We start from the raw sequence: 144,179 nt of genomic DNA on the forward strand, positions 1-144,179 counted from the left end.
GAGGAGGAACAGTCCTGTAGTTTGAGCAATACCCTGGGTTTCCAAGACAATCATTAGCTTTCCAAGCTGATCTTATGATCTTGGGTGCCTGGGACTGTCAGATGTATTTACTGCTGTTACTACATGATAAGGAAGTTTCTGAATGATAATTCAAAGATAATCTTTTAAGATTTGGAGCAACATCATTATGCACACTTTTATGTAACTTAACTACAAGTTTTAACTATTTCTATCTCTATCTTGCAGTTTCCCCCAAGAGGACTTTAAAAAAAAGAAACACATAAATCTCATAGAGATTCATAAACTGTACCTCAGCTTTGGTTGACTGAAAATAGATCTAATCCAATTGCCTGCCAACCTTCACTGGAGTAATAATGCTGAACAAATAACCCCACAGGCAGGATCACACTGCTTTTCCTGCCAATCTCTGTTTTAACTTAATAATTTCTTAATGCCATAAGTGATGTCAGAGAGACTCAGGAAAATATGTTGCCAAGAGCCATGAGTGGAAGAGGAATGGTCTGAACTTTTAGCACTAGTTTATATGTACCTGCAAATATTAGGTGCAAAGCATATCCTGATACCTGTGAGGAGATTTAAGAAGATTCCCATTTCTCTACCCTAGGCAATTAATAGGCAAGACAGGCAGGAAGACAGACAAAGCCCAATTTATATCTATATTTTAACACATTTTTAATTCCATCTCAATATTAAGCCTCTAGTCCTTGAATTCTTTCTGTAGGATAGCCTTACCATCTGCGCTAGCAATACTTTCCATCTTCATTTAATCAGCATATTGACCTAAGAAGTTAAGAGTGTGTAAACACAATACTCTAGGTGTGGCCTTGTCAGGGCAGAGTAGAGAGGGGGAAGAACTTCCCTCAACCTGCTAGCCACACTCTTCTTAATGTGCCCCAGAATACCACTGGCCTTCCTGGCCACAAAGGCACACTGCTGGCTTGTGGTGAACTACTTCATAGAGCTGCTTTCCAGCAGGTCAAGTCCTATCCTGTACTGATGCATAGGGTTATTCCTCACCATGAGTAGGGCTCTACACCTGCCCTGGTGGAACTTCAGTAGGTTCATGATATGCACTATTTGTTCTTCACCAATTTTACCCCACCACCTCCTAACAAATCAGATTACTAACAGATTAAGATCCCTTGGAAGAAATAGCCTCATCCATGTCCACTTCAATATGAAGTGATACAGAATCACAGAAACACAAAAACACTCAGGTTGGAAAAGACCCTCAGGAACACCAAGCCCAATTAAAAACCCTTCTCTACAAGGTTCACCCTAAACCACATACCCAAGCACTGCATTCAAACGACTTTTGAACACATCCAGGGTTGGTGACTCAACCACCTATCTGGGCAGCCCATTCCAATGCCTGACCACTCTTGCTGGGGAAAAAAAAAAATCCTGATACCTAGTCTAAACCTACCCAGTTGCAGTTTGAACAGCAGTTTCCCAATTTCAAACCCAATCAAATGGGACTTATTTTGAGAAAGAATGATCAAATTTATCAATACAAGAAACTTTGCATCGAAATTGCTGGATTCTCATATCTTGTTTTTTAACTGAAGAATTAGGCAGTTGAAATGAATATCCTTTAAAGCAGTGGAGAGCTTGAGGATTTATTAGATTAATCTGAGGAGAAGAATGAGTATGATGTGCACTATGCAATGTCTTTCAACCTCATTGCCTGCCTATTACGCTGCAAGAAAAGAATATTTAAGTGTCTGTTTATTAACTGATTGTCAAAGAGGCTTGATTATTTCAAGGAGATAGCTTTGCACAAGAAACAGTAAGATGAACTGAAGAGTAACAAAATGATTGATTCATTTCCTCTGGGGGAGGGAATAAAATAAAATAATGAAACATAAATGTGTCAGATTCATTTATACAGGATTGATCTTTAATGTAGCTCCTTTTGAAGCTGAAATTAAATTTTCTTAAGAGGTATTATTAAAAGGGAGCTGGGATGTAACCTTCCATCAAGAAACCATTATTTTAATATGTCTTAAAAAAATTAACTTTCTTTCCTGAAGTGTGCTGGTAAATTGATTTATGTAGATCTAAGCAGTAATTATGAAATGTGCTTATCTAGACACCTTCTGTTTCTATTGATCCTACATGTTATTCTGATGAAAAGCTCATAATTCATAGCATTCTTGATATTTAGTGGAATTATTTATAACTTCCAGTACAGGGGTGCTACCTGCTAATAAAATGGAATTTAAAGTTGATTTGCAATGCACCAAATTCTCTGTTTTCAGGCTCTGAGTTCAGATAGCTACAGCACTCTGCTTTGCAACTCACAAACAGAGAATGCAGTACCACTGTGGAAAATACCAGACCAATGGGAAAGAAAGGTGCCAGTTTTTCCAGGGGCTTCAGTCCAAGAAAATGGATGAAGTCAGGAGATTTAGAAACTTCTAGAACTGTTGTAATAGACAAAACAAGTGTTTTGACAGATGCTAGGAAAAGAAATGTGATTAAGTCTGTCCTAATGCTCATCTGCTAGTGATAGTTATCTCTTTCAATAACCTGCAATATTTTAATTTCTTTAGAGATTTTCTATGATCCAAACCATCTGCTGAAGTTGTAACTGCTACTACAATTAGTAATTGCTGGGGGGGAGAGGAAAAAAAAAGCATTCCTTTTCTGAGCAGCAAGGACTGAACTGAATGCTTTGGGTCCTTATATCAATTCTTGCTCAAAAAATACCTTCTAATGGAATCATTGAGGGGGAAGATGCCATGTGTCAGTCCTGAGAGCCCTCTCCTACTGCTTTGACATGATCTGAAACCCACACAGGAGGCTGTGCAGAAGCAGCTTCCCCTAGGTAGGTTTGCCAGGAGGGAGGACTGTGGGGACAAAGTAAAGAAAATAGATAAAAACTGAGAGGGTAAGTGAACAGATGATATCCTTCTGACCAAAGCCTGATGCGGGGGTAAGTGAAGTTAAGGGTGAAACATCTTATCATTTGGCTGTTCCTTGTGGTGCTGCTGTTCCCACACATGCTTTTCAAGGGGTTAAACGCATATTTGTTGCCCTTCTCTCCCAGTGTTGACTTCAGGAACTGATTGGCATTTCTTTATCCTTTCACAGCTCTGGGGACAAATCCTGTTATCGATTCTTTGGGCACTTTTTACATCTGGAGGAGGTTCACGTGCCATGAAAATTTAGAGACTGGCATTTTGGCTAAACTCCTTGCTCCCTTACCAGGTAGCAGTGACAGCAGATCTAGTCCACAGGAGGAACATTCCCGGAGATATAGCTACAGCAATACAACCTAATGGCCATCATAGTCATTATCGTTTATCATTATAGTACCAGCTAATAGCTTCAAGGACATCTCAAAAGTCTCTTTAAGGGCAGATTTCTAGTCCCATAGCAAAAAGAAAGCTGTTTTAAATTACCATGGAGATTACACTTGGAAATTCCCAGTCCGCACCTAAACACAGCAGTACACAAACCAATATTTTTATTTTCCTGCCATTATTACTCCTTTGAATACTACATTTGATTAGGATGATGATGCATTTCCTCATCCAGACAGGCATCTCAAATGTCTTTGGTAGACCTTCCACTAATATGAGTCTTAGTGCTATCCAAAATAAAATGATCATCTTTCACAGGCTCTGTGAAACAACACTGCAAGCCACAGATGAGCCAGAGGCTATAAATTACCCACCTCTCAATTAAGTAGAACAAAACAGGGCATACCCTGGGGGCTGTCAGAAACTCATGATGCCACAATGAGCTGCAGCACTGTCTGTAGCCAAACTCAACACAAGAACATTCTAAAGCAGTTCCATAAAGAAGTGCATGAAAAGGAGAACAACTAATTATAAACACTAAACAGATTCACAGCATTTTCAAATGCTGTGAAAAATCCAACAGGACTTCTTAAGCTGAAGCCAAATGACATCCCTATTGGCAATGATCTTCAAATTTGACCATTACACTAGATCCTAATAGAATTAGGAAATTGCAACTGCTGAACAAAATCAAAGGAGTGAAGCCCACTAATAGGCAGAAATCCCAAGAGTCACTTGTCTTTCTCTTTCAGTGAGCTGTTACACAGCATCCAAACAGGTTTTGTCCATAACGTTTACACCAGGAGTTTAAATTCTAATGTAGTTAAGATTTCTTTTATTTAGATTCAGTTATTCTTTGTTGAAAAGAACTGGCCATGAACATCAGATTTTTTCTTATATGTGGCTATGTAGTTGAAATTTCATTTAGGAAGCAATTCAGAGCAAAAAGGGATTGTCTTGTTCTTTATCTTATAATGACTTTGCAATTCTGACTCTATTTCCAAAAAACTAGACCTTCAAACAAAGAGGAAAAAAACAAAATATGTTAAAATAATTCTAAGAACTTAAGCTGAGACTGCCTTTCACTGTCCCATATTCCTAACCAGATGTCAAAGCAGGAAGCTTTACTCCTGAATTTAGGTGCAGTCTGCGACACTTTTAGCCAACAGGACTTCATTCAGTAAGACAAAAGGAAGTTCAAAGTGAGAATACAAATAACAGGCATCAGTCAGTAATGTTTTAAGTTATGACATTAGGATTAATCTACTTTTCCAAAACACCTCTCCCTTCCAAATATACCATAACAGGAGACTTTGGAAACTGGTGATTAGCTGAAATGAACTCAGCTTTGGTTCAACAGCTTAATTAGAAATAGGCTCTCACCTTCCAATAATACATTTTCCATCTTGTTTCAGATCTTCTGACTCATTTCTTCTCTAGGTACAACCTCAGTCTAGTGCTTCTGCTCCTGATAACAACGTCTTCAAATTCCTGGAAACCAAAATGAACAGTGAACTCTTCTCCAACACTGATGCAGTCAGCTGTGCTACCAGCTGCCATTGCTTATTTGGGCTTTTAAAGGGGGGAGTTTTGATGGAAGGGGTGATTTTGAGCCATGTGACTCTACAAAAGCTCACCAAGGAAAACAGCAATGAGAAGATACACTCTGATAGCAAGGAAGCAAATTAAAGGGTGAACACTGCAGACTGAGCCAGAGGCTTGGAAATTTCATGAAAACCTCTCTTTCATTGCTTACTGCTCCCTACATTTTGTATTAGGTCACTAATGATCTTCATCTGATGTTGGCTGAATGGTAAAAGATCCACTGAGATTTAGAGCTGCAAGGATCTGATTAATGGATTCTGTACTTATGTTTGGAAGGGAATCAACAAAGAAAGGAAGAATATGCCTAACCCAGTGAAGTGCAGGAAACCTCTCTCACAAGGGTATGTGCAAAGAGGCTTGAGGTTGTGGATTTATAGCTAGTGTGGCTCTACACGTTCTGGCATAACACTCCAAAGAAGTATTTTGTAAGGTGTCATCTAAGGAGAGGGAAACTTCTCACAGAGGTAGGAAAGTTCTCCTTAGACATCATCCCTTAGGACAATTAAATTTCAGAGCATCTCAGGGTGCTGCTTCAAACAGAAGTTTGATTTGCTGCCCATCATCCACTCAACATATTTTCTTGGAAATTATTCCTTTCAGACTAATTCATTATTTTACAATACACCCTGAGGCAACATGTACCGACTGCAAGAGTAACTAGGAAAGGATATTCACAGAATCACAGAATGTGAGGGGTTGGAAGGGACCTCCAGAGATCACCGAGTCCAGCCTCCCTTCTAAAGCAAGATCACCTAGGGCAGAACACACGGGAATGCATCCAGACAGGTTTTGAAAGTCTTCAGAGGAGGAGACTCCACAATCTCTCTTGGAGGCCTGCTCCAGTGCTCTGTCACCCTCACCATAAAGGACTGTTTCCTTATGTTGAGGTGGAACCTCCTGTGTTCTAACTTGTAAATTGTTCCTTGTTCTATCACTGTTCACTGCTGAAAAGAGACCATTACCTTCATCTCGACACCCACCCTTCAGATGCTTATAGATGTTGATATGGTCTCAAATACTGTGACTGAAGAAATTTGTTAGAATTTTAGTAAAATATTGTTCCAAGTTTTGGAATAAATCAGCTGGGGGTTGGACTAGATGATCTTTCAAGGTCCCTTCCAGCCCCTGACATTCTGTGATTCTGTGAAGAAAAGTGGGACATATAACATGCATAAAGAACCCCCACACTGCCAAACATCCCAGCCACACAATCTCTTGCAGCATCTGGTGCAGAATCTGTCTCCCCATACCAAGGCATTGAGACAGTTTGAGCAGCCTCAGGATGAGCTTATGAAGGGGCTGTATTATGGGTGTGTGGAGAGATAGAGATGGTCACAAACAGAGCTGTGCCACCACAGGTGTGTATCACTTACCTGGACAGCGACTGTCTTCTGCTCCATGGCATCCACTCCTTCTGGTATCTTTTCTATGTGCAATGTTGTGTGTGAGCAAATGCTGCATCTGTGTCTGTGTTTTGCTGTGCTGAGAAAGGTGGACCTAGGGTGCTGACTGCTCAGCTGCACAGAGTCAGGGTGAGCATGCTGGCAGAAGAGCTGGTGTGGTGGGCTTTGTTTTTAGTGATTCGGGAATTAAGGCTGCCCCAACACATCTCCATGCTCCTGCCATGGAGCAATTTCAATAGATTCTATCCCACTCCAGTTTTGCACTTTGCCTTTTTCAGACAGGAAATGAGAAGTGTATTTCTTTGGAAGCCATACAAAAAGCAAGGCCTTGGACCTCTACAGCATTACTCTTGAGTAATCACCTGAGGTGGCAAGATCTCTGATCAATATGGCATTCATTCTGTTCACGCCACATTCTAGAGAAGCAGTGCCCCGATGGCAGCTATTTGTCAGAAGAGGTGCTCTGCCATGACCACAATCAGAGTGGCCATTTGTGATGCTTTGGGAATTACCTGTCCCCCAACTCTTATGAAATCCCCCAAACTAGACTCAGCCAGCTGGAAATTAAGGAATGAAGCTTTATATTCACAACTTAGCACAACATACAAGCAGATATTTACAATATATCACAAATATATACAGCTATATACAGAAAATATGCAAGTTGGAAGTAATACAGAAACACAACAGCCCTCCCAGATACCAGAGTCCCCAGGAGAGGCTCCCAATCACCCTTCCATTTCTTTCCACACCTCTACCTTATCCCAGCGTTTGCCTTACATGCAAGGTGAGCTTGGAGGGTTGGCAAAGGGGGTTAGAAAGCAGAAGAATTAGTTACACAGAAGAAGCCCAGGGAGACAAAGACACACACACACTGACTCTCTCGCTCTGTCTTGTCTGTGTTTTGTGTTCTTGTTTGTATACATCTCAGCAAGCCTATGAGTGAAGTAGATATCACCACTGTTTCCTTTTCACAGCCTATAATCTAATTTTTCACACTAAAATATTCCAGTTTGCCTCAAACTAGCACACCAGCATCAGAGGAGATGATTCCATCTCTGGGGATGGCATCTCAAGGAGCAACAAGAAGTCTGGGGTTCATGTCACCTCATCTGAAATTTAACAAGGCTTGGTGGGATCTTCTGTGTGCCCGGTAAGGTGGATCACAGGGCAGCCTGTCCTCCAAACTGTTTACACGGTGTAAGGGTCAGGCCTCTGGCTGCCTTGGGTGGCTGTGAGTGGCTGCAGTGAGCCAGTGGGAGTGGCCAGTTGGCATGGCAACTCCACCTGACCTTGTGACGTCACAATGGGAGGGTGGCTATAACTGCTGCAGTGGGCAGCTGTGCTCCAGTACAGCGTGGGCGAACGGTGAGTGTGGGCACAGGGAGGGAAGGCTGGGGGAGGGCCAAGGCAGAGACTAGAGTCTTGAGGAGGGGTGTGGGGTAGGAGGCCTCACCCTGCACTGAGGGCCCAGGTGCTCACAGGGTGCTGCCTGTGCTGGGGTTGGATACAGGGCCTTGTGGAATCTCGGCTGTCTGCAGCCCTTGAGGGGATACCTGCTCCCACTTTCCTGCAGCTTCTGTGCTTGCTCTCCACCACTAAATCCCTCCTTCCCAGCCCTACTGAATCCTTTCTTTCCCTTCTCCTACAGGCCATGGCTGCTACAAAACTCGTTGCTTTGCTTCTGCAAGCCCTCATCCTGTTATCAGTGCAGGAGCTGGATGAGGACACATGGGAGCACATGCAACAGCGTGAGAAGGAGATGGACCAGGAGATGGCTCAACTCTTGGAGAAGATGGAGAGGAGAAGCCAACTGCCTATGTTCCTGCAGCAAAGGCTTCAGGAGCAGACTATCATGGACTATCAACCTGTGCTCTTTGCTGACATTGTTGTGAGCCTTGTCCTCCTGTTTCGGCTCTGCTGGTGGATCACGAAAAGCCGCCTTGACATGAGCACAGACGTGGAGAAAGAAGAGGCAGGAATTGACATAGATGGTCTGGAAGATAAGAAGTCTATAGAAATGGTTATTTCCAGGGGTCAGGTGGTGAAGAAGCTGGTGGATCACTTCGTGCAGCTCTTACAAGAGCGCCTGTCAAATACTTCCTTCCCAGTGCTGCAGCTTCCCATTGGTGTGGGCAGTGCCTTCGAAGGCTGGTGCCCCCATGAGAAGGATGATGCTGTCTACCAGCTGCTTGTGCCACTGAAGGCCCCCGCTGGGTACACCTTCTGCCTGGAGCTTGGCATGTTAGGGCAGACTCCAGGTCATGGCCCCCGCATCCGTGTAGAGCTGGAATGCACCTGTGGGACACAGAAAATGCGATGCTTCGCCTGCAACACCAAGAAGCAGCTGGGATGGAGAAAGCGGGCACCCAGTCTCCGTACTGCCCTCTGCAGCAATTCATACCTTGATGCAGCCAAAGTTGCAAGGTGGTTCCAGGGCTTGGTGAAGGAAGCCTGGGTGGCAATGCCTCAGGCAGATCAGTACAAAGTGAAGGTGCTGCCTTCCTTCAGCTCCTGCCATCTGCAGCTGACGAGTGACAGCGGGACAGTCCTCAATCTTGAGATGATTTTTGGGGTGCAGCAAGGTGACACAGATATCTTCCTCAGCAGCCAGACTGCAGAGGACACCTACACCCCAAGCACGGTATGGACAGAGAACTATGCCGTGGCGGAGCGCAAATTCTTCAGCCATATAGCCACACAGGTTCCAGGTGGCACCATCCACCTCAGATGCCTAAAGCTCTGGTCCCACATCCTGGAGAGTACAGACATTTCTCCCTACATCTTGAAGACAGTTGTCATGCACCTCTTGAATACCATTCCTGTTTCAGACTGGTGCAGAGAGAGGCTCTTTGTCCGGATGGTGGATGTCCTGAGATTTCTGGGCTGCTGCCTGAAAGCAAAAAAGCTCAGCCACTTCTTCTTTGGCAATACAAACATGCCCAAGGAGATCATCTTGCCCTCAGTCTTGGAAAGTTCCCGGCCACGCAACCTCTTCCACCATCTGGTGCAGAATCCATCTGCACGCATCAAGGCAGTAAAACAACTTCAGGAACTTCAATATGAACTCTTTATGGGACTGCATTATAGTTACGTAGAGAGATGGTCACAGTAAGAACTGTGCCACAGCAGACGCGTGCTACCATCCAGACAGTGACTGGCATCCTCAGGGATCATTATTTGGTTTAGTTTTGTTCAATGCCTTTATCAACAACCTGTATAAGGGGATTAAGTGTACTCTCAACATGTTTGCTGATGATACAAAACTGAAGGTGGTGCCTGACACCCCATGAAGCTGTGCTGCCATCCAACGAGATCTGGGCAGGCTGAGTGCCCGACAAAAGCTAGCCACATGAAGTTCAATAAGGACAAGAAGTGCAGGGTCCTGCATCTGAGTCCTGGTGAAGAGCAAGTTCTGCAGCAGACAGTATTAGAGTCTAAATTGTCTCTTAAATGGCCTTTGTTACCCTTCTGGGCTCAGCTGAGGTACCTGGCCGAAAGCTCAGGGATGCAAATCAACAGGGATACGGGGCCTTTGCGGACTTCCCGGACCTCAGCCTGGCTTGAATACCCAGGATGTGCACGTCTTACATCATCTACCCTGAAGAGAAAAGGCTTATGTGTATTTGGGGTACGGACAGGTAAGTGGCACAGGGAGGGGGCGGAGGCCCTCCCCGGTGCCGCCGGCCGCTGGACCCCTGTGAATGCATGAACACACAGGAAGATTCCCTGGAGCGCTGCACCTGGACATTGATCTAAAAAACTCTATCAAAGGACACCAGAGCACCTCCAGAAGTGTACCTCTACAGTGCACCTCCACCAGAGCACCTCCAGAAGAGCACCTCCACTAGAAGAACTCCTGAAGAACTCTAAAGAAGAACCCCTCTCCCCCCCCCCACCTTAGGCTGATAGTGATATAACCCCTGCTGTTTTCCTTCCTTGCTTCTTCCCTTTTTTCTCTGCTGTTCCCTCTCCCTCCCCTTTTCTTTCCCCTTTTGTCTCCCCCTCTGTTTTGTTCTTTAATAAATAGTATTGTGTTGTTATATGGTCTCGCTTGCACCTTAATTTCACAACCTGTAAATCCATAAGAACAGATCTTTCTCCTCTGGACAGAGATATTGTTAATCTCTGTTCTCTAGACCCTGACGGACAGCAACGTGTCTTTCTGACGAAGAGAGCCAATGGCATGCTGGGTGCTGCAAGAAAAGTGTGTCCAGCAGATCTAGGAAGGTTCTTCTACCTTTCTTCCCTAGAGAGACCACAGCTGGAATATTGTGTCCAGTTTTGGCCTCCTCAGTTTGAGAGAGACAGTAAGGGTCAGGCCTCTGGCTGCCTTGGGTGGCTGTGAGTGGCTGCAGTGAGCCAGTGGGAGTGGCCAGTTGGCATGGCAACTCCACCTGACCTTGTGACGTCACAATGGGAGGGTGGCTATAACTGCTGCAGTGGGCAGCTGTGCTCCAGTACAGCGTGGGCGAACGGTGAGTGTGGGCACAGGGAGGGAAGGCTGGGGGAGGGCCAAGGCAGAGACTGGAGTCTTGAGGAGGGGTGTGGGGTAGGAGGCCTCACCCTGCACTGAGGGCCCAGGTGCTCACAGGGTGCTGCCTGTGCTGGGGTTGGATACAGGGCCTTGATACAGGGCCTTGTGGAATCTCGGCTGTCTGCAGCCCTTGAGGGGATACCTGCTCCCACTTTCCTGCAGCTTCTGTGCTTGCTCTCCACCACTAAATCCCTCCTTCCCAGCCCTACTGAATCCTTTCTTTCCCTTCTCCTACAGGCCATGGCTGCTACAAAACTCGTTGCTTTGCTTCTGCAAGCCCTCATCCTGTTATCAGTGCAGGAGCTGGATGAGGACACATGGGAGCACATGCAACAGCGTGAGAAGGAGATGGACCAGGAGATGGCTCAACTCTTGGAGAAGATGGAGAGGAGAAGCCAACTGCCTATGTTCCTGCAGCAAAGGCTTCAGGAGCAGACTATCATGGACTATCAACCTGTGCTCTTTGCTGACATTGTTGTGAGCCTTGTCCTCCTGTTTCGGCTCTGCTGGTGGATCACGAAAAGCCGCCTTGACATGAGCACAGACGTGGAGAAAGAAGAGGCAGGAATTGACATAGATGGTCTGGAAGATAAGAAGTCTATAGAAATGGTTATTTCCAGGGGTCAGGTGGTGAAGAAGCTGGTGGATCACTTCGTGCAGCTCTTACAAGAGCGCCTGTCAAATACTTCCTTCCCAGTGCTGCAGCTTCCCATTGGTGTGGGCAGTGCCTTCGAAGGCTGGTGCCCCCATGAGAAGGATGATGCTGTCTACCAGCTGCTTGTGCCACTGAAGGCCCCCGCTGGGTACACCTTCTGCCTGGAGCTTGGCATGTTAGGGCAGACTCCAGGTCATGGCCCCCGCATCCGTGTAGAGCTGGAATGCACCTGTGGGACACAGAAAATGCGATGCTTCGCCTGCAACACCAAGAAGCAGCTGGGATGGAGAAAGCGGGCACCCAGTCTCCGTACTGCCCTCTGCAGCAATTCATACCTTGATGCAGCCAAAGTTGCAAGGTGGTTCCAGGGCTTGGTGAAGGAAGCCTGGGTGGCAATGCCTCAGGCAGATCAGTACAAAGTGAAGGTGCTGCCTTCCTTCAGCTCCTGCCATCTGCAGCTGACGAGTGACAGCGGGACAGTCCTCAATCTTGAGATGATTTTTGGGGTGCAGCAAGGTGACACAGATATCTTCCTCAGCAGCCAGACTGCAGAGGACACCTACACCCCAAGCACGGTATGGACAGAGAACTATGCCGTGGCGGAGCGCAAATTCTTCAGCCATATAGCCACACAGGTTCCAGGTGGCACCATCCACCTCAGATGCCTAAAGCTCTGGTCCCACATCCTGGAGAGTACAGACATTTCTCCCTACATCTTGAAGACAGTTGTCATGCACCTCTTGAATACCATTCCTGTTTCAGACTGGTGCAGAGAGAGGCTCTTTGTCCGGATGGTGGATGTCCTGAGATTTCTGGGCTGCTGCCTGAAAGCAAAAAAGCTCAGCCACTTCTTCTTTGGCAATACAAACATGCCCAAGGAGATCATCTTGCCCTCAGTCTTGGAAAGTTCCCGGCCACGCAACCTCTTCCACCATCTGGTGCAGAATCCATCTGCACGCATCAAGGCAGTAAAACAACTTCAGGAACTTCAATATGAACTCTTTATGGGACTGCATTATAGTTACGTAGAGAGATGGTCACAGTAAGAACTGTGCCACAGCAGACGCGTGCTACCATCCAGACAGTGACTGGCATCCTCAGGGATCATTATTTGGTTTAGTTTTGTTCAATGCCTTTATCAACAACCTGTATAAGGGGATTAAGTGTACTCTCAACATGTTTGCTGATGATACAAAACTGAAGGTGGTGCCTGACACCCCATGAAGCTGTGCTGCCATCCAACGAGATCTGGGCAGGCTGAGTGCCCGACAAAAGCTAGCCACATGAAGTTCAATAAGGACAAGAAGTGCAGGGCCCTGCATCTGAGTCCTGGTGAAGAGCAAGTTCTGCAGCAGACAGTATTAGAGTCTAAATTGTCTCTTAAATGGCCTTTGTTACCCTTCTGGGCTCAGCTGAGGTACCTGGCCGAAAGCTCAGGGATGCAAATCAACAGGGATACGGGGCCTTTGCGGACTTCCCGGACCTCAGCCTGGCTTGAATACCCAGGATGTGCACGTCTTACATCATCTACCCTGAAGAGAAAAGGCTTATGTGTATTTGGGGTACGGACAGGTAAGTGGCACAGGGAGGGGGCGGAGGCCCTCCCCGGTGCCGCCGGCCGCTGGACCCCTGTGAATGCATGAACACACAGGAAGATTCCCTGGAGCGCTGCACCTGGACATTGATCTAAAAAACTCTATCAAAGGACACCAGAGCACCTCCAGAAGTGTACCTCTACAGTGCACCTCCACCAGAGCACCTCCAGAAGAGCACCTCCACTAGAAGAACTCCTGAAGAACTCTAAAGAAGAACCCCTCTCCCCCCCCCCCACCTTAGGCTGATAGTGATATAAGCCCTGCTGTTTTCCTTCCTTGCTTCTTCCCTTTTTTCTCTGCTGTTCCCTCTCCCTCCCCTTTTCTTTCCCCTTTTGTCTCCCCCTCTGTTTTGTTCTTTAATAAATAGTATTGTGTTGTTATATGGTCTCGCTTGCACCTTAATTTCACAACATGTAAATCCATAAGAACAGATCTTTCTCCTCCGGACAGAGATATTGTTAATCTCTGTTCTCTAGACCCTGACGGACAGCAATGTGTCTTTCTGACGAAGAGAGCCAATGGCATGCTGGGTGCTGCAAGAAAAGTGTGTCCAGCAGATCTAGGAAGGTTCTTCTACCTTTCTTCCCTAGAGAGACCACAGCTGGAATATTGTGTCCAGTTTTGGCCTCCTCAGTTTGAGAGAGACAGTAAGGGTCAGGCCTCTGGCTGCCTTGGGTGGCTGTGAGTGGCTGCAGTGAGCCAGTGGGAGTGGCCAGTTGGCATGGCAACTCCACCTGACCTTGTGACGTCACAATGGGAGGGTGGCTATAACTGCTGCAGTGGGCAGCTGTGCTCCAGTACAGCGTGGGCGAACGGTGAGTGTGGGCACAGGGAGGGAAGGCTGGGGGAGGGCCAAGGCAGAGACTGGAGTCTTGAGGAGGGGTGTGGGGTAGGAGGCCTCACCCTGCACTGAGGGCCCAGGTGCTCACAGGGTGCTGCCTGTGCTGGGGTTGGATACAGGGCCTTGATACAGGGCCTTGTGGAATCTCGGCTGTCTGCAGCCCTTGAGGGGATACCTGCTCCCACTTTCCTGCAGCTTCTGTGCTTGCTCTCCACCACTAAATCCCTCCTTCCCAGCCCTACTGAATCCTTTCTTTCCCTTCTCCTACAGGCCATGGCTGCTACAAAACTCGTTGCTTTGCTTCTGCAAGCCCTCATCCTGTTATCAGTGCAGGAGCTGGATGAGGACACATGGGAGCACATGCAACAGCGTGAGAAGGAGATGGACCAGGAGATGGCTCAACTCTTGGAGAAGATGGAGAGGAGAAGCCAACTGCCTATGTTCCTGCAGCAAAGGCTTCAGGAGCAGACTATCATGGACTATCAACCTGTGCTCTTTGCTGACATTGTTGTGAGCCTTGTCCTCCTGTTTCGGCTCTGCTGGTGGATCACGAAAAGCCGCCTTGACATGAGCACAGACGTGGAGAAAGAAGAGGCAGGAATTGACATAGATGGTCTGGAAGATAAGAAGTCTATAGAAATGGTTATTTCCAGGGGTCAGGTGGTGAAGAAGCTGGTGGATCACTTCGTGCAGCTCTTACAAGAGCGCCTGTCAAATACTTCCTTCCCAGTGCTGCAGCTTCCCATTGGTGTGGGCAGTGCCTTCGAAGGCTGGTGCCCCCATGAGAAGGATGATGCTGTCTACCAGCTGCTTGTGCCACTGAAGGCCCCCGCTGGGTACACCTTCTGCCTGGAGCTTGGCGTGTTAGGGCAGACTCCAGGTCATGGCCCCCGCATCCGTGTAGAGCTGGAATGCACCTGTGGGACACAGAAAATGCGATGCTTCGCCTGCAACACCAAGAAGCAGCTGGGATGGAGAAAGCGGGCACCCAGTCTCCGTACTGCCCTCTGCAGCAATTCATACCTTGATGCAGCCAAAGTTGCAAGGTGGTTCCAGGGCTTGGTGAAGGAAGCCTGGGTGGCAATGCCTCAGGCAGATCAGTACAAAGTGAAGGTGCTGCCTTCCTTCAGCTCCTGCCATCTGCAGCTGACGAGTGACAGCGGGACAGTCCTCAATCTTGAGATGATTTTTGGGGTGCAGCAAGGTGACACAGATATCTTCCTCAGCAGCCAGACTGCAGAGGACACCTACACCCCAAGCACGGTATGGACAGAGAACTATGCTGTGGCGGAGCGCAAATTCTTCAGCCATATAGCCACACAGGTTCCAGGTGGCACCATCCACCTCAGATGCCTAAAGCTCTGGTCCCACATCCTGGAGAGTACAGACATTTCTCCCTACATCTTGAAGACAGTTGTCATGCACCTCTTGAATACCATTCCTGTTTCAGACTGGTGCAGAGAGAGGCTCTTTGTCCGGATGGTGGATGTCCTGAGATTTCTGGGCTGCTGCCTGAAAGCAAAAAAGCTCAGCCACTTCTTCTTTGGCAATACAAACATGCCCAAGGAGATCATCTTGCCCTCAGTCTTGGAAAGTTCCCGGCCACGCAACCTCTTCCACCATCTGGTGCAGAATCCATCTGCACGCATCAAGGCAGTAAAACAACTTCAGGAACTTCAATATGAACTCTTTATGGGACTGCATTATAGTTACGTAGAGAGATGGTCACAGTAAGAACTGTGCCACAGCAGACGCGTGCTACCATCCAGACAGTGACTGGCATCCTCAGGGATCATTATTTGGTTTAGTTTTGTTCAATGCCTTTATCAACAACCTGTATAAGGGGATTAAGTGTACTCTCAACATGTTTGCTGATGATACAAAACTGAAGGTGGTGCCTGACACCCCATGAAGCTGTGCTGCCATCCAACGAGATCTGGGCAGGCTGAGTGCCCGACAAAAGCTAGCCACATGAAGTTCAATAAGGACAAGAAGTGCAGGGCCCTGCATCTGAGTCCTGGTGAAGAGCAAGTTCTGCAGCAGACAGTATTAGAGTCTAAATTGTCTCTTAAATGGCCTTTGTTACCCTTCTGGGCTCAGCTGAGGTACCTGGCCGAAAGCTCAGGGATGCAAATCAACAGGGATACGGGGCCTTTGCGGACTTCCCGGACCTCAGCCTGGCTTGAATACCCAGGATGTGCACGTCTTACATCATCTACCCTGAAGAGAAAAGGCTTATGTGTATTTGGGGTACGGACAGGTAAGTGGCACAGGGAGGGGGCGGAGGCCCTCCCCGGTGCCGCCGGCCGCTGGACCCCTGTGAATGCATGAACACACAGGAAGATTCCCTGGAGCGCTGCACCTGGACATTGATCTAAAAAACTCTATCAAAGGACACCAGAGCACCTCCAGAAGTGTACCTCTACAGTGCACCTCCACCAGAGCACCTCCAGAAGAGCACCTCCACTAGAAGAACTCCTGAAGAACTCTAAAGAAGAACCCCTCTCCCCCCCCCCCCACCTTAGGCTGATAGTGATATAAGCCCTGCTGTTTTCCTTCCTTGCTTCTTCCCTTTTTTCTCTGCTGTTCCCTCTCCCTCCCCTTTTCTTTCCCCTTTTGTCTCCCCCTCTGTTTTGTTCTTTAATAAATAGTATTGTGTTGTTATATGGTCTCGCTTGCACCTTAATTTCACAACCTGTAAATCCATAAGAACAGATCTTTCTCCTCTGGACAGAGATATTGTTAATCTCTGTTCTCTAGACCCTGACGGACAGCAATGTGTCTTTCTGACGAAGAGAGCCAATGGCATGCTGGGTGCTGCAAGAAAAGTGTGTCCAGCAGATCTAGGAAGGTTCTTCTACCTTTCTTCCCTAGAGAGACCACAGCTGGAATATTGTGTCCAGTTTTGGCCTCCTCAGTTTGAGAGAGACAGTAAGGGTCAGGCCTCTGGCTGCCTTGGGTGGCTGTGAGTGGCTGCAGTGAGCCAGTGGGAGTGGCCAGTTGGCATGGCAACTCCACCTGACCTTGTGACGTCACAATGGGAGGGTGGCTATAACTGCTGCAGTGGGCAGCTGTGCTCCAGTACAGCGTGGGCGAACGGTGAGTGTGGGCACAGGGAGGGAAGGCTGGGGGAGGGCCAAGGCAGAGACTGGAGTCTTGAGGAGGGGTGTGGGGTAGGAGGCCTCACCCTGCACTGAGGGCCCAGGTGCTCACAGGGTGCTGCCTGTGCTGGGGTTGGATACAGGGCCTTGATACAGGGCCTTGTGGAATCTCGGCTGTCTGCAGCCCTTGAGGGGATACCTGCTCCCACTTTCCTGCAGCTTCTGTGCTTGCTCTCCACCACTAAATCCCTCCTTCCCAGCCCTACTGAATCCTTTCTTTCCCTTCTCCTACAGGCCATGGCTGCTACAAAACTCGTTGCTTTGCTTCTGCAAGCCCTCATCCTGTTATCAGTGCAGGAGCTGGATGAGGACACATGGGAGCACATGCAACAGCGTGAGAAGGAGATGGACCAGGAGATGGCTCAACTCTTGGAGAAGATGGAGAGGAGAAGCCAACTGCCTATGTTCCTGCAGCAAAGGCTTCAGGAGCAGACTATCATGGACTATCAACCTGTGCTCTTTGCTGACATTGTTGTGAGCCTTGTCCTCCTGTTTCGGCTCTGCTGGTGGATCACGAAAAGCCGCCTTGACATGAGCACAGACGTGGAGAAAGAAGAGGCAGGAATTGACATAGATGGTCTGGAAGATAAGAAGTCTATAGAAATGGTTATTTCCAGGGGTCAGGTGGTGAAGAAGCTGGTGGATCACTTCGTGCAGCTCTTACAAGAGCGCCTGTCAAATACTTCCTTCCCAGTGCTGCAGCTTCCCATTGGTGTGGGCAGTGCCTTCGAAGGCTGGTGCCCCCATGAGAAGGATGATGCTGTCTACCAGCTGCTTGTGCCACTGAAGGCCCCCGCTGGGTACACCTTCTGCCTGGAGCTTGGCGTGTTAGGGCAGACTCCAGGTCATGGCCCCCGCATCCGTGTAGAGCTGGAATGCACCTGTGGGACACAGAAAATGCGATGCTTCGCCTGCAACACCAAGAAGCAGCTGGGATGGAGAAAGCGGGCACCCAGTCTCCGTACTGCCCTCTGCAGCAATTCATACCTTGATGCAGCCAAAGTTGCAAGGTGGTTCCAGGGCTTGGTGAAGGAAGCCTGGGTGGCAATGCCTCAGGCAGATCAGTACAAAGTGAAGGTGCTGCCTTCCTTCAGCTCCTGCCATCTGCAGCTGACGAGTGACAGCGGGACAGTCCTCAATCTTGAGATGATTTTTGGGGTGCAGCAAGGTGACACAGATATCTTCCTCAGCAGCCAGACTGCAGAGGACACCTACACCCCAAGCACGGTATGGACAGAGAACTATGCTGTGGCGGAGCGCAAATTCTTCAGCCATATAGCCACACAGGTTCCAGGTGGCACCATCCACCTCAGATGCCTAAAGCTCTGGTCCCACATCCTGGAGAGTACAGACATTTCTCCCTACATCTTGAAGACAGTTGTCATGCACCTCTTGAATACCATTCCTGTTTCAGACTGGTGCAGAGAGAGGCTCTTTGTCCGGATGGTGGATGTCCTGAGATTTCTGGGCTGCTGCCTGAAAGCAAAAAAGCTCAGCCACTTCTTCTTTGGCAATACAAACATGCCCAAGGAGATCATCTTGCCCTCAGTCTTGGAAAGTTCCCGGCCACGCAACCTCTTCCACCATCTGGTGCAGAATCCATCTGCACGCATCAAGGCAGTAAAACAACTTCAGGAACTTCAATATGAACTCTTTATGGGACTGCATTATAGTTACGTAGAGAGATGGTCACAGTAAGAACTGTGCCACAGCAGACGCGTGCTACCATCCAGACAGTGACTGGCATCCTCAGGGATCATTATTTGGTTTAGTTTTGTTCAATGCCTTTATCAACAACCTGTATAAGGGGATTAAGTGTACTCTCAACATGTTTGCTGATGATACAAAACTGAAGGTGGTGCCTGACACCCCATGAAGCTGTGCTGCCATCCAACGAGATCTGGGCAGGCTGAGTGCCCGACAAAAGCTAGCCACATGAAGTTCAATAAGGACAAGAAGTGCAGGGCCCTGCATCTGAGTCCTGGTGAAGAGCAAGTTCTGCAGCAGACAGTATTAGAGTCTAAATTGTCTCTTAAATGGCCTTTGTTACCCTTCTGGGCTCAGCTGAGGTACCTGGCCGAAAGCTCAGGGATGCAAATCAACAGGGATACGGGGCCTTTGCGGACTTCCCGGACCTCAGCCTGGCTTGAATACCCAGGATGTGCACGTCTTACATCATCTACCCTGAAGAGAAAAGGCTTATGTGTATTTGGGGTACGGACAGGTAAGTGGCACAGGGAGGGGGCGGAGGCCCTCCCCGGTGCCGCCGGCCGCTGGACCCCTGTGAATGCATGAACACACAGGAAGATTCCCTGGAGCGCTGCACCTGGACATTGATCTAAAAAACTCTATCAAAGGACACCAGAGCACCTCCAGAAGTGTACCTCTACAGTGCACCTCCACCAGAGCACCTCCAGAAGAGCACCTCCACTAGAAGAACTCCTGAAGAACTCTAAAGAAGAACCCCTCTCCCCCCCCCCCCACCTTAGGCTGATAGTGATATAAGCCCTGCTGTTTTCCTTCCTTGCTTCTTCCCTTTTTTCTCTGCTGTTCCCTCTCCCTCCCCTTTTCTTTCCCCTTTTGTCTCCCCCTCTGTTTTGTTCTTTAATAAATAGTATTGTGTTGTTATATGGTCTCGCTTGCACCTTAATTTCACAACATGTAAATCCATAAGAACAGATCTTTCTCCTCTGGACAGAGATATTGTTAATCTCTGTTCTCTAGACCCTGACGGACAGCAACGTGTCTTTCTGACGAAGAGAGCCAATGGCATGCTGGGTGCTGCAAGAAAAGTGTGTCCAGCAGATCTAGGAAGGTTCTTCTACCTTTCTTCCCTAGAGAGACCACAGCTGGAATATTGTGTCCAGTTTTGGCCTCCTCAGTTTGAGAGAGACAGGAACCTTCTGGATAGAGTTCAGCAGAGAACCATCAGGCTGATCAGGGAATTGGAGCGTCTCCACTATGGAGAGAGACTGAGAAACCTGGGACTGTTTAGTCTGGAGAAGACTGACAGGAGATTCTATCAACACCTATGAATATCTGCCGGGTGGATGTAAAATTGCTGAGACCAATTTCTCGTCAGTCATCTGCAGCAATGAGACAAGCAATAGTTACAAACTGGAACATAGGTTTCACCTCAACATGAGGAGAAACTTCTTTACAGTGAGGGTGACGGAGCCATGGAGCAGGCTGCCCAGAAAGGCTGTGGAGTCTCCTTTTCTTGAGACTTTCAAAACCTGCATGGATGCCTCCTTGTGTGGATTATCCTATGGGATCCTTATTTGGCAGGGGGATTTGACTCAATGATCTCTGGATCTCACTTCCAACCTCTAATATTCTGTGATTCTGCACTTCAGAGACAAAATCTTATTTAGACTCTCCACCTTTCCATTTAATGTCATTGGCCAGAAGGAAATGGTCATGTTTGAGGGTTCTCTTTCAATTTGGCCACTATATTCTGTCTACTGAATAGCCACGAACAAAGTTCTTTATAAGGATATGTTCACCATCTTCCAAGTTCACCTGGTAAAAAGAAAATGGACCTGAACAGGAATACCAAAAACTTGCCAGTTTTGAAGGCTGGGATCTCATGCCACCTCCTGCTACTCTTTCCTTTTCCACATCCTGTATGCCTCCATGTTGTGTGACGTTAAGGCCACTGTCTTCTAAGCAAGGTTTTACTGACCTCAAATACAATAGAATCATAGAATCAGACAAGTTGGAAGAGACCTCCAAGATCATCCAGACCAACTGAGCACCCAGCCCTGTCCAATCATGGCACGGTCTCATCCAGTCTTTTAAAGAACACCTCCAGGGATGGCAACTCCATCACCTCCCTGGGCAGCCCATTCCAGTGGCATTCTCTCTGTGAAGAACTTCCTCCTAACATCCAGCTTATACCTCCCCTACCACAACTTGAGACTGTGTCCCTTTGTTCTGTTGCTGGTTGTACCAGCAATGAGGTCACCCTGAGCCTTCTCTTCTCCAGGCTAAACACCCCCAGCTCCCTCAGCCTCTCCTCATAGGGTTTGTGTTCCAGACCCCTCATCGGCTTTGTTGCCCTTCTCTGGACATGCTCCAGTATGTCAACATCTCTCTTGAATTGAGGGGCCCAGAACTGGACACAGTACTCAAGGTGTGGCCTGACCAGTGCTGAGTACAGGGGAAGAATAACCTCCCTTGACCTACTGGCCACACTGTTCCTGATACAGACCAGGATGCTTTTGGCTTTCTTGGCCACCTGGGCACACTGCTGGACATTGATCTAAAAAAACTTCTCTCCAATTTGATTTGAGAGTTCAGTTTCTGTTGGTTCTCTTTAAAAACCTATGACAGAATTTTGGTGGCCCGTAGGGGGAATGAGATGGTTGGTTTGGCATTGACTGGAGAAAAATACAGAATTAAAGCCTGGGAAAAATGGTGCCTCTCAGTGAAGTTAGCAGGAAGAACTGGAAGGTTTGGAGAAGTGAGACGCTCCCCTCTTGGGTGGCAGAGGGGTGAGAGGGAAGCGGCAAGAACCGAGCTGAAAGCTCTGAGGTGGCTGGAGGTGATACGGGACCCCGGCCCCTGAAGCGGCCACAGCTCTTGCTGACCCACAGCACGGTGCTGGACGGCACTGCACGGGGCGAGCTGGAGGTGAGAGGGAGAGCGGAGCAGGCAAACCCCTGCGTGTTTTCCCCTCTTGATCGGGATTCGCGGGCGGTGGAAACGCAGGCGGCTCCGGCCGTGCCGGTAGCCCCCCCTGGACCCGTACAGGCAGCGTTTCAAAGATGGCGCCAGGCGGAAGCAGCGCTGCCGCCCGTGGCGGGCTGTTGGCCGTGGCGGCCACCCTCTTGCTGGGCGCAGCCACTCCCTGTTCAGGGGATGAGCTGGTGGCTGCGGAAGAAGCGGCCGTGCTTTGGTACCCTTCTTGTCCCAGCACAGGCAGCGAGTAGGGGCAGGCTGAGGCTGTAGACGGCGAGCCTGCATTTGGAGTGTGTCCTGATAGGGAAGATAGGGAGAGCGGCGATGGGGATCCCCTTCCCCCGCTGCGAGTCAGCCTTAACTTTACTGTGGCGGAACTGGCGGCACCGAGCATGGGAGGGGCAGGGGGTTTGCCCCCCTTCCCGAGCACGCCTGCAGGTTCTGCACAGAGTAGCCAGCCAGGACTAACGGCAAAAGGCAGTGTGCCCCCGCGTATCCCCGCTGAGTTTCCAGCGGAGGCAGAAGCGGCAGCGGCAGCCCCGGAGCCGAGTTCAGGCGGTAGGGCGAACCGCGAGGGTGCCCTGACGGTAGCGCCTCCTCTGGCCGGTGAGGCAGTGATGAGGATGGACGCTCCTGGTCAGGCAGTGGTTCCTGTTTGCCGTGGTAATTGCTTTGCAATGTCTATCACTGTATTTCTCTTTCTCTAAATATAATTCTCTATTTTCTCTCCAATTTGATTTGCGAGTTTAATTCCTGTCGGTTCTCTTTAGAAACCTATGACAAGCTGCCAACTGGATGTGGCACCATTCACCACCACTCTCTGGGCCTGGCCTTCCAGCCAGTTCTAGACCCATATCAGAGTGAATCTGTCCAAGCCACGAGCTGCCAGCTGTGCCAGGAGCTTTTTGTGGCAGATGCTGTCAAAGCTTTGCTGAAGCCCAGGTAGACTACATGTACAGCCTGCCCCACATTCACCAGGCAGGTAACCTGGCCATAAAAGGAGATCAGGTTGGTCCGGCAGGACCTGCCCTTCCTAAACCCATGCTGGCTGGACCTGATCCCTTGGCCATCCTGTAGGTGCTTTGTGGTGGCATTCAAGATGACCTATTGCATGACCTTGCCTGGCACTGAGGTCAGGCTGACAGGTCTGTAATTTCCCATTTCCTCCCTCCAGCCCTTCTTGTGGATGGACATCACATTGGCCAGCTTCCAGTCTTTGGGGACCTCTCCAGTGAGCCAGGAGTGTTGATAAATTATGAAGAGTGGCTTGGCCAGCTCATCTGTCATCTCTCTCAGCACTCTAGGGTGGATCCCATCTGGTCCCATGGATTTGTGAGGATCCACATGGCTCAACAGGTCACTCACTGCTTCCTCCTGGATTACAGTGGGACTATACTGGTCCCTGGCTTCATTTGCCAGCTCAGGAGGCCAGTTGTCCTGGAGACAACCTGTCCCATTATTGAAGATTGAGGCAAAGAAGGTGTTAAGTACCTCCTTTTCCTCTTCCTTTGTTGCTATATTTCCTTCTCCATCTAATAAGGAGTAGAGGTTGTCCTTGCCCCTTCTTTTGCCATTAATATATTTAGAGAAACATTTTTTACTGTCCTTAACAGCAGTGGCCAGCCTAAGTTCTAAATGGGCTTTTGCTTCTAATTTTTTTCCTACAAGACCTAGGAACATCCTGGTACTCTTCCTGGGTTACCTCCCATTTTTCCAAAGGTGATACACATTTTTTCCTTTCATTTCTTCAGAAGCTCCTTGCCCATCCAGTCTGGCTGTCTCTCTCGTCGACTCATCTTCCAGCACATTGGGACAGCGTCCTCCTGTGCCTTCAGGAGTTCTTTCTTGAAGGAGGTCCAATCCTCCTGGACCCCTTTGTTTCCCAAGGAACTTTCTGAGTTAGTTCCTTATAAATAAGCCAAAGTCTGCCCTTTGGAAGTCCAATGTGGAGGTTTTGTTGATAACTCTCCTGGTTTCACCATATATTGAAAACTATAATTTCATGGTCACTGGACCCCAGGCAGCCTCCGATCACCACATCTCCCACCAGCCCCTCTCTATTTGTGAACAGCAGGCCAAGCAGGGCTGCACTCCCTCCTAGGCATACATAATGGCAAATTCTTATGGCTACTGGAAGCTTAAAAGAAATAAAAAACCCAACCATTTTCTTTCTCATTCAGACAAAACACAGTGAACATACTTGTATATAATGCTGTTCTCACACCTATCATAGATGTAGATGAAATGGAGAATTTGAGGGGAAAAAAAAACTCAATAAGATGTATGATGCCTTTAAAATAAATTAAAAAATAAATATGAATGCACCACTTCCCTACAGAAACCTGGCATTGTATTTCAAAGGTAGTCTAAAGTAGAGAAGTGGTAAGAAATCTTCCAGAGTACTCTGAGTGGACATTCTTATATATATAGGAAATATATTCCTGTGTATTTCAAAAGCTAGCAATACACAAAGTGATGAATGTGAGGTTTGCCTTCTGCTTGGATTCCAGTATTCAGAAGAAAATGAATCCTTATTTAGTGTCTTGTTCTGCACACTGTTTTTTTACCTTCTTTCATACTCCTCTCCCTGTTTTCTGTCTGTTGTCTTTGTTTCTATTGTTGTTCTTGCTTTTGCTCTCTTCCTCCTAGTGACACCTGTGCTGTAAATAGCAGCTGAAAAAAATCACATCAAAACAGCTTCTTAACACCACAGGAGATACGGAAAGCAGTGTTTTCAGCACAGGCAGACTGGTTTTGCCATCTAATAGTCAGAAGTACAGACAATCCCTGTAGAATATGTAGCATGGCTTGCTAAATACATATTGATTCCCACTTCACTAAAATATACATGTAACAATGAGAGAATTCTATGTTCTACAGCCTCTAATTAAGATTTTTTAAACTAATTTCATTCTACTGTAGTTGTTTATTGTTAAGAGACTGTGAGCTTTTTCTGTTTAGTATCTAGGTGGCTGGACTTTTGGTTATTTGGTAGAAGATTTACAGCAAAAAACTCTCTTACAGCATTTAATCTTAACTTACAGCAAGATACAGGAAACAAACATTAGTCTGGCAAATATAAGTGTGTGAAAATCCTGTTAAAACCAGGACCATTTTGCCAGGGGAGGTGTTAGACTCACAGCAGAAGTTGTTTGACAATGTTAGCGGCTGAAGAGAATGACTACATTAATTATATCTGTTTAGGGCTTAATTGCAAGTTTTTAGTCAGCTTAATAGTAGCCTGGCACTTAGTGTTATCGTTACACAGAACACCAAATGTTGCAAGATAATTTAGTAGTGAATTAAGAGCCACAGTGACTTTGTCCAGCACCCAAAACTTAATTTTACATTACTTTATGAAGGGGAGGGTCTCTATGTTTCTTGGTGTGCTGAAAGTACCACAAACACCTTAACATCAGCACACAAGGACAGTAAAACAATAGCATTTATTCAGGATGATGTCAGTGCATAAGGGCCATTCTGGAAACTTCAGAGACTCTTCTCCTCTGACCTGAAACCAGTGCATTTCCCTACACTTACCATATCACCAAATATCAGCCCATGTAAGCTAGGGTAGCATGCTCCTGTTTCCCTACTAGTCATTTGACGAAGAACTTCATTAAAGTGTCACTTTAAAAACTGCCTTTTATCAGACTCCTGATGGTGTGAATTCACTGGGAATGAATAGAATTGATTAATTTAGGCCCAGAGATATTTTCTAATGCCTTCTAGCTGCCTTCTAGCAATTTTGCCTGTGTGCAGCCTGATGTAGATTCTCTCCTTTAGATACTTGTAAAAAATCTTTTTCTAATCTAATTTAAAGGCTTGGGATTGATAATATGAACGAGGTAGATGATGTAAACATGATTCAGTGTGGGACATGGATCCAATCCAGAAAGAAGTGAGGAAACACTGAAAATGGAAAACACATGTGTAAATGAACAAAGGAGAACTCTCTAGAAAACTAGTCTGGTTTTTGACCAGCACTAAACTGGCTCTTAAAAAATGAGGAAGAAACTGTTTACTTAAACAAAGAGTTCTGGAGCCCCCAACACAAGAAGGACATTGAACTGTTGGAGCAAGTCCAGAGGAGGGCCATGAAGATGATCAGGGGGCTGGAGCAGTTCTGCTATGAGGACAGGCTACAAGAGTTGGGGCTCTTCAGCCTAGAGAAAAGAAGGCTTCAACAAGACCTTATAGTGGCCTTCCAGTATCTGAAGGGGGCCTACAGGAAGGATGGGGAGGGACTGTTCACAAGGTCTTGTAATGACAAGAGGAGTAATAAGTTTCAACTGGCAGAGGGGAGATTCAAACTAGATGTTAGGGAGAAGTTCTTTACAGTAAGTGTGGTGAAACACTGGAACAGGTTGCCCAGGGAGGCTGTGAATGCTCCCTTCTGGAGGTGTTCAGGGCCAGGTTGGATGAAGCCTTGAGCGACCTGTTCTTGTGGGAGGTGTCCCTGCCTATGACAGAGAGTTGGAGCTGGATGATCTTTGAGGTCCGTTACAGCCTAACCATTCTGTGATGTCCACAGAAAACGTGAGGTTTTTTTCTTTCTATAGAACAAGACCAACCTGCATTGTGCAAGCATCATCACTGCCCGTTTTGTTCAGGGTTTTCCTTCCTCAAATAGCTTGCTCCAGCATATGCTCCACTGTAAACAGATCACTAGTTCTAGCCTATCCCTACCCTGCAGAAAGTGAAATTACATCAGTTTTCTTTACAAGTTCAGCTGTACCCCAGCTTTGGATGTTTCATTGCTGTATATGATTTCCCCTGATTCCCAGTTGTGTTTTGCATGCCTTTGCCTGCAACTCGAGTATGGTTATTTTGCCTGTCTTTTTCCTCAAAAATGTTTATTTTCCAGACAAAGCAACAGTTCTTACCTCACCCCCATCTCTGCTTCTCTCTGCAGATCAGGGCTCCCCAGAGCATACTCTCTCTTCCATTCTGACTGTCTCATGTAAGATGAATGCTATATTTGCTAATTCATCTAAGATATTCCTTCAGTGAAATTTGTTGGATATATTCTATGTTTAACATTAAGCTTTATATGAGTAAAAGAGAGAGACATCATCAGATCCCCAGTGACAGTGTTCACCAGGCAACAGAGATTTATCTTGTTATTCATCACAATGTAAAAAATAATCTGTTGTGTTTTGTAACATTAAATAAGACTGTTTGAAAAGAAGGAGGGAAATAAAGAGTAATAAGAGAAGCAATTAACAACTTTCCAGGGAAGGTTAAAAAAAAGATTAAAAAAAATGGAAAAGAATTGATGATGCTGAGATGGAAGAAAGGCTACTCAAGGTGCTGAGCATGCTACAAGAGAAGAGGGCTGCTTGAAAAGGGAAAAAAAATATTCTTAAGCTAAAATAATCTTCGCCTACAGGATAACTATCTAAGGGTAACTGATAAGGTAGTTTATCATCATATATTTACAGAAATCAGGTAAGAAAAGAGGCCAGAAAGCAGTAAAAACTCAAGAGCGTCTCCTTTAACTTGAAGTGATGTATGTCATTAAAGTCTTAAAAAAATAACCACATTTTTTTTGGAACTCAATGAATGGCTCTTCAGTAATTAGCTTGAGAGACCATAGAGGTCTCTCAATCAAAAATTTGATTAAGGGTAGCTGAATAACTATCTTTGATAGAATCTGGAAAATTGAGAAGGGGTTTGGCACAAAATACTACACAATTGATTGTAAGAACCAGAAAGGTAATAGAATGAATCTAGTTTCCCCAAGTTCTATTGAAACTGGACCACAACAAACCAGTCTACTTTCTCTGTCAGGAATAGTCTTGTCAGTGGAAAAACTATCTGGCAGTATATTTAATACATATGGACCTTAGTGAAGTTTCTTTTTCTCATGTGACATTCTTATCAGGGACCTAGGGAAACATGGTGAGGTTACAAAGAGACAGATGCACAAAGAGTTGAAAAAATACTTCTCAGAGAGCAGTCAGGAGGAGTTTGCAAACACATAAGAAACTGACCTGTCCCACCAATTCCAGGTGACACTCTTATGAATGCCTTGAACAGAGGATAGACTGAACTTTCATGAATGCCTCCAGGCTTAGGAAGACTGAAATTCAAATTGCTTATGATCACTGGACAAGCTAATCTAAAATTAGTGTAATGAAATGCAGCAAATGCCCTCCTGTTGCAAAAATGGTTGGTATCAAGTTACTGGATGCTAAATCAGCTGCTGTAATTTCAGTTCTGAAATGTGCACACATGCATAGTCTCAGGCTCCAAGTGAAGGTTGCACTCATTAACTTGGTTCTGGCCTCTGCTAAAAATTATATCTTTGAAACTGATGCAGGCTATTACATCCTGATGGTAGGTCTTGTGGCTAAGAGGTACACCTCTATTGCAATAACATGTTTCTGCTTAACATCCAAACTTCCTACATATCTCTGTAGCTTCCCTGACCCATCTTAGCCTTTGATTTTGATCTTTACTCATTATAGAGATGACAGAGCAAAGGACCTCTTTCACCAATCTCATTACCCTAAAGTGTTTTTGCTTGAAATCTACACTTATAAGAGAAAGATGTAGAATGGATAAATTACTCCAACCATAGCTTCTACCTACACTGTGGCACATCACTGTGTCTCGCTTTTCCATTCAGAATTTATAAATGGCCTCTGGTGAGGTGCACAAACAAGCTAAATGTTGCAGTATTTCAGCTGCATTGCAGTGATCAGATTAAGGCAGAACAATTTCTGAGTTTAAAATCTAAAGAGTATCATCTTTATCCTAAAGTCTTTGCTTATTGTTTAATACATCTGTATTCACCTCCAGCTTAAGGCAACAAGAAATTAGCTCTTCAAATAGTATGTGTAGATTATATCCCTGCTAAAAAAGATTATATAAAATACACCGTGGCTGTAGGATGTGCTAAATAGGACAGCTCAATAGCATGGCACACAAAGAAAAGAATATTTCATTTTTAATTATGCAAAAAAAGTAATATTAGCATCCAATCGCTTTGCCAGCATCTTTACATTGCAGTTTGATCCATTGGACTAACAAGAAACTTGTACTAAGAACACTTTTCCTTTTTAGCATGCACAATATGACTTCATATAAAAAAAAAAAATCAACCCGCAGGACCTGGCAGTCAGCAGCACGTTCCTAGGGGGAAATATCACACATTTTTGTTTTCTATGGTGAAACACAGGCTGGAGAGGCTCAGTTGTCATACCCGCTGTTACCACCTATAATTACTGTTAAAGATTCATGTCCTGTAATGATCCAAGACACTTCTGCTATCTCTTTCCAGTGACTGATCTGAAACATCTGTCATCAACACCCGCATGGCTAAGAGAGCTATTTTGCTCAGGAATGATAAGGAGAGCAGACACTGCCACTGAGTTACAGTATGCTATGCATGCAAAATCAAAAACATCACACAGCTTTCTCCAGCTGCAAGATTTAATAGCAGCTAAATTGAAGCCAGTAGCATTTTGTTTTGCAAGCTGGCAATGTAAACATATTTGTTTACAACCCTGTGGCTCTACAGGTCTGATGTGGCAAAGCATCAGCAGAGGAAGACAAACTGGTTCTGGGTTCTGCCTCTAGCCCCTGTCAAATCACTCCTGATCTGATAGAGAAAGACAGAGTCAGAACTTGCCCCTGTTTTGCTAGTTTAGATAATGTGCAATTATTCTTTCTGCCTTTTACACAAGACGCCAAGCTCAAGAAACTTGATTGCATGGAGAGACCTTCCACTGATGTAAAAGCATTTGTAGGACAAGCTTTTGAACAGATCCAAAAGTCATTAACCTATATGTGTTGCACTTATTTTGCTTTAATGAACAAAACATGTCAATATATTTGTAATGTGTAACCATTAACGACATGCTGTCTTCTCCAGATTAAATAACTGAAGGCCAGATCTTATACAGAACTTATTGAAACTATTTGAGTTTGTATAACATTAGAAGCTACCTCTAGTATTAATTTTGGCTTCAGATTCAAACCAGACTGATACAGCTTAGGGGAAATTAGCATTTGTTTCATTACTTTCCCATTCACCTTTTCACATGATGGAGAGAACAGGACAGGTAAAATTGAAGTGGAGAAAGACCTTGGAGTCCTGTTGAATAGCAAGTTCTGCAAGGGCCAGCAATGTGCCCTTGTAGCCAAGAAAGCCAATGGTACCCTGAGGTGCATTGGGAAAAATATGCCCAGCAGATCTAGGGGGGTTCTTTTCCCCTTCTACTCTGCTCTGGTGAGACTACGCCTGGACCACTGTGTCCAGTTTTAGCCTTGCCAGTTCAGGAGGGACAGAGACCTGCTGGAGAGAGTCCAGCAGAGAGATACAAGAATGACTGGGGGACTTGAGCATCTCCCCTATGAAAAGAGACTGAGAAACCTGGGTCTGTTTAGTCTGGAGAAGACTGAGAGGAGATCTCATCAGTCTATACAAATATCTGAGAGGTGGGTGTCAAGTGGATGGGGCCAATCTCTTGTTGCAGACCAGCAGAAATAAGTCAAGGAACAAAAGCTACCAACTGGAACATAGAAGGTTTCACCTCAACACAAGGAGAAAATGTTTTACAGTGAGGGTGATGGAGCACTGGAACAGGCTGTCCAGAGAGATTTTGGAGTCTCCTTCTCTGGAGACTTTCAAAACCTACCTGGGTGCATTCCTGAGCAAACTACCCTAACGGATCCTGCCTTGGCAGGGAGATTGGACTCGATGACTTCTGGAAGTCCCTTCCAATCTCTAAAGTTCTGTGATATTGATCCTGTCCTGGCTGTGGTAACAAAGCTTTGCTGCACATGTGGGTCAATGTCCAGTTTCCAATGGACTGGTATGAACTTGAGAAGGTTTTTCAGGTAGGCAGAGCTAGCACAATATTAATATCTGTTTGATGCTGAGAATCAAGAGTATTTTTTAAAAAGTGGTTTGATAAAAAAAAAAAAAAAACCCAAATAATAATTAAAAATACCTCCAGGAAGACATTAGATTTGTACATATGTGTTTGTTAATGTGTGTGCTCTTGTGCATGCATTTGAATTTTTCTTTCAGAAAGAAATCATGACATGATGAATGAGTTCTGGTTCTGTTTTCTTCCTGTTAGTGTATATGAAAAAAAAAAATACCAAAAACCAACTGAAATGAATCCACAAAAACTTAGAAGACAAAGGTTAAAAGTGGAAATATTTTGGATTTTGCTTTAATTTTATTTGAAAAGTACCTCTTGGGTTTGGGAAAAATATAAATGAAAAAGAAAAGAATTCAACAAACTCCTCCTTGTCACTGTTTCTATTTCACCCTCTCCACTTTTAATATATTGAGTAACTTCATTTGGAATTCTGCATATCTGAAGACATGGGGAAACATGAGCTTTGACTTTTGAGGCTCCTTAGAGGACCCTTTAATGGCAGGCAACAGCCACACTGAAATCCACACTAGCTTTACCCATCACCTAGCCTAGACTGCTGGAAGTAAAGAAATCCAGATAATTTAAAAGTTATGTAAATGAACATTAAAAAACATTTTCCATCAAAGTTCAGATATTGAGAAAATGTAGCACTTTAAGATAAGGAGCTCCCATTTAATTGCCGTGGTAAAAAAACATATACATGTACATTTCTTACACAAATCACAATATTTGGTCTTGAAAGGGACTTTCTATCAATAAAGCAAACTCCTGAAACACACACATTTTAATCAAAATTCAAAGAGTTTTGCTGCAGTGGAGTTCCCATTTTAAGCAAGCCTTCCCCTCAGCCTTGCCCAAAACACACGTTCCTCCGAGTGCCCAGCTTGCCCTGCCATTCCAGATCATTAGCGTGATCCCTACTGACATCATATGGCAGTGAACAGCTCCACTTTGAGCCACAAGCCAATATCAAGCTGTTAATGATGCCCTCAGCCCAAAACATGTATTTTAATGAATGCAGTGGGAACTTTCAGTTCTCAGCATGCAGACATCACTGGCAAATAAACACTCAAGGTTGTGTCTTGCTGCTATACCTCAGAGAAACAAATATACTTGTGCATATACATATTCAAAGACTGACCCTTATTGAAGTGGGAATATGTTTTGTTTTACTCTGCAAACTCAAAATGGCTCTGGGATGCCACCTGAAGAGGACACAGTATCTTAGAAGTCATAAATAAATCTGACAGCAGGTTGTGGGGGAGAGAATTATAGAATCCACCAGGTTGGAAGAGACCTCCAAGATCATCCAGTCCAACCTAGCACCCAGCCCTAGCCAGTCAACTAGACCATGGCACTAAGTGCCTCATCCAGTCTTTTCTTGAACACCTTCAGGGATATCGACTCCACCAGCTTCCTGGGCAGCTCATTCCAATGGGAAATCACTCTCTCTGGCAACAACTTCCTCCTAACATCCAGCCTATACTTCCCCTGGCACAACTTGAGACTGTGTCCCCTTGTTCTATTGCTGGTTGTCTGGGAGAAGAGACCAACCCCTACCTGGCTACAACCTCCCTTCAGGGAGTTGTAGACAGCAATGAGGTCCCCCCTAAGCCTCCTCTCAGAGAGAAAACTCTGGGGTTTTTTTGCTATATTCAAGCTTTGGTGGTTTAATATTTAATATTATTGTAAGCAAGTCTGAGATGTGCGAGCAGCCCTCTGTAAATATTTTGAGGTCACAGAATCACCTTAGTTTCCTAATACTAGGTCAAATGGTATGGAGATCTTTTAGCAGCAGAAACTTGTAGCTCATTGAGCAAGAATTACATAAACACACACTTTCTTCTGCAAAACTCACGTTTTGTTGTTTTTTTTCTTTTCCATGTTGTTTTTTTGTTTTCAACAATGAATGGACTACAGATCGACAGTCAGCATTTAAACACCTAATGAAGGAAGGCAGGCAGATTAAATGAACTATGAGATGGCCATATGCAGAGAGGGCTGGCCTTTCTGAAAACCTGAGTGTCAGCCTTCCATGTCATGAAAACTCATAATTGAGGTCAGATATTCGAAATGAATATGACTTTATTGAAACATTTTCAAGAGTAATGGTTGTCTAAAAAGGAGAGGAAAAGAACAACTGCAAATTTAACTTTGCATTTCACCCCACAGGAGAGAAAAATCATGAACTGGACAGGCAGCAAAACACACTATGATTTTACTCCTCTTCCCTGACCTGGAGAATTTGTAGGTTGGGTACATGGAGCAAACTGTAGTCCTGTCTATGTATCTGAGACTTCCTTTCTTCACCTTCACCACTTTTTTCTCACTTCTAGCAAGACACAGTCCAGAAGTGTTGCCACCCATTCCTTGTAGTGCCATTTGGGATATTTCTGGACAGGATGAAAGGACATCAGGAAGGTTGAAGAATGCAACTCCCTGTGTCAGGAGTGAGCTGCAGAACAATGATGCATGGGACACAACCCAAGTAACACTCAGGATCATCAACAGAAATGGGAAAGCAATCAGAAAGTATAAACTACTTTTCTCTACCCTCTTTGCCATGCTTGCTGTGAGTATGAGGGAACAATCCTTCCTCCATAGCAGTGAACAATTTATTGTAGCAAGGGGAACCTAACTTTATATTCCACATTGCCATATTCTCCTGCAGCCTGAAGGAACAAATCATTCTGAGGATTAAAATGATCACAAAGCTGCTCTTCCTTTAAAGCAAAACAAGCCCAGTAAAATAGATGCATCTTGTGATATCAGAGCTGTTGTGTCCTGTAGCCAGAAGTTTCAGTCAAAGTCATCTGAATGAAAACAATGCACATGACTCTTCCTTTCACTGATGCTAAGCTATGAGATGCACCTGAGGACACAGAGCTTCAGAGGAATCAGATTTCTCAGCTGAAGATAGAAGACTGGAAAATAAAGGTTCAAGAAAAAGAACTAATTCCTGATAGGACAAAGACAGATTGTCATGTCTTCTTGCCATTTGGAATTAAACTGTGTTGTCAATGTCCTTAAAGGTCAATGCTTGCCATTTATTTGTGTTAGAGGCTTATTCAGAGATTCTCTCAACTCAGTTGCTGAACAACCAGCAGCCTGTCAGACATTAAGAACTTGTTCACAGAATTATTGTACAATTAATAGATCAGACTGTCACAGAAACCATGTGTGTCTACACGTAGTGTGCCTGCAGACAGAAAGAGAAGAAGCAGAAGGAAGAACCAAGTGTTGAAAAATTAAATTAGCACTTATTTATTTGTAAGTGAAATTTTCTAGGGATGCATTTCACAAGATGTCTCATGCATGGGGCTTAATGCCACCCAACACAGATGATATGAAGAGATTTTGCTGTTTCTGAAATCCATTTATAATTAATAGTTTAATTAATGTCCTAGGGCACAGATCTTTAAACAAACAAACAAACAACAACCAACCAAACCCCAAAACAAAATAACCCATAACCAACAAAACAAATAATCAGCTCCCCCAAGAACAAAAACAACGCAGCAGCCAAGCACAAATGTTTCTAAGAGGCCAAATGGAGCTACGCAAGAGTGGAGAAGCCATTATTTTATTTCATTGACTGCTAGGAAATCTGGAAAGATTAGCTCAAATGGAGATCTCTCTGCTGTGAACACACACAAGCAAGAGAACTCATCCAAGACCCTCTAACTCACACCCTTAAAAAAAACCCAAAACAAAACAAGTCCTGAGATCACACCTTCGGCATTTGCTTTTTAGAATTTTCAGACAGTTGAACTTAACAAGTAAACTACAGAATAAAATTCTTCCCCCAAACCAGCTATGAGTAGTTCAGAAACTTGGTGCTTTGGTTTCTTGCTGTGGTCCAACAGGCTTCCCAGAGGAGTTGTAGGGTCTCCTTCTCTGGAGACTTTCAAGACCTGTCTGGATGCATTGCTGTGTGACCTGCACTAAATTATGGTTCTGCTCTGGCAGTAGGGTTGGACTCAATCTCTGGAGGTCCCTTCCAACTCCTGATATCCTGTGACTTCTGCATTTTTTGTACTGTGACCCTTCAACAATTGTTTATGGGTGTGGAAATAAATAGCTAAAGATTTTATTCTTTGAGCTTTCCCTTTCATAGCACACTAGCATTTGGTCATATTTCTCTCACACAATTATATATTGTTTGTGTCCTTCACACACACATTTATACACAAAGCAGAGAATTTGGAACTCTTGTCTGTTTAGAAAGAAACTGAGCATGGCTTCAGGCTCTATGAAGCAATGGCAGTTTGCAACCATTGTCCAATTTAATGCGCTAATGTCTGCACAGAGATTGGAACATCTCAGGCATAGTATAAATTGTGTGTATTAGCATGAATTTATCTGACTTCATGGTAAGCTTCACACTTTTCAGTTTTGATGCATCTCTAAGGTCTTATCTGAATTTGAAACATTTTTAAAAAATCAATATTTAAAAAAACCCACATCTGTCTTTGCACAGATGAAAGTTATAAACCAAACCAACCAATGAAGCAAAAAGAAACCCCAGGAGAATGTCAAACTAAGACAGCAGTTCTCTGTTGCAAAAACAGTTTAGTAATACCTCTCCAAGGTGGAGTAGGAAAAAGGTTTTCTTGCCATTACATGTGCAACGTGTATGTAATTTTCTTGTATACATAACTACAAGCAATGTATTATATTTATCAGTGCAGATATAATCAAGTATTTCAAGTGTATTCCTTTCCAATTTTTCTGAAAGTGCCTCAAAGAAATTTCCAGATGCTGCAACCTTGCAGCTGTAACACCACGTTAGAGGATAATGGCTGGCCTGCACTTGGCAAGTTATCATTAGATCATATTGACACCTCAGGAGTCTCACCATCTCTCTTATCCACACTTGCCCTCGTTAAAGATGAGGTCACAGGTCAGACTAATGACTTGTGTTTCTTTCTCCTAGACAAACAAACTGGAGTACAATCCCCACACTAGTATGAGGAGAGAGTCCATAATGCAAGACCTAAAGTGAATAAGATATGACTGGCCAACATGCTGGCAAAACCAGCATTCATATCCTTAAGGAATAAAAAAAACTGAACCAACAAACACTGAAGTATTGAGGCCTACATATTTTATCTCACCATGCTCATTGCAGCACTCTTGCTCACAGTGGAGAATTTCTTTGATACAGACATAAAATGTCCTTCTGCTGGATATTCTCTATCTTTTGTTATTCCTATATTAGCATTCATAATAAGGTACTCAAACTGCAAACACCACCAAAAAAAAAAAAAAAAAGTATACTCAAATTGCATTTATAGCAACTTTTTAAAGCAACCTTGTATTTTTGGCTGATTTCTGTAAGAAAATAAATACATAAAATGTCGATGGTCCTTGCTAATCTGGGGTTATATGCTAGACTTTGATCTCCATGCAGGAAAGATGATCAGAAAACCGTATAATGGATGTCAAAGTTTGACACTGATCGTCTTTTCCTTGGCTCTTTCATTTACAAGATTACATTCATGTGGCAACTTTGATGGATCAGCATTAAATAAGATAAGCCACTAGAGTCTCTTAGAATGTCGTGACAGTACATTTTCATGAAGATGTGACTCAAAATATGAAGAAGCACAGAAAAAAACACATTGAAACTCATTCTGGGGATATTTTCTGGAGTTGCTTACTTCCTAGTTAAGGCTAAGGATGGAGGGAAAGACATGTAAAGGGTTTTTTTTAATCTTACAGCAGTGAAATGTAGTTTGTTAAATATTCATCAGTGGCTGTATTGCATCTCCTCACTGAGCTAGGGGAATCTATTTCTAAATAAGTGGCAGAGCTCATACATGTTTTTAGCCTGAGGCTAGCTCTCTGATTTTGGGGCAATAGGAACATAAACCAGGCTCATGCTTCAAGAATCCTACCTCAATCCACCCAATCCCAAGACTAGGACAGCATCAGCAAAGAAGAAAGATCTCTGTTTTTCTTTCTTTGATCTCCCTTACCTTATTGAAGAAATAACAAAGCTGAACAGAAGGGTCAGGTCCTCTATAGGCTCTGAGAGCTCAACAACTTTGAAGTCTGGAAACTGCACAAGCAGCATTTTCTCAAAAATGAATTGAGGCTGTGTCTCTGTTTTAGCAGAAGAGAATCTGCCACAGAACCTTCTAAACATTCTATGACAGGGACCTCCAGCTCCAGCCCTTTTCAGCACAGAGAAGAACAATATCCAGTTCAGACCTAATCCCTAAGTATGCGCCCATCATCTTTCAGTCTTCTTTCCTTCTCATTTCAGAGTGAAATCAATTGAATACACATATTTCATTAGGACCTCCTGTTTCCAGGGAGGAAATCTGCAAAGATAAACTTTACCAGATTTTCCACTCATTACTTTGGTCCCTGTTATTGAAGTTACTGAAGCTTTGCTGCCATGTCCTATTCTTTGATACTCCAAGATTAACTTGTACTAGGGTCATAGTACAGCTGCAACTCCAAATTAATATCTCTCCACCTTGGCTTTCTCTCAGCATCTGGCAAATGAGGTGGCTGTTCCTATATTCTGGTCCTTTCAAGTCACAATTCTGTCCGTCACTTCAGCTTCAAGACAGAGGTTTGGCTAAGAGATGTCACACATGCACAGTCACACTGACATTTCCTCTAGTGCAATGACTCTTTCAAAAGGGCAAATGTTGTTGTTGCACAGAACTTAATTATTTTAGGTCCTGTCTTGAGAATGCATAAGAACTATACTAAGAAACTGAAGATTGCCACTAGCAATCCACTCTCCTCCAGCTTCACACTCTGTTTCCCATTTATGATTCTCTAACAAAACTTGAGAGCCACGTGGATTTTTTTAATGAAACAGATCAAACAAACAAAAGTTTTCCTTTTCCTTCAAATGACTAATAGACTACAAGACAGCAAGACACAAACCAAGAGGAGGCTGAAAAAACAACACAGGAACAATGAGCCACATTATTCACTGGAATACTGATAGATACACAGCTATTACTGGGAAAAGCATGATAATTGAAATAGAAATGCAGCTACTGATGGAGTGGAACTAAATAGCAAAGTACATGTAAAGATAATCAGGAATGAACTTGTATCACTGAAACTGAAGGGGAAACTAAAATTAGGCTCTGCCATTACCCCAGATGGAAAAGTCTGATCTGGGAAGAAGGTAGTGGAGAGAGATTATCATAGTTGAAGGTAGGCAGGGATGCAGTATTGCATCCATCTGTCAGATAAACACCATTTCCTGCAGAGACCTCCAGTTCTACAGGCTATCATCTTAGTTCAGCAGTCAGCTTGAGAGAAGAGAAATGACTTCTGAATCACCTAGATCCTCCATTACAAGGAACAAACTCTTTCTGACTCAACTTAAACATGTGAGATGGGGTGAGAACACAGCATGAGCAATTAGAGATGAGGAACTTAAACTTTTAAAGTCTGCATCTTTGCTGTCAAAGGTAAGATTTGGAGGCTCAAAGGGTTACTTAGTCTTTTGTTTGAGGAAGAAAATAATCTTCTCGCCTGACATAATTCTTCACACAAGGCCAATCTAAATATACCAGTTTTATTACCATACCACTTACAGTTCTGAATGAATCAGAAAGATTACTTACCTGGGAATTATCACTATCTCCCAGTTTCAGAGCTAGGAATGATAAAACTTAAAGATAAATAAACAAACAAACAAAACCCCAAAACATACCAACAACACAAAAAACCAAACCCAAAATCCCCAGTCAAACAAAAAACTCTGAGACCAGTCTCATGAATTTGCCACCAGCTGCTCTATTTGTTTACCCCCCACTGTCCTCTCTTCAATGTACAAGCCTTTAAGACAGGCACAGGAGGCACAAATTGCAGATTACTCTTTGACCCCTGTAGACTTCAATCAATAGAATCACATGTGACCTGAAAATTAAATCTCTAGAGATTTCATGCATGTGAATGACAGTGCAAATTGCAGTTCTATTAACAAGGCTGTAATCCTGTTGCACAACTGTATCACTCCAACTGAAACGGTATTAATATTGACACTTGACAACAGATGCATCACTGGGAGGGGAAACAGAACATGAGTTAAAATAGAGCAAATCTAATAAACCAATAACAGCACAGGACATGGTTTCATTCTGCTATAAGCTCTGTATATTGTTCTTTGCTTTTCTTCCTACTGAAATATTTTAGATCATTTTGCCTTGCAACGTTAAATGTAAAGAAATTTTAGAGTATTAAAGGATCCAAACCTAATTAAACATAGTTCATCGTGTAAATCCACCCATTCTCTTAAGGTAACACTGAGCATGAATCAAAGCTTCATTATTAATTTATGGCTTGCCATATCCAGTTCTTGAATGTGTGTTTTTTCTCTGCTCCTAAGAGCTACTTTCATATGGAAAGAACTGCTTGTAGCATCAACTAGGTAAGTTCACCTAAGGACAGATTTTTGCCTATGGCTCTCAGTGGTCTATATGAAAGTCTTAACTTCAATGAAGCATGAACACAACAAAAGTTGCTCGGCTGTTCTATAGGGATCATTCCTAAAGCCTAGTGGCAGAGAGAAGATAAATCAAGATGAAGTAGCCCACCTCGATAGCAAAGCTAGGTGATTTTGAAAAACTGCAAAGTAACTTCTCCTGTTAGTTAAAAGTTGGTCATGAATTCATATCAACAATTTAGATTATCTCTCAAAAAATATTAAAAATCTCAGAGTGAAAAAGATCCACACAGGACTTTGTAATCATAGAAACTATTTATCAAGAGATAATGCTTAACTCAGTTTTCAACTTTGACTGCAATTGACACCTTTAACAAGCCTGGATTGATCTTTTTACTTCTTCCTCATCACATAAAACTAGTGGCACCTGAAAAAGCAAATACTAGGTCAAATGCTCATGTAACCCAGCCTGCAATACACAGGGCTGAAGTTAGGAATGCAAACCAAAGACTTTGCACTATGAGGGAAATGCACTTGTAACTTCTGTCATTCAAATTTAGATCTGTGAAAAGGTTCCAGCAACATAAAAGGTGAAATAAGATGATGACCAAACAGGTCCAAACAAGTGATTCTCCCCCTTTACTCTGCTCTTGTCAGACTCCACCTGGAGTACTGTGTACAGTTCTGGAGCCCCCAGCACAAGAAGGACATTGAACTGTTGGAGCAAGTCCATGAGTCGAAAGAGATGTAAGAATGACTACCTCACCCACCCAGCTTCAGAATGTAACCATTAATTGTGTAATGCCATTCTATAACCCTTGCAGTGGTGGAGATCTCCAGTTTTCCAAGAGAATTGATGTCTGTTTTTCCCATTGAAACATCTCTTGGTTTCTAAAACATGGCAACTCTTATACCTTTTAAACCCATATTTCCTTCTACACTTGACCATGAGATTTAAAAGGACCTCAATCCCTTCTTTTACCACATGGCTAAGGACATGTTTGCTACTCCCTGATGACCACTCAGATGCTCTTACACTCAAAAGACTCCAGTGAAGTGAAAGCCCACTTTATTCTGTGTCTGTTGACTCATGGTGATGGACGACTTCTCAATTTAAAATGTGAGAAGTTTGTGTCCATATATATATGTTTTATATATATATATATATATATATATAATGTAGTCACTTTTGTTAAAGACTTAATGGTATTAGTATGAGACTAGCACATAGGCAGTACAGGCACTTAGACCTCTCTTGCCTGACTAAAATTTCCAATTTATTTCAATTTAATTCATGCATTGAAAAACTACACTGAAACATATAAGCCAGAAAATAACTTCTTCTAGTATTTGATTTAAACATTGTCATGTTAAGAGAACATTTAGAGTCCTTCTTATCTGAATCAGAAAATCAGATCTCTGTACATGAGGGAAACAAGAAAATCTGTCTTGGATTCGAATATTTCCATATGATGCCTAATTCCAGGATTCAAACACAGCTGCTCCCTGTGATACAGAATGCCTCTTTAATGCATGCAAGCCTTCCTGAGCACAAATGGAAAAGCTGAACCTAATGCTCCTCATCTTCACATTCTGATACAGAAAGCGGATCAGATGAAAGTGAAAGGTTACTTGATGCTTTCTTAATCCAATCAATATTACAGGTCTCAATGTGTCTTCAGTGAATCAGTGGCATGGAAAAATACCTTAAAGTGCAAGACTCATCCCATCTACTCAGCTAAAGTAAAAGGCAATCCCAAGTCCTGGAGGCACCGAACCTGAGTGTTCAAGTTCTGAAGAAGGTTCTGGTTCAATAACCTCCAGTTTCCTTAGTTTCCAGCAAAACTGAGCCTGCAAAGCCTCAGAAAAAAAACAAAACAAAACAAAACACCAAAGTCCAAGCTAAAAAACCTATAAAAAATAATTGAACAAGCATTTTCCTGCATCACTGAATTAATATCTCATAAAGCATTAACCATTTATAATGCATACAGGCTTTCCCTTGAGGACTACTGGAGGCTTTTGCAAGCATTTTCTGCAAGAGGCAGATGTAATGGTGTTGGCTTCCACATTTGCAAAGATTAACAACAAATTTCTCCAGATTTTACAGTCTCTCTGTGTGTGTGAATAAGTACAAGGAGTTTGAGGTACCCATTTCCCCATGTTGCCTTCCAGTGGCTTTCTCTTTCAGGGCAGGAGAGACAGTGTATTCATATCGACTGTGAAAATGCTTTATCTCAGACAGTGTGGGCTTTTACACCAGGCAGAGCATCTTTGCTTGAATATGGCATTTTAGGTATTATTTCTTGGCTTTTGTAAGTAAAGAGGAGAAAAAACATAGTGGAATCAGTTCATGGACATCAAGCACTGAAAATATAACAGGAATGAAAAAGTAAAAAGAAAAAGCTGACATCTCCCTTTTGTATTTTCCATCAAATTGTGTTTTCTGTGGACATCATAATGGCGTGCATTCTGTTGGCGTTGCTTTGGTTGATGTGGTTGCATACCAACATTGCTACAGCACATTGTGTGATTGAGTAGGAGTCATCTTTCCAGAAGACTTAAGATATCTGCATTGGTATTTCAAACTGCAATCTCCTAAAACAAGGAGTGGAAAGTTGTCACCAAGAGAAATCTAGCATGTGGTAGGTATCTCATAGCACCATTGAAGGCCTGGTTGGGGGCTGTCTTGCTGGAAAGCAATTCCATGGAGAAGGACCTTGGATGTTTGGTGAACAGAAAGCTCTGCATGGGCCATCAATGTGCCCTGTTGGCCAAGAGAGCCAATGGCATCCTGGGGTGCATCGGGAAAAATGTGTCCAACAGGTCTAGGGAGGTTCTTCCTCCTCTACTCTGCCCTGGTGAGACTACATCTGGAATACTGTGTCCAGCTTTGTGCTCCCCAGTTCAGGAGAGACAGGGAACTGCTGGAAAGAGTCCAGCAAAGAGCCATGAGGATGACTAGGGTACTTGAGCACCTTCCCTATGAAGAGAGACTGAGAAACCTGGGGCTGTTCAGTCTGGAGAAGACTGAGAGGAGATCTCATCAATGTGTACAAATATACGAGAGGTGGGTGCCAAGTGGATGGGGCCAATCTCTTTTTGCTGGTCAGCAGAAATAGGACAAGGAGAAACAGGTACAAACTGGAACACAGAAGGCTTCACCTCAACACAAGGAGAAAATGCTTTAGAGTGAGGGTGATAGAGCACTAGAACAGGCTGTCCAGAGAGGTTTTGGAGTCTCCTTCTCTGGAGACTTTCAAAACCTACCTGGATGTGTTCCTGTGTAAACCACCCTAGAGGATCCTGCCTAGGCAGGGAGCTTGGACTTGATGATCTCTGGAGGTCCCTTCCAACCTCTAAGGTTCTGTGATTCTGTGAAATCAATGAGAGAGGCACTGAAACATACTCCCAGTTGCAAGTATGCCTCATTTTGAATTTTGCTCTCTCTTCCAGTTTGCAGATAAGCAGTTGCCACCAAACTAGTCCACATGGATTTTTCTTCTATATATATTTCAAGGGGATAAGAACTAAAAGTGGTAGGGGCTAATTATGGTACTTGAACAGAAGAATCTTGATTGAACTACATCAGGAAGGATGGTAGGAAGAAAGACCTGATTGAAGAGACTTAAAATGGAAGAGACTGAATTACCCTTTTAAAGTTTCCAGAGAGTCTGTGGCTTGTTGAGAGACTGTGTTTTACAGGGGAAAAACAAATAGAACAAGACACAACCTAAAATCACCACCAAATGCAAGGACTCTTGCTTTACATTACTTTGAGTTAGTGCCACAAGCACTTTGCAGACATGAAACTGAGAGGGATTGCAGCTGTTATGACTGTCTGGCTCCAAACTTCCAGGAAATTTCTAAACCCTGAGGGAACTGGAATACAACATTAATAGTACTTAAGAATACAATGGGCTGTATTTCATCTCTGTTCTCCCTGGATGGTGTGATCTCTGGAGAGGTGGTCATCTGAACTTTCCTGGGTCTCTAATGCTTCAGGGTTTAGATATGTATCTGTAAACAATTCTCTTAAATTATTTTTTCCCCCTTTTCATCCCTAATGAGCCTTGTAGAACTGGTCAAAATATTTCTAAGTCAGTTACCTCCCATTCAAACTGAGATGTGGTTGTAAGAGCTGCTTGATCTTGATTTCTTCCCCATCTCATAAATGTTTGGATGGAAAAATGCTGGAAGAGATTACTAGTTGATAGCAGAGCATTTACAGAAATTTCATCCTTGTTTCTGCTACACCAAATGAGATATGGTCTAGTTTCCAATATTTTTATTTGCTAGCTTTGCCTTTCACTTCTACAAAGGTAGTCTCTTGGATGAGTTAATCTAGATGGATTTACAATGGGCCCATGTGGACAGCAGTGGCAGAAAGTAAAAAGATATGATAATCTGTTGTTTCCACAGAAGGGTCAGAGCTGGAGACCTGATCAACTCAGGTACCAGATGCTAATTATCATCTACCTATCCTCCCACTCTTGAAACTCATTTATCCTCTGAACGGGAAATGACCAAATCAAATTAGGAAGACAAACAAATTGTCTCTCCTGCTTAGACTCTAGTTAATCTTGATCTCTGGTTTGCCTTCCTCTCTATCTTGTTTTATTCATTTTCCTTCTTTCTTGTCTCTGAATCAACACTACATGTTAGTCTGAGAGATACTTTTATATATCCTTCTTGTTTACTGACACTTAGCTAGACAGCTATTAGAAATGAATTTGAGGATTAATTACATCAAAGTCTGCTCCTGCGCACAGAATTAGACTATTGCCAGAGCTAAGGTCAGAAAATACGTTCAAGAGGGTGTCATCCTTCTCCACATTAGGATTAACCATGTGAGGCAGTGTGCTCCTCTGTTTACAAAGGCTGATAGTAAGGATTGATCACTGCTGAGGGCCAGACTTACAGCTTCCCCTCGAAGAAGACACCAGTGAACTTCACCACCAGACTCCCCAGGCTAGGTCTCACTCTTCCACTTAAAAGGATTGCTGTGTGAATTGTGACAACGGCAGCTGATTGTGGAGGAAAGTGATCTTTCCCAGCTTTGCTTCCATGTTTATTTTCTGTTTGTGTTTTTCAAGACTACTTTTGCCCTAACAGATTGTCCAAGCCCAGAAGCAATATCTAGAATCAATTGAAATTCAGGAAGTTTGTTCAGAAAACAAATTCTAACTGCATTAATAGTGGCTTGATAAGTTCAAAAAACCTCATCTGGGAAACTAGAAATCTGAGTTTTATTCTGTTTCATCTTCCACTACAACACTGAATGTTCCTTTAGTGCAAGAAGAACATTTCTTCCATTAAACTCTCATCAGCCAGCATACAGTTACTTAGAAAAACAGAAATTATCAACATGTTAGGAGATACAATGAGGTCTTATTCTGCGTGACTCAAATTTGACCATAGATTTTTTTTTTTCCATGCAGATGTGCAAAATAACTCCCCACAAAAGTATCTCAGTTATCTTTCACTTATAATACCACTTCTTGGAAACACAGAGGTCAACAATTAATAAGCTCATTAAAACTTACAAGCTGCTTTGATTAATATTTCTTGTCTAGTTCCTTGAGAAATATACTCTATCTCCCAGGCTAATGAAGACAAGGCAGACTTATTTAGGTGTTTGTTAACAAAGCTGATTTGCATATAATTAACTGAAAAAATCCCTGTATTTACAACACAAACTCTGCCAATCTCTTTTGCAGGAGTGTTTTATGTAAACAGGCTAACTCCAGGCTGAATTAACAAAACAAGATACGGTATTTCAAAACTAAATTAAACTCAAAGGGATACAATTTTTGGGGCCATAACTGATAAAAAATAAAGCACATCTTGGAAAACTGCCCCTTTTTCAAATGCCATTTATTCCATCATGGAGGGGTTGGGTTTATTTTTTTTTCTAGTATGTTCTCATTCTTTTAAATGGATAGATTGGTTTAAGACACTTAAAGACTGTCAAACCAGATTGCTCTTGCCTCTGACCTACTTAGGGGAAAAACCAGTGTCATTTCAGCAAAGCCATGCTTTTGCACAGATCACAGAATAATCAACGATGGAAAAGACCTCTGAAATCATCAAGCCCAGCCTATAACCTAACATCAGGACATCAGCTAAGACATGCCACCAAGTGCCACAAACAAACTTTTCTTAAAGACCTTCAGAGATGGTGCCCCCACCACCTCCCTGAGCAGTGCCTTGCCATGAGGAAGTGCTTCCTAATATCCAACCTAAACCTTCCCTGATACAGCTTTAGACCATGCTCTCTTGTGCTGTTACTAGTTGTCTGGGAGAAGAAAGGGCCCAACCCCACCTGACTACAACTTCCCTTCAGATATCTTCTATAAATTTACCTGCCACACAGCTTGAAGCTCTGATTAGCACAAGTTATATGAAATAATTAGTATAGGGTGAGCAGACCTTCGTTTAAAATATATTCCAATTCAAATCAAAATAAAAGCATGGGCCTTTTGGCATTCAGCCTGGAGGAGACTTAAAGAGGACTTTTTCACTCTCTACAACTACTAAAAAGGAAGTTGTAGTCAAGTGGAAGTTAGGCTCTTCTTCCAGGCAACTAGTGACAGGATGAGAGCATGATCTGAAAATTCACCAGGGTAGATTTAGAATGGATATTAGGAAGCACTTCCTCACAGAAAGAATGATTAGGTACTGGAATGGATTGCCCAGGGAGGTGGTGGAGTCAATATCCCCGGAGGTCTTTAAGAAAGTTTGGATGTGGCAGTTGATGGTATGGTTTAGCTGATGTCACGGTGTTGGGTCATGGACTGGACTTGATCTCAGAGGTCTTTTTAAGCCTCTATGATTCTGTGATTCACTTCCCATTTTGCAGGCTTTTCAGCACATTGGTCATCATGATTCAGAAGGACACTCAAGGGACCATTTTAAGACTCAAGATGATCCAAACAAAATAATCCTAAACTAAAATTCCCTCTGTCCAACGAAATCTGAAATATTAGGATCATAAGGGGTTACACAACAACATAACAGTAAAAGGCGTGTAAATTTTAGATCAAGTACTTCAGAGACACACAAGTGCTTGTATTTCATGACAATGCTACAGGATCTTGTATAACCTTGGTCATGTAATTTTTCTGAGACTAAGAGATAACAGAATAGATTTGAAAAACAAAGCAAAACAACACAACAAAAACTAAACCAACCAAAGACAAAACACCAAAAGCTGCAACTCTATTAAAACTTTACCTACACCGTCTTACATAACAAATGCTTGATCTTGACAATTACATTCAACTTTCAGTCTGTCTCTTCTACAATTACTCCAATGGTTACTTCACCTTCCCACTCTATAGAAATTTCTCCCACTTATTTATAAAACAATTCATAAAGGAAAACAGACAGCATGCAGAAGACAGTAAGTTTTAGGAAATTTTCCTGAGGAACTTTGTCTATTCACCTGGGAACACTCAAGGTACTGAGCAAGGCATTGTTGCCCTTAAATAAATAAAATTCCATAATAAAGCAGAAACAGCCAATGATGAGCAACAGAGCTTCCAAATATTCTCTGCTTTAGTTGCCACTGCAGCAACAGTATGCAGCATGAAGAAGAAAAAGAACTTATTAAAGAAAAGCTCGTGGGCACAGCAGCATTTGCAGTTACGGACTTGTTATGTGAGATACTAAGTTGTTAACAAAGTCTGCCCTCTGTGGGGAGAAAACCAAGCAATGAACAAACAAACAAATGAACCCTCACAAAATCATCAAAAAGGGTAGCGAATCTAATGTTTGGTCGGAACTGAAAAGAGAGAAATAAACCAAAACATGGTCCACAACAGTGCTGGAGGGAACCAAAGAGGGGAATGGGAGCACGGTGGAAACAGCATGCAGAGTTTGAGGATATTCCACTCTGCTATGCTTTTTTAATATCCTTATCTCAGAGTTATTTTGTTTCTCATCAGTCTCCATAGTTTACATATAAGAAGCTCAACACAACCTTTTGCTACTGCTGACAGCCCACTGGTGCGTGGCTGAAAAGTGACCTGTTTGCAAAGCAAGAAGAGACCAGTAAACTGCTGGGGACAGGCATGGTCTCTCTGCTACTAGTTTAAGTCATACCCAGTCACCCAATGCAGATAACAGAGAAAGGAAGAAAAAAAGTCTGATTATATCCAAGTGAAAAAGCTCCACACCAAATTAAATCATTTGAAGTAAAAAGAAAAAAAACAAACCAATAATATAATTACTTTTGACTTTGGAATGTTATGAGGAAGTTAAAATATTCCCAAGTGGAGATCTGCTTCAAAACAGTCTACTGTATACAATAATTTATTATTAATAATTTATAATATAAATTATAAATTACCATTAATGATAATTAATAATTTCATTTTCAGTTTATTACAGCTGAGGCACTGTCAGTCAGGAACAAGCTAAGCTAGTCTGTGAGAAATACTCTTGTGACTAGTCCTAACGAGTTAAGTACAAAAGCTGGTGCTGTGAGAGGGACTGACCAATATAAGAAGCAGTAGTCAATTATAATTAGCAGCCAGCACATTGATTATCTGGTGGTGCTAAGCACAATCCCACAAGAAAGAAACCTGAGGTAGCGACTCATCATTTTAACCTGATCTAGACTGTTCTTATTTCCCTTCTACAACATTTGCATAACTTTATCAACTCGTAGATACTGCCCAGGAAAGAAAAAAAAAGGCATTAAAAAAAGGAATTAAAGTATTTCTCCCACTAGTACTGAATAACTGCAGTCACAAACAGATGAACGGACATACATGCATCTTATGCCAACTCTCATTTAGCTGATTCATTATTAATAGTAAATTGCTTCTCTAGCCACAATCACTACTCTCTAGAGTCCACAAAATACAATAAATATGAATCAAGCCACTTGCAAAAATTTACTCCTGGAGATGAATGAATATTCCTAGGAAAAACCTGCCTGTCACAGTAACACATAGATGAAGAGAGACTAACCTCAGCCTCAACGTCTGAAGTCTGAGAGGGCAAGACTGCTGACGCTAGGCTTGTTCCAGGGAAAACTATGATAAAGACTCATTCTGTAGAATTCTTCACACAGAGCTCATTCCTAAAGCTGACTTTGTGCTGTTTGTGCACCACCACAATGCTGTAAGGATAGAGCTGTGCAAAGGGAATGAAATACTAAAGGATTAGGCTTCAAGAACCTGTCTCACAACTTCCTTTGAATTGACCCAAAATGTTGATGCTGTGTTTACTGGTGTGGATAGGGAGTCCACACTAAATCTAATTAAACTGATGAACAAAAGGGCCCTAAAGTATGCAGAACCACGAAGACTGCCTTTTAGGCTGTTCACTCTGCATGATTGTGTCTTCTTAAGGCTTTCAGAGAATTTCTTTTTGGAAACAGTGAAAGAGTGAAAAAAGGACTTTTCTTTCTCCTGCAAGGTGAAGGAGTTAGATAAAACACCTCATTAATTATAGGGAAATCATCACCACAGCACAGGAAGCAAAAGAGTCCAGACTAATCTTTTTTTTCATATTATTGTTCATCCACATTGACAAGAAAATAAGTTATAAATCAAAATCAGAGTACACTTGACGGTTTTATTTTGTAACTCATCTTACTACTGTGACAGACTGACACTAATTAGCTCTTGATGCACAGGGAATAGGTTGCTGTGGCCAATGGATCTCATTAACCATTGTAAAATTTTCATGCCACAACCAAGTATGACAAAGAACTGAGACTCGAGCAAATCACCTGTCAGCAGCTATAAGCATCACCAGAGAGCCATGGGTGCACAGACCAAAGGGCATAAAAAGTATCCGTAGAGCCAGATGCCTTGATTTTTATGGGTGTACTAATTTATTTTCTTGAAGGAAGAGAACTTGCTGAAGAGAAAAGCTCAGTGGCTGCAGTTTCTCACCACTACTTGAGCCAGCTGATGAAGAGGGAAACTGAAGGCACATCGAAGCTTATGGTGCTGGTCTTTCATGAAGCCTGTATCAGCAGATGTGCCATTTCAAGGGTGACCCACTTTGTGATCACCTTAGGGGGAGGGAATGGAAAAACCTATTTTGGATTTTCTCCTTTGCCTAGATTTTAATTTGTGTTAAGCTTACAAGAAACTAATTCTTTGAGACTCACCAAGAATGGTTGGAACTGCCCAGCAGCTTCATTAATAAAAAGGAGGAGAGAAGAAGATTCAAACAAATCAAACAACAAAAATCCTAAAAAGTCAAGTGGATCATTGTAATAGATGATTCCTTTCATAAATATCTTTCTAGGTCAGCCAAGATCCAGCAGCCACAAAGTTTCCCCCAACAGCCTTTACCTAAAATATCAAATACCATAAAAGCCAAGACAGGCTCTCAGATCATCTTACACAAAAAGTGGAGTGTGACTGAGTCCCATGATTAAATCAACAGGGAAACCATGATGATGGTTACGTGAGCCTACCAGGGGGGCAGCCCTGCTTGACCTGCTGCTCACAAATAGAGAGGGGCTGGTAGGGGATGTGGTGGTTGGAGGCTGCCTGGGGTCCAGTGACCATGAAATTATAGAGTTTTCAATACGTGGAGAAACCAGGAGGGGCATCAACAGAACCTCCACACTGGACTTCCGAAGGGCAGACTTCAGCCTATTTAAGGAACTAATTCAGAAAGTTCCTTGGGAAATAGCCCTTAGAAACAAAGGGGTCCAGGAAGGTTGGACCTGCTTCAAGAAAGAACTCCTGAAGGCACAGGAGCAGGCAGTGCCACTGAGCCGGAAGATGAGCCGACGAGGGAGGCAGCCAGGCTGGATGGGCAGGGAGCTGCTGAAGGAATTAAAGATTAAAAAGAGAGTGTATCACCTTTGGAGAAGAGGGGAGGTGTCCCAGGAGAAGTTCAAGGAAGTTGCTAGGTCTTGTAGAGGAAAAATTAGAGAGGCAAAAGCCCACTTGGAGCTCAGGCTGGCCACAGCTGCCAAGGAAAATAAAAAGTGTTTCTTTAAATATATGAATAGCAAGAGAAGGGCCAAGGACAACCTCCAGTCCTTGTTAGATAGAGAGGGGAATAGAGTGACAAAGGATGAGGAAAAGGCAGAGGTGCTTAACACCTTCTTTGCCTCAATCTTCACTAGTGGGACAGGTTGTCTCCAGGACAGCTGGACTCCTGAAGTGGTGGATGGAGTCAGGGACCAGTACAGTCCCCCTCTAATCCATGAGGAAGCAGTAAGGGATCTGCTAAGTCACTTGGATTCTCACAAGTCCATGGGACCGGATGGGATCCACCCTAGGGTGCTGAGAGAGCTGGCAGCTGAGCTGGCCAAGCCACTCTCCATCATTTATCAGCAGTCCTGGCTCACTGGAGAGGTCCCTGAAGACTGGAAGCTGGCCAATGTGATTCCCATACACAAGAAGGGTTGTAAGGAGGAGCCAGAAAACTACAGACCTGTGAGCCTGACCTCAGTGCCAGGCAAGGTCATGGAACAGGTCATCTTGGGTGCCATCACAAAGCACCTACAGGATAGCCAAGGGATCAGGCCCAGCCAGCATGGGTTTAGGAAGGGCAGGTCCTGCCTCACCAACCTGATCTCCTTTTATGATCAGGTTACCCACCTGGTGAATGTGGGGAAGGCTGTGGATGTAGTCTACTTGGACTTCAGCAAAGCCTTTGACACTGTCTGCCACAAGAAGCTCCTAGCCAAGCTGGCAGCTCATGGTTTGGACAGATTCACTCTGTGCTGGATCAAGAACTGGCTGGATGGCAGAGCTCAGAGAGTGGTGGTGAATGGTGCCACGTCCAGTTGGCAGCCAGTCACAAGTGGTGTTCCCCAAGGATCAGTGCTGGGCCCAGTCCTGTTCAATATCTTTATTGATGATCTGGACGAGGGCATTGAGTCCAGCATCAGTAAGTTTGCAGATGACACCAAGCTAGGAGCAGGTGTTGATCTGTTGGAAGGTAGGAGAGCCCTGCAGAGGGACCTGGACAGGCTGGATGGGTGGGCAGAGGCCAATGAGATGAGATTTAACAAGGCCAAGTGCAGGGTTCTGCACTTTGGCCACAATAACCCCAAGCAGCGCTATAGGCTGGGGACTGAGTGGCTGGAGAGCAGCCAGGAGGAAAGGGACCTGGGGGTACTGATAGATAGTAAGCTGAAGATGAGCCAGCAGTGTGCCCAGGTGGCCAAGAGAGCCAATGGCATCCTGGCCTGCATCAGGAACAGTGTGGCCAGCAGGACAAGGGAGGTTATTCTTCCCCTGTACTCAGCACTGGTCAGGCCACACCTTGAGTACTGTGTCCAGTTCTGGGCCCCTCAATTCAAGAAAGATGTTGAGGTACTGGAACATGTCCAGAGAAGGGCAACGAAGCTGGTGAGGGGCCTGGAACACAAATCCTATGAGGAGAGGTTGAGAGAACTGGGCCTGTTTAGCCTGGAGAAGAGGAGGCTCAGGGGTGATCTTATTACTGTCTACAACTACCTGAAGGGGCATTGTAGCCAGGTGGGGGTTGGCCTCTTCTCCCAGGTAACCAGCAATAGAACAAGGGGACACAGTCTCAAGTTGTGCCAGGGTAGGTATAGGCTGGATGTTAGGAAGAAGTTTTTCACAGAGAGAGTGATTTCCCATTGGAATGGGCTGCCCAGGGAGGTGGTGGAGGCACCGTCCCTGGGGGTCTTCAAGAAAAGACTGGATGAGGCACTCAGTGCCATGGTCTAGTTGACTGGCTAGGGCTGGGTGATAGATTGGACTGGATGATCTTTGAGGTCTCTTCCAACCTGGTTGATTCTATGATTCTATGGGCTTTCTGCCCTTCAAATTAAGCTGCCCCTTGGTTGCAGCCACAGTGAGCAGCTGTATCACAGCCACTTAGGTGATAATTTGTTTCTCCACTGACTGCAGTAGATGTGTGTACCCCCATTATGGAGCGTCAGCAGGAGCAGCAAGTCACTGCTGACTGCCTAAGACCTCCCCCAGGCCCTTTGTTATGGCAGAAGTTTCCCAGCTGAAGGACTATATACCTGTGTTACAAACAGCACCTCCATTGTCCCATAGCTTTTGTAAGAAGCATGGAACCAATTGTACTTAAAATGTGTTTTGTGAGAAGGAAAAAAGCCAGCATGCTTTGTTACACCTTATCATGAGCTGGTGTAGAGGCTGGTAGGTCCTTTGGCTTATGGCAGCTTGAAGGAGGTAAAAATTCAAAGACTAATACACTAGAGCTATGAATGGATTCATTTTCTTAAAGCTCATTTAAGCCTAAATGTTTGTGCTGGGTGTATTTAGTTTCTTTTTTTTCCTAAAGGGTGACTTCTGAGCTGAAAGCAGGCATCAACTTTTTACTTAAAAGGTATCATGTAAAAGATTGGCTTTTAACTATTGTTTTTTCCTTTCAATTTGCAATTTAAAAAAGTTATAACAGATCAAAAGTAAGCTCTCAGGTAACCTCAGTGATCCAATTGCTTTTATACTTCTCTTTCCTGAGCTGAGACACAGAGTTTAGAAGGCAGGCATCAAGAAAAGATCGTTAGTGCTTTCTCAATTTTTGTTTTACAGGTGAAAACTAGATACTTTTATTTTATTCCCTTTCAGAGAGGCTTTGGGCTGTTTTAAGTAAGAAGCAAGTGAAATGCCTTCTTATGTTCATGGTACAGCAGACAAGAAGGTGGACTTCTGCTATCTACCCACTACATTCCAGGTTCAGCTGAATACTTCAAACAGAAGACATTCTGGTGTACAGAAATGGAGTATCTTGGACCCCGTTTCTTTCTGGTCAAGCCTGTATACATAGTTATTTATTTATGGCATTTTTAATAGATGGAATATCAATATTTGATGATGTCCTATGAATCATTAAAAACAAAGAAAATCAAGAACATGAAATACAAACTTCTACTTTTAAGCGACGATAGGGTTGTGATATCCATGCATAAATCATTTGGTGGCCAGTTCCAGCTTTCTGAGATGGAGTTAAATGAACAGGCACTTCAGTTAGTTTACAGCATGTTTACAGCCACGTTCATAGGACCAGAATCTGACCAAGAGATTTCAAAGCAGAATGTAATAAAGTTATCCCAGAGCAGCGTGTGAACTTCTAGCTCTTTAGAAAAAATAGACAGATAAGATAGATAATCTTTGCTTAAGAAGGGACAAGAAAATTAAGTTTAGATACATGTGCCTCTCTTTTGCTTTTTAGCTCATGATAAACAACAAAGACCAAGGTTTACCTTAAAAAAAATTGCTCTAAAACAAGGGGAGAAAAAGCAAACCAAACCCTTTGAAAACATGAAATAATTTATCTGAAAAGAGTTTTCTGCATTTTCTGCAGCTGTATATGCTCTTATAATTTGACAAATAACATACATTAGATTTGCTGCTGCTGTTGTTTAGTTGTTTATTAAACAAAAAGTGTTTGTTAGTCAGTAGGATACACTCGTTTTCCTTGCAACAGTGAACTGAGATAAAGTCCACAACAGCTAAGTATCTTATCTATATGTAGCCTGGAAGAGTTCATTGCCTAAAATGATGGAGGATAAAACAGGGGGGGCAAGGCTAATACCGTAGTTTCACAGATGTGGGCTGATTCCCAGAAAAAGAAAGCAATTAAGTGATTCCGGTAACACAATGACTAAACCTATCTCTTGTGTATCCTCTCTCTCTAGCAGTAAGTACATCCCTTTGTTCCAGCAGATTTTGAAGACCATAAAACTCTGTAGTAACTCACCTTCTTTTCTTTGTAGAGAGCTGAACACCAGCCAGGTAAATGTGTGAGAACACAGACAGCAGAGAGGGAATCAGGTTTCAGGGCAACTGAAGTGGAAACTTCTAGAGGATTTAATGCAAAAATCAACCAAACTATTAAGGAGAACTCAAAAGAGACTGCAGTCACCTGTAAAGAAAGACACCAAGATTCAGCTTTTGCCCCATGTGGTTTGGATCACTGTAGTCATATTAACAAATTGAGTATTACTTTTACAAACCCCAAATTAACTTTTGCAAATATGTTTGTATCCAAATTAACTTTTATCATAACGCTTGGAGAGCGGACAGGCTCGAGATTATTTTACTTTTAAAAGGCAGTAAAATAATAACCCTCTGACTGAATTGGAGAGGAATACAGAAAAGTGTGTTTAAAGATGTACAGGAACAAAAATACCAAATACCTTAACATCCTTAACACACAGAATCAACCAGGTTGGAAGAGACCTCCAAGATCATCCAGTCCAACCTGTCCCCCAGCCCTATCCAGTCAACTAGACCATGGCACCAAGTGCCTCATCCAGTCTTCTCTTGAAGACCTCCGGGGATGATGCAGCAATGAGGTCCCCCTTGAGCCTCCTCTTTAGGCTAAACAACCCCAGCTCCCTCAGCCTCTCCTCATAGGGTTTGTGTTCCAGGCCCCTCACCAGCTTTGTCACCCTTCTCTGGACACATTCCAGCACCTCAACATCTCTCTTGAATTGAGGAGCCCAGAACTGGGCACAGTACTCAAGGTGTGGCCTGACCAGTGCTGAGTACAGGGGAAGAATAACCTCCCTTGTCCTACTGGAACACCTAACACAGGCACAGGATACATAAGAATTCTTTCAAAACCTTCCCCCTCAACCAAGCCAAACCACCAACCCTCAGTGCTCCTTTTCCTCCCTGCAGCGTCTCCCACTAGGCCCAAACAGGCCTGGCTGCACGGCAAGAAATTCACTGTGGCCTCGAAGGCCACAGGCAGGTTACTTCTCCATATTTACCCAGATAAGACTCCTTCTGGAGATCCAAAAGGAAGGGAGTGAAGAGAGAAAGATTTGTCTTTGCTGCCCACTTATAAATTGAAAGCAGAATGGGAGGTTGAATATCAAAATTATGATTTCTGGGGTGGGGTTCCTGGACCTCGCTGCTCCTCCTGGAGAACTCTGTGGCCTTCTACAGGGCACCTAGACCAAGCTGCCACAGCTGTTTTCAGATGTGTTTGTATAAGTTTGGAGTTTAAGAACAGGCATCCTGGCCTGGATCAGCAACAGTGTGGCCACTACTATGAGGGAGGTTATTCTGCCCCTGTATGCAGTGCTGCTCAGGCCACACCTCAAGTCTTGTGTCCAGTTCTGGGCTCCTCAATTCAAGAGAGATGTTGAGGTACTGGAACATGTCCAGAGAAGGGCAATGAAGCTGGGGAAAGGCCTGGAGCACAAACCCTATGAGGAGAGGCTGAGGGAGCTGGGGGTGTTTAGCCTGGAGAAGAGGAGGCTCAGGGGTGACCTTATTGCTGCCTACAACTACCTGAAGGGAGGATGTAGCCAGGTGGGGGTTGGCCTCTTCTGCCAGGCAACCAGCAACAGAACAAGGGGACACAGTCTCAGGTTGTGCCAGGGAGGTCTAGGCTGGATGTTAGGAGGAAGTTCTTCCCAGAGAGAGTGATTGGCATTGGAATGGGCTGCCCAGGGAGGTGGTGGGGTCACCGTCCCTGGAGGTGTTCAAGAAAAGTCTGGATGAGGCACTTAGTGCCATGGTCTAGTTGACTGGATAGGGCTGGGTGCTAGGTTGGCCTGGATGATCTTGGAGATCTCTTCCAACCTGGTTGATTCTATGAAACAAACCCAACTATATTAGTACAAGTAAAGCAGTTACATACATATGTGCATGAAAGTGAATTTAACATATGAATGTTGTCATTGATATGTTTCTTGGCACTACATCAGATCTCTGGATTGTGTTTTGTTACTACTTTGCATCTTCCTGAATGTACTTTCCTCATACCTGACTTTTCTAGACCTTGTAAGTTGTTCATGAGCTTTTTGTTTCTGCAGCAAATTCACCTGGTTACATGACAGTTTCTGTGTCAGTAGGACATGACAGATATGCCATTTTAACCAATATTATAGTTACATGTGTGGGCCTCAACACAAGGGGGGGACATCTTTACTGTAAGGGTCCCAGAGCACTGGAACAGGCTCCCCAGGGAGGTTGTGGAGTCTCTTTCTCTGGAGCCTTTCAAGGCCTGTCTGGATGTGTTCCTCTGTGACCTCTGTTAGATAGTATTGTCCTGCTCTGGCAAGGGGGGCTTGGACTCGATCTCCTAGGCTCCCTTCCAACCCTTAACATCCTATGATCTCAAACATCACTGCAAAGCTGTGCAATGGCAGGTATTAGGGTGTATGATAGGAATTTTTTTTTCCAAAGTGAATGCTGTTTATTAATTTTAATATTCAGGAGTCTCACTACCAGCCATAATTTTAATAATAATCTGTTCTTTGCAATGGTCATGAAAACATTACACATAGGATAAACAGAATCTAGAACACTTGTGAAATAACTAGCAATAACACAACAAACATGAAACCATTAGAATAGTTGATTATACCACTTGCCCACTAGAGGGACTTGAGAAACTCCTTTCTGCTTAAGGCAGAAGGCACTTGGAATTAGAGAATTTTAGTTTTGCTAAAGAGGCTTTTGAGTATTTACTCACAGAATACTAAATCAGAGCACTGCCAGAAGCACAGAGAATGTTGGGTTTACCTGCTCTTCTCTTTCATCAATGTAGTCTGAGACAAATGGCCCTTTGGGCACAGATTAGCCAATCAGAATGACAATTTGCCAAACTTAACCATATAAGGTGAAGCCAGGGCTTGCTTTTACCCTCTTAGGGCAGGACATAAACAAGTGTATAAACATGTGTGGGTACCCTGTAAGTTTGGAAGAGGCGTGGTGGCAACAGGCCTTTTGTCTTCCTTTCTTGTGGTTGCCTCTCCCAACAGCAGAAGAGAGGGGGAGAGCAGAAAACACGTCTAGGCAAGCCAGGACATGTTTAGGCCTAATTTGTCCTATTTTGGCTTTCCATGACAGGCTGTATAGGTCATTATTTCACACTGATTAGTACAGGAATACAGATAAGAGAGATGACCAGGAGCTGACAGCTAATTAATAGATCAGCCACAAGAGAGCTGAGGTCTCTTGACTCCTAGATCACTGCCAAAACCTTTTCTATGTCTCTAAGAGCATCAGTATGACAAAAAGATGCAAACTAATGTACCAGTCCTTAAATGGAGGGATGCTGGGCTTAACTAGCAGCATCTCTTTTGTCCCATCCAGAGACTGTACCTTCTTGATAGATAGAGTCAGCTACGGAATCATTATTCTTGCATGCAGTATCACCCTCAGCAAGGGACAGGGACCTCATGTGACAGACCCAATGTGTACCCTGCCATGAAGTTGTTCCCTAACGCATAGATTTCTGTTAAGGTTACGAAGCCACTGAAGAATCCCGCTGGTAATACTGCAGAAGTGACAGCAATTAACCAGAATCCACCTGATATGGGGCTAGCTTGAAGAACTTGAGTTTTAATTAAAAACTGGAGGACTTCACAAGTTTGCACAATGTTCTCCTATCTGGTTCCTCTCTGTGGTGGTTGCAAATTGCAGCTACCCCTTCCCTCCATTTTAATTAAATGTCATTAACCTGACATAAATCATCTCCCCTTATTTTATGTTATTTTTTTAACCAGTCATTAAAGAGCCAGAATTCAAGTGCTATTTAGTATTTGCCAGATTCACTGGTGGGTAAACACACCAATGCTCATCAGATGTCTCAGGGTTAACTTTAATTAATGAATTTACCTTCTTTAGAAAATTTGCCTCCATGCTGATGAAAGATCAATTCACAGCAGAAAGGGTCTCTGCTCAACAGGGACAAACAAATTCTAAATCAGTCTAAAAGTGGTGGTTTCATCTACAACACAGCAGTGGATGGATGAATAGGCTGATCTGGAGACATGCAGTCCATGGCATTGCCTACTCTGCCAAGTTTCTGTGAGCCACATGGCTTCACCCATAGCAATGTTGGAGAGCTTCAGGTTTGCAGCAGCAGTCTCCTCTCCTGTGTAATTGATCACCTCCTTTCTTTCCAGGGCATGTCCAGAAAGGGGAATTTTCTCCAGAGATGTGACTGTAGCAGGATTTATCTAACCCTTTTCTGAACCTGATATCTATTGAAAGACCTTCCACCTTCTGCAGCAATATTTATCACTAGCATTCACAACAGACACAGATCATTCTTTAGGAAACAAATCAGATCTTATATGACAAATTCAATGCACTATTTTGGGATGGATCCTAAGACTAGAACAGGAGAAGAAAGGGTAGGCCTCAGTAATCACAGCAAGGGTCCATGCAGACTCCTCTACTCTCTCTGACACTTGCCAGTGACCTAAACATAAGCAAAACAGCAAGTATACAGAGTGCTTTCCAAAAATAACCTCCAGTCTCTAGCCATTGGCAGGCTGGAGTCTTCCTAACTCAGAAATAACTTCTGTGTATTTTGAAAACATATCAGTGGATTTATTTTTCATGAACTTGCCCAGCACAGTATGAACCTTTGTCTCCCATGGTGTCCTTCAACCAGAAGTGGAGGCACACTGCAGAAAGCTTCATTACCCTCAAGGATGCTGGGCAGACAGCTGGGCTGTCAGCAATGGTCTGACTCTGTCTCTTCTGCTACACTGTGCAACTAACAGTGTAATTCCTCAAAATCAAATACTACTTCATTTTGGTATTGCTGAACTTGATTCATATTGTTTGGTGGTGAGAAGATAGGAAACCAGAATCAAGACCCAACCAGAAACTGCTCCAAAAAGGTATACAATTTAAACTGAACAACCTTTTTCTGCTTTTCCAAATAAAGTTTAACCATCAGGGTGTGTGGCAAGTCTGATAGTGGCTCAAGGAGGTGCTCAGCCTCTCCTTCCGATCAGAACCACATGAATTGATCCTTCTGTTTCAAGCTCTTATTGCTCTTGATTTCACATATACTTGACTGGTGCATCCACCCCATATCTCCAGCCTTGGCCAGCAGTAGATATTGTGAGTTGCTTAATTTAATTTCCACAAAGAGCATCACACACAGCATCCATCTAGACTGAAAAGCAATTTATGAACCTCCCAGGGTTTGGCTCAGTGTAACTGCTCCCAGGCTTCTGTTTACAATGCTTCTAAAATAGGACCCATGGATGAGATACTTCCCAAAGAAAACTTCTCCCTTTAATTTCTAACATCATCTTCCTAAACCTTCTCTGATGCTGCCTGGCATCCTGCCAAACATCCATTCCTGTGTCTCTTCATCACACACCAGTGAGCTTAATGTTGTTGTTTTTTTTTTAAAGAGGTTAATTGAGTACTAATTCTAAGGTTTGGAACATACAGTCACTTGACCAGAGGAGAACTAATTTTTGTGTCTATATCCTCAAAAATCTCTGCTTTTTTTTTTTTTTTTTTTTTTTTTTTTTTTTTTTTTTTGGGCTGGTTGATTGGTTTTATTCTCTCTCTTTGGGTTCCATTTTTTTTTTTCCCTCTGTGGATTTGTGTAAATCAATCTCCAAGTCTAGGAATGTTATCTTTGGCTGACTTGATTTGATTGATCTATTTTAGAGCTCAGAAAACCATCATGGTAAAGCAATATTTTCTGAAGTTAATAGAAAAGTGGAAATAACTAGTAATAAGAGATAGGAGGTTTTCATTTTCAAAACAGCTCCTTGCCAACATTACCCGACCCTGGGATGAATTATTCTTCCTGCCTAGCTAGTAAATCAAGCTTGATTGCATTTACTGAGTTTGGAAGTTTTGTAACGAAGGCAGGATTTAGCCAGTCAACAAAAAAGGAAGCTTAAATATACAACCCCACATTTTTGTATCTCCTTCTGCCTCTGATGCTCTATACTTACAGCTTCTACATCCCTTTGAAAGTGCAGAAGGCTATGTAAATGTTCATTATTGTTATTACCCACTTCACATCCCTATTACACGTTCCTTTTACAGCATACTGTGCTCCATTCAGCAAGTTGCAAGAGCATATACTTAACATTAGCCTTCTTAAGTGCTTTTCTAAATAGAGATAAGTGTGAAAGCTGGCTGATGCTTTTATCCAAAATATATGCTTTAGTGCAGACAGAGCTAAGACAACCTGTGTTTAGTGCTTTAGGCTGAAAGTTAAGGTTGGACATCTACCTCAAACTGATCTTTCTGGGAAAAAAAGATAAACAATTTGATTTAAAAAATGAATATGAGAAAAATGCCTCCCCCTTCACATGCACACAGGCACAATTACTCACTCTTTTAATTTAAACAACCACTTAGATAGGAAACAGTAGTCAAACTTCTGGGAAAAGCACTTGATTTTTTTGTATGATTATCCTAATTCCTGTGCAAAGGAGCTGGAGATTCTCCTGGGACAGATGGAGGATGGTTTAGTTCACAACAAAACCAGTCAGCACTTTCGTGCTGAATAGCAAACTTCATCTCTCAGCCCGGGGCCTCAGATGTGACTCATAGATAGGCAGCCTGAATCCACCTCAAAGTGCAGATGCAAACAAAACTGGTAGCTTCATTTACTGAAAAAAAAAAAAAATTCTGAACCCTTACTCCATGTCTCAAATTCTTTTCAGTAAAATGGAGGATACAGTGTCTCTTGCTCCAGAAATGTGACATGGAAATAAAAACTTTACCATTTTAAGTGGCTCCAAGACTAACTTATAAGGAAAAAAAGTCTACCTTCACGTTGGTCTGAAAGGAGCAAAATTATACTTGTTTGTGCAACCTTCAGCAAGTGGTTCTTGATTTCCAGTCATATATCCACACATGCATGCATACAGAGCAAAATCTGCCCCAGGAAACAAACAACCTCCTTCATTGGGATGCTAGAGACAAACAATGTCCTATTAAGTGTAGAGCCATTTTTCTCTTTATCTCAATCCTTGGTGGGTTTAAATTTTAATCATGTCAGATGATAGCTGTAACAAAGGTCTGATTTTACTGAAGGTGTACAATTTTTATTTTGACAGATGTCAGTGTCCTAGGGAGACAGTAGACTGAATTTCTTGGCAGTGAGTTCATTAAATGGAGGCTATGTATTATCAGCTTTGCTTCAGCTCCCCTCTATTCTGTTTTGCTGGGCTCTAGGTATCAAAGTACCTGCTTTTTTCCAGACTTTTTTTCAATTTCAATTCCATTTGGCAATCACATGCAGCTTGCATGTGACTGAGTGGTCAGGCTTTCAGGAGACCAAAAGAAAACCAACCCCAAAACAGTGGTCACATTGTCTGGGAACTTAACAAATAAGAATAACAAGGAAAGTTGGTGGCAAACGATATCAATAATTCATCTGCCTGTCACTCCAACCAGCAACTGGAGGAAGAGCCTCTCTCCTCTTGATAGATAGGTAGGAGGAAAAGCCTTGTCTGAGATGATTAAATGAGGCAGTCTATAACAAGCTTTCCTCATACTGAGAGTGCCAAGAAAGAGGTTGGTCACTGATATTTAAACATATATTATCCTTCCATCTTCCTGTCATTTCGTTCTGCAAGCTGTTCAAGATTTGTCCGTGCCACTAAGGTGGCTGTGAAAAGCAGCTGAGCAAACAGTCTGAGAACAGGATTTGGATTTTGAAATCTGTCTCTGAATTTTTTTCCCTATTTCCTTTCTTCTTTTTTCCTCACCCTCCCGTCTTTCAGACCCAACATCCCATTAACTTTCAAATATACCAGCACCCAAGCAGAAGAGAAGCAACACAGGGAAACAGAGAAAATGCTGTTACGTGAAAGAGTGCAGAGATGTTTTTAAATGAGGAGAGCAGCAGAGCCTCCAACTTTTCTAATCCCTTCTCAAGGCAGCATTCTAAGCACTGGTGGGAATTAATTATGTCTCTCCGTATGCCTTCCTCACTTCACCCTTTTCTCAGCAAGACCAGCTTGTTGAGTCCTTCAGGGCTAAGGTGCAGAGAACACTTTTCTAAAGCTCCTGCTTGGTGATTAAGGACCACTGATTTCAGCTGAGTGGTGGTATAGCACATCCCATATGTAACATTAAAGACCCTTGGGGTCTTGAGAGATGTTATTTTCCTGCAGGGACTTGCCCCAGCCCTGCCCGCCCTCCTGCTCTGGGCAGGTCTGTACAAGGCTTATCAGAGTAACAGTTTTCCCTCTGAAGAGATGGGGAGTGGGAGAATCAGGAGACAGAGGTCTTGACTAAACAGGAGGCATTTCAGAATTTATACCAGTTTGGAAAAATGCCTAGATTTTGTTTGTGATGAAGCACTTAAAAACCATGTGTAGTGTCTTAGAAATGACTTGGATATTAACTGAGATCCACAGAAAACAAAGGAGGTATTTATTCAGCCTTTCTCTACAATAGATTTCCTTTAAAGCTTTAACATCACGCTGGCTATTTGAAGAAAGAGTGGAATTTACCCACCAGGCACAGCTGCATGACTCACAACTGTCACAGAGTTTGGCTAATCTTGTCATTTCTTTATTATTCTTGACCAGACACTTCTGCTCTAAAAGAGCACACCCTCTGCTTGTCACCAGGATGAGCTGATGCAGGTAGGGCAACCCAAAAGTGGCAGAGTACCAGTATTCATGGTAGATTGTTTTTTTATTTCCCTAACCCTTTCTGCACAGTAACTTCTCTTTAACGTGCTCTAAAGCTCAGGCTTGGGTGAATTAGGTTCTGTTTACTTAGTGACTTGATGTATAGGGAAATATGTATTTAAACACTTCTCTAAAGTACAATGAAAGTGAAGGAGGCAAGGTCAGAGCTTCCTTCTAAGACATCTCTCAGAACCTATTATTATTATGGAGGCTCTTGACATTTGTAACAGCTGCCAATCATATCAGCCTTAGTTTAGAAAAATTAGTGATAAGATGCCTCAGCAATAGCAAACAGTAGCCTAGACTAGAGCTGCAACAATAAAATGATCTTCTGGTTTCACAGTCATACTGAATGCAGTGCTTTGGGAAAAAAAATAGTCAATTCTTTTGGAAGTAGTGTCAAAATTCTGGAGTTCAGGAATTGGCTTTGTTTAATGTGAATGTGCTGATCAGTGGGAAAGAAAATTCATTAGCTGCCCTCAAAATAAATCCAAGAAAAGAAGCAAAAATAACTCCTATATTGGATTATCATAAAAAAATGATTTCTAACACATGAAGGTAGGTTAAAGTATATTTTACTTTATTAATAGCCAAGTGAAATTCTCTTTACAATCAGAGATTAGGGAGTGTCTTTTTAGTTCAGCTTTCTGCTAAAACTACACTGTAACTATTAAGTTGTCTCTTTACTTTGCACTCCAAAGATTTAAATAAGATATAGAGTTTCTATATCATTTACTTTAAAGGAGAAGCTTAATTGCTCCCCAAGATTTTTCTTACGTGTTTTATGTTATCACAAGATACAAAAAGAGAGCAAAAGGAGCCTTTCACTGCTACACACTGCCATTCCTCTCTGCTGAGCACTCAGCAGTATAAGTTGAATACACAGTGCCTCAGTCATAAAACTGCTGAAGTCTAGAGAACGTTAAAGATTTCTTTTTAGAAAGGGAAAAGAAAAATAAAAGAAGATGGTCAACCTAATTATATAGATGAGTCCAAAAAGCTGTGAACCAAAACACCCATTAGTCACAGTTTTGTTAGCCCCAGCCATGGAGCTGGTAAGAAAGGCACAGCACATAGTAATTCTTGGGCAATATCAAAAAAGATATTAGTGACCATAGCTAGCTATACATGTGTGGTGGTGGGAAGAGTATCTTATTACTCCCTGCCATGAAGAAATATCTTTCTCCTACTGGATCAGAGAAGACTGTGTATATTGGAGGTTTCCTAAGGGAAATGTGCATGATAAGAATGTTGGTTGCACTGGTAAATAGAAGGTGGAAATACAGGCTGCTGCTCACTCTAGAGCCCTTATGCCACAGCAGAAACATGCCTCAGACTTGGGGCAAGGGGTTGCAACTCAGATCTTTCACCTGCATGCATAAAAGGCCTGAACCATTAATGCTTTTTGCCTATACTCCTCATGAGTACCCCTAGATCACCCTTTGCTTTGTTTCTCCAAAGAACTGACACACAGATCCATGCTGATGATAAATGTTAGGCCTTCATATATGTAGAGAGTGTGAAGACAAGTTGTTCCTGCACATTCTGAGTAGCACTAGTTAGAAAAGGAGAAAGATATCCACAACTAAACCACTTTCCCTAAAGGAATCATCTCCTGTTGCAGAACACAATAACCCTTTGCAAAATCAGCTAGATTTTTCCAAAACTACATTTTGGGTAAGTATGTGAATGAATGTCTGTGTCTGCGTGTTAAGGAGGAAAAGCAAACAATTTCAAGCTGTCCTGCTTCAGCAGCTTTAACATTAAATAATTTGATGGCTCTATCAAAAGAGCATTCTGCTGAATTTAATTTTCATTATCATATTTTACATGATATGATTGAGAAAGAGAAGGGATGGTAGAGGCAGGTCAGTGGAGGTTTTTTGGCTATATAGTGTAGAGTTTCCTCCGAGTCTTTATTTTTTACTGTTTTATAAAGTGTTGGAGTTTAAAATTATCAGTACTTTTAAAAAATCCACTAATTGTAGAAAAATGGCAGATACAGAAACTTCAACACTGTCATACAATGCACCTGATAGCTGCAGAGCTTTGTGGGTATAGCAATCTTTCTCGTGCTTGAATCTGACAATCTGACTTTGAGCTTTGGTGGGACTATGGATCTAATTCCTCAGCTCTGCTCTGTTTACAGAAATTAGGAATCTGCAGTCATAGAATCAGAGAGTGCTAGATTATTCTGAGCCAGAGGGGACATTAAAGATCACCTAGCTCAAACTCCCCCACTGTTGGCAGGGACACTTTCCACTAGACCATGTTGCTCATAAGCACATCCAACCTGTGCTTGAATGCTTCCAGGGAGAGGGCATCCACAGCTTGTCTGGGCAACCTGTTCCAGTGCCTCAACAGTTTCACAAGGAAGAACTTCTTCCTTATGCCTAGTTCAAATCTATCCACTCTCAGTTTAAAGCAGTTAGCCCTTGTCTTACTACTACATGCCTTTGTAAAAGGTCCCTCCCCAACTTTCCTGTGAGCCCCCTTTAAGTGCTGGTTGGCTGCTATAAGGTCTCCCTGAAGCCTTCACTTCTCCAGGCTGAACAGGGACAACTGTCTCAGCCTGTCCTCACAGAAAAGGTGTTCCAGCCCTGTGGGAGCCCATAATGAAACCTCTGAGCCAAGGTAATATTTCTTTTAACAGCAGGGAGCTTTTAAAGTCAGATCTGATCATCAAATATCACTGTAACGAGAGTCAGAAAGCGTAGCTCGACAGATGAAAAGATAGATCACCAGAACTACTTCAATACCTTTTTGAAATTCCTAAAACAAAAGGATAGAGAAAATGGAGATATTACAAAAGGAAGGAGTCACATTTGCACCTGTTATGGGATATATTGTGCTCAGTCATGCACCTGCTCTCTACCCTTGTTATTTTGTTATACTGCCAGGCCAATTCTTATTATCAGTACATGATGGGGAATGATGTGATAGAGAGCAGCCCTGCAAAAAGGGACTTGGGGCACTAGTGGCCAAAATACTGAACATGAGCTAACAATGTGCACCTACAGCCCAGAAGGCCAGTTGCATCCTGGACTGCATCAAAACAAGCGTGGTCAGTAGATGAGACAGGTAATTCTGCTCTGGTAAGACCTCACCTGGAGTACTGTGTCCAGCTCTGGGGCACTCTGCACAAGAAGGACATGGACCTGATGGAGAGTGTCACAGCCTGGTATTCTGAGCCAACTCTGGGCAGCAGGGGAGGCCGTACTGAGATTCAGAAAATTTCCTTTGGAGTGTAATTAAAGTGAACCAACACCAGTGGCTGAAGAATTAGGTGTATTAGAGCCAGTGAAAGCTCTCAGTAATGAACCTGAGCACAGGGAAAATGAGAAGACAAAGGAGAGGAAAAAACAAAGAGAGAGAAAGCACACACTAGGACAAGAGACAGTGGCTTTAAACCATCAAATTTAGATTGGAAATTAGGAAGGTGTTCTTTACTATAAGAGTGGTGGAACACTGGAACACCTTGCTCACAGAGGTGCTGGAGGTCCCATCCTTGGAGATATTCAAGATAAGGCTTGATGGAGCTCTGAGCAACATGATCTAGTTGGAAATATCCCTGCTTACTGCAGTGGGGTTGGATTAGACAATATAGAGGTCCCTTCCAGCCCAGTGTACTCTATGATTCTATCCTATGATTTCCACAAGTACATTGAGCAGATATGACAAACTTCTTGGTACAGCAAATGGAAAAAAAAAAAAAATCACTTGTTATTATAACAAAGATTTAACAAGATGACACTCACAGTGAAAGACAAGGCCTGGTGAAAACTGTGACTTGACCTCATTAATTTACCATTATTTTTTAGCATTAACACACTCACACAATAAAAATTAAGTTAGAGTAGCTTTTGTTTTGCTTGATTCTAATATGTAGTGCCCTACTATCTCTCCCAGCCCTATGATTTGCCATCAGCTCATCCTTCTCAAGACATGAAAAAGCAATTTCCAAGCAGCACAAGCTGCCTTTGATCAATGGAGTTTGTGTCATTTAACCATATAGAAAAAGCCAGCAAATCTCTTCCACAACTGAAAATTCTAGTCCTTCTCTGCTCAGCTAAGAAAAGGTATTTGCCTAAACCAAAAGGATGTTTTTATTTTCCTTTGGTTTTATACACACCTAATAAAAGCAGATGTGATTAATGTTTTCCAAATGAAAAAAATATAACTGACCATTAGAATGTTTAAAGTTTTAGATTCAAAGCACTGGGAAGTTGAAAGTGGCTTTCCAAAAAGGTCTCACAAGTAGTGGGTGATAAAACTGGGCCTCTGTATCAGGCTGAAAGTCTGCCTCACCACTTTAAGAAGTGCCATGGTCTAGTTGACTGGCTAGGACTGGGTGCTAGGTTGGACTGGAGGATCTTGGAGGTCTCCTCTAACCTGGTTGATTCTATGATTCTAAGAGCTAGCATACTGTCACTAGTATCTATGCAAAGATTCCAGATCAGCATTCCCATGATAGATTTATATTTCTTCTAAAGCTGGTACCTTGATTTCTGTTGCAGTCTTGACTTCCTAAACATTCACTGCCATTGCATTGAATGCCATGTATTTAAACACCTCAGTTATCCTCCTCTCTTTCCCCCCACATTTAAAAAAAGCATGTCATTTCTGGACACCATTAAGCTTGGCAACCTGACACTCTTCTCCAGTACATAACCTGTCATACTGAAAATGTACAGTGTCATCACCTCATGCAGAAAAGCCATTTCCTTCCTTGTCTCACTGCTTACACTTTTTCCCTTGAGTCATGATAAGCTCAGCATTATGAGCCTACAAGGTCAGTAGCAGGGAAGTTCTTGAGCATTTCCTAGTAATAGGCATATAAAGAAGGAATAAACTTTTAGTTACAGTAATGGACTAATCTTCTTCTTGGTCTCCTTTTTTTTTTTTTTTATATTTATTTATTATTTTTTTTTTAGTTTGTTGTATTTTAAGCCAGGCTGTTATAATCACTTAAGAACAGTGGAACACTTAAAGAATAGAGCTTGCTTAGTATACCTCATCCTGGAAAATTCCCTTTCCCTCAAACTAAGAGGTCTTATTGGATTAATTAAGCTAAGTAGCTCTAGGGCACTCTTGAACTTCAACCCAGAGCACAAAGGAGAAGAGGCAGGTGACAGGTAGTAACTCCAGAGAAGGCAGAAAGAAGAGGGAAAAAAGGAAAAAGAAAATAAAAGCAAAAATGGCCTCAGTTACAGACAGTGAATTTGATCTAGCTGAAGAAAAGCAGAACTGCAACCAGTTCTTGAGCCATTATTACAAGCAGGACATGGATGTGCTGGAGCGTGTCCAGGAAAGGGCCACAAGGATGATCAAAAGACTGCAGCTCCTCTCCTGTGGACACAGATTGAGAGAGTTGGGGCTGTTCAGTCTGGAGAGGAGAAGGTTATGAGGAAACCTTATTGTGGCCTTCCAGTATCTGAAGGGGGCCTACTGGAAAGCTGGCGAGGGACTTTTTAGGATGTCAGGTAGTAATATGACTAGGGTGAATGGAGTAAAACCAGAACTGGGTAGATTGAGACTGGATGTTAGGAAGAAGTTCACCATGAGGGTGGAACAGGTTGCCCAGGGAGGTGGCAGAAACCCCATCCCTTGAAGTTTTTAAGGCCAGGCTGGGTGTGGCTCTGAGCAACCTGGTCTAGTGTGAGGTGTCTCTGCCCATGGCAGGGGCATTTGAGCTAGATGATCCTTGAGGTCTTCCAGCCCTGACAATTCTGTGATTCTAAGATGGGCTGCCCATGTGTGTTAAAGACAGTAAGGAGAGAGAAGTGCTTTTCAAAGAATCAATCATGCTGGAGAAATGCCTGTTTATTCCTCACTGACCACATGCATTATGCCAGGCTGCAAGCTTGCAAACAAGTCTCAGAGGCCAAAGCGTACAGTTTCTGGAGTGCAACTCCATCCTCTTGCAGAAACAAGTTTTTAGCTCAGAAAGCAAAATGTTAGCATTCATCCTCAAGTTTGGCATCTTCAAGCAAGAATCTTCAGAGGCCACATCTATCCTCCATTGCCTGAGCAATAATCACAGAAACCATTGAAACATTGGTTTCAGTTAGCTCTGGAAGCTGACCATTCTCAAAGCCAAGTCATTCTCAAAGAGCCCACTCAGGGGAAGAGTTTGGCTTTCTAAACTCTTAACAATTACATACTTATGTGGCTCTGAAGACTGTGGGTGAAGAAGAGCTATCCAAGTGATGACTTCAGGGAAGTGTTAGTACTCCTTTCCCCAGATAACCATTGTCCAGTCGTGATTGTGATGAGTTCAACAAAACAGTGAATACAAACAGGCATGCAAAACAGCAGAGATTAAAGAATGTCTTCCTTAATGAAAGATAAGTGTATTAAGGACATAATGAATGAATCTCACCTCCTAAAAAAACCCCAAACCAACCAACCGAAAAAAAACCCAAAAGGTTTTCCCCACTTGATGGTGGTAGATGGTAACAAAATCCACCATAGGAGGTAACAAAGAGTATTTTCACATTTCTACAACTACTCTGCAAGGAGAGTTTTTAAAGGAGGCCAGAGGTTCATTTCTGACCTGGTTTTAAAATTGGCCATAATTCTTCAACCTCATTAGTCTGTGAACAGATTTAATCTTTTCTGAAATCAGCTTTACAGATGGAAAGATTTAATCTACTAGAACAACAAATCACCTCAAAGAAGACTTGTCCAGGTTCCTGAAGCCAAAGTGGTCTCAGAACTAATATATACCAGTTATGCTAACAGGTTTTTCAGTGTTTCATTTAATCAGCATGGGTTGTTGAAACAGGCCTGGATTTCTAATGAAGCCACTAAAGTACAAACTCCTTGCAAAATAAATAAATAGGGAAATTAAACTCCCTGGGGAGATATAAAATTGTTTATTACCATCGCTGTTAGCACCTGTACACTTAACAGGAGGTGATCTCTAGCTGCAGCAAGCCTGTCTCTTAAGTGCTTCCTGGATTCACAGAATAGTACTGATTGGGAAAAACAAACCAAAACCAAATGCAGTCTGTGGAAATCTAATAACACCTTAAACCTGTCATTACATGATTTATTTCCCTTCTCCTCTATGCAAAGGAGTTTTGCCCTGTATCTATTTTAAATGCAACTTGATGTGTCCCATCTGTGCGTGGTCTTTGGGGAATGCATCTTGAGAATTGCTATATTTGGACCATGAGAAGTGAAATTCTACAGGCATGATCATTCTTCTAGATCTTTATGGAACTGGACCCCAAGACAAATGATGTGTTAAAGCTTGCAGAAGAAGGAAAACAAAACACAAAGGGAACGTGAGACCTTTGGAAATCAAATGGGAATGAGACTGACGATAGCAGTAGCAGCAGTCTACCCACAGAATTTATTTTTAGCACTATTAAATCCACTTCTTTTTTTCCTTATTTGCAAACTACAGTCTATTTCCCCACAATAAAGAATAACAGATCAAGCATTCCTTTCTACTCCCTTCCTGTGACAAAGCAGATCAAAAAATCATGCCAGATTTCAGCTAGTATCTTTAAAACTTCTTCCAGCAGTGAAGTGCCTTTGAGTTATGCTTATCCCTTGAATCCATCACACCAACAAGACACATCAACTGCCTTCTTCAGGGAATATAACAGTGTCATGGTCCCCTACACAGCCCTACTGACCACTAATCACAAATATCACTGGATAAATTTCTTCCATCTGTCAACTCTATTCACTTTAGAGAAATACATTCCTTCTTTCTGCAGCAGAGATCACCGAGGTCCAAAGATGGGATGTGACTTGGTATGAACATATCAAAGTTGTGTACACATTTCCAGCCACTGTATATTGTCAGCTCTGTAACCTCTACCTTTTTTCCCCCCTATAAGTCAACCTCAGAGGTTAACATATTGCCGTATGAAAGGAGAACACTGTGGAAACCCACAGGAAGGAATTAAAACTGAGAAGTGTGTTTACCTCCAGACACTGATAGTGCTTTCCTATTGCATAAATTTAATCTAGGTCTTGTACACAACAAGAATTGCAGCCTCCTTGTTTATTGCAGCCTCCTAGTTTGAAGATAGCTAGAATGTTTTGGTGAGAAGGACTAGATCATAGGCTGTGAAATCAAAACAATGGTGATGTCTACTTCCCTCATAGGCTACATAAAAACATAGATAACACTCTTGGCATCACTCTCGCTCAGGCTGCTGGCTGAGCTGCATCTCTCTAACCTCACTCTCCATTTTGGACTAATCCACTTTGCTTCCTAAACACTGGCCGAACCTCCATTCTTCCTTGGGACTGGGGTAAGGTTGAGAGGGACAGGGGGAATGTGCAGGGGTGGTTCAGAGCCCCTCCTGGGGACTCAGGTTTCTGGGAGGGGAGTTGTGTTTCTGTATTACCTTTTTACCTTGTATATTTCTGTCTATAACTGTATATACTGCAAATATCTGCTTGTATATTGTGCTAACTGTAAATATAAGCTTCATTCATATTTCCAGAGCTGGCTGAGTCTAGTCTGGGTGATTTCTAAAGTGTGGAGGGGCAGGGAACACCCAAACCATCATATACCATTGTAAAGTAAAGGCAGAGGTCCTGAATGCCTTCTTCGCCTCAGTTTTCAACAGTAAGGAGAGAGGAGGAGGAGGCAAATGGCCTCTTAAACTGGGGGATGGGGTCGGGGAGCAGTGTGTTCCCCTGGAAATTCATGAGGAATTAGTTCAGGACCTGCTGAGCCACCTGGACACCCACAAGTCCATGGGACCAGATGGGATCCATCCCAGGGTGCTGAGAGAGCTGGCAGCTGAGCTGGCCAAGCCACTCTCCATCATTTTCCAGCAGTCCTGGCTCACCGGAGAGGTCCCAGGAGACTGGAAAATGGCCAACGTGGTCCCCATCCACAAAAAGGGTCGGATGGAGGAACCTGGGAACTACAGACCTGTCAGCCTGACCTCAGTGCCAGGGAAACTGATGGAGCAGGTTCTCTTGGGGCCAATAACTGCGCACCTGAGGGATGGCAAGGATCTCAGGTCCAGCCAGCATGGGTTTAGGAAGGGCAGATCCTGCCTTTCTAACCTGATCTCCTTCTATGATCAGGTGACCCGCTTGGTGGATGTGGGGAGGCCTGTGGATGTGGTCTATCTGGACTTCAGCAAGGCCTTTGACACTGTCCCCCACAGCAAACTGCTGGCTAAGCTGTCAGCCCGCGGCTTGGATGGTAACACTCTGTGCTGGGTTAGGAACTGGCTGGAGGGCCGGACCCAGAGAGTGGTGGTGAATGGTGCCACATCCAGCTGGCGGCCAGTCACTAGTGGTGTCCCTCAGGGATCAGTGCTGGGCCCCATCCTCTTTAACATCTTCATAGATGATCTGGATGAGGGCATCGAGTCAGTCATCAGCAAGTTTGCAGATGACACCAAGCTGGGGACAGATGTGACTGAGCTGGAGGGCAGAAGGGCTCTGCAGCGGGACCTTGACCGCCTGTACAGATGGGCAGAGGCCAATGGGATGGGGTTCAATAGCTCCAAGTGCTGGGTGCTGCACTTTGGCCACAACAACCCCATGCAGAGATACAGGCTGGGGTCGGAGTGGCTGGAGAGCAGCCAGACAGAGAGGGATCTGGGGGTACTGATTGATACCCGCCTGAACATGAGCCAGCAGTGTGCCCAGGTGGCCAAGAGAGCCAGTGGCATCCTGGCCTGCATCAGGAGTGGTGTGGTCAGCAGGAGCAGGCTGGTGAGAGGCCTCGAGCACAAGCCCTACGAGGAGAGGCTTAGGGAGCTGGGGTTGTTTAGCCTGGAGAAGAGGAGGCTCAGGGGTGACCTTATTGCTGTCTACAACTACCTGAAGGGTGGTTGTGGCCAGGAGGAGGTTGCTCTCTTCTCTCAGGTGGCCAGCTCCAGAACAAGAGGACACAGCCTCAGGCTGCGCCAGGGGAAATTTCGGCTCGAGGTGAGGAGAAAGTTCTTCACTGAGAGAGTCATTGGGCACTGGAATGGGCTGCCTGGGGAGGTGGTGGAGTCGTCGTCCCTGGGGCAGTTCAAGGCAAGGTTGGATGTGGCACTTGGTGCCATGGTCTAGCCTTGGGCACTGTGGTAAAGGGTTGGACTTGATGATCTGTGAGGTCTCTTCCAACCTTGGTGATACTGTGAAAGTTTTGCAAAATCAAGGCAGAACATTTCCTACTTGTATTTTTAGCCATATGCTAATGTGTACTGTCACCATCTTGGACAGGGCATAAATAAAGCTCCAGTATTAAAAGCTGCAAGATTCCCAGCAAAGAATAGAGACTAGAAAGCAGCCTGTGCCATACGCATACAGCCATTGTTTCTTCTGGACAATATTTTAATACAGTTTAGGCTGTATTTTAATTTTTTAAAAATAGCTACAAGCCTCCCAGAGAATTCCACAGAAGCATGGGAAAAAAAAATGTACTCATTGGTTGTTGTGGAGAATTCCAAATCCCTTCTTCACCCTGTCCCCTCCATCTCCAGAGGTCTGAATAGGAGAAGAAGTCACAAAAGGGCTTCCCCCCCGCCCTTGCAGACTTGAAGTGGGAACTGCAAAAGATGCCCTTTTCCACAGGTGTACTAACTCGTGGGACAGCCTGCACTGGAATCGGCTGGTGATTGGCTGGATTCCTCATGCCCAGCATATATATGGCAACAGACACAATGTCTTGGAAGCCTATAAACAATGTGAAGATTACAGAGCATGCGGGTCCCACTTTTGCACCAGTCTGTGCAGTTCCACTCTAGTCTCACTCTTACAGAGTTCATCCCACTCCCCCACAAGTCTGCAAGTTCAGCAAGTCCCTAGGTCCATTTGAAAGAGAGCTGCCAGGGGCACCCAGATCTGGCTTGTCTTGGGCCACTATATCCTGGCTGGTTTGAGACTAGTTTTTACAGAGAGAAATTAAATCCTTAGCTGTGAGAAGAAAGAACCCAACAGCAGTCTATATCCCTCAGTTTTCTGCTGAGAAACACAACTAGTCAAAAACACAGACAAAACAGGCACTTCTCACACACTTCTCAGCTCTCACTTTGGGCTGTGCCTTCTTTCCGGTGGTCTGGTTTCTGTGGCTGACTCTGCCTTGAACTCTAATCCACATGACTCCTTTTTCATCTAACCTCCTTGTCACCCTTTTTGGACATCTCACCTCAGATCTGCAGATTTATCATGTGAGATATACATGGGTTGATCTGGTTATTTCTGAAGGGAGGGATAGAGAGAGGCGGAAGAATGGTTTGGGGGTCAGGAGCCCTCCTGGGGACTTCGATTGTTTCTGGGAGGGGTATTGTGGTTCTGTGTTGCTTTTAATTTATATATAACTGTATATATTTACATATATATGCCTGTATATTGTGCTAAAATATAAATATAGCTTCATTATTAATCTCCAGTTTGTCTGAGTCTAGTCTGGGTGCCAGGGTTTGAGCAGAATTGAGCAGAACTGAATAGTCTGAGAATATAAAGGGAGTAAGCAGGATTGAGTAACTGAACTGATAAGGAGGTACAGCTGCAGAAAAGTGGCCTTGGGAGGCTGACAGAGAAGCTGCTATCTGTAGCTGAGCTGTGAGAAGGGGCTGGTTAGCCTCGGGAACAAGCAATGTTGTGGCTAAGTTTTTGCAAAGGGGGATTAAGGAGGGTAGCTGGTCAGGTCTGCCCCTGGGCATGTGGACAGCCCATTTCTGGCTCTGTAAGCCTATCAAAAGTACACGCCCCTGTACTGAACTCCACTATATAGGTATCAGGCTTAGCTTCAATAAACGGACTGACCATTATGCATCACATTGGCGTAAGCCCGGTGTCTCTCCCTGTCTCACGCAGCTTAGAAGAGAGGCCAACTCCACATCTGGGTGACGCCATAAGCTCAGGGTTAACACTCAAATCATCACAACTCTGAGCTGGGCAAAATGGCAACAGTTTGCCATTTTTCCCTGCACTGCTAAGACAATGCTGCTCCATGATCTTTGCCTCGTGGAAGCTGTGTCTACAGACACTTTGGATTCTGGCAGGTTTTGTTCGCATCAGACTTAATGCCACGTGGATATAGGTTACAGTTTTACAGGTTATCACAGAGAATTTCAGCAGGGAGCACTGCTAAAGTCCTACTTCACCTCCATGAGTAAAATCTGCTGTTCCCTAGGATTTCTTCTCAGAGGTAAAGCTGCCTTGTAGCTTAGCCTTTTCCATTTCCAGACTTTCCTTCATTACGAAACTTGCCCATAAACATCCTTGTGAAGATTTTCTGACCAAATAAGAACCTGTAAATAAACCTTAACTAGTTCTGTATATAGTTTTGGGGAGGGGCTTTTTGGGAAAATAAAAATAATCCTATTTTTATAATTCCTGCTTTGGCCACTTAATTCCCAACCAAATCACTGTTGCCACAAAGCACAATGTTGCCTGCATGTGAGGCACCACTCTGTAAGTACTTTATTTACAGGTAAATTGCCAATAAACTCCACTCTAAACTGTATATATTCCAGCCACAGGACTTTGCAGGACCAATACAAAAATATACAAATGTGATGTAGTTTCCCCTGTGCAAGTTTTTAAAACCTCTCTATATGATCCACACAGCTACAAACATGAACATCTGAGCCCTGTGTTTGAAGCAAAGCTAACCATCAGCCTGTACTGGTAGAGCTTTTGAGCCAACCAGGGATGGTAGCTTTTACCTGTCATCACATACACCCATACTGTTTATCATAATAACATGGAATACAGACATAATCCAACATCACTCAGCATCAGGTGTCCCAAACTCTAAGCTGAACTAATGAATGACAGGCTGACAAACAGAAACAAGAATAGTAAACTCATAGATAAAATGGGATTATGCTAATCCAAACAAATTTTAGTACAGGAGACTTCAGTCATACCCCAAGAGGTTGCCAGGTTAAACACAGAAGTATCACTGCAATTTCTTCTTCTTAATAGTTCTTCTTCCCTTCTCTGTGTTACCAAAGCTTTTGCAAGGTGTTTTCCTACTTTGTTACTTGTGAAAAATGTTTAAATTATATGATTGAGCCAGACTGACATGAGCTGAAGTTGTCACAATCTAGTCAACTCTTTATATTGCTGCCCAGGGAGGTGGTAGAGTCACCGTCCCTGGAGGTGTTCAAGAAGAGACTGGATGAGGCATTTAGTGCCATGGTCTACTTGGCTGGATAGGGCTGGGTGCTAGGTTGGACTGGATGATCTTGGAGGTCTCTTCCAACCTGGTTGATTCTGTGATTACCTTTGTGAATTGGAGGCTTTTTGGGTTTTGTTGGTTTGTTTGTTTTTTTTTCTTCAAAGCAATAGTTCCTTGAGATATGTGATTAAATGCATTAACTTTAAATACATTAACATTGCCTGCTTTAAAAATAAAAACATTGACTGAAGTGTTTTGAACTGGCTTGACCTGTAGAAAATGAAATTGAAAAGAAACACTATCCTCTCATCCACTTTATACTAGGCAGAGACAAATTAAAAAAGACTTTGAATACATTATCAGATTTAAAAACTCATAATCTTTAAGCCACTGTAGGACAGAAGCTCCTCCATCATCTGAAAGATTTGTGATTTGCAATATTAAAGTGCTACAGCTGCAGTCCCAGAATTAATTCATATCTCTGCCCTTTTTAGGCAGTTTGTGACCTAAAGGTTGCCAGTAACAAATGCAATATGCATTGGGGAGCAAGTAGTGGATGAAACTATGCCTGTGGAATGGAATTCCCCTTTTGTTCTGCTGCTCACTCTCTGCCTATCAACCTGTCTGTCGGCACCTAATCATGTGTATTAAGGTCAAATACATGCTACAAAAGGTGAAGAACTTCCAGGGGTCACTTCTAGTCTAACCTATATCAAATGCAGATCCAGCTGAATCAGTTAGATGCAACTGCTGTCGAGCATTTTCTGAGCTGACTGTTTCCAGACCATTTTCTTTTTGCATGTTGTCAAAGCTATTGAATACAAATCATTCAGCCAAATCTAGTGTTTTAATTTTCAGATTACTTATTGATTTATGCACAAGGAAGGGGATACAAATGCCAGGTAATGTAAAACTAAAAAAATATCTCTTCCACTCATAAAATGATCCACATTAATTTTACTGGATTAGCAAAGAAGAATAAGCCTTTGATTGAGGCTTAAGAAAAGTGTTGCAGTGAACTTCTACTTAAGAATGTCAAAACTCAACACATTTGTCCTGGGTTGACGTGAATCTGCTGCTGATACTCCATGCCATGCTGCTGTCATGCCAAATTCAAAGTGAAAGTGCTGGCTGGAGCAAACTATAATTGGGCTCAAATTTCACAGTATCACCAAGGTTGGACGAGACCTCATAGATCATCAAGTCCAACCCTTTACCACAGAGCTCAAGGCCAGACCATGGCACCAAGTGCCACCTCCAATCTTGCCTTGAACAGCCCCAGGGATGTCGACTCCACCACCTCCCCGGGCAGCCCATTCCAGTGTCCAATGACTCTCTCAGTGAAGAACTTTCTCCTCACCTCCAGCCTAAATTTCCCCTGGCACAGCCTGAGGCTGTGTCCTCTTGTTCTGGTGCTGGCCACCTGAGAGAAGAGAGCAACCTCCTCCTGGCCACAACCACCCCTCAGGTAGTTGTGGACAGCAATAAGGTCACCCCTGAGCCTCCTCTTCTCCAGGCTAAACAATCCCAGCTCCCTCAGCCTCTCCTCGTAGGGCTGTGCTCAAGGCCTCTCCCCAGCCTCGTCGCCCTTCTCTGGACACGCTCAAGCATCTCAATGTCCTTCCTAAACTGGAGGGCCCAGAACTGAACACAGTACTCAAGGTGTGGTCTAACCAGTGCAGAGTACAGGGGCAGAATGACCTCCCTGCTCCTGCTGACCACACCATTCCTGATGCAGGCCAGGATGCCACTGGCTCTCTGTTCTGGCTGATGCTTTTGGTTTCCGAGGTTTGGGCTGTTGCTCTTTTCCACTGGGCTGGCTTCTGCATGCTTAGGTGGGGGGAACTATTTTGTCTCTAGCCTTTGCTGCTGCTTCTGCATTTTGCTGCAATTTTCTGCAAATAGGCTGAGATAATTGTGCAGTAAACTCTTCATGTCAACCCAGAGATTTTGTTTGTCCTACTTTTCCTCCCATCTGTGGGTGTGTGGGGAGGTGGTCTTGTGATAACAGACTGTGTTAACCAAGGCAAGTATTTCAGCTAAACGTGATGCTCAGTAATTTTCAGGAAAGGCCTTTTGCTTCCAAGGCTCTTAAACTGTGCTAAGAACATGCAGGTCAAAACAAGTTCTTTTTGAATTTGAAATTTGTTCTAAGAGCTGCTGTGCCTTTCCCCAGAATAAGCACCACTTTCTGTAAGAACTGTCAATTTTCAGCTTCCCTCCAAAATTATATTCCAGATGAGCAAATTTAGAGGTGCAGCAACCAAAATATGTAAGAACAAAAAGCCCAGCAGTACCAGGAACAAAAAGACTTTTCAGAGGAAAGCAGTACAGACATTCTACTGCCATATGCAATACACCCTATTTCCATCATGACCATGCCTCATCATGTTTAACATTGTTCTTTGATCAAATAGGTTCAAAGCTTAGATAGTGATTATCAAAATCACGGCTGCTTTATTGATTCATTCAGTTCCATTCATCAGCGCAAAGAACTGAACTTCCAAAAAACTAAGTCATAGAAATTTGTGGCACCCCAGCACCACCATTCAAGCCAAATTTTTCATATTCAGTGATGGGAATATTTTCAAATCTATAACCATGCCTTTCAGAGGTAGGAGAGCCAATAACATAAAAAACATTTTATGGCAAAAAGCACTAAATGCAGTGAATGCTTTTTAGCCCCTAAGCCATTTAACTCTACACAAGTAGCAGCTGGAGAATCAAAGACCCTACTAATCAATCAAGGAATTGAGTAAGCTTTTGATTTCAGTCCAGAAAAGAGCAATGAGGCTGGTGAGGGCTTGGAAGGTATGTCATATTAACTGGGATTGTTTAGTCTGGAGGATCACAGAATATTATGGGTTGGAAGGGACCTACAGAGATCGTGTGCAACCTTCCTGCCAAAGCAGGATCACTTAGAGTGGGCCACATAGGAACACAACCAGGCAGGTTTTGAAATTATCCAGAGAAGGAGACTCAACAACCTTTCTGGGCATCCTGTTCCAGTGCTCCGTGATCCTCACCATAAAGAAGTGTCTCCTCATGTTGAGGTGGAACCTCCTGTGTTTTACCTTGCACCAAATTGTTCTTTGTCCTATCACTGGGTACCACCAGAACCTTCAATCTTGACACCCAGTTCTGAGACAGCAGTAGGGTCCTCTCTCAGCCTTCTCCAGACTAAACAGCACCAGTTCTCTCACTCTTTTCTCATAAGAGAGATGTTCAAAGCCCATAATCATCCTTGTAGCTCTCTGTTGGACTCTCCAACAGATCTTTTCCAGAGAAGACTATAGGGAGATCTTTTTACCTGAAAGGAGGTTGTAGTGAAGTTGGTGTTGGTCTCTTCTTCCAAATAACTACTGATAGGACAAGAAGAATGGGCTGAACTTGTGCCAGAGGAGGTTTAGTTTGGATATCAGGATTTACCAAAAGAATGCTGAGGCAATAGAACAGGCTGCCCACAGAGTGGTGGAGTCACCATCCCTGGAGGTGTTTGAGAAGATGTGGCATTTTAGGATATAGTTTACTGGTCGTGGTGGTTGAATTAGGATTGGATAATCTTAAAGGTCTTTTCCAGTTGGCATTTTAGGATATAGTTTATTGGTCATGGTGGTTGAATTAGGATTCAATTTGATAATCTTAAAGGTCTTTTCCAGTTGGCATTTTAGGATATGGTTTACTGGTCGTGGTGGTTGAATTAGGATTCAATTTGATAATCTTAAAGGTCTTTTACAGTTGGCATTTTATGATGTAGTTTACTGGTTGTGGTGGTTGAATTAGGATTGGATGGATTTGATAATCTTAAAGGTCTTTTCCAGCTGGCTATGTGGGTGGGCTGAAATACACAGCTTGAGTAATGTCTCAGAAACAGGTTGGATAACAGAGAAGGAGCTGTGAGGAAGAATGTTACAGTAAGGATTCCTCATCTGGCACAGAGCTCACTAGAGTCACAAAAAGGGAGATTTCTGCAACAAGGAAATTGCCTACAATTCTTTTTTCCACGCATACTGAACTCAGGTTAATAGCAAAAGAAATATCTAAAAGCTATTTGACTGATATCATCAGTACTTTCACTTAAGAGAAATAGCCCTGTAAGCTCTAAATGTTAGTCAACTCATAACAAAGGAAAATCATCTCTTCTTTGGAAAAAAAAGAGGAAAGAAATGTAACAGCATTCAGCACTCATACTGTAATCTCGTAAAGCCTGTGAGTCAGTTCATCCAGTAAAAAAGAACATAGCTTTTTAATGCTTCTAAAATGTTGTACTCTTTGCTATTCCTTACTATTTCTCACTGTTTTAAAAACGATCTTGAGACCAGAACACTCAAAGAGAGCATTATGCCCTTCCATTTCTGCCCGCTCCCCATCCCAAGTAAAGGCACTTGAAATTCATTTCAAGCCAAGTTTTGCCAAAAGAAAATAGTTATTAAATAATTGTCTGCAATATACACTTTTGGGCTGCTAGTAATTCCAACTCTATAGAATAGAGTTATAGTTAATTAGTAATAAATGTAGCTTGCATTTTTACAAGCAAGTAAAAGTGCAATGTGAATAAGGTGACTCATGAATGTTCATTATAAAATCATTTGTACCATGGGAGATGATTTGGATGATTGAAACTGGGACAGAATCTCATAATTTCCTGCCACCCACTTTGATTAAATGTGTCTTGAAAACCAGTAAGGTGTCTACCTTCATGCAGATACTTTCTTAAGTTTAGCTGCATGAAGCAGGTCTTTGAGGTTCTTCTGCAACAGAAAGAAATGTGTGACAAAAATAGTCAGCCAAGCAAATAATCCCCCCAAGAAACAAAAAACCCAAGGAACCAGACCTGGAAGTTCTTGTGTGTTAAAGAAGAGACTCACGACTCATTTCCCCCACGATCACCTGAATTTTGGCTTGTTTCTATTTTGGCTTTGGGGGTCCATGTTCAGTTCTTTGATTCCAGAGTGACTTACCTATGATGGGGGGGGGAAGAAGGAAGGATCTTTATTTCAGGCTCGTTTGATCATTCCTTTGCAGAGAAGGCACAAAACCTGCAGGCTTGAAGGGGGAACAGCAGGAGGTGCCTTTCTGCACTTGCTCTGACCCGTGTGGAAGCCTGCTCTGGCATAGGGCTGGTGGTTGGCTGGGTTTTTGCTCCCAGCATCAAATGGCAAATGGAGACTTTGTCTAGAAAAGCATAAATAGAGCAAGGGCACACAGGCAAGGTGGAGGGGGAGAAGAGAGGAATTTGGAATACTCCAGATCACTGCTTAAAGAAGCTTATTTGAAGATGATGATGACCAAGATAAAATTAACTCTTAGCATTCAAATAGACTGACACTTTACATTTCAGACTGAGTGAACTGCCAGCAAAGCTTACCCCTGAGGGGAAGAAGTGGTAACACAGCATTGAGTGTATGTCTCCCCTTATACAGACAGTGCCACTGTAACAGTGACATAAAATGGTGGTGCCGTTATCTGCAGCGGAATCGCTAATCTCTGTGTTTCATTTGGAGGATTTCCATTGTAATGCCTGCCTAAGCTTGGATTACCGTTGCTGTTAAACTATCAGACAGCAAGTGAAGGTCTCATCAGAGTATACTATGCTTTTATCTCTGAGTAATACCAATGAGCTGCAGAGCTACTGTCATCCAAAATCCTGTGGCAACACAATTGTGAAGACTAAATGGGCCCAGAAGACAACACAAGAGTTCCTCTCTGTTGGACTGTCTTGACTCTGCTATGAAAGTGCCAAAGGTGCTAAATACAATGAGGTGGATAATCTCATAATTTTGCCTTGCCTCAAAACTTAATGCTTTCCTATAAGACAGTAAAGAGTTTGTCAATGAACTGATTGCCTTTCCTTTGGAGTAATTTCTTTGTTCTCAGGATTAGAGAAGATAATAACTCTTAGAGAAGACCATAGAATCAGTCAGGTTGGAAGAGTCCTCCAAGATTGTCCAGTCCAACCTAGCACCCAGCCCTATCCAGTCAACTAGACCATGGCACTAAATGCCTCATCCAGTCTCTTCTTGAACACCTCCAGGGACGGTGACTCTACCACCTCCCTGGGCAGCAATATAAAGAGTTGACTAGATTGTGACAACTTCAGCTCATGTCAGTCTGGCTCAATCATATAATTTAAACATTTTTCACAAGTAACAAAGTAGGAAAATACCTTGCAAAAGCCTTGGTAACACAGAGAAGGGAAGAAGAACTATTAAGAAGAAGAAATTGCAGTGATACTTCTGTGTTTAACCTGGCAACCTCTTGGGGTATGACTGAAGTCTCCTGTACTAAAATTTGTTTGGATTAGCATAATCCCATTTTATCTATGAGTTTACTATTCTTGTTTCTGTTTGTCAGCCTGTCATTCATTAGTTCAGCTTAGATCATTTTTGGTTGCTTTGGGAGGGCATCACATTATCATCCAGAACATTAAAAAAGTAAAATAAAAATCTCTTAGTATGAAATTTGCATTATATAACTGTTGATCAACATCTGACAAATATCACAAAGGGTTAAATTCATTTTACTGTTTATCCACCACTAACTTCCCCCAGTGTCCTGAGTACTAGCAATGAAAGGAGAGAGGTGTGGAAGGAAAGTTAACTGCTTGAGAGAGTCCAGTGCAGAGCCACAAAGATGATTAAGGGAATGGACCATCTCTCTTATGAGGAGAGACTGAGAGAGCTGAGGCTCTTCAGCTTTGAGAAGACAAGAGTGAGTGGTGACTTCATTCATCTTTATAAGCATGTAAAGGTGAGTGCCAGGAGGATGGAGCCAGGCTCTGCCCAGTGCTGCCCAATGACAGGACAAGGAGCAATGGGTGGAATTTGAGGCACAGGAAGTTTCATATAAACATAAGGAGGAATTTTTTCCCTGGGAGTGTGACAGAACACTGGAACAGGCTGCCCAGGGAGGTTGTGTAGTCTCTCTCCCTGGAGATATTCAAAAGCTACCTGGACCACATTCCTGTGTGATGTGGTATAGGTGATCCTGCTCTGGCAGGGATATTAGACTGGATGACCTTTCGAGGTCCCTTCCAGCCCCTGACATTCTGTGAAAGTTCTGGCTTATCTCACAAACCAACTTGCAATCTAAATATGCTCACAAAATAAGAATCTGCTATACTGCATAGTATATCCTGGCCTCTTCGAAAGATGCAGGCACACAGCTATTGTAAACTGTCTAAATTCTTGTTATGGTTTAAGGCTCAGCTTAGTTTTCCATGTCTAACTATAAACAAGAGATGGACTTTCCAGAGATTTTGAATAGGGAAAAAAAATAAAGATTAAAAAGTATTTAGTTGCCTATTAGATGCAAAAAGAATAGCAAAGATAAATCTATTATTCCTTTCACTTGCTGATGGGGATAAAATTCAGTTGCATAAACAATTCTATTTCTGTCTTCTTTGCTCATCTCCTCTGCAATTCTGCTTTGCATAGCCCCTTTCCTCTGTCCTGACCTTCTTGCTGGAGCAAACTGTCTAGAAAGAGAAAGAAGAGGGAAGGGGAAGAAGGAGACTGCTGGAAGTCACTCTGGATTTGTCCAGAGGGGTGATTAGGGTCCTTGTGTTGTCTCTGTGTGAATAGATGCAAATACATTTTTGTACGCATACATAGTATTTTATGCTTTGAGATTTTAGTTTGCTGTCAAATATAGCTTCATTTTGCTTCCAAAGCTTCTGGTGATTTTATTTTGTGAGGGTAATATTTACCCTTCCACAATTCTGAATGTGTAATTCCTGCAACCTCAGTCCTACTAACCACAATTTTGATTAGCTGAAAATACAATTAATTTTTAATAATAATATTTTTTACACAACCTGAAGAATATAAATGATTTTTTCCCCTCTTTTGTTGCCTCTCCCCATTTTAAAATCAATTTCTGTTAGAGGAGAAAATTTACTGGAGAAATAAGTGCTCCACTTGCCTTTAACCCATGTAAAAGACAGATTGGCTGTGTTTTAGACACATCAAAGTAATTACAGCACGGTATAAAATACTGAATTAATTAAGGGGCTCTAAAACAATTTTTATCTACTATTAAGTAAAAGGAAATGAAGAAAAGAATGGGAAACTACAAATTAAACCTTAAGACTTGCCTTCTTTATTAAGTAAATTCCTCCTTGCTTTTGTCTAAGTAACAAAGAGCCCTGATAAAGGACAACATGAGATGCACGATGGAAGGTTACATAAAATGTTGGAATGGGACTCGGGTTTACAGGAAGTGGCTGTTTTGCCAGAGGTTTCCTATGTGCAGTGAGGTACTCCTGCAATTAACCTGGCATTCAGCACTGCAAAGGCAGGATTTTCTTTCTGCCTGGTCCCTTCAAATTGCACCTGGTTTGGGGAGGCCAAGGTCTCTGTGCTTGCCAAAGTAGTACATTGCCTTTGCTTAGCTAACCAAGTGACAGCATTCTGCTATTTGAAATTACAAATAGCAGCATGAGAAAAGATAATTCAAAGGATTTGAAACAGCCATAGCAGAAAGAGGACAAAGTTAGTAAAAAAAGATGGCTATGTAAGACAATATTCAGCTAATGAAATCTCCAACCAAACCCACTGTGCTCCTGAGGAGTTTCTCAGGTGCTCAGATGTAGCAGCAAATTTCTATCTAGGTTGAGTAATGTAGTTGTAAAGATTGTGGAAGCAACTACAGCTGTGGAGTTGATGTCTGCTAATGCCTAAATTACTGGGTCAGTCTGAGGTGGTTACAAGAACCACAGGCTTATTCTGGAAATTCAAGCACAATCTCTTTCTAAAATTAAAACCTGTTCTCTGTGAACAAAGTTGATGCAGTATAAGTAGGCTCTCTTTTCCCTTACTTATAGCTTTCATCATATAGTTGACAACTGAGAAAGAAAAAGAAACTTCCAGGAATCAGTATGCCTCGAATGCCTTATTTTGTCTACTTTACACATTAATTTCCCAAGTGTTTCCTGATTCTTATTTGGTTAACACATTAGGGTATCTAATTCTTATTTGTTACACAAATCGCTCTTTTGCAATCAAATTTCCATCAGTATCTGCTATCTTATTATCATGGTTAACACCACTTTGCACTTTGGTATTAACTAGAGAGACATTCTAAAAAGCAGCTCAATGTTATAAGTTCAGAATACTATGGCTGTGTTTTTCTAACAAAGAAAATTGCTGTAATGTCACTGGGCCATTCCAGTTATCGAATCCCAGCATCCCAAAGGTTTATCTAGCAACCATCTCAGGCTCACAATTTCACTGCTTGCATTTCAGTACAACTAATTAAATCTCAGTAGGACAAAGTTAGAATTGTATCAACTGGACTAAAAGTCATCTTCACCTCAAGGCCACTTCTATCCCACGGAGAATGGTGTAGCTTTATCTGGAGTCCACTCATGTGTCAAAGTTTAACCCCAGCTGGTAACTGAGCACCACAGAGCCGCTCAATCAGTCCAGTTGGATGTGGAATCAGAAAAAAATGGTAAAATCCACAGGTTGAGAGAAGAACAATTTAATAACTGAAATTAAATGTAATTAAAAAAAATATAGCAAATAGAGAAAGAGATAAAACCCCAAGAAAGACAAGTGATGCAAAATGTGATTGCTCACCACTGCCTGACCAGTGCCTGAAAAGCATTCTGCTCCTTCCAGCAAACTATCCCCAGTTTACATAGAGCATGATGTTGTATGGTATGGAGTATCCATTTGGCTAGTTCCGGTTAGCTGTTGTGTCCATGCTCCCTCTCAGTGACTTGTGCATCTACTTGCACTGAGAAATCCTTAACTCAGAATAAGTACTACTTAGCAACAACTAAAATATCAGTGTATTAACTTTGTTCTGACACTAAATCCAAAGCACAGCAATGTACAAGCTGCTAGGAAGGAAATTCACTCTATGCCAGCCAAAATCCAGTCAAAACCATGCTTCTGCAATGCATAAATTGATTTGGCAGACAGCCAAGAAAAGTGAAAGTCCCAAATGATGCAGAAATGCTAGAAAGGCTAAGATCTGGCCACAAGAGAGACAAATCTTCTGTCACTTTGAGTATGACCAAGAGTGAGATGCAAGGTCCGTAGGGAAAATCTTTATGGCATGTTTGCCAATCCATCAGGATTCCCATATACCCAAGTAGACATACCTACTTTTAAGATCCCAGAGAGTGATGGAGTGATCTCTGTACACTACTTTGCTCACAGGTACAACCTAACAGCGCTCTCACAATCCAGAACTACATAGCCTGGTATGGGCTGATGGAGATAATATGAAACCATTTCTGACCTCTCTTTGCCTTTTCATCTTTCATGACAGACTACAGCTCCTCCACAACTCAGGTGTGCATATGTGCCATAGCACTGTAACAATATAAGTGTGATTCTTCTCCGAGCTCAGTATATACGCGAGTAGAATCCTGTCTACTTCACATCAGAGAAGTCCTTTTCCAAGACATGAATATTCAAGTTTATATGGAAGAATCTGAGTCAATGCCATCAAGAATTTTCAGTCTCATCTCTGAGAAGCAATCCTATGAGAAGCAGAACCTCTACTCCTAGCTTATGAAAGAGGTCTGAGGGAGCAGAACTGTCTTTGTGATTAATGGTAAAGCCTGAAATCACTCCTGAAGCAATAGTATAGCTGTACTCACTCTTTTCCTAAGAGTAAGACAATGTCACTTTTCTCCAAGCCCACAGAACCTCAGTTTATGATTTTCCATAAAGTCATAGAATAATTTTTTTGGAAAATACCTTTAAGATCATTTGGTCATAGCATCATCTAACTTTACCAAGTCTGGTACTAAACCAAGTCCCTTAACACAACGTCTATGCACGTTTTAAACACCTTCAGGGATGGTGATTCAACCATCTCCCTGAGGAGCCTTACTCCAGTGTTCAATAACTCTTTCAGTGGAGATGTTTCTTCTAATAAACAACCTTAACCTCTCCTGGTTCAACTTGAGGCCATTTTCTCTCATCCTACCACTTGTTACTAGGCAGAAGAGACCAACACCCACCTTGCTTCGACCTCCTTTTCAGGTAGTTATAGAGTGATAAAGTCTCCCTCAAGTTTCCTTTTCTCTGAGCTAAACATCCTTGGTCATTCCTTGTAAGCTTCATTCTCCAGACCCTTTATCAGCTTTGCTGACCTCAATTCCTTTGTTGTAGTGAGAGTCCCAAAACTGAACACAGTATTCAAGAAGTGGTCTCAGCAGTGCGGAATACAGGGACACAATCACTGTCCTACTGCTGCCTGTCATGCTATTGCTGATAGAGGCCAGGATGCTGCTGGTCTTCTTTGCCACTCAAGCACACTGATAATTTACATTCAGCCAGTTGTTGATCAACAGGTCCTTCTCTACTGGGCAGCTTTCCAGCCACTCTCCCCCAAAACCTGTAGGATTTCGGGTGGCTATTTTACCCAAAGTGCAGGACCTGGTACTTAGTCTTGTTTCCATACATTTCCCTGAATATTCCTAGGTAGTCATAACATCCTTTCAGTTAGACTCGCTATTGCTTTGATATCTGAGTAATTATTTTCTTCTTATGCTACTTCTGTGATGCACAAAACTCTCACCTTCCTTCACATTTGTTGCAAATGCCTGTTTGCAAACTAAGGGTAGTAGTATATTGCACTAGGAGGAATGAAATGGAGAATTAGCTGGGTAAGAATGAAAAGCTCATTTATAGGAGACAGCAAAGCTATTGAACTACAGAGGAGTTTGTGTGACTTGCATTTCCAAAAGTCTCTGGCAAAAATTAGTCTGAGGTCTCTGTGAAAACAAGAGTTACCAATTCTAGATTTACTAGGAATATGGACTGTCAGACTAAACTCCAGCTAAAGAATCAATATCCCTGGTAGCCAAATGACAAGAAAGTTAAGGTTCAAACTCATCAAATCTGGCTTTTAAACTTTTTGTCCAGGCTTATCTTAGATAACTCAAAATTATACAGAAGGGATTTCTATGGAAAGAAAAGTGAGCCCTGAAAAATGGCTGCTGAAAAGAAGAAAATGCTTGAGAAGGTTGTGACTCTACGTACACTGAACTGGAGTTTTCCTGCAGCTATTAAATTTACAGCCAATAGTTACTGAAAATATGGCAGTCAGTGGAAAGATTTACAGTAAGTTATCTGTATTTTGAATTAGGGACTTCTAGATACTTAATAGTAATGGCAAAAGTGTTATCTCCTGGTAAAACGCACATTAATCTTGCTCCTTTGCACTGTAATAAGTATCGTTCTCTGGTTATTATTCAACTCAAGTGTTACAGCAATTTCCAGTGCTATCTTCTCTTCTACCCTCAGCTGCTGCTGACACCAGAAGAGAGGTCACTCGTTAGCTGGCTGTTGCTCTCTGCTAGTTTTGCTGGCATTAGGATAGTTCCCACAACCTAAGGCTGCTGAGTGTTTTCAGAGCATGCCACGTTACCAGACATTCACAGTGTCTGCAGTGGCTGGGACAAAGCAGATCTGAAGTCTGAGCTTGTACAGGGGTGAGCTGGCTCTCCTCCATGCCAACCAAAGCCTCCCATGATGCTCACAGCTGTGTCTGCAGGAGCCCTCTCCAGCATTCACTCTAGAAGCTTGTGGGTAGATTGGACAAAGAGAGTTGCAGCAGAGCTGGAAGGCAGCTGGAGAAGGGTCCTCCTCCTGACTAATTCATTTTCCTCCTGTACTCCAAAAAGTGGATGTTGCATGTGCTGAGAACCCTATCTACTTACTAATTAACGTCCCATTCACCTTGAACTATGAAGCTCACAGCTGCCAGCTGCAGCCTGTGATATCTTGAGTATGTGTTTGATGAACTCTGGAGACATTTTCATCTGTTAAATATAGAAAAACTGAACAGCTTCCCAGGACAGGCAGTGCAGCACAGAATCATATGCTTATCAAGACCACATCTGAGCTCCTGATATCAAACTAATAGAGCTGCAAAGTTAGTGAAATGTTGGCTGGGCTCACGCTTAGGCTTATTTCTCAGACAAATACCATGTGGCAGGAATTAGTTGCTACATTGGGCATTAACTACAATTTTCACTGGTTTGATGACCAAGAGGATGCCTTAAATACTATGACAAAATTCTGCCAGTTAGACTTTGCTATAGCTAATGCCATTATTTCCATATTTAAGATGCTTCTACTTTAGAAACTACACACTTCTTCAGTACTGAGAGAAGTTAAAGAACAATGTCCATACTTCCAAGGAAAGTAAGTGCAAGGGAATTACCACTAGCCATTTACAACACATTTTAGTAGAGCAAAATGAATATATGTTTTCCAAGTGCTTAGTTCAGTATTAACTTGTCTTTAAACCACTGTACGTTTACTAACATAGAATGTCAGCAGCTGGAAGGGATCTCGAAAGATCATAGAATCCACCAGGTTGGAAGAGACCTCCAAGATCAACCAGTCCAACCTATCACCCAGCTCTGTCAAATCAACTAGACCATGGCACTTCTCTTGAACACCTCCAGGGGTGGCAACTCCACCACCTCCCTGGGCAGGCCATTTTGATGGTAAATCGCTCTCTCTGGCAAGAACTTCCTCCTAACATCCAGCCTATACTTCCCCTGGCACAACTTGAGACTGTGTCCCCTTGTTCTGTTGCTGGTTGCCTGGCAGAAGAGACCGACCCCCACCTGGCAGCAGCCTCCCTTCAGGTAGTTGAGACAGCAATGAGATCCCCCCTGAGCCTCCTCTTCTCCAGGCTACACAACCCCAGCTCCCTCAGCCTCTCCTCACAGGGCTGTGTTCCAGGCCTCTCACCAGTTTTGTCGCCCTTCTCTGGACATGTTCCAATATCTCAACATCTCTCTTGAATTAAAGGGCCCAGAACTGGATGTAGTACTCAAGGTGTGGCCTGACCAGTGTTCAGTACAGGGGAAGAATAACTTCCCTTGTCCTACTGGTCACACTGTTTCTCATACAGGCTAGGATGCCATTGGCTTTCTTGGCCACCTGGGCACACTGCTGGATCATCTGGTCCAGTCCCCCTGCCAGAGCAGGACCACCTAGAGCAGATCACACTGAAATACATCCAGACAGTTCCTGAATATCTCCAGAGAGGGAAACTCCAGAACCTCCCTGGGCAACCTGTTCCAGAGCTCTGCCACCCTCAACAGTGAAAAAAATTCTTCCTGAGGTTCAGATGGAGCCTCCTATGCCTCAACTTCCACCCATTGCCCCTTGTCCTGTGACACAGTTGCCACCGAGGAACTGGTTTCTAGAGAAAAATGGAGATCATAAACATATTCTGTGCTAAAGTACTACTGAAAACATTACAAGATTAAACATATTTTGCAGTTGCAAATAATGGTAAATGGTCAGCATATTTGGTCAATCCACTGCTTTGACTTCAACTGCTTTAGAGAAAAATATATCTGTTTATCCAACTGCCCTCATGCAAAACTTTCCAGTAATATCTTGATTGTTAGCCTTGTTTTATAATCATATTTACAAGGTAAAAGGTAAGAAGATTTTTGATATCTAACCTCCTCTATATCCTCATTTTTATCTAGCTGTTGCTCTGCCTTTTCTGTTGAGTTTCTAGCTTCACCAAAACAAGGCAACCTCTTCCTGAAACAAGATTGCTTTTTTCTTCCCCCCACCAAAAGAGATTTGGATTTTTTTTGCATACCATACACTCAGAAATATTACTATGCACTAATTAGCTCACGTAATGTACAGTCATTTTGGAGGCTTAGAAATGCCTCTTCTTTCTTGAAGAGGTATAGCCTGAAAAAATAACTAAAGATATATATAAACATTAAAGGAAAAAAAACAGGAAATAAATTAAGGCACATGTAATTAACTGGAATTGAATAAATGGCACACAGAAGACAGAAAAGTAGAAATCTTTCCACTGTGATTTTTTTTTCACCCCCATCCTGGGGTAGTTCAAAGGGGAAGTGGCCACTAAAAGATTTTGCTAAATTATTAAAAGTGAAAAAAAATTGCAGAATCAAAGTATTATGGATTAATGGAGAAATGGGAATCAATATTTTATTACAACTGCTAATTAAATATTTACTGGAAAAATTTCTTACACACTCTAGAGTAACTAAAAAGATACAACTCTTACACTAGCACCTAGGTTGATGTGTCATTTCTCATATCTCTATTTGCATGAAATTTAACCAGATCAGCCTGAGACAGGAAGTTTCTGGTTTGTTGCTTATGTTTGATCCTTTTGTTTCCATGCTACCTTGTTTCCACTTTTGGCTAATCTTAGAAAGTGTTCTAAGGGGATTAATCCAAAGCCCATTGAAATGAAGGCATAGCTGTGTTGGTTTGAGGCTAGTTGGAATATTTTAATGAGAGAAATTAGAGCATTGTTTGTAAAAAGAAAATAATGATGAAATCTATATCGTTCATTGGTTTGTTGAGAGGGATAAGAAGCCAAAATGTCAACAATTTGTCCCACTCTGGTCTGTGATGCTGGATCTATTAGCTTCCTCTTAACTCTAATAATCTTTCCACTGATCTTGGCTGACAGATAACAATATAAGCTTTGCTGGTTGGTTTGTTTCTCTGTCTGGGAAAGTAGAGGGAGAAAGAGGAGGGTATCTTTGAGCCCCTCTGGACACTTTCCTTTGTCTGGGAGGGAGTCTGGTTTTCTATATTATTTCTAATTTGTGTGTGATTGTAAATGCTTGTAAAGATATTATGCATATATGCTTATAAATTTTGCTTTGCTGTAAATATAGCTTCATCTTACTTCCAAGCTGTTTCAATAGTGTGTGGAGGAAAAGCTCCTAACCCACGTCAATGGCATAGACAGTGGGAAGTATGGAAATCAAAGGAAAGGCTTTAATTAACTTGCTGCTACTTTGGCCTGAACTGATCACTCTTCAATGACAACTATTAAAAACCTCAGTTAGTAGTAGATTCTTAAATCTCAGTATGAAAAGAGACAAAAAATTGGTAAGGCAAATGAAAATAGGATGTAAGAAAACGTGAGATTAGAAGCAAAATGTTGAGAGATGCAAGTGAGTTCTAAGGCTTGACAGGCAGTGAGAGAGCACTTAGCTGCACTAAGAGTGACCAAGGAGTGAAGGGGGGAAGGTAAGCATACCTGATGAAATAAAGCGTCTTCTGTACTGAATGGTTAGTTTAAGGTGCAAAAATGATAGGGAATCCTTTTATCAGTCTGTATTCACACATATATTTGGTGGGGGACACATTTTAAATTGTTACAACAATATTTTAGATATATTAGCTAAAGAAAAGCAAATGAAGAGCTTGTCCTGCTTGTATAAATGGTTCCCATGTGTGAAATAAAACTAGCCTCAAAGGGACTAAAAATATCCACAGCTAATCAGCTGGAGACATCTCCAGACATGGTTTTGGATTATTTCTTTCCATAGAGAAAATATCAAATACTTTGAGTCAAACACCAGAGGATCTTCCAGAGTTCAAAGAGCTGTTTGTCACTAAGTAATATTACAAACCTCTCTTTTTTTCCCCCACAAGGACATAAAGTTCAAGTTTCTGCTTCTACAGGACCACAACCTCTCAGCCTTCAAAACTCCTTCAGGAACATGGTAAGATCCAGGTAGGAGAGATATGGCAATAAGTGAAAACCAAAAACATTTCTTTAACAATCTGGTTTCAAATCTCAAACTAAATGGATCTAATCTCTTTGAAACTGCAGCAGAGTCAATCAACCTCATTGGGGAAGACAGAAGTGAAATAGAAAACAAACAAACAATACTTTGCCAATTGGCACTGCGTCCAAGGGGCTGTGCTTTTGACATGAGAGTTATTTATGGTGCAGTTGTGGAAGCAGGGTCTAACCTGTGACTGTAAGAACATTGTGATCCTTATTGCTTAAACAGACTCCTGAAGTTGTATCTCACAGGTACAGGTCTGCACCGTTCTTGGCTTCCATTCCTATCCCTTTGTTTTTTCCTTCCACATTACAGGTACACACATCTCAAACCCCACTCTCCACAGTACTGAGAAATATAGAGATAGAGAGTAATTATGCTAGAGCACCTCTTTGCAGAGAATTATACCACTAAAGGAAAATGTCTCCTACACTACACCTTAAACCAAAATATTAATACGTTTTTTCTCAGAGGAATTTAAGGCATAGAGATATACTTACCTGTAAAGCTGATAATATATTCAAGGAACACTCAGTCTACTTTTTTTGATGCCATTAGACAACCCAGACTTCCATAGTACCAAAGTACCCTACTACCTCCTTTCTTCTCCTTCTGTTTTCACCCATTTCCCTACAGACAGCAAGAACTTAGAAGCGCATCTAGAAAGAGAAGTCTCCATGCTGCCATTAAAGGTTTTCTTTGACAAATCGTTCCTTCTGTCTTTGCAAACATACAGCCTGTAAGGATAATCTCTACACCATCTCACAGTTTGTTTTACTCAAGAAAGGCAAAAGGAGAATGTGCATTACATTGGGCAGAAAGCAGTACTTCACTCTACATCATCTCTTCTCCTTTCCCCTGCTTACCTGTGCTGCAAGGGGCTTCTCCTTCACAGTGTATGCACAATTGTGAGGAAATTAAAAAATTATATACCTGTCTCAGCTTCACACTGCCTTTCTCATCACAATTTTCTCATTATTCTCTTGTTATCTCATCATGAGATCAATAATCTTGCCAGAGTTGTATGTGAAACAGACACAATAATATACTTACTACACTTAGCCTCCATAATGAAGATATTGCTTTTACTCTAGATAAAAAAAATATATATATACCTCTCTCAAAGACACACAACTGACCCAGTTGACATGTCTAAATCCTGAAGCCAGTCGCTGTGAATGTAACTATGGCTCTTCTCTGACAGAAGTTATTCCCTATAACATGCCAGTTAGAAAAGAAATTTGAGGAACCTCAATGAAGAGGCAGGTAGAAACAAAAGTCAACTAGACTTCATTTCCCTGCTTTTGCTTAGAACAGCAAACCCACCTAGCACGGAAGTATCTGGTACAAAATGCACATCTCAGAATGTGTATTGCTGGAAATCTTTACCAAACTGACAAAGGTAGGGGACACTCCCAACACAAGTAGCAACGTCCATTGACAGAAATAGCTCAAAGTAAATTGTAGGAGAAGCAGTTATTTTAAAATCACCTGACTCCCCTCCCAGGAGACAGCAATCACAGAAGGCAGACACCACAAATGTCTAGATAGGCACACTCCTCAAAAAGGCTTCTTCAGCTTGACTTCATACCCTCAGTGCTAGAAGCTGTAAAGCCTGCAGCCCCTGGTATATCCTGGCAGCCAGATTCGTGAGGCTTGCTTGTTGAAGTCTGGGATCTCACACAACAACAAAGGGCTGCCTGAGTTATGAAATGTTACACCGAATTTACTCACAGTAGACAGATAGACAGGAGAAAGAATATTTGTACACCCAGGGTAGCCTGTCTGCTTCCCTTGCCCTCCAGCCATGCCAGCCTGCCTCAGCCAAGCTTTACTCACCTCTCAGGCACCTTCAAGCAGAACTTGATGAGTTCCTGATACTTCTCCATCAAACCCGGAGTCATGCTTACAAATTTAACATCTGCAGACACAGCAGAAGCAGAAAAACTTTGATCCCACTCAAAGTTGCCTGAATAATGGCATCTTAAATAGTAGCAGAAACCTGCTTAAAGGACAACACTGAGTCTGCTATAATAGGGGATCACAAGAGGTGTGGCTTTACTAAGGAGCAACAAGCACCACCTGTGATAAAACCACAGCTTGAAGCAATAAACCATTAAGCAGACGTTCTGGAAGCTCTTTTGTTTTAAAGCCTTTTTCATAACAATAACCTTCTGTCTATGTAACCATTTATAAACGCAAAGGTCTATATTTTAATTTTTAAAAGTGAAAATGAAACGAAGATTTAATGACAAAGCTTTTGAGGTAGGAGAACAGAAAATGATTAAATCAAATCTTAACTTTGGGTTCGGGCCAGACACCAGCTATTTTTTTCCCCAAAAGCTAAAAGCAAAGAAGAAGGCAGGCATTCCTTTTATTTATCTCTGCCAAACATATGTAATTTTACACACGTTAAACAAATAAATAAATACAGTTCTGCAATTATCCCTAAACTGTATAAAAGCCATGAGTAGCTCCTGTGCTTAGCTATAGAGGAAAACGAGGAGGTAGTGCTGTGTATTAAAACATACTCTCCAAAGATGTATTTGAATTCGATTTTCTTGCGGCTGGATTTGTTTTCTTTTTCTTTCCCACTAGGTGGCACTCTGGAAATATTTCTAAACTCAGGGTTCCTTTCCCTTGCCTTTTAAAAACCCAACAAACGAGCCACTTCCCTCAAACCTGCTATTGTTTACAGCCAGCTGAAAAAAGGCAAGTGCATTACCCAGAGCGGTACAGAAAATTAGCATTGTTAAATGTGTCACATACATCACTAATAAAGTTTCATTATTTATACTGTCAGCTTGAAAAGCACTTATTTCCTAATCAGTCAACTCACAACTAAATAAACACTCATACAGGCATACAACATGAAAATGCAGTACTTTTAAATCAGATCTTCCTGAGATTAAGTGTACGCTGGTTGATATTAAGAGGGGAGTAATAACAAAGAAGAGTGATCACCCAATTTACTTGCTTCCACCCCTCCATCTCTCACCTACTTTTATTCAAGAAAAAAATATATGCAAGTATAGATGTATTTTTTTCCTGGATTTTGTTGTTGTTGTTGTTTAGGTTTTAATTATATTCTTATTATATTTATTTATTATTCAGTAAATGGTACACTTAAGCCCAAAAAGTGATCCTGAAAAACAACTTTGAATGGTGACATTAAATTGCCTTGAAAATAAAGATGGAAATACATTTAAAATTAAGCCACCTCTACTTGGTGATTGGGAATGCAGGAAAGGCAAGGCAGGGGAAAAAAAAAAGATTAAAACAGTCATTTGAAGGACTTTGTATCATCTAATTCCAGATGCAGTCTCACAGACATCCCTTTTGATGTTCACTAAAGCTGGAGATGAGTCCTAGTAAACAGATGTCCTTGTCAGGGAAAATAAACAAATGAAAACTCATCAGATTTGGTACTGGAAGTTGGAAGTGAACTGCAAGCAGTTCTCTTTTGTTTGCTGGGTTGCTGCAGGAATGGGCTGATGTGGATTTAGAGTTGGCTGATATGGATTTAGAGTTAGAGACACACTGATAAATAAAGACAGAGTAACATAGCTCCTTGTGAAGGACTCGGTTACGAGGACATTTGGTATGTGCCTGAAGACCAGATGCTGCTCCTACTGTCAATAGTCAACCTGTACTATGTGGCTTTGGTTGAATGAAAGAGGTCACACTGAGAAGGAAAAGCAAAGTGCCATGATCTTGTATCTTCCCTGGTTTCCTTCCTGAACCCAGAATATTTTGCAAGTATTTCTTAAACATTCAAGTCATATATTTGCTTCCAGAAGAGGCAAGCCACATCCACAGCTGACAGCTAGGGACTGCTATGCTCTTGCTTCTTTCTGTTCATTTATGATAGGTTTAGGTGACTCTTTAAGAGTTTGTAAATCAAGGGCTTAGCACAGCAGTCTGTAAGCAGCAGCAGCAGTCTGTAAGCAGCAGCAGCAAACTGTAAGCAGCAGCAGAGGCTGGCTGGACAATGTAGGCAGGGTTTGGGTGCCCACAAAGGGAAGATGTCCTACAGAAGCAGCCACAGTCTCTGTTACTGAGATATGGGTGTCCTCATTGAATCCTGCCTGAACTGTACTTTTGCCAAGAAAGGTCTGACCAGATGATCTTCTAACCTGGCATTCTATGATTCTATTTCTGGCATGGAGTCACAGAAACCCTCGCTAGAAGTGAGGAAGCCTGGATCTCTGACCTGGCTTCCTACCTGGAGGCAGAGTCTGCATTTCCCAATCAATGAGGTCAAACTTAGCTGAAAGACAAAATGCAGAGCAAGCCTTTTTGATCCAAGTACATTCAAAAGTACATGAAAATCTCACAATCTCCTGCAGATGAAGACTTAAGAAGGATGAAACTTATAAGGCTTTACTCCAAGAAAGAGATGAACTGGCTGGCTCACAGTTCTCTCATTACCAGCATGAGAGGCTCATATACATCACTCCACATTAGTATGACAGAAAGTTTTCATTTTCATGTAGACAATGTTGACTTTCTACAGCACCAATAATTTAGATGGGATTTCTATGTTCCTAATAGAAATACAGGACCCATGTAAGCATTCCAGTCTCTAAAGTGTTTTTCATCACTCATATTGCTGACAATTACCCAACATGCTGTTCAAGTTCATTACCTCAGCACTTAGAAAAAGACAAGTTGGCTGGTGAAGAGCTCTTCCCTACCTCTATTGTTCTTACAGATAAAGTCCTTTAGAGTATAGCCTATTTTTAACCCTTCACAAAGCCCTTGCAGCTCAGACTGAGCCTGCATCAGAGCATTACTTTAACTGAGCCGCCAGGATGGTGACAAGTGACTCAACACAGTCCCCATGCTTGGCCACATGTAAACATAGCCCCCAGGGCCTTCATCATCAGAATGTAGGTTTCATCAGGCCAGAGAAGCATTGGTCACTCAAGCCAGAGAAAAGCAGACAACCTGGCTGTTTGTCTTTACAGCAGCATGGCTAAATCAATAACCTGTGGAATAAGAGATTTAGGGTGGATGAAGGCTGCAGTACCTTATACACATGTATTGGGAAGTGCTGGCAACACACTGCAGTTTTGAACAAATAAATGAATTTACTAGGTAGAAGAGAGAGACTGCTGATAAAACAGAAAAAAATACTACACTCAGGAGGTGATTTTATTCCGAGTGCTAATATTTTATACAAGAGAATATTGAATTTAGGGAGAGGCTTATTCATTCATTTGGCTTTTTAACTTTCCAAAGTGCTTTTATTGACTGATTTTGTTTGTGGCAGCTAATATTACTGTCACTGTAACAATATTTTTTCCTTATTTAGCTCTCCTGATGCAGTTTACCATCTGAAGTCATTTACCTTTCTTTTTTTTTTTTTTTAATAAAGCTGCTTTTTAAAAGCTCAGTGATGATTCATATGGTTTGAGCTTGCATTTGTTCAGATAAAGCTGAACTGCTAAAACTTCAAAAGCTGTTGCATTAGCTGAGACTCAAGGTCCATTTGCTATGAATTTAATTGCAGCTATGTTAATTGACAAGACACATACAGAATGCAAATGGGAGATGCAGCCTCTTCTTTACATGTCAACCTTCTCTACAAACTGTACACTACTTTTTGTCTTGGTGACAACATTCACCTGCTAGGAGAAAACACTCATGTGAACAGAATTTCTTCAATTTGAGATCTGATATAACTTCAGTATAAAATGCCTAGATACTCTTAATCATCTTGCCACAGAGAAGGCAACACCATACTGGATGTACAATAGAAGATACTCTAGCAACACCACCTTCCCTCCATTTAAATTCCATTTCATTCAACATTAAACTTTCTCTGAAGCTGCAGGCAGCTTTCTGAGTCAGAGTCCTGACATTCCAGCAATCTGCAGAGGACCGAAACCATGTCAAACTTGAGCTATATTTCCTGAGGGCAAGGCTACAAGACTCAGAAGTAACAGCCATCAGCTCTGAGCTCCACCCTTTGGCGAGGAGGAATTGATTTACCTGCAGACCCCAGGTGAATTCAGTGCAAAAATAAACCAAAAAATGCTGCCAGATCTATCAATAAAACAGATTTTCTGTCTCTGGTGGAGCAGAGCTCATGCTTTTCATCCTTTCTTGCAAAAGACAAGCAGACCACCACCAGATCTGGGGAGCTTCAAGCAAGATTCAATTCATGGACATGAATATTTATTTTATTAAATCCATGGTGACTTACCACCTTCCAGTGGGGTCAAATCTCATACTTCGACTTTCTGTGAGAATAGAGAAGAAATCCACTTGATGGTCTGATTTGTCAGCTTGATGACAAGTAGGCTGCAGAAGTCCTTGAGAGTGCAAGAGTGGCAGCTACACTCCAATTATTCAGTGTGACTCGGCTCTTGGGAAAAAAAAAACAACAAACAAAACAAACACAAAATGAATCCCAGGTGGCCAAACAGGAGCTAAAGAGAGCAAAAAGTCAACAAGGTAAAAGGATGGCTGCAATACTTTGCCACTTTAACTGCATATCAGTTTGATGGTGCAGAGAGTAAGCAGCGTTTGCATGTCAAAACAGAGGGTCCTATGCCACTGTGTCATGATATTAGCTTCTGAGCAGTGGAGTTGCATTCTCCAGTCACTGCTGGCACAGAGAGCCCAAGTCCTAGCTGATATAAATGTCTTTTAATACCATGTAAACATGCTTTGATAATTTGATAATGTACAGAGTAAGTACTTCTAATTATTCACTTTCCTCACATCAGTATTAGTCCATACTCTGGAGAGGCTCTCTTCTGGCTAATCAAGAAAATGGATATGCCACCTATGAATTCCTCCCTTCCATGTCTGTTTTCCTAGATGGCAGCCCAAGGATACTGAGTGCTCTCCATCATCTTTAAACTCAAGAAATTGTTTAGCTATCCCTATTTGTGAGACTTAAAATATTTACTATTTTTTAAATCTTTTTTTTTTCTTTTTTTTAGGTGAAAAGATCTTGTTCTCTTCATACTGCTTCTGTAAGTAAGCCAGGAACAGCCTACCCTCTGTTTCAAGCTATACTAGCATCAATAAGATGCAAGCATATTCATGCAGAGTTCTTTGTGGTATTTGTCAGTCCCTCTTCCTCCAATCCCATCTGTCATCTGCAAAGGAAATGGTTCAGTTTATTGCCTATTCCCTAAGTGGCCAGATGTGACCTGGCTTCAGTCTCACATAAATATTTGGGGAATAGGAATGGACAGGACAGTCACAGATCCATGACCAATCAGCTCTTGATGCCTTTAGCGGTGGTGATTGCCTGGGAGGTAAGACTGCATCTTTTTGCAAGCCGAATCACACACAGTGAAACAAGGCAGCGCTCATTCTCTGGACAATTGAAAAGCAGACCTGATGCTGCTGGTGTCCCTCTCTGTTCTGGGGAGATTGTTTAGGAGATTCTGGGTTGCTGAACATTTGGGAATTGGCATGAAGATAAGGAAAGAGCCAGACGTGTTTTGTGCAGGATATAGCAGATAGAAACTGGTTGCTGTGGAAGGGTATAATGGGAACCTGCTAACAGTTTGATTGATCTGGCTAAGGGAGCTGGGGTTGGCTGCTAATGCAGCGATAGGTGCTGAGACTGTCTCAATTTTTACAAGTATTATTTTTCCTGGTGATTTATGGCTGCATCTACTATTTAAAATTAAGCAGCCACCTTAGCAGGAAGGTTTAACCAAGCTGAAGATTCCACACTGAGTTTCTCAAGTCTGAGCGCTGGAAGGATCAAAAGGAGAAACAGAATTCCAAGTGAGGCTGACTTCAAAGAAAAATAGGGATAAGCTTGCATTGAAATCACAATATTTCCAACATTCTGAGTGTACAGTTCAAGGTGTATTGTTTCTAAGCACTGCAAACCCAGCTGCAAATTTTGAGTCTGGGTTTTGGGCCGCCTAACATCTCCTGTGCTTGTTATCTATATAATTTTGGTTTGAAGCAGTCTAAAATAGAAGGGGAAAAGATTACAAAAGCTTACCAGGTGCTGAGAGGGCAGAAAAAGCTTTATGATGATTATGATTCACAACACTTAAGCACAGGTTTTGCACCACTTCAAAAAAATCTAGTCTTATTATTCATACTGTTTAGAAAAGTTCACAGTATCATCAAGGTTGGAAGAGATCTCACAGATCATCAAGTCCAACCCTTTACCACAGAGCTCAAGGCTAGACCATGGCACCAAGTGCCACGTCCAACCTTGCCTTGAACTGCCCCAGGGACGGCGACTCCACCACCTCCCCGGGCAGCCCATTCCAGTGTCCAATGACTCTCTCAGTGAAGAACTTTCTCCTCACCTCGAGCCTAAATTTCCCCTGGCGCAGCCTGAGGCTGTGTCCTCTCGTTCTGGTGCTGGCCACCTGAGAGAAGAGAGCAACCTCCTCCTGGCCACAACCATCCTTCAGGTAGTTGTAGACAGCAAGAAGGTCACCCCTGAGCCTCCTCCTCTTCTCCAGACTAAACAATCCCAGCTCCCTCAGCCTCTCCTCGTAGGGCTGTGCTCAAGGCCTCTCACCATCCTCGTCGCCCTTCTCTGGACACGCTCAAGCATCTCAGCGTCCCTTTTAAACTGGGGGTCCAGAACTGAACACAGGACTCAAGGTGTGGTCTAACCAGTGCAGAGTACAGGGGCAGAATGACCTCCCTACTCCTGCTGACCACACCATTCCTGATGCAGGCCAGGATGCCATTGGCTCTCTTGGCCACCTGGGCACACTGCTGGCTCATGTTCAGGCAGGTATCAATCAGCACCCCCAGATCCCTCTCTGTCTGGCCGCTGCCACAGGTTAGAGTATAACACAGAAACCTCCATTACTGCTCATACAACAAAAGACATTCTGCTTTCCTCCTGACAAAACCTTTTAGAAGCAGTTCTGATTATTTTTAAAGCAGCATTTTAAGAAGTGTTACAACATCTTAATTTTGTAATTTCCAAACTTTTTTTTTCCCTGTTGCACAAAGCCATCTCTCTGGGTGGTTAGTCAATTTACATTTGTATTTACAACACATTATTTACATTTACTTTTTTTTTTTTTTTTTTTGCTGAAGCAAAACCCCAATGTATTCATTTTATCAAAAGAAGATGATTACCCAGGACACTTTCTACTAAAATCTCTATCTACTCCACATTAAGCAGTATTTTAAAAGCATATATCTTCCCCATCTTAGGAAATCCAGTTTTTACTTTTCACTAGCAACAGCTGTTTTTGGTAGGGAAACCCGTATCTTGGAAACAGGACCTTCTCTTGTCTCATTAAAGCACTCAAGAGTCAGAATTGCTGTGTTAGCCTTTCTTGTAAATAGTAAGAGTAGCCCAATTCTGTCCTTAGGAATCCAATATTTCTGGAGAGGTGGCAGCAATTTATTTACCTATCCTGATAACTGACATCACCATCCCTGCAAAACAGAAACAACAAACATTTGAACGAATTACTTCACAAAACAAGGATTTTCAGGACAGCTTCAGGGCCTTCAACACAGCATCTACATTTAAATTAATACAACAGGGGAAGCAATGACTGAGATAATAACCCCAGACAGCTTTTCTCTGCCGGGGTGGGTGTACTGGCAGTGTATAGCCACACACTAGACTCTACAAGGCAGGAAAGGGCCCTGGTAGCTTGTGGATTCCCAAAGTGTTTGCTATTAGCCAATGAAGAGAGACATGAGGAGGTCCAGAGAAACACAGACTGATAGAATGCTAAGAAAGAAGAGGTTTAGCAAGCTATAACAGCACCTAAAATGTATCAGTAGAAGTCAGTCAAAACAGGTATCCTTGTAATTTAGTACTTCAATGAGGAAAAGTAATAGCGAGGCATGCATATTTTCACAATGAATTTACATTCACATGATAAAGGCAGGTCATAGATTACCAAAAATCTGAGGAGACAGAATATTATCATTTGCTCTGACGTTAGCACTACCCAGAAAATTTGAAGATCCAAAGATATCTATATGCCCTGCTCCTACTGATATCAATGGCCCTGTATCTTTAAACAAGCAAGTTAGATATAAAATTCTCTCTGTAGATCTGAGTCTCCTGCTCTCCCACAGTAGGTGCTCTGTAAAAAGAAGATTGAATCCATCTGGCTTTAGGAACTTAACTGAGCAGGTTAATCAAAGCTGCCTTTAGTCCCTGGAGATAAAGGCACCTCTAGCAGCCAGGGAGTTCAGCAAACAGCTCAGGCTGGTATTCTAAATGTGTTCTTGGGATGCTTCTCAATCTGTAGAAGAAAAATGCATTTTCAACAGATGACCAAAACTGGTGTGTCTGTATTCCTCCTCCTTAAGATATTTTGTTGTTGTTGTCCTTCATATAAAGACAGAGAGGGCATGTCCAGTTGTTGTCTTAAGTTTGCAGGAATTCTGGAGTTTTTTTCTCTCCTCCATTGAATATATATTTATTCAAAGAGTGAGAGAATTGGTCTGGAATAACCAAAAGTATACGATACAAGCTATAGCAACAGTAGTAGGAAATAAAACCTCATGCTGCTACAAGGCTGGTGAAGAAAAAACACTATAGTGTGTTTCTACTCTATTCCATTTCAAAATCCTCTTCCCTTCTTGGAGCTGAGAGAAACATTTCCAGACAAAAGTTCACAAAATGTATCTGTATGCACTAAAAACAGTAATCAGGCAACATATTCTTGCTACATTTTCTTCTGAAAACCTCATGGCCAGCTACAGGAGGTCTAAGCCCTACTAATATAGTGTACAGCACTGCATTTACTGTGAATCAGTTACCCATTTATAGTCCATTAAATTACAGTATCAGTCCTTGAGCTTTGCATTTGCATTAAGTAAAGGTTTTTGGTTATTATGTGTCAACAAACAAGGGAGAAATTTGATTACAATGGAATCCCAGAGAAATGGAAAGTAGTTTTGTCGCCATAGCAAAAGTCTGTCCTTTGGAGACTATGTAGAGGAAAAGCGAGATAAAAATATCCTGTTAAGGTTTCAAATGGATGAGCAAACCTCCTGGAGATAAGCTACTGTTCAGGTATTTATAAAACATTTGCCTCTTGGGGGTTTTTTTTTGTACTTCTAAATACAGTAACTGTTTAAGTAGTCATTGCATTGAGATGAAATTAATGCCTTGTTTATTTTTACCTTAAATTGCCTGGTACTAAAAATAATTTGGAGATGGCACATTGCATGCAGCTTGCTTCTTTCAAAGGAGGAATCAGCAGATATACAACTCCCTACACATGAATTAAATACAACCAACAGTAGACAACCAGATTCTTAGGCCACCCACAGTCTTGGCTGGGGACAAATACCTTCTTTGGCCATCAGAGAGGCAGGGCATCTCCCAGAAGAAAAATATTAAGCAGATTACCTTGGCATGCAATGGTCTAGGAGGAGAGCATCTGAAACACAGGCTAAAGTTCATAGCTAAAACAGTTTAAAAACAAAGTAAGTTTAAATGTTAAGGAACAATCTTGAAGGGTTCATTCAGGTTATGGCCACCTCAGAGCTTCATGATGGTTTTGAAAAACATGGAGCCCTCTGCAAACATTTCTTCCATTGTGGCTGTAAAACTTTCTGGCCAGATAAACTTCCACTTACTGCCATTTTACTGTCACTGAAAATTAGGAATTTCCATTTCCATTCCCACTTAGCTCCCAATTCAACTCTTGTCTATCAAGTGGCCTGAGCTTTCCAATGGTCCATATTGTTTTTAAGGATCTTCCTTCTGGGGCCATCTGCTTTCAGTTGTCTGAAGCATGCTTTCATGTGCTGAAGATAATTTAAGATGGACATTTAATAAATCATCTAAAAATTGAGCTACTTGGACATTTCAACGAATAAATTGCTGCCACTCCCCAGCCATCCCCAATTTTTAATTTTACCAAGAGTGGTAGGAGTAAAGAATTGTATTTCTGCCTCAAAAGAATGCTGTGAATTCATTTAATCTCCAGGGAAAGCCTCCAGAGGAAGTTATCCTGGCACACTGTTTGCTGATGACCTTTCATCTCTGCTGGATCATACTCATAAATTCATCTTTTTGCACATCTTAATGTACAGTAAACCACACTTAGAGGCATTCTTTTTTGTGCACACACAACATTCAATGCATATCTTCAAATTACTAAGCTAATACAGAGTTTGATATAATTACACATCTCTCAAGGGCCAACTTCATGACTCAGATAGAGGTGAGAAAAAATTAATTTAAACAACCTCAAAAAAATTAGTTTAAAAAAACCCAACAACAACAACTCCAAAGTCTTAATAGCTCAAAACCAACAAATTTCTCTCATTAGTGTCAATGGGTGCAATAATAATAATAATTAGGGAAAAAAGATAAACCAATAAATTTGTCATTAAAAACATTGGTTAAGGCTCAGCACAATGATTATTACTCTGAATTTGCTTTGATTGCAAGGAACAAGTTTATTCAGCACTGCCTCAGGTTTTCATCTTGTTAAAGGACACTGACTGCCCATAATGGCCAAGGTAGAGAAATGAGTTAGTCTGTTGGAAACTGCTATTAATAATTGCAGTGCTTGGAAATAGTGGTTATGGAAAGACACAGGTATTACACTGAAAGCAAGAAGAAGAGTAGATACAAAAACTGAAGTGTATCTGCTTGCTTATTTTTAAAATTGGTCCTTCTTCAGATCCAGAAGCTCTCATCTTGCTTGTCCTAGGCAAAGTGAACTCAAGAACAAGCTGAGAGAAATATTCAGGCCAAACAAATTTAAGATGGATCCAGGGACAGGAAAAGCTTGTTCTGGACACTGCTGAACCTTGGAGTTTTATCCACAGGAAAATAACTGTTTTTCAGATGAAGACTCTGTTGTGGTAGGCCTAATAGGCCCAAAGTAGGCTTATACACATCTTGCCTTGCCTAGGCATGCTTTTCTGCTCCACCAGAGAGGCAAGCACAGGAAACAGACACAAAAGAACCTGGAGCCACTGAGTCTGGCCTGCCCAGGGTCCTGTGGTGTAAGGTACACACACTTAGCTTGTGCCTGCCTAGTGCAAGGCCCCTGCTTTTCCCAAAGTAGGAAATAGTAAGGCTATGGTTAGGGAAAAGCAAGCCTATGGCTTTGCCTAATATGGGAAGGTTTGGCTAACTGCCATCCTGATTGGCTGTTCTTGTGTCCAAAGGGCAGTTAATCTCAGCCCACATCAATAAAAGGAGATACGCAGGTGAACAACCTGCTTTTGCTTTGCTACTTTTGCTTCCTTGCTCTTTGCCTGCTCTCTCTGCTGTGCCCAGCCATGCTGCTATTGCACCCTGCCTTATTGCTTGGCTGCTAAACTCCACTGCCACGAGTTACCAGGAGCAGACCCTGGACTGGATGCCTGCATGCAATTGGCCTGTGTGGCCAGCATAACATCGTGCTGAGACTGCACCACATCTGCCTCTGCACCTGAAGGTCCTGCCTAGAATTCCTGGACATATATATATATATATATAGATCATCCAGAAGAAGCCAGGAGACAAGGTCAGAGATTGTCTGCATCCTTTCCCCAGGAGCTGGGAAGATTAAAGCCTCAACATCCAACAAGACAGAGGCCCTTGAAAGCATTTGGGCACTATCTAGACTGTGGCTAACCTCTGTGAGTGGGTAATAACAACTTGTGAGTAAATGCTTAAATGCCTCTTTGTAATTCTCTACTGCCTTCTGCCATAGAGCAGAAAGAGCTCCTTGAGCCTATCTACTGGGCAAGCGGCATACTGGCTGCAAGTGGCATTTGACTGTGGAACCTTCTCTTCCAGTTCAATTAATGTTTATATATTTTGCTGGTTATTACTAGATGCAGACATTATCCAGAGAATGTTTCCATGACCATGTAAGAACTGAAATATTATTAAAATTAGTGGTCAGGGGTGGCGAGAGTTCTGAGCATCAAAATTAATCAACAATATTAATTTTGGAAAATATCATCTCACATCAATTAATTTCCCCTCCACAACAGACTCCAGATTAAATGCCCTTGCAGCATGCCCAGCAAGGTGGTGGAGTCACCGTCCCTGGAGGTGTTCAAGAAAAGCCTGGATGAGGCACTTAGTGCCATGGTCTAGTTGACTGGCTAGGGCTGGGTGCTAGGTTGGACTGGATGATCTTGGAGGTCTCTTCCAACCTGGTTGATTCTATGAGAGTCAGATTAGGAGATGAGATCAGGCTCCCTTTTCTGAACAGCATCAGGTCATGCAGGGGTGCCACTGTCTTACATGCATCTATTATGATTTTTTTATTATGACCATTTCATTTACCTTTTCAATGTTTTACTTTACCTATACACTGAGAGTATTAATTTTACACAAGATAATTATGAATTGGTACAAATTACTCTTCATAAACATGAATGATGTTCTGTTTTCTGTGCTGGAAATATGGGGAGATGAAAATGCATTCAATAGACATTATTTCATTTATGTATCTTTAATTCAAAAATCTTGCTTATGCTTTTTTTCCCCCTAGTTCTTGTTCTTGGTGAAGCCTATGTGATGCATGAGATTATTTATTGCAGCTCTGGTTCTGAGAGTGGTTTTCCCAGTGGAAGAGGCTCATAATGTGTTTATATTTCAAAATCTTGTTTCAGCTAAATGAAAAGAAGGGCTCTTCCCTAGATGGTGAAATTGCCTAATCATAGCTGCACAATCCCTGCAAAGACACACACAGCAGAATACAGGCAAGCCTTTAATTCCCTTACAGGCAAACTGTCCATGAATAAGGGGGTACTATGTCTTGTTTTCATCTGTAAAGTGGATGAGCCTCAGGTTCAACCCTCCATTGAAGAGTAGAAATTATCTACTCTTCTGGGAAACTGTCAGTGGTATGATACAGCCCTCAAGAACTGATTCACTGAGTTTCTGCATTTCTTTTCTTCTTAGTTTGTTGCTGTTTTTTTTTTTCCTCAAAAAAAAAAAAAAAAAAAAAAAAAAAAAAAGGGGGAGGAAGAAGTTTATCTCCAAGTCAAGCATGCTGAATAACTGCCCTCTGAGTATTTCAGAGATGGTCTTCAAAGGCCTCAGCTTCTGTGAATCACCATGGGAATTGCAAAGGACCAAACAAGTATAAAATTGGCAAAGTTGACCAATGTGACTTGAAATCAGCTGGAAGATTTTGTAAGAGCAAGAAAACAGAGCAGAAAAGCAAAGTGAAAGAAGCAGGATGGTTCTTCTTAAGACAGAAACCCCCAGATCAATTTCAAACACAACTTCAACTTTGAGGGATTTGTGTTTTTGTATCTTTTCTTCTTGCTGCATCTGATGAAAAGTCTACCTTTAATACTAATCGATTGTTTCATTTTCACTGGCAAGCTTTTGAAACACATTGGTACAAGATCTTTTGCACCAGCCTGCAGCTTTGAAATAATCAGGGATAGAAATTAATTGAGATAATGAATGTAACCCAGTTCTGCCTGTCCCTTGTCTCCTCTATTAAAGATAACTTCTATCAGGGGTCTGAAGGCTCTGGCCTTCAGCCACAACTCTTTCTACACAGAATTCTTGTTGGAGAAATTCTTGCTAGCTGAGGATACAGAAATCATAAACATGAGCAACCAGTGCTGGGAGCGACCTTGAGTCCATCTTGGGAGTTAGATACCAGGCACAGGGTAGCACCCCCCACATGCAGCTGCAGGGGGTGGAGTGCCAGCTGCATGTGGGCAGAGTTTAGCCAGCCCCAGAGGCTGACCCTCAGATTGTTATGGTATATTACCCTATCCATGCCTTACAAGTAACCCTGTACCCTCTGATTGTAACCAATCTTGGTGGAGCATGCCTCTTGCTAGAATGCATATAAGTCTCTGTATCACAGAAATAAAGCAGATTTTGACCATCTAACCATATTGGTGAACAAAGAGTCATTTTACCCAGGTGCTCCACTGGTTATACGCCAATAAATTCTCTCTCCAGAATCTGAGTAGGTGACATTTTTCAGTCATAGCTGTCTACTGATGGAAAACTGGGTTTTCTGAGGAAAGAATATTTCAGCAGGAGTGCCTCTTTTTAATGGGGGATATCACTATTTAGAGAGAAAGAACACACTGTCACCTCCACATACTTGAAAAATTAGATTTCAACTGCAAATGAACAACATACTGCCTCTTGGGTATAGTGTTGCCATTATCGTTCAGTTGTATAGATCTCTACCCTGCTTTAGCAGCTAGCTTCTAAAGGCAGACCACCATCTAGAAATCCTGCTTTTCACATAGAGACAAAGACATTGCAAAACAGCCATCTAGACAGAGAGTAAAGTAAATTAAAGCTTTGAAAGGGTTTAATATACATAAATAAGCAAACATTAAAAAAAAAACCAACAGACAAGAAGAAAGCCCTCTAGATAAGGATTTATCTTAAATAAACAGAAACATAAAATGTATGGATCAGTAGCTAATCCTTCTCAACAGTTTCTATCCAATGCCTTAATTATGGCATAAGGTTGCATTATACATGGGCATACCAAACGACCCCAATTCTCCTCCATGCAGAATCTGCCACATTACATTATCCCTCTTCCTGTCATATTGCCTGCAAAGGGCCTTGGCCTCCATTTCTGAAATCACCCCTAAGTTGAACATTAGCTGATCAAGCATCTGAGAGGATTTGTTATTCCTCACTGTGTTGGTGCAGTTCACTGAGCCATGCTACTCACCATGGCCTGGATCAGACCTCAGTGATAAACAAAGCTGATGAGGTCAGTGCAAGCTTTTCTATGGCCTCATGAGACACAATCCACCATCCATCAGTGGGACCACTGCAGCTTGTCTCAATGGACAAGGAATTAGCAGGATGGCTGCACTCAGTGTTGCAGCCAACAGCTCAATGTCCACATGGAGATCAGTGACAAGTGGCACCCTCCAGGGGTCAGTATTAGGACCAGTGCTGTTTAACATCTTTGTCAGCAACCTGGACAATATTGTGTCCCGATCTGGGTCCCTCAGTTCAAGGAGAGCATCTTGGAAAAGGGTCCAACTCAGAGCCACAAAGATGGTGAAGGGAACGGAACACCTCCTTTATGAAGAAAGGCTGAGAGAGCTGGGTGTCTTTACCTTGGAGGAGACCAAGAGGTGATCTCCTTAATGTTTATAAAAACGTGAAGAATGAGTGTTAGGAGGATGGAGCCAGGTTCTTCTCAGTGATGTCCAATGATAGGACAAGAGGCAGCAGGCGCAAACTGAAGCAAAGGAGGTTCCACATAAACAAAGAAAAAACTTTTCCACTGTGAGGGTGCCAGAACGTTGGAACAAGCTGCCCAGAAAAGCTGTGGAATCTCCTTTATTGGAGACACTCAAAACCTTCCTCTGTGACCTACTTTAGGTGATCCTGCTCTGGCAGGGGAATTGGACTGGATGATCTTTCAAGGTCTCCTCCAACCCCTGACATTCTGTGATTCTCAAATTCTGTGATTGAGAGCACCCTCAGCAATTAGCAGATAACACCAAGCTGTGCATCCCAGTTGACACACTGGAGGGAAGAGATGCCATGCAGAGGGAATTGGACAGGCTTGAGAGGTGGGCCCAAGCCAAAATCAGGAAGTTCAACAAGGCCAAGTGCCAGGCCCTCCACCTGGGCCAGTGCAATTGCAAACACAAATGTAGGCTGGGCGAGGAGTGGCTTGAGAGTGGTCTCAAGGAGAAGACTCGGGGATGTTAGCTGATGGAAAATCTCATCATGAGCTGGCAATGTGCACTTGCAGCCCAGAAGGCCAATTATGTGCTGGGCTGTATCAAAACAAGTGTGAGCAGAAGGATGAGAGAGCTGATTCTCCTGCTCTCCTCTCATGAGATCCTGTCTGGAGTGTCATGTCTAGTTCTGGTGCCTGCCACATAAGAGGGATATCAAGCTGCTGGAGTGACTCCAGAGGAGGACAATGAAGATGACCTGAAGGCTGGAGCAGCTCCCCTGTGGGAACAGGCTGAGAGAGTTGTTTGGCCTGGAGAAAAGGTGGCATGGGGGAGGCCTTATAGCAGCCCTCCAGTACCTGAAGGAGACCTACAGTACTGTGCTAGTTTGAAGCAGGCTAGAATGTTTTGGTGAGAGAAAGTAGATAATTGGCTATGAAAGGAAAACATGGTTGTGTCTCTTCTCTCACAGTCCTGCTGAGAAGTATGGGAACAAGAGGTAAACATTAGATAACATTCTCCATTTTGTCTCACTCTGCCTTTGCCTTCAGACTGAGCAACATCTCATTAACCTCACTGCCACTAACCTTCCTTCTTAACCTCTTGGCTGCACCTCTATTCTTTCGCAGGATTGGGGTAAGGTTGAGAGGGGCAGGGGGAGGTGCTGGGGTGGTTGAGAACCCCTCCTGGGGACTCAGGTTTCTGGGAGGGGAGTTGTGCTTCTGTATTACTTTTCCTTTGTATATTTCTGTATATAACTGTATATATTGTAAATAGCTGCTTGTATATTGTGCTGCTGTAAATAAATGGCTTCATTTATATGCCCAGAGCCCTTCTGAGTTAGCTGGGGCAATTTCTAAAGAGTGGGGGGGTGGGTTACAGCCAAACCACCACAAGTACCAATAGGACGAGGGTGAATGGCTTTAAGCCTGAGGAGAGGAGATTTAGACTAGATATTAGATAGAAATTCTTTACAGTGAGGGTGGTGAGACATTGGAAAATGTTGCCCAGAGAGGTCATGAATGCCCTCTCCCTGGAGGTGTTCAAAGCCAGGCTGGATGAGTCCTTGAGCAACCTGGCCAAGTGGAAGCTGTTCCTGTCTATGGTGAGGGGGTTGGAACTAGATGGTCTTTAAATTCCCTTCCAACCAAAACCATTCTATGAATGCATATAAAATTTACTCCATGAAAATGGGGAGCTTTTCTAGTAATCAGGTCTGTGGACTTCTGAACATAGTGCTTATCTCCAAAATCTCCAGCTTGGAAGTTAGACACTTGGCAAAGACATTTGATAGTTAAACCCTTGTCATGTATTTATTCTGGAAATAGCTAATCATACAAATCAAAATATTCCTAGGTCTGTTACTTGGTTTATCAGAACGAAGCTCCTCTGATTATGTCTGTGTGTTTTCAGAAGCATTGCATCATTAACCAGAGCACAGATAAGTGCTAAATTCTGCAATGGCTGTGTCACTGCTATAGCAAGACAAAATAACCCAAAAAGAGACAAAATAATAATGCCAGAAAAGCAATTAATGTGACTGAGACAGTTATAGAATCACAGAATCAGTCAGGGCTGGAAGGGACCACAAGGATCATCTAGTTCCAAACCCCGAGCCATGGACAGGGACACCTCACACTAGATCAGATTGCCCAGAGCCTCATCCAGCCTGGCCTTAAACACCTCCAGGGATGGGGCTTTGGGGCTTCCACCATCTCCCTGGGCAACCCATTCCACAGTCTAACCACCCTCGTGGTGAAGAACCTCTTCCTAACATCCAGTCTGAATCTACCCATTTCTAGCTTTGCTTCATTCCCCCCAGTCCTATCACTCCCTGACATCTTGAAAAGTCCTTCCCCAGCTTTCTTCTAGGCCCCCTTAAGGTGCTGAAAGGCCACAATAAGGTCACCTCAGAGCCTTCTCCTCTCCAAACTGAACAGCCCCAACTCCCGCAGTCTGTCCTCATAGCAGAGGTGCTCCAGCCCTCTGATCATCCTCATGACCCTTCTCTGCACACTCTCCAGCACATCCATATCCCTCTTGTAATAGGAGCTCCAGAATTGGATACAGTACTCCAGATGGGGTCTCATCAGTGCGGAGTAGAGGGGGAGGATCACTTCCCTCAACCTCTTGGACACTTTTCTTGACACAGCCCAGGATCTGATTTGCTTTCTGGGCTACAAGAGCACACTGATGGCTCACCCTGAGCTTCTTGTCCACCGGCACCCTCAAGTTCCTCTCCTCAGGGCTGCTCTCAAGCCAGTCACTGCCCAGCCTATGTTGGTGCTTGGGATTGCCTCAACCCAGATACAGGACCTTGCACTTGGTCTTGTTGAGCTTCATGAGATTGTCTTGGGCCCACCTCTCCAGCCTGTCCAGGTCCCTCTGGATGGATCCCTTTTCTCCAGCATGTTGGACACACCACACAGCTTGGTGTTGTTGGCAAACTTACTGAGGGTACACTCAATAGCACCGTCCATGTCACCGACAAAGATGTTAAACAAGACTGGTCCCAGGACTGATGCCTGAGGGACTCCACTTGTCTCTGGCCACCACTGGGACACGGAGCCACTGACAGCCACTCTTTGACTGTGGCCAGAGTTCTTCGAGCTGTAAACAATGTCCCATACATAGATTGGCTTTTCATTACTATTATGTTTAAATTAATCCAAATAAACCCAGCAATTATATTTATGGAACAGATTTGCCTGATTCCAGGCACACAGATCATGTAGGCATATCTCTGAAAATGCTCAAGAATCACAAAGGAGATTAGCAAACCTTACAAAAGGCCTAAACACTAGTAGTGAAAAGTAATAAACTTGATAGAATTAACACATTTGTCCAGCAACCTGGAGTTCCATGGCACAAAAATCTTCAGAAAGTTTCACATAAAAATCACACTTTCCTTTTAAGTTGTCTGATGTTACATATACAAACACACAGACATTTAAGTTGTGCATACACAAATCCCTTGAGTTAGCAGCTAAATTTCAGCTGTTGATGGGATTTCTAGCTCAGAATTCTAATTTACAGGTGTGAAATATTTGGTTAAGTAGAATACTACAGGATTTTGTTAGTCTGGGAGTTTTGAGGCATGATAAAGTTTTTAGAGAACTCAAGGTGCAAAGTTGTTCCTGTGTCCTGGAAACCTCTGGAAAGCAGAAGTAGTTGTCTGGTAATCGGTAACCCAGATCTAAAGGCACTAAGCCCCTGAACAGACCATTCTCCTTTTTCCAAATTGGACCACTACATTTTCTTTTCACTGCTGTTAATCAGCCTGACACTCATCTTTTTGCAGTAATTATGTGTTTACTTTTACAAATTGCATTTTCCCTCCTTACACAATCAAAATCTCATTAGAGCTGCTCCCACTTGCAGTGCTGAAGCAACGAGGGCTTTGGAGAAGGGAAGAATCACAGAGCAAAGTTGGAAATTACCATAATTCCTTGCCAGCTTTTGGCATTCAAATTTCATCATGTCTTCAAAAGCTGGTTGGAAGAGAAACTGGACTCGATTGGTCCAGGGGGCAGTTGCAGAGAGTCAACATACATAAGAGAAAGTGAAGAATTTTTTTTAAACACCATCAAGTGGCTCCAGCAAGAAGATTTATAAACCAGGGACTTACTGCATAAGACACAGACGAGATTGATGCTGTTGAAGAAGTGCTGCAATTTTCTAAATTAATGAAATCAGGAAGCCACACCTGCTCCACATGACTGACTCACTCCTCTGGCTCCAGCCCCAGCTTGAAAAGGTGAATTTAGCAATTGATGTTTTTAACATGGAATGAGCAAGAAAAGTTATATGCATCTAACAAGCTCCTTCTCAGTGTTTTGAGAAGCGCAGCATGGGCGAGAGATCATGGCAGTTAATTACTTCTCTGCCTTGGAAGAAGGGAGCCAGGCATCCCTGAAGGGAGTCCTTGCACTTCAACAAAAGCCTTTGCTACAGTTTCACAAGGGGAAGTTTTACAAGCATAAGTTGGTTACGGTACAGGGATGATCAGAGCCATGCCTACCTTTGAAGGGACAGTCAGTGCTTTGTGGTACAAATCCTTGCTCTACCAACCAGGAAATATATTTTTTTTTTCCAGAAATACTCAAACCCAAAGGTGTGATGACTGCAACATGCACTCCTCCACAGAGAATGCATCCTATGCAGAGCCACCTCTGGCCATAGGAAGGCACTAAGACAAGTAGAAAAAGCCTTCACTTTGCTGTGTCCTACTCAGCTCTGGCAAGGCTGACTAGAACGCCCCAGAAAGGAATGTGGTCAAAGTCTTACAAAATGATGTGATATGGATAGAGGCTGTACTAACATGAGTGGGTGGGTATCTCTCATATGAGGAAAGCCTGAGAGAGCTAGTACCGTTTAGCCTGGAGAGAAGACACCAGGTGGGGAGGGCGCAAAAAAGACAGAGCCAGACTCTTTTCAGTGGTGCTTAGGGAGAGGCAAGAGACAATTAATGGGCACAAACTGAAACTCAGGAGGTTCCCTCTGAATATCAGGGAAACTTTTTTTCCCACTATATAGTTGACTGACTACTGTAAGTTATTGAATACTGCCACTGGTTGCCCAGGGAGTTTGTCTTCATGCTTGGACATATTCAAAAGATGCATGGAATAGTCCTGGGCAGCTGGCTCTAGATCACCTTGTTTAATCAGGGAGTTGGACTAGGTGAGCACCACAGATCCCTTCCAACTTCAACCACTCTGTGATTCTGTGAAGAATAAGGAAGCATTGGATAAAGCTTCTGTCATAGATCAAGTTATGGTCTAATTTCTCTCATTAAAATATTCTAGCTAGCCTCAAACCAGCGCAAGTTGAATCTGCTGCTGTTATTCATACCATGCTGCAGTCAGGCCAGCTTAAAAAATGAATGGGCTATCTGGAGCAAAGTATTATGGGGCTTGAGGTTCAGATTGCAGCATGGGAGGCTTCCTGTTATAGGCTGCCCAGGGCAGGTTGTGGAGTCTCCCTCTCTGGAAATGTTCAAAACCTGCCTGGATGTGTTCCTGTGTGATCTAATATAGGTGATCCTGCTCTGGCAGGGGGGCTGGACTGGATGATCTTTTGAGGTCACTTCCAGCCCTGACATTCTATGATTCTATGACAGACAGGCTGTCTAAGAGGAAGATTTGGGAATGTAAGAGATGTAGAGTAGCTTTGCAAAAGAAGAACCAGAAAATTCACCTGTGATTGGACTGTAAATGAAGGGATTATTTCAGATTCCCTGTTGTTTCCCTGCTGCCCATCACTGTGCCACCCACACTTTATCAGGTTAGTTCATACTGAGATTTACCAGCTCATTCGCATTCAGCATCCACAGGGTGGTGGGGAGAGGTGGTGTGGATATTATTCCTCTAATGGTTAGTAATTATTTTATTGCCAGACCAAGTTTGCTAATGTACAGTGCCTAACCTTTTTCTCCCCACAATCACTGTCCTTCAATTTATGTAGTTCTTCCTCCCTCAAACTTAATCCTCTGTGATGCATTTATTTAGAATAATCCTACCTCCTCTCAGCCTTCAATTTGCAGACTAAACCAGCTAAACTCCTTTCATCTTCTCCTGAAAACACACAGTCCATTCTGTCAGTCTCTGCCCTTCTCCCTGTTTTTCAGCTTCTTGAACTTAAGTGACAGATTATAGAGTGCATTCATATAGCCTGGGACAACAGCTAATTACCTTATACATGCTGGTAATCTCTCCCCAGTACAGCTCTGGAGTTAACACTCGTCTTGCTTTATGTCACTTGCATGACATCAGGTATAGGCTCGTCCAGAGACTTCCTCCAAAAAAGCAGGTCTTTCACCTTCTGCTTCCACAGGATGTGTTCTCTGACCATAGCAACAGCTCCTGCACTAGTCTGTAATGTGTGACTTCACATTACTGAGATGAAGTTGCTGGTGGGCAATCTTCTCATCTGAAATGCAGATCAAATTTTGACTTGTTTCATTAGCTAAAGCAAAGTGACCTCAGATTTCAGCCAGGTAACAAATTCATCTTTAAAAAGTCTATCCACAGCTACTCTGGAGGCCATTAAAAAGTAGTGTTTATAACACAGTGTGTTGCACATAATGTTCTACAAAGAGAGGGTGCTTTTGCCATGACATACGGTGTACAATGTAAATGAACTCTGGTGTAACAAATTAAAAAGCTTTTACAGCAACCTCTAAATACTATTTATGGCTCCCAAGAGCTACCTAGGCTGGCCACCAGTCAAATAACTACAGCCTCTACACCAAGTGCCAAAGTGCATTTTGTTGACTAACTGCTTGTACAGTGAGCTGTGCAATCTATTTCCATGAGATATACCATAAACCATATCCATAAAGCACCATCCATTTTGACAGCAAAATTGCAAAGGCACAATGTGTTACCCGGTGACGTTCAAAGAATGGAGGCTGTAATGAAGTGGGCATTTTAAAAATCTCTCTGATGATCTTTCCTAAGCTTTCCAGCTTTTGCTGCAGTAAAAGAAACTCAACCTAAGGCAGAGCCTCTCCAAATCTTGCTCAAGTCTCTCCACTCACAGGAGCATTCTCCTGTCTCTGCACAATGGTAAAACTAATGAACAGAGCTGGCTAAAACACAGCAACAGAAAATGTTCCCAGTGAATGAAAGGAACCAGATCTGTAGGTAAGGAGAACCTGCCACCATACACCCAGTTTCCTGACACTTGGTTTGGTGTTCAAGAGAAAAGTCTATTCACTTTCATTTGAAAAGAAATTTCCAGAAACAAAACAAAGTGGACAAATCATCAGCTTCAATTTTTGTTTCTGGGAGCTTATTGAAAACAAACCAAAACAAAAAACAACACACAATAAACAACCAAACAAAAGCCCCAAACTCTTCAGTTGATTACCTCTTTTCATCAGAGATTTATCTATTAAATCATCTAAGGGTGGGGTGTGTGAGTTTATTTTTCAAATCAATATAATAGGATGCCCAGAAAAATCTCCTCCTTGTTTGTCCCATCTGAGTACAGCAAAAGGTAAGGTGAGGGATGGGCACTCTACATCTCTAAAAGTGCTTCAATTATCACAGGAAAAGTACCTATGTATATTTAAATACAGTTATACTAGAACTGCCATACTCACACATAGCATTGCATGGATTACATACTGATCCATGCTGATTCCAAAGTGGAATTGTGTCTTATTTTGAGTCACACATCCTAGATTTTGAGCTGCATGGCTTTATTACTGGACCATCTCCCTTAAGCTGTGGGCAGACTGGGCTAAGACTTACACTACATCTTCCCACAGTCAAAGGTTTACTGTCAAATGAGCTGTACTAATTTGTGTCAAAATTGCTATGAAATTATGACTTTATTTTCATAGGCACTGGCAATATATTCATCATTGATGGGTACTATATTTAAGCTGGAAAGCACTTGCCCTTCTGTCTGCCTTAGAAGAGAGTACCAGCATTAAATACTGCTATAACAAGTATGCATATATGTTTGAGTGCTTTAGTGTGCACAAGTTTTGAAAGCAGTCATTTTCTGGTAAAGACTACTGAGAGGATGCATGCAGAATTTAAAGCAAGGAAGAAGAAGAATGACAAAGAAGAAGGGGTTTTGGACTTTTTTTTTTCCTGCATTTTTTAACCCTTTTATGACTTTGTGGAAAAGATAGATTTAGAAACATCTATGCCTGGGATGCAGTGTTCTGTAATAATTTAGGACAAGCTTTTCTCTAGGGTATACACATCCTTTTCTTCCAGATGTTGCAATCCCAGACACCCTTAAAAAAAAAAAAAAAAGGCTCTGAAATGATTCTACCTGAAAAGCAGTGTTTTGTAGGGAACAAAGGAGGCAGCAGTTTTCTGAGACCCCATTCCAACTGCTTTCTCAAAGAGAATTTAAAAAAGGCAATAGTTTTACCCTGTTATTTGTGACTAGAAGGTTTCTGTCAAAGCCAATTGATGCTCCAGGCCAGTATTGCAGTGTACTTCAGGCAGTGTCTATCACTTGGAACAAAATACTCTCTGCAAAGAGGAAAGGTTCCTGCAAATCACAGTCCAGACACAATGGATTTTCTAAGTGTCTAGACAAATAGGACTATCCCTGTGCCAGTGTTAATAAACCTTCACACATTCCAGTAAACACTTGGTAGCTCCCTCTCTCAGTCAATTGCTTTTAGCTCCTAATGAGAATATTTCCAGCTGTTGGTATTTGATTGTTAACACCAGTTCCATTAATTCCGTGCCCTTTTGCCATGTTAACAGCTTTAGTCTGGTTCCTATGCATGGTAAAAATTGAAATTTTCCATTATCAGTGACTGAATGTAAATATATTTGAAATACTAAAGGATTTAAACAGCTTAAAGAGAAAAACATTCTTGGTAGCTGACTTGAACAGACAAATAACATTATTAACACTGGCAAGCAGAGATTGAGTTGAAAATAAGGTAATTAGTAAGCAACTACAATTTCTTAAACACAAGTTTGACAGAATTAAATATACACCACCTCAGACATTAAGAACATCCTTCCATTTGCAGGGCAATAATAAAAAAACCCCAGAGACTTTAATAACAGGCTTTAAATCTTCTAATATGTGGCTAAGGACAGTGAATGTGTCTCTAAATATCAAGGTCTTGTACCTGAGAAATTACAATTGTGCATGCAGGCACTGTCATAAAGTAATATTTGTACAATGAATCTGTTCCAGATCTCCTCTCCCTAATAATAATATAAATGAGGAGGTTGTGCTTTTATATATAATAGGCAATAATATTTAAATAACTTTCCAATTGCTTATTTGGATTTAAATATACTGAGTTTTAATCTTATTAAGCAGCTATGAACAATTTTCTGTTATTTTGACCAGTCTATTAGCTACCTAATTTGGATCCTGAGGATAGTAGATAAAAAAAATACCCTAACAGCTAAAGCTATTTCAACTCAATAGCTGGGGTACACAGCAGATTACCAATTATACTCAGAAGACAAATTGCCAGTAGATTTCATCTTCCTTAAATAAATATCAGTTTAGGTCAAACAGGTCTGAAAATCACTGCACACTGAGAAGTAGCTGTATTGCTACTTTTAATGGAAAATTAGCAGTGGGATAGAAGATCTGCAAGGCAACTGGGCACATACTCTGTTTCCACTGGATTAGGGCACAGCTGCTGCAAGGATAGCACAGATACACTGAAAAGAGCAGAGAAAATCTGGAACAGGAGTTGAAAGCTGCTGCACTGTCACTGAGAATGGAATTATGTTTAACACATCTATTTCTGACAGAGCTGGAAAACAAACTTTGTCTCTAAAAATTAGGAGTATGACAAAATAATTCATTAAAATGACATTTTCTCAATATACAGAAGAAAAACCAAAAAAAAAACCAACCAAACAAAAAAAGAGTTGTTATACAGAAAGGAACTGTTGCTTGTTTAACTACAGGGATATTTGCATAGTAAAATGTGTCTTGCTATGGAATAAATGCACAGCTGCTCTTCTTTTAACGTTATGATTAAAACAGACTCAGTTATAAGAAACATATCATCACTACATGGGCTGAGAAGCTGGATTAACCTTGCAGTGTAAATGAAAGAGCCTTTATTGCTCTTGATATTAACACTAAGCAAAAGCTTAAACTGCTGACAAATTTTGACTTGTTCCTTTGGTCGTTATGTGAAGGATTTGTAGACTTAATCTTCAGTATGAAAAATGAAGATTTCACATTATAAAAGCTGTAAATGACCAGGTGGTGAGAAGGCATTAGCACCAGGCTCATCAGATAAATTTAGCTTGTGCAATAAATCCAGCCTGCACTGATACCATACCTGCTCTCTACCTTGCAGATCATTCTTCATACCTTTTTTTTTTCCCACATAACTCCTTGGGTATCTTCCCTTCTTCCCTAGTGATGCAGATGTAGTAAGATTTGGTGGTTACTGGCATCTAGGTGGAGTAGAAATTGGTGTTGGGCCCTGCTAACATAGAGGTTGAATATTACCTCCGAGGTGGAACGGACACTTCACCAAAACATCACCCTGCTCTAACCCAAAATATTAATGAAGACACAGCCTGAAGGTCATTGACCTCAGTGTCCACATCCCCATTCCTTCTCTGGAATGCTGATTCCTACTTCAGTGATCCTCAATCACTGTTTATTTAGCTCAGTAGTATCCACGTAAAATAACACACAAAAATCAATCCCCAGCAAAGGCTTAATTAAATTATTATCTCTCACTTGTTTCATGACTGCCCATTGACTTTGACAAAATTGGATGTATCAAGCTCACTTCATCTCCCATGTCACATAGTGTGGTTGCCATTATTAAATTAACATATTAATTTATCACAAAAATAAAGATGAGATCCCTTGAATATAACCTGACTGAAATAGCTGAGTTCAAATAGAACAAAACATCAGCCATACCTATCCCACTGGAAACAAAAAGAAAAGAGAATTCCAGCAGCAGAACAGCAGCTTGTCAAGTTTTATTTGTAGTTAAATGGAACAGACATAATAAATGTGAGTTGTGACAAAAAAGCATTATGTGAGAGCAGATAAAGTCCCACTAGATCTGAAAAAAACATTTTACAGTTACCTTTTCTCACTGGCTTCTGTGACATAATTCATAATTGTTTGAGTTTCAGCAACCACACCCCTTGGGTTTTCCATTCTCAGCAGCCTACAACAGCTAAACATCCAGGTTTTGCACTGTTTAGACTTGGGAGGTGGAGAGGTAGGCTGACGTGTTATGCCTGGAAATAAACAGGAGCAGTCAAGATTTGAAGGCACCTTAACATCTATTTTTTTGAACCACAATAGCTGCAGCAAATATTTGCAATTCAAATCTCAGCAATTTTCTTCTTTGTCTATGAAAAATCCTTCAAGCACATGTCATAAGATCAGTTATATATCAAGAGAGATGCTGGGTTCCTCAGAGTCCATGTGGGAGACTGGAAAGACACAAGCTTATACCAATATGACACATAGAAGGTCGATCAGTTTATTGAAGCTAAGAGTGGTACTTATATAGTGGGCTCCATACAGGCATGTGTACTTTTGATAGGTTCTTGAAACAGAAATACTCCCTGGTGCCCAGGGCTGACCAGCCTGCCCCCCTTTGAGGCCCCCTTGCACAGCTGAGCTACAGATAGCAGAAAACTTTCATAGCTTCTCTGCTAGCCTTCCCTGCAGCTGTGCTCCTTGTCAGAATGACCTTAGCATTACCCTGCCTGTTCTCCTTACTTTCAAACTGCCCAATCCTGCTCAATTCTGCTCAAACCCTGACAGAGAGAGACTTTCTCTGATGGTATAAGCTGTCATTCAAGTATTTCTGACTCAGGCATAAATCCATTTGCCTTTCACAGGCTGTTTTGTAGGGGTCTTGTAGGTGTTTTATGGTGCTCATTAATTAGCAAACAAAATACACTTAATCTAAACCATCCTGTTTTTCACTCAGCCTTATCTTTCTTTTACTGCACTCTACTGGTTTACCGTGAGCATGTCTGGGCAAAATAGCACAAAAAAGCATTCTGCAAACACAAGAAAAGTAAAAATATTTAGGAGACATTCATGAGAAGCTCCAGGTAGTCCAAATTATGACAATTTAGAGATGTCTGCTTTCTCTTGTCCCATGCCAGAGCAGCTTTCTTTCAAGCTCTGTGCTGGTCTGTGGCCTTTAAGATCACAGAGTTACAGCCCTCCAGGAGCTAGTGTGTCCAGGGGTACTGGAAAGTGTAATCTTTGTCTTTCATATCCATAATCTTGCATCCCTATAAAATCGACTGTAAAATCAGTATCTTCCCTCTCTCCTCCCAGAAAGGATGCTCTGGTTCTTATCTCCTGGTTGTCAACCTTGGAGATGCCACCAGTTAGGCCTGAAGCTGCCAAGACCAATTTTTGTGCTGCATCACAAATGCTTTTTGTGGGGGGGTAGGGAGGGGGCATTTGAGACTGTGCTGTTTTGAGACTAACTGAAATATTTTAATAAGAGTAATTAGATTATTGGCTGTGAAAATCATAGTGGTGTTTACCCATTGGTTTTGCTTAGAGATATAAAAATACAAGAACACAGAGATAGGTCAGTGTCTATCTGGCTACCACCTGCTTTAGTATCTCTGTCTCAACCTATGTAACTTGAACTAATCATTCTTCTTCTGTCACCTCTTGCCAACCTTCCACAGCTCACCCTGCACATAATGGGGATTGAGATAAGGGAGGGGGTGGAAAGAAGGTGGAAGGTCGGTCAGAAGCCCTCTTGGGCAGTCTGGGCTGCTCGCAAGGGGTTTTGTATCTCTGTATTGGTTTTAACTTTTATATTACTGTATATAGTTGTAAATATCTGTATATATTGCATATATGTATGCTTGTAAGTTGTGCCATGCTATATATACAGCTTCTTTCCTTATCTTCTAGATGGCTGAGTAAGTCTGGTGAATTCCTAGCCTTGTGGAGGGTGGGAATTGCTTCTCCACTTAAACTTTCCAATCCTCCAATCTGTTGTGTGAGCATCATTCTTTTGTCCCATTTGGAGCAACAGAGGTATCTGTCTGCTCATTCAAATATTTCCATGAGACTCAATTATATCAGAAACAGCTATTTTCATGCTAAAAGCACTAAACATTTTTACACCTGGAAAAATCTCTTGATAGGCAGAAGTAGGCATCAAGCCTTTTGACCTCTCAAATCTCACTGGCAAAAATCTCTCTCAAGATCATGAAATCACACTCACAGAGTATCAAGATACAAGCAGCACGTGCTTGAAATGTACTTATTGGCAGAAAGGGATCCAATCATATCTTGTTTTCACATTTCCAGTTGCTGTTTTCAGCCACAAAATTTAACCTCTGGGAAAGGAAAAAACATGAAATCTTAGAACTGTGAACATACACGTCCCTTTTGCTTTGATCTAGCAATGCATGTGGAAACGATAGAGATTATTTCCGGCATATGGAATGTGAAAAAAGCTTCAAACAGAAAAAAAGGAGGAAAAACTATGAGCAAAAGAGGAGAATAAATTTAACACCCCACTTCACTCTTTTTAATGGTTGTATAGGGTTAACACTCCAGGGAGAGTAACCCTGAACCTGACCCTAGGTGGTCTTGCCAGGTGATGGTTAGCCCACTCCCCCTTCCTGTCCCATAAAAGCAGGAGGATTTCCTGCTTCACTCTCTCTCTCTGCATCACTCTGCTCCCTGCACACCACCATCATGCTCTGTTCCTGGTTTCTCTTTGTTTCACCACGTGGTCATCACCCATGAGGTGGACAAAGCCATCACAATCGGGTTGTATTTTGTATTTGCTATTTTCCCTTCCCTAACCTTCTGTAACTTCCCTACCTCAGATACCTTTTTTTAAGTTATTGTTAAACCTTTTTTTTTTTAACTTCCAAAATTGAAGAGATTTCATTTATTTGGGTGTGCTTACTACTCTCTCTCTCTCCATCTAATCCCTTTCTTTTGGGAAAGAAGGGGAAGAGGGAAGGGCACTCTATAAAATTGTTATTGGTTCTATCAAATCTATCTGAGTCTCTGGAAATTTAAACTAGAACCGAGACAATGGTGAAGGTTTTTTTAATCTTATTAAAGACCCCACTCATTCCTCATTTCACTTGAAGAAGGCAGCACTTAGGATCTTGAGGGTCTGTCCTGTTGCAAGATGACAGTAGCTACTCCTAGATGGCGAAATTTACCTTTTCCTTTAAACAAAACAAACCAGACCAAAAAAACCCTCCAAACAAAACCAACCAAACAAAAAACTAAAAAAACTCCCACCAAACCCCTAAACCAAACAAGGCTTCATTTACAATCTGTTCTACCAAATGCATGTGTTTCAAATCATGTGTTGAAAGGAATCTGTTAAAAATGAGAATTTATGTATGTATCCCAAAGGTAAGAAGACTGTCCCGAGTGTACTGCATAGGCTTTCAGTGCTACATGGACTAGTCTCCACTAAGCCAGCATTAAATCAGCAGGAAAATGTTCTCTCTTTCTACAGCCAAAAAAGCTTGAAAGTTAACAATGGAAACTGAATGCAAGTGTAAGTCTTAGAGAGGAGAAATAGTATTCATATGAATGAATTCTGGCTTACTTATGTAGGTAGCAGACCTACCACTGACAACTCACCAACTTGCATTTCATTTCAAAGTGTCTAGTCTTTTTCTAGCTACTTTTGCCCCAAAGAAAAGAAAAAAAAAAAAAAAAACCCAAACCCTGGAAAGAGTATTTCTAGAAAACTCATTTTTGTGAAGCAGACCATAGCTGTCATTCTGAATACAGAGCCAAATGAGGGCAACAGCACAGAAAGATGGTGCAAGCCCAGCAGCTGCTCCAGGAAAATGCATGTTCAGTCTTTTTTTGCACTCCTGCTTGCAGACGCTTGCAAATTGGCCTTGAGGAGGGAGAAGTCATGAGCAAGAATAAGGATGGGAAGAAGGGCAGAGAAATATGACAACATAAAAACCATTACATGCAGACTTGATAGATTTGGAACTAGGAGGTAAAAATCTACAACAATACAAGAGAGAGGTCACACATGCAGTTCTCCTTGCACTCAGCCAGAAATTGCTGGTGATGTAAAGTAAAAAAGCAGAAAAGCAAAGCACCATATCATCTGAACATGGTGCTTGGCAGCTTTCTTGCTCTATGGGGCAGGGACACGGGACTACCAATGGATAATACATCTGCCCAGTATGTTGAAGTTATTTTGAACAGCCAAGCATGCTGCAATAGGGTTTTAGTTTTACAGGCAACCACCTGGTCAGAGGTTCCTTAAAGAAGGAACATCTTTGACATAATGTGGTGGAGGGTTGCACAGGCCTCAAATGACTATGTTTACAAACCTATTCATGCCCGGACATGTTGTCCCCCTAAAGGGTGTTGCCCTGCTTATACTTGGGGTAAACAAGTCAAGGGGACAAAGGGACACAATAGCCTTGGTGCCTTCGAGTCTGGGTTGCCTGCTTGAAGGTTGAAGTAAACACGTTGTGTAAGCTCACACGCCTAGGGTGGGGAATCCACCTGAGCCCTCTCCATATTTGGGGGTACCAAACCCCCAGACTTCACCTTGTTTGGTATGTTTTGGGCTGTTGCCAAGCCCTCATTGGACAGAATTGTGGCCAAGGACCATCAATCTTGGAATCAAAACTCATAAAAGGGACAATTCAGTGTCCCTGCTATCTCGCACCTCGCTCCTATCCTGCCACCCTCCTCCACCTGATGCTCCCAGCCGCTTCCAGCCGCTTTTGGGGACCACCACCGCTGCATGACACCAGCCCAGGGAAACTGACCAAGGTGCTCCTGGCCAGCCGCCGCTCCAGCTGCCGTTCCCAGCTTGACTGTGCCTGTGGAAGCTCCAGACAGCGCGCCCCAATAACCCCTGAGCTAATCTATTCAAACCCACAATATTTGGGACTATCGAAACTGACTCCAGCCAGTGAATAACTGAGCAAACTCGATCTAAGACAGCATAAACTCTCAATAACTTACCAGTGGCACTTTCATGCCACAGACTCTCTTCCTAAATCCTTTCAAACCTCTGCTAAATTCCCAACTTGGGTGTATATAGACATTCTGTAATATAATCTCGGAACCGCATACAAAGAACTTGTGTAGGGTAGCTGTAAATAAGTTTGGGGAAGGGGGAATTCCTTGTGTATATAATATTAAATTATTTGAACCCTTTTAAAATTTGGCCTCATATTTCATTCCCCAAAATCCCAGATGAACCCCTTCATAACACATAAATCCTTTTGTATTAATTGATAAATTGTTCTGTGCTAAGCTTGACCTCCTGGTAATATCTTTGCTCCAAAAGAATCACACAGAATCACAGAATGTCAGGGGTTGGAAGGCACCTCAAAAGCTCATCCAGTCCAGCCCCCCTGCAGAGCAGGATCACCTATACCAGATCACACAGGAATACATCCAGGTGGGTTTTGAATATCTCCAGAGAGGGAGACTCCCCAACCCCCCTGGGCAGCCTGTTCCAGTCTTCTGTCACCTGCACAGGGAAAATATTCCTACTCATGTTTACATGACATTCCCTATACCTCAACTTCCATTCATTGCCTCTTGTCATGTCATTGGGCATCCATGAGCAGAGCCTGGCTCTATCCTGGCACTCACTCTTTACATATTTATAAACGTTGATGAGGTCACCTCTCAGTCTCCTCTTCTCCAAGCTAAAGAGACCCAGCTCACTCAGTCTCTCCTCATGAGAGAGATGTTCCATTCCTTTAATCATTTTCATGGCTCTGTGCTGAAGTCTCTCAAACACTTCTATAATCATTCTTGAACTGGATGAGTCAGAACTGGACACAATACTCCAGATGCAGCCACATCAGGGCACAGTACAGGAGGAGGAATACTTGTCTTGACCTACTAGTCACAGCCCTTCCAATACACCCCAGAATGTCATTGCCCCTCCTTGCCACAAGAGCACACTACTGATTCATGGTCAAAAGATTAGACTATGTTAAAAAAAACCCCAATAACAATAATTAGAAGGAACTTGAAAGAGAAGCAGGCATTTGAGTAGTGAGAATCTTTGACATTTTCTGAGCAAAGGTGGACAAAGGTATTTCCAGGGTAGGTAGGAAGCATTCAGTGGTGTTGGACTCTGCTCACCACCTTCTCAGCACTTTCAGCTGGCAGAAGGGCTGCTTTCACTTTTGAGCGAAACAGGAGCTGAACAAGGATGCTGAAAGTCGTGGTGCTCCACCTCCCTGTATCTGCCCTGAATAGGAGAGAGGCAGTGCGAGGGCAAATAAAGAAAACAGGAACTCATAAAGAAAGTGGGAACATGTTCCTTGCTATTCACTGGATATGAAATGGTTGTGTTTAATACCTGTTGCCCTTTTCTGAGCAAAGCTGTGGCCCTCATCTGAGCTGACAATGACTTTGTTACTCCCATAGCTTCCTCCTCCTCAGTCATTCAAGACAGAAAGTCTCATTTTCAGAAATTCTGGAAACAGTTATCTGAGAGTGCAGTTGGGAGAAATAATTCAGTTACGGAGACTTGCTGGTGACACACGCAAACGTATCTACCTTATTACGAACCCCCACACCTTAAAGTCCAGTGAAAACCAAAGGAATCCTATTTCTCTCCTTGTGAGTCTCTCCTTCATTGAATATAAACAATTAATGGATGGGAATTATGCAAACACACAGGGTAAGAATGGAACAATAAATACTTTGCCAATTTATTGCCTTTTTTTTCCAGAACACATACCATATAAGATAAATGTCTCTAAGCCACAGATACACTTTGCAATCAATATTGTGTAGGTTATGAAGATAAGCTACCTATTGCTTCTTCCCTGCCTAAAATTGCAGTCTTGAGTTTAAAAAGACAGTAATTGGTCTGCTAAATATAATATTAGTAAGGGACATTTGGCTTTTCCCCTTTTAACTACCTCAGTAACATCTTCTCACTACATTCCATGGTCAAAACAGAGTTCTGATCACTACATTTGTAAAGAATATGCTAGCTCCTGTAGCAGCATGAGTCCAGGAAACTCCAAAAAGACAAACCAGAACCCTTCCCCCCGATAATCAGTGATATCAAAGTCATACAATTTCAAAAGCCTTGCTCTGTGAAATGGCAGCGACATTTCTGAGGGAAGAAAAACTGTCCTTGACACAATACAAGAGTTTTTTTAGCAGCCACAGTCTGAGATTCAGGATCATAAAGGTCTATGGAGAATTGGTTGGAGGATCAAAGAGTATTTTGCAAAAAATTCCCAGCACATTTATTTGCCTTTAAGTCTCTCTATCTTTCTTTTTTATTTTTTTTTATCGTGGGAGAAACATAACTGAGTTTATTCTCAAATAAGTGATTTGGATGCTAAAGAGGCCTGCAAACTGTCGGGTTTTAACTATTTGACTTGGTGATGAACTGAGCTGAAACTCACCATGACTAAGAAGAATGCAAGTCTCTGAATCACCTCAGGAAAAGAGCAAGGAATGAATCGTCAAAATGACTCCCCAAATGCATCCAAATCTTGTAATACCGAAACTATTACCTGGTCCTGAAACAGACTTTCTGCATCTTGAACATCTCTTGGGGCTGCAGGAAGGTGTTACAGCTCTTGCTTTTTCTCCACCTTGTCTCAAGGGGAAGTCAATTACAGATTCACAGACTGCACTGGGTTGGAAGGGACCCTCAAAGGTCATTTTATCCAAACACCCTGCAGCAGAGGAACCCCTCCAACTAGACCAGGCTGCCCAGAGCCACATGAGTGTCTCCAGGGATGAGGCCTCCACAACATCCCTGGACAATCTGTCCCAGTATTTTACCACTCTCAGTATAAAGAACTTATGTCCAACCTAAATCTACTCTGCTCCAGTTTAAAACTGTCATCCCTCATCCTGTAGCAACAAGGTCTTCTAAACAATCCTTCTCCAGACTTGGAATCATAGAATCAGTCAGGGTTGGAGGGACCACAAAGGTCATCCAGCTCCAATTCCCCTGTCATGGGCAGGGATGCCCTACCCTAGATCAGGCTGCCCAGAGGCCCATCCAGCCTGGCCTTAAACACCTCCAGGGATGAGGCCTCAACCACCTCCCTGGGCAACTCATTCCAGGCTCTCACCATTCTCATGCTGAATAACTTCCTCCTCACACCCAGTCTAAAGCTACCCATCTCCTGCTTTGCTCCATTCCTCCTAGTCCTGTCACTCCCTCATATCCTGAGAAGTCCTTCCCCAGCTTTTTTGTAGGCCCCCTTTAGATACTGAAAGGCCACAATAAGGTCACCTGGAAGCCTCCTGTTCTCCAGACTGAACAGCCCCAACTCCCTCAGTCTGTCCTCATAGGAGAGGTGCTGCAGCCCTCTGATCATCCCAGTGGCCCTTCTCTGGACATGCTTCAGCACATCCACATCCTTCTTGTAATGGGGACTCCAGAACTGGATACAGTACTCCAGATGGGGTCTCACCATAGTGGAGTAGAGGGGGAGAATCACCTCCCTTGACCTACTGGCCACTTCCTGTAGGCCCTCCAAGTGTAAGGTCCTGCACCTGGGTCAATGCAATCCCAAGCAGAAATCCAGACTGGGTGGAAAGTGGCTGGAAAACAGCTCCAAGAAGAAGGACCTGGAGGTCTGGGTTGGTGAAAAGCTCAACACGAGCTGGCAGTGTACACACAGGCCAGACAGCAATGGTGTCCTGCATGAAGAGAAGTGTTGCCAGCAGAGCAAGGGAGGTGATTCTCCTCCTTTACTCTGCTTTTGTCAGACCCCACCTGGAGTAGTGTGTGCAGTTCTGGAGCCCCCAGCACAAGAAGGGCATTGAACTGTTGAAGCAAGTCCAGAGGAGGCCACAAAGATGATGTTATGAGGACAGGCTACAAGGGTTGGGGCTCTTCAGCCTGGAGAAGAGAAGGCTTTGAGGAGACCTTGTAGTGGCCTTCCAGTATCTGAAGGGGATCTACAGGAAGGCTGGAGAGGGACTATTTGCAATGTCTTGTAGTGACAATATGAGGAGTGATGGGTTTAAACTGGCAGAGGGAAGATTTAAACTAGATCTTAGGAAAAAGCTCTTTACAGTGAGGTTGGTGAGACACTGGAACAGGTTGCCCAGGGAGGTTGTTAAAGGCTAGTTTGGATGAGGCCTTGAGCAACCTGTTCTAATGAAAGGTGTCTCTGCCTATGGTGAGAGGTTGGAACTAGATGATCTTTGAGGTCCCTTCCAACATAAACCATTCTATGATTCTATTATTCTCTTCAGATATAGAAACACAGCTATAAGGTCTCCCCAGAGCCTTCTCCAGTCTGAAGAATCATAGAATCAGCCAGGTTGGAAGAGACCTCCAAGAGCTCAAATTCTTTCAGTCTGTCTTCATAATAGAGTTGCTTCAGTCCTCTGATCATCTTTGTGGCCCTCTGGATTCTGCGATTGTATGATTGGAGGAACCCACACAATGAAATCTGGGGAAATGGTTTAGGTGTTGCAGCTCTCTCTGGGCCAGCCCCAAGGCTATAGCAGCTAAGAGAAGCACTTGTTCTCCTTCCCACATCTCCTCAGTCAGCAGACCTTAACAAAAGGTTTTCTGGTGCCCAGCCCAGTCTTGTTACATTGTGTGATATAGGGAGCTAAACACAGCCAGGGTCTTGATATCATGCACAGGAAGACACACCAAAGGTAGCTAAGCTGGTATGTCAGGAATTATCAGAAACACACATTTGTCAGTAGTAGAAAAGTACTGCTGCAAAATAAAGGACTCCTGCTGTTACTTAAAGCACTGCAACCTTGATATTCAAAAGGAAAAGCATTGATCCCTTGAAAGAGCTTTTGTTCTCAGAACTTAGTGGGATTTTATACTTAACAAACAAGATAGAATTGACTACATAGCAAATTGTGCATCTATACAGACTCGCCTAAGGGAGTCCTCGAATTTTAGGTACAAGCAACCTTAGTGCCTCAAAAATCTGTCACCTGTCAGCAGTGACCTAGCCATCAGACAATCTTTTCATATCAAGGCAGGGATCACTTATTTTTTAAATCTTGTTTATTTTTAAGGAGATTGTCATTCATTTTTATTCTGCATCTAACTGGAATATCTGAAACCTCTGTATTTTCCATGGAGTTCAGGCAGCACTTTCCATCCACTTCTAATCCAATCCTGATCTCCATTCACTTCCAACATGATGATTTCTTATTTTGTCTCTTACCACATGAGGAGCAGAATTTATTTGCATCAGTAGAATGTTCAGCTATATAGGGAGCATTGTCATGCTTCCAGTAAATACACGTGATCAATTTTACTTCAATATCAAAGAAATGTTCTTTTCCCTGGAGGGAAAGTGCTGATAATTGGCTCAACACATTTCCTTCAGGCGTCTGTTAAACTGATTACTGCTTAAGCTTACAGTCCTGCATTTTGCCCCCTACTTTGTGAGGCACACTGGAAAAAACTCCAGAAGTTCTTGTTTGTTTTAACATAATGATGGTCATGGCAAACTCTTTATTGTTTGATTATTTTTGGTCAAACTATCCACAAAATTATCATTACTAATTTTCAGCACATTATAGCTGAATTAAAACTTTGAGAGGCTATGTGGTATTTTAAAACAACAGCCTAATCTTTGCAAATCATCCTAACTGGCAGGCTTTAGTGATCCAATTAATTTACTTACTTTATGTTTGTTTGGTTTGGAAGAAGTCAGTATAAATGCTATTTTGTGAGATTTCCATGTAGCACAATGACTGCAGGCAAGTTTATCATTGACTCATAGCATGGCAGGGGTTAGAAGGGACCTCTGGGGATCACTGAGTCCAACCTCACTACCAAAGCAGGATCACCTAGGGCAGGACACACAGGAATGTGTTCATACAGGTCTTGGAGGTCTTAAGAGAAGGAAACTCCACATCAAATTTATTCCCTTCAGAAACTGATCTTCTACAACTACCTGAAGGAAGGTTGTAGCTAGGTGGGGGTTGGTCTCTTCTCCCAGACAACCAGCAACAGAACAAGGGGACACAGTCTCAAGTTGTGCCAGGGGAAGTATAGGCTGGATGTTACGAGGAAGTTTTTGTCAGAGAGAGTGATTGGCATTGGAATGGGCTGCCCAGGGAGGTGGTGGAGTCACCGTCCCTGGAGGTGTTCAAGCAAAGGCTGGATGAGGCACTTAGTGCCATGGTCTAGTTGACTGGATAGGGCTGGGGGATAGGTTGGACTGGATGATGTTGGAGGTCTCTTCCAACCTGGTTGATTCTATGATTTGGGCTCAGAACGGAATATTTTTTGAAGTTGCATTCTCCTTCTCTTTCACTAAAATTAACTTTAAGCTGAAGCACAGAGTTTAAAACATCACAAGCTGAATATTGGACATGACAATAATGTTTAGCTGGAAAAAAGCTCTGAAGTTCTGTCTCTCTCTCATCCTGGTTTTCCCAGAGACACTGCACAGACAGTAGTGAGCAATGGCACAGCTTGTATTACACACATTGCAGCCCATCACACTCTGATTATGCAGCACAGACCCCCTCTGACCTCAGGCTTATCATGGCTGAAAAACTAAGCTAGCATCAGCAAAATGTTACCAGCCTCTTAGAACAAGGACAGCCCAAGCTTGCCACAATTATGAGCAGCCATTTTGGGGACCAGACTTTGTCTTTCTCACTACCTCTCCCATCCTCAAAAGCTCTGAAAAGCTAATGAACTCAAATGTCAGGAAAGCTTAGCTGATTGTTCTATTGGAAACCTACTACAATTATCTCTTCTCTCATCCCTTATGTCATTGATGTAACAGCTTTCAAAGTTCATTGCTGAACCCTTGGAAAAAAAAGGAACCACGATAGTCAGCTTTTTTCCTGGTGCAGGCAACTGAGAGGGAAATCACATATGACAAATGCTGATCTGGCTAAGCATGACTCCTGTATTACATAAATCAACTCCATGTTGCTTATGCAGTCAGTATAAATATTCACTTACTGATTTTATTTATTTAGCTGCACATTTTATTCTGCTTAGTGAAGAGTAATCTGCCTGACTTTACATGTACTGTGCAAATGTGAGCCAGGGAATGGCCTTCTTTACAGTAAGGAAAAAAAATATTTTTTTCTCCCTCCATTCCTTGAAAATATATTCACTAAAGCATTCCCAACACTTGCTGGACAGAATATATTAACAGCTGTTACATTTCTGCATCCCATCTAGTGAGCCATTTTCTAGATCTCATAACTCCAGAGTTAGAAAAAAAAACAAACCTGAAGGAATCAAAGTACAGATTTCCAAAACTTAGAAATTTAGTCATAGACTTCCCAGTTCCCTTTAATTTAAATGGTTAATCTGCTCCAAATACTAAAACCTAAATTTAATTGCATCCCAGTCCTGAAACTGATTTGTGCAGTAAGCAATTTACTTCATAGAATCAACCAGGTTGGAAGAGACCTCCAAGATCATCTGGCCCAACCTAGCACCTAGCCCTGTCCAATCAACTAGACCATGGCACTAAGTGCCTCATCCAGCCTTTGCTTGAACACCTCCAGGGACGGTGACTCCACCACCTCCCTGGGCAGCTCATTCCAATGGCAAATCACTCTCTCTTCAATTATTTTCTCAACAATGTTTAGCTTCTCTCAAGTGATTATTTAAAAATGTTTGGGGTTTTTTTTTGTCTTTAGATAAAAAACTTAGAAAATTTTTTTGCTATGCTAAGAAGCAGCATTTAAGTGACAACTTTGAGGATTTTCTGCACTAGTTTAAGTCCCAGCTATCATAGAGGTAACGATAAAGCCTATGGAAGGAAGGAAACAAAAGAAGGAAGGAAGGAAGGAAACAAAGGAGGAAGGAAGGAAGGAAGGAAGGAAGGAAGGAAGGAAGGAAGGAAGGAAGGAAGGAAGGAAGGAAGGAAGGAAGGAAGGAAACAAAGAAGGAAGGAAGGAAGGAAGGAAGGAAGGAAGGAAGGAAGGAAGGAAGGAAGGAAGGAAGGAAGGAAGGAAGGAAGGAAACAAAGAAGGAAGGAAGGAAGGAAGGAAACAAAGAAGGAAGGAAGGAAGGAAGGAAACAAAGGAAGGAAGGAAGGAAGGAAACAAAGGAAGGAAGGAAGGAAGGAAACAAAGGAAGGAAGGAAGGAAGGAAGGAAGGAAGGAAGGAAGGAAGGAAGGAAGGAAGGAAGGAAGGAAGGAAACAAAGGAAGGAAGGAAGGAAGGAAGGAAACAAAGGAAGGAAGGAAGGAAGGAAACAAAGAAGGAAGGCAGGAAGGAAACAAAGAAGGAAGGCAGGAAGGAAACAAAGAAGGAAGGATGGAAGGAAACAAGGAAGGAAGGAAGGAAGGAAACAAGGAAGGAAGGAAGGAAGGAAACAAGGAAGGAAGGAAGGAAGGAAGGACACAAGGAAGGAAGGAAGGAAGGAAGGACACAAGGAAGGAAGGAAGGAAACAAAGAACGAAGGAAGGAAACAAAGAACGAAGGAAGGAAACAAAGAAAGAAGGAAGGAAACAAAGAAAGAAGGAAGGAAACAAAGAAAGAAGGAAGGAAACAAAGAAAGAAGGAAGGAAACAACATGCAAACCCAAACCCACAAAACCGAAAGACTACAACCATTGGTAGGTAAAAGTGAGTAAAGAAACAGTCCTCAACTTGTATCAGTGCATATTTGCAAAGTTATTTTCAGAAGCCAGAAGGTTCCAGCACTTGCAAATGAAACATTTGGTCACCTATTTCCAGGCCTAATTGGGAATCACTTGGGGTACTAAGATCTAGACATAAAAATCTTTTTGAAGTTTGGTCTGTGTTTCTACTTAGAAATAGCTATGGTAGCTTTGCATATTGTTGAGTATGTGGAATGCCACTCTCTTTCCAGTTCATCTTCTGGAGTCTTAGAAATAAATTCTATGTGAATGCAAAGATTGTGCTTTCTGCTAGCGTTTACAAGGCAGGAGGCTGTCACTGTAGTTTATACTGCATCTAATCAATGCTCAGGGAAGAATTAAAGCGGTTATAGTTTGCTATTAAAAAGACACGGGTGGCTAGATAACTTTGATCTTGGAGTCTACTTAGCCTTGGCAAGGAATGTCATTAAAAGCACCCTGTTTGGGAATTTCAAACTTTAAAAAGTGTCTGCAATCTTCCTTCTCTCCTTGCCCAGTCAGAAAAGCAAGAACCAGCACTGTCAAGCACTGGAGATGAAAGAGTGTGGTTTCCTACAAAAGCTTGCAGCTATGGAAAGAAAAGTTTGTGGGACAGCTTCATTTAAATGAGTTCCAAACCACTGGTGTAATGCAAATGCACAGCACCACAGCAGGCAGTTCTAAATGCAGATTTGACCCTGCTTCCCTAAAAAATACCAAAAGTTAACTGCTGCATCTTTTTCTACAGGCAGGTAGGAGGAATCGCTAGAGTAAAAACAGTCCATCACAGTCTTACTGTCTTCATTTGTGCATTGGCTTTCAGTTGAAAGCAGCAGGATCTGGCCTTGGAACAGTACTTGTCAGTCAAGTTGGAGAATTATGAATGCAGTAGAGACAGGATGGGACATAGACAGTCCAAAACAAGTCAAGTCTATTCAACAAGAACTCCTCCAATCTCCCCATAGGTGAGCAAAATCTATCTTTTCATCACATACAACTGACCCAATTTCCCAGATAGGCTCAGCGAAGCATAGAAGATACTGGGGAGAGAAGGACCAGAGAGGTAAAAAGAGGCCAAAGCCAGAGGGTTATTTTTTGTGACATGTTTTATATTTGGCTCTTCCACCCTCCCTACTACTTTCAGCTTTTACAACCAGAATTCAGATAAACCTTGTGGAACAGTTCTTATGAATATTATAAATGAAAGTTTTCAAATGCCAGGCACTGGATGTGAGGCTACTTGGTGCTTACAAAGGGTACTTATAGTCAAAGAGTTGTATTCATAGTAAAAATAAGCTGCACTTTAAAGATACATAGGTTCTTTCCATGGAGGATAAGCTACATGTAACAAACGTACAGGAAATGTTAGGGTATGGAAAAGAAATCTTTTGAAGAGTGACTGAGGGAGCTGGGACTATTTAGTTTGAAAAAGAGAAGGCTGAGGGGAGACCTCATTGCTGTCTACAGCTACCTGAAAGGAGGTGTGGAGAGGTTGGTGCTGGTCTCTTCTCACAGGTAAATAGTGATAGAACAAGAGAGAATGGCCTCAGGCTGTGACTGGGTAGGTTTAGACTGGTTATTAGGAAATATTTTTCATAGAAAGTGTAGTCAGGCATTGTTATGGGCTGCCCAGGGAAATGATTGAGTCACCAACCTGAACATGTTTAAAAGTCATTTGGATGTTGAGCTTGAGGGTATGGTTTAAGGATGAACTTTGTAGAGTAGGGTAGGAATAACAGTTGGACCCTCCTGAGAGTCTTTTCCAGCCAGAATGTTTCTGTGATTCTGTACAAGACAAACCATTATTTTCACTTCCCAGTCCTAAACTTGGAATTGCATTTTGACATATACAGACTCAAAAGACATCCTGTTTTATATGTATTCTATAGACTAAGACATAGACAATTTCCTTTGGTCTGCTTTTCTGCAGCTAGTAGAATAAATAGCAGGTTGAGAGCTACAGCTCTTTAAAAGACTGTGACAAAATAACAGACCATTGAATATCTTGCTTGAGGGTGGGTTAACAAGTCCAGTCAGGAATCACACCAAGCATGCAATTGTGAAAAATTTGTCAGGACTGTTAAAAGCAAGAGTAGGTTTCAGGCAGCAGCTCTCAAATTGGACAACACTGGCTTCATCAGCACAGCAGCAGCCATCTGGCCACCCAGCGAGTGGCCAGAATCTGCCAAAACCAAGCAGTTTTTGACATGCAACTCTGTGTGTATCTCACTTCACCATGTCCCCACTCTGGCAACAAAAGTTAAGCCAATCCTGCAAAAATTACAGCTTGCAAATAGATAAAGTAATAAGCAGCCATGAATATTCCTTATGACAAATCTTGTGGTATGATAACAGTGTTTGTTGATCTGAGTGTAACATGGCAGTACAGCTCTGCACCCATAAGCGGAATAGGAAACTGACATGTCAAAATTGCCCAGCAAACAGCTGAATAACTAAAGAGACATAGTTCAAGACTGCGTAGATCATTGTACAGAAACAAAAAAACTCTGTTTAGTCCATGAGATTTTTCTAAGCTAAGTAACAATGACAAATGAATTAAACATCAAAGTAATGAAGTAGCCACCAATAATGCTAAACAAAGTTCAAGTTCAACAAGGTGCTATAAACAACTGCATCACTACTCGGTGTTCAGGTCCTGAAAGAAGCATTAAGAAATATTATAGGCTTTTTCTGAAGCCCATCATAGTGCCATGACAGTGTTTCTACAGAGTTTTATCATCTCTGTCTTTAGTCTGTTGCTACCATTTCCATTCATTCTGAAGGATTTGATCACAATCGCACCTTAGCTTCCAGTGTGGAATTGTACCTATAATCTGTATGGATTGTCTGTTTTATAGTTCTAGTATTGCAGTAATGTCTAATGCATGCAGACCATTCATAGGGAAGGTCATAAAAATGACCCCACCTAGGAGTGCTTTGAGACCCTTGTCTATGCAGAGGACCCAGGGACAGCTGTGGAGAGAGCTCGTTCCCAAGCTGTCCATAAGACATAAACCAAACAAAGCAGTGCTGCTTTATTCAGAGAGCCAAAATCTGAGCCGAGTCTTGAGATCCCTCAACAAATAATACAACCTGAGCCTCACCACTCAGTTGCCTGAGAAAGTAAGATAAAGAGAAGTGGCAGGGTTTCAGCACCAGTTTCAGTCAACAGCCCTGTCTATTCAGCAGTCAAAAGATGATCACAAGAGAAGTGAAAGGATGACACAAGCAAACCCAGCCCATGTATAGAGCAAGATAAGAGGAAACTCCATTACATTGCCAGAGATAAACATTCCAGATGCTATAATCCACTCAGGCATAGTCTTGCTTGCAGTCACATAAATCAGGAGATACAAGCCCTAAGCTTTGGGTTAGAAATGGGATTTACCTCTCGAAGGCTACACTTTACCTGTACAGAGACCCTTCCCAAAAGACTCTTTTCTGGGATTAAGAACCTTTACTCAAAAAGGTAAGTGAATATTTAGCATATGTTAAACTTTTCATTTTGGGTGATTTACACAGAGAGAGCATTTTAAGTGCTTTTTAGGTTGCTACAGTATATTCTAGTTTGTAAGGTGTAGCAGATCATTCTTCGGTTGTTTCCATGAAAAAAATCTATGAAAGTGGCATATTAGATCCATGAGTGAAGTCCAAATTAATAGTTTGCTTGGGCCTTGCAGTTAAACCTGTAAACAAAACTCAAATAAATCATTTGCTTGAACCTTGAAGTTTAGTCTCTTTTCATCATGTAAGTCAATACAGCCTGTTATATTTTTCAGATAGGAGCTAGGATGGTGTCAAGACCTGGCTTGGATTTTACCCTTTCACACACATGGATTCAAGGGGCAAGCTTTTCCTGGGACTGAGAAAGCTTGAGTGGAATAACCAAAAGAGGCATAAAAGAAGCTGACACAGTTCTAGCGGATCAATCAAAGCAGCAAGCGTACTGCATGCAGCAAGCGTTTAAAAGGCTTTTGAGAAAATAACTGCAGTTTCAGCTACCACATCAACTGAATGGCCCCCCCACAGCCCTAAAACACATGAAATAAAACATTTTTCTAACAACATACCAAGAAAAGGACTGAAACAACTATTAGAATGAAGGTACATTTTCCTTAATGATTTATTGTGTAGTGTCAGCACATTTTTTTTTGGCACAGAGCTTGTTGGCATCTGCTTTGGAAGTGCTTTAGATTGTGCTTTGCATCTCCCTCAGCTGAACCTTCTCCAGAGAACCCCCCGTGGAGGGCATATACCAGAAAACCTAGCAGTCAGGTAAAGATCATCAATACAATATCCCAAAACCCAGTTTGTAAAATCAGACTTCAAAATAAGGTTATCAACCCAGCCTATGCAACACAAATAATCAGTAGGGATGACAGGGCCTTGAACTCTACTGCTTCACTGTACAATACTTGTGCTAAACTGTTAGCACAGTTATTCCTACAGGAAAATATTGCACAGCAACTATCTGATGCTGCAGAAGTCAGCCCTGATGGCTAATCTCAGAGCTGTATCTCCAGCACATCCCTCCAGAATTGGCCCTGCTATTCTTACCCACTGCACTAACATCTCTGCTAAGCCTTTTACTGTTTCAGCTAAGTTTCTGGGAAAGAGCTTCTAACTTTGTCTGTCAAGCTCAACAGTAAAGATTTGCATTTTGGGGTATTAAAAATGCAATGTAACTGTAGACATAGAAATCTGCATTATATACCAGAGCGACATTCTTCCAAGTGACCTAAGCAATCTCTGCCTTCTGGCTCTAGTGCTCAGAAAAACAGATCATAGGGACAAGTGTCTGAACTGGAGACTTACTCAGGAAAGTTATGATTTTGCTTCAGGGAAGACAGAGTTATAAAATACGTCTCTCCTCTTCAGTCAGTCTCTTTGATAACCTTGGATTTTTATCTTCAGAATAAAATCAGATTTTTTTCTGGGGTTTTGCTTTTGCTTCCTCCCCCACCCTCCCTCAGTCTAAAACCAAAACAGATTTATGTTGATGAAGTGATTCTTTTCTACAGCTCAAAAAGACTAAAATTTCATTTTCCCACCCACGATAGATTCTGCACATCATGTATTAATACCTGCAGCTAGATTTTTCAAACAAAGTGGAATATATAGCGTGTTAAACTTCTAAAGAAACAACTCTTAAGAGCTTACATAACAAGTTTATCCTAGAAACAGGTACTGAAAACAACAGCCAAATCTTCTGCCACTATTTTAGCAGAAGAAAATGGTTGGGGGTAAAAAAGAGGTAGATTCTTCACAAAGTAAATGGAGAAAAGCTGAGAAAGCTCTGAGGGCCCTGCTTTTATGCTTACTGGAAAGGGGAGGGGTTGTGACACATCAATCTTTCTCTGTCCTTGTGCATGTCTACAAAGAGCATCTTATCCTCTCCATTCATGCAACAATTTGTTCACTTTTGTTCCTGTCCAAAAATGGATGTATTTGCACATAATTATTGTTCTGAAGTCATCAGGTACTACTGCTGGATCAATTCAGGGACATAGCCAAAAAGGAGAGGCCAGAAGCTTTATATACCTATGTTTCTGCATTACCTGTGACTGTCAATTAAAGACTAGACTTCCTTGCACTAGCTGGTGCAAACACCCAGAAACGAAGTGGGTTCTTTTCCTCAAGGGTTTGCAATCCAAATGTCAGAGAAGACACAACAGGTGGGAAATACAATGGAAAATACATCAGCACCACAGAAAGTCTTCCTTAAGCCACAGGAAGCAAAAACTTCTTTTTGAGCAGCACATAGTTTCAGGTAACGAGTAAGAATTGCTCCTTCCAAAGACACTAGGAGATGTCTCTTTCATGCAGAAGACCACAGTTCACCTTTACTGATAGTAACCACCTAGAACTGTGATAATGGAAAGGTTGTATAGATAGAGGTAGTAATAAACTACTACAGAAATACATTGCTTCAGCACTAGAAATGACCACCATCACTTATAAATTGGCAGGTTCTTGCCATGCTATAAGACAGTCCTCAGCTCACACCCCATCACCCTGCTGTTCCCTCCCAGATCTGCCACTCTCACAAGGCCAAGCAAATAGTTAGCAAAGAAGGTTTAGTTTCAGGGCAACTTAAGACGTCAAGGTGAGCATTATAGTATCTTGCATGACAGCATAGAGGAGCATTTTAGGGTTTGTTGGTTCTTGCATTGTAAAAGGTGTAACAGGCCGTGGAGCAGGAATCATGTTTCAAGTGTAATGGGTGCAATATCAAACATAATTATCTTGGAGAACATATGAAGGATTGCATATTAAAGCTATTTTCTTACAACCTTTTCTTGTTGCCTTTTAACTTTTCTACAACATCAGTTGCTGTGATGTGAACTTTGTTTCTTTAAGTCCATAATTTTTTTTTCCTTTTTAAAATGTCTTCCCATTTTTTATATGCTTGCCTGCTGAAAAGTTTGCAAAAGTTGAATTTACACTCACCTAGCAAATATTACAATAGCATAGAGTAGCCATTTCTACACTGGAAAGAAAGGCTTCAATTTGTTTTGCAAGCATACCCACATCTTAGGCAATTAGCTTGCATGTATAATGCCCCTGAACCAGCTGTTCTAAAGAAAGAAAATTGCCCAGTTAACACACTGCTGTTCATCAACTTTTCTTACTGCTTAAAATGCAGCAGCCTAAAATATAGGCTTGCATGCAGCAAGCATGAGGGACCTCTGAGTTGGTTCTGAGTGAAACACACTGCTTCCTACATTGTATAGAAAGAAACCTTATGTAAATAGTGTGCAAACTGGGAAGTAGAGAAGGAATCTCAGGTTCCAGATGTACCTTAGAACAAAACAAGTAACACTCCAGAATTCTATGTCAAGATTCATTATAGCTAATCCTCTTTTAAGGGGAAATTATTGGAGCTTTTTTTTAACTGTGGCTGAGGATGTATAAATGACCTCACTATGCATTTCCTTATGGCCTTGGTTCTGAAACTAATCCATCTATTTTCAAAGATTTAGCAGTACTGAGCACTGATAGTAAGGCTGCTCATAAATCTCTGATGTAAATCGAAACACAAGCTTGCAAAGAGCAGCAAGTGATCACAGTCCCCTGACATTGCATGAAAACACATATATATTCATGAAAAGAGATGTCTCACCTATCAAATCTACTAATTTATTCCTATCTATCTCCATTACTTTAGAACCTCAGTACTCTAACAGGTAGAGCTCTCACTCCCAACATAGGCTTTGAAGCAGCTTTGTACCTACCAAGCTTTCTTGCCCCTTCCTTTCTTCCCTCCCTCAGCTGCAGCCAAACATGAAAGGCTTCATCTAGAAACACCTGAAATATATAGCCTCCCTGTTCCCATAATACACTGGATCACAATGTCAGCAACCTATATAAGCCCCCTTCTGAAGCCCCTTTCTCTTTTTAATGAGAAAAACATGTTTAGAGAAAGGATGTGTCTCATTTTGGAGTTAAGACAACTGCAAGTTTTGTGGGATCTTTCAAATTTCACCCATACACAAATGTAGTCTTGCATAAAATGTTACAGGGTAGTAGAAAAGAGGATTGCTAGAGTTATAGCTCATCTGTAAGATGCTAAGAGAAGTACCACTTAGAAAAGCTCAATCTACATTTCTAGAGGAACAAGTGATTTCATAAATAGACACTGATTTATTTTGAAAATCCACAATTTAGACTAGAATCTACCTACATGCTCTTTATTTCTAGCCAGGCATCTTACCTAGCAGCAGGGCAATCTATAGCCTTACCTGTAGAGGCTACTGACGTTGCCTATTCTCCTTAGAGGTGGTAGTGTATTACTGCAAGAAAAGTGGTCAACCAGGTTTCTCTCACCTTCCTATAAAGAGAATTCTTATTTGCAGTAAGGTTGCAGCTCTGATTGGTATTTTATAGCTTTAAAATATCCCTATGTTTAGAGATCTGAAATAACCATCACTATTTCTACTGGTACTAAGTTTACTCTCTTGAAATTCCTTTTCAAAAGAGGATTTTCAGGGATCCTTGTCAGAAAGAACCCAAGTGGAGGCATTAAGGACTGCTTCTTAAACCATAGCAAGAATATTTCCAGTCTGTAACTTGCAGCAACCAGTTGCATCTGCCAAAATTTTGGGAATGTTCATTCTGTTTCCTTTATTATCTAGCTTCAAGGACAAAAGTGAATATGCTGAATGAGACAGGTTGAGTAAAGCCCATTGTGTGAGTACATAGTCACACTCATTTCCTCTGTTTGAACTGGAGCTTAAGGATATTTCTTTTTTAACTTTGAGAGTTCTGGGCCAGGCTTCCCAGAAAGACTCTGTTGTTTCCTTCTCTGAAGACTTTCAAAAGTCCCTTGGACATGTTCCTGTGCAACCTGCTCTAGGTGTACCTGTGTTAGCAGGAGGGTTGGACTAGATGATTTCTGGAAGTCCCTTCCAGCCCCTACCATTCTATGATTCTACAAACCCAAATACTTCCAGGAATTATCTTGTGCACTTAGGTTTGGCAATTGTCTTTATAATTAGAGTCTCCATTGTCATGACTTTGTCACAGTCAGAATTTCATGTGGGAGGGAATCACAATGAGGCAAGCCACCTCTATCACACTTAGGCTATTTGGCAGCACTGGATTGCTTATGACCAGATTATTTGAAGGAATGGGAGGAAAGATGGATAAACACAAATCCACATCCTGATGTAATTGAGGTAAGTGATTGTGTACAGACAGCAAGATAAACTATACCTGTGTCTTGCTCAGCAATAATAGTCTATGCATCCTCAGCAAGCAGTCATTGGGGAAGAGGAATTCTCTGTAGTGAATTAGCCTGCAGGAATGTGAAATACTGTACCTGCCTTCCACACGTGGTGTAAGGCTTAATAAATATTTGCAGATTATTATTTGAAGACTGTCAGGAAAGAGGCTATTACAAATGTGAAGTGCTATTATCAATTGAATGTGCTAAACATACTAATTTCTTTGCCTCTGATAAAACATCTTGTTAATGAGCTATTTCACAACCATCTAAATGAATTCAGTGCAAAATGATTTATTGTCATGCTTGCAATAAAGAAAATATACACACGTTCCCAAAGAAACACTCTCACTCAAGGAGCAGTCTTTGGCAAGGTTTGTAATTTCTGCTGGTATTTTAGCAATTATATTTTTAATTCTGCCAAGGCACCTTGTCAAAATAAAATAAGACATGGCCTGTATCCCTGTGTTTTTATTAAAAACTACTTTATTTTTGTGTGCATTGACTGTTGGAAAGGCTGGCTTAGGAAATAGAGTACAGATAATGAAATCTAGTTCTTTAAATTATTTTACTTCAAGCTATTTGGAATAAATTTGGGCTGTGAAAGAATCGGCTTGTAACATCGGATCTTGCTTTCAAATTCTTTGATTGGAGACTTTATGTGGTAGAAACATTGCCATGTAATTGAGAGCTGTAAGTGTGCTTTAAAAAGAAAATCTAGATTTTTCTCATTGTTTGAGACTCAGCAAGGAACTTTGAACATTCAAATACCAATCACCCAGACTACAGAAGAGCTCCGGTGTACATGCAAATACTTTCTCAGCTCTGGCTGCCATGTAGGTTGGTCCTGAAGTGTGGAGTCGCTGCAAAGCTTATGAGAAGGAAAAAGTTGAAGATATAGCAGTTAAAAAGCATAGCAAATTCACATCTATTTTGGGGAAATATCTCCTCTGGTAGTCTCATCTAATATGAATGAGAAGCTCATGGATTTAAAACATTAACTGGTAGATATTTTTCACTAGTGCTGTAAGAGAGTAAATGTCAGTTGTCACAGCTGGTATTTTTCCCAACACTTTTCTCCAATATTGGTGTCAATTTCACTGACTATTTACTCTGAAAAACACATTGGAAATATCTGCATTGGTATGAGTCTCAGCTGGTAAAGGTGGCAGCAGTTCCAGTGATGTTAATAGAGCTATGATGAGAAAAACTAGCCAGGGACCAAGTTTCTTTATGCTATATCCCCCCTGCACTACTGTAGTTTGCTAAACCATGTTTAATGTCCTGCCACAGCCTATTGCAATAACTGTGAATATTGGCCACTTTCAGAATACTGCAAATGTATTATTTATATCATCAAATGTCTTTCATGAAATACAAAGCAAATTGTACAGACAACCTCCATTATTTCCTCATGGCTGGAAGGCAAATCTCTCACTTTCTTTTAACAGAATATATCTTCTGTTGATTTATAGCTTTGTAGATCATTCTGTGTGTGATTGTTGAATTCACTGTCCAACAGGGACTAGAGAAGCTGTGTGTTTTGGCAAGTGCTATTCATCTTCTGTGCTTCAGTCCCCCCATTATGTTATTCTGATATCTATGTACTACAATAGCAATGATCACT

The 144,179-nt window shown here is 42.3% G+C and overlaps 4 protein-coding genes and 2 long non-coding RNA genes across 7 annotated transcripts; 4 read left to right on the plus strand and 2 right to left on the minus strand.

The window, feature by feature from the left end:
• Positions 1–7,991: 7,991 nt before the first annotated feature.
• LOC135175785 (inositol 1,4,5-trisphosphate receptor-interacting protein-like 1) lies at positions 7,992–9,452 on the plus strand. Its single transcript, XM_064144079.1, has one exon. It carries the CDS (start codon positions 7,992–7,994, stop codon positions 9,450–9,452), a length of 1,461 nt encoding a protein of 486 aa, XP_064000149.1.
• A 1,662-nt stretch (positions 9,453–11,114) lies between these two features.
• LOC135175786 (inositol 1,4,5-trisphosphate receptor-interacting protein-like 1) lies at positions 11,115–12,575 on the plus strand. Its single transcript, XM_064144080.1, has one exon. It carries the CDS (start codon positions 11,115–11,117, stop codon positions 12,573–12,575), a length of 1,461 nt encoding a protein of 486 aa, XP_064000150.1.
• A 1,663-nt stretch (positions 12,576–14,238) lies between these two features.
• LOC135175787 (inositol 1,4,5-trisphosphate receptor-interacting protein-like 1) lies at positions 14,239–15,699 on the plus strand. The gene has a single exon (XM_064144081.1). The coding sequence runs from the start codon at positions 14,239–14,241 to the stop codon at positions 15,697–15,699; it is 1,461 nt and encodes a 486-aa protein (XP_064000151.1).
• Positions 15,700–17,363: 1,664 nt separating this feature from the next.
• On the plus strand, positions 17,364–18,824 carry LOC135175788 (inositol 1,4,5-trisphosphate receptor-interacting protein-like 1). Its single transcript, XM_064144082.1, has one exon. The coding sequence runs from the start codon at positions 17,364–17,366 to the stop codon at positions 18,822–18,824; it is 1,461 nt and encodes a 486-aa protein (XP_064000152.1).
• Positions 18,825–24,000: 5,176 nt separating this feature from the next.
• LOC135176457 (uncharacterized) lies at positions 24,001–94,217 on the minus strand. Its single transcript, XR_010302662.1, has 3 exons — positions 94,032–94,217; positions 53,826–53,990; positions 24,001–24,482 (listed from the first exon to the last, which is right to left on the minus strand). It is a non-coding gene; the product is annotated as an uncharacterized LOC135176457 (long non-coding RNA).
• A 20,863-nt stretch (positions 94,218–115,080) lies between these two features.
• On the minus strand, positions 115,081–120,503 carry LOC135176458 (uncharacterized). 2 transcript variants are annotated; one of them, XR_010302663.1, is made up of 4 exons: positions 120,352–120,503; positions 119,613–119,727; positions 117,675–117,778; positions 115,081–115,709 (listed from the first exon to the last, which is right to left on the minus strand). It is a non-coding gene; the product is annotated as an uncharacterized LOC135176458 (long non-coding RNA). The 2 variants fall into 2 exon arrangements; XR_010302664.1 differs by having other exon boundaries at positions 119,613–119,730.
• Positions 120,504–144,179: the final 23,676 nt, after the last annotated feature.

This window comes from Pogoniulus pusillus, chromosome 6 (assembly GCF_015220805.1).
Source record: "Pogoniulus pusillus isolate bPogPus1 chromosome 6, bPogPus1.pri, whole genome shotgun sequence".
NCBI lineage: Eukaryota > Metazoa > Chordata > Aves > Piciformes > Lybiidae > Pogoniulus > Pogoniulus pusillus.

Coding starts and splice junctions, on each gene's coding strand:
- LOC135175785 (XM_064144079.1), top strand. CDS start 7,992: ATGGCTGCTACAAAACTCGTTGCTTTGCTTCTGCAAGCCCTCATCCTG.
- LOC135175786 (XM_064144080.1), top strand. CDS start 11,115: ATGGCTGCTACAAAACTCGTTGCTTTGCTTCTGCAAGCCCTCATCCTG.
- LOC135175787 (XM_064144081.1), top strand. CDS start 14,239: ATGGCTGCTACAAAACTCGTTGCTTTGCTTCTGCAAGCCCTCATCCTG.
- LOC135175788 (XM_064144082.1), top strand. CDS start 17,364: ATGGCTGCTACAAAACTCGTTGCTTTGCTTCTGCAAGCCCTCATCCTG.